Source organism: Scophthalmus maximus, chromosome 3 (genome assembly GCF_022379125.1).
Source record: "Scophthalmus maximus strain ysfricsl-2021 chromosome 3, ASM2237912v1, whole genome shotgun sequence".
In the NCBI taxonomy this organism is placed as follows: Eukaryota; Metazoa; Chordata; class Actinopteri; order Pleuronectiformes; family Scophthalmidae; genus Scophthalmus; species Scophthalmus maximus.
This window is the reverse complement of record NC_061517.1, coordinates 19,894,411-20,016,306: the sequence shown is the minus strand read 5'-3', so window position 1 is coordinate 20,016,306 and position 121,896 is coordinate 19,894,411. Positions and strand designations below refer to the sequence as shown.

The following is a 121,896-nucleotide window of genomic DNA, read 5'->3' as shown; positions in this document are numbered from 1 at the left end:
TCAATCAACTATTCATGACCACAACGTGTATTGTGGCGCCCTCTGCTGACACAGTCGTGTACGTGCACCGTGTCCGTCCACCTCAAACTGCACCTCTGAGTGAAAATGACTATAAACAGCAGCTGTAACAAAAAGAGAACCACGAGCCTCCGTGATGATGATGAATATTGTAAACTACACGCCAGATTGATCATATAGTTATCAAAATAGTGGTGAAAGGAATTTCACTTGTGTCACTCACAGCGCAGAAAAGTTACTTTTCTTGATAATCAGCTGGAATAATTAACAATTAATAACAATCTCACAGCAAATTGTACTTCCTGCAACAGGTATGTTCTCCAGCATTTACAGCATTCTCTGTGGATTATTAAGAGACATCGCTGATAGATTTTAAATATACTGTTTATATATATATATATATATATATATATATATATATATATATATTTTAATGCTGTGATTATCACAATATAAATTTCATTTTTCCACATTGTTGTTGATCACAAAATCAGGTTTTGAGAGGAACAACTGAGACATAAAATGTGTTTTTCATCATTTGGCTGAACCAAGCTATTCACCTTGTCCTCGGCCAACACTCAGCTGACAGTATGAATGAAGTGTGATAGAAGACGTGCTGTGTATAGCAGCGCTGCATGAATGTGTGTGTGGATGAATGAGACTTGTACTGTAAATGCTCTATATGAATACAGCACATTTCCCATTGACCTTGAGACGAAGCACGACAGGGAGACGAGGGATGTTTTGCATCATTATGTACAGCTGTTTTATTTGTGATTTCCCCAAAACATCATCAGTATTTTTACTACATACAATGCATGTAATCAAAAGTACAATGGATCAACTTCCAAGAGAAGAGCAAAAAGAAAAAGAGCAACACACACACAAACAAAAACAAAATAAAAACAGGCGGTGATTTCTTTTTAACCACGAAGAGAGACATCGGTTAAGGTACTGAATGTATAACACTATTTATTATGGTATCGGGCTATTGACGGTGCCATCAACAGCGATTGCCATGGCAACTGTATACGTTGAAAAGACGAGTTCCTGCTAGAAGCACTGAGGTCTGGTGAGTTATACTGCGACGTGGTGTGCGCGCGTGAAGGTAAAGGTACTTATCTTGGGACTCTACTGAGATAAACTACGATTCGAAAGATTTCAGATTTTCCGTTCTCCCGACGACGAGGACGGGTCGTGCTTCGGGATGTTCACGGTCTGCTGGACGTTCTCCAGTTGAAAAATCGAAAGGGGGACATTTCATTAGACTGTTGCATCAGTAGGGATCCTTTTTTAGAAAGCAGACGGGCTTTATAAGGACCAAATGTCTGGGGAATAAATAAAAGTACTAATCGAGACAAGGAGAACGACCAGCAGAGAAGCACGGCGACGTAGCACATCCTCGTCACGCGCACCTCCCGTGAGCCAGCTACTGTTGACTCATCGAAAACTGATACAACAATTTGAGAAGCTAACAAATGCGTGGATATGAGGAGAAGACGACGAAAAAAACAAAACAGCTACTAAAACTCAAGGAAACCGTCTTAACATCAGCGATACGAAGACGGGTCGTCCTGTATTCTGCTTTAAAACCCCTGATATTGTCCCAAAATAAGGCTGTGGGTTCTAGGCACACCAAGGTACAACTGAGCTGAGCAATATGTGCATTTATGTCCGTTTGTCTTTAAAGACGTGAAACTGTCTGCATGTACTGAACGCGATTAATCTTCAATTTGATTTCTCTAACCGCCTGGCTAGCTCCAGGGCTTTTTCCTATAGAGATTAGAGTTTCTTTTTTTATTTTATAAAAAAAAAAAGAGAGAAGATGACAACAAACCGTTTTTTTTGACATCACACGCTTTGCAGAGCATTTAGAGACAAAAACACAAGTGCATCATTGGCAAGAACTGCTGGTGAGGGAGAAAGAAGTGCACAGAAGAGTGCGTTGTATGCGTGTGTGTGTGTGTTGATCAGAGAGTGTGTGTGTGTGTGTGTGTTCAGTGTCTGCCTTTTTTTTCAGTCAGTCAGTATAAGTGTGTGTTGATCTGTGAGTAAGTGCATGTGTGTACGAGCAAGCGCAGATTTAAAGAGGTAGCAGAGAAATGCGACCGGAGCAACAGACGGCCGACCGTCGCCGTTGAATGAAAAGCGTTCCGTGTTTACCACAGAGGACGACTTCCCGTCCACCTGCTCTCCTCAGGTTCAGTGAATCATCGGGGGCCGCGCACCGTCACGGGCCCATATTCCGTCTTTTACAGGTTCATTATTTACTAGAATAGGATTACACGCTGCACTGTTAAGAAAGATGCATTATATGCCGTATATCCTATACATATCCTCCCCCCCCAACTGTCTACATCGTTCTCGTTTTACCCGCCTCCAGAAAAGGGCCCAGTCTGCTCTGACTAGTGAGCTGTCGACTACCTCTGTAGCTACGGCAACACCGGTTCTGCCGATATACACCTGAACCACCATCGCAGACGAGACCAGAGCAGCTAAAAACTCTACGGACGCGAGTACGTTGCATGTTACTTAGGGTTATAGATGCTTTATGAAAAACAAAAGCCAGGAATAGTAACTTTATATGACATAATAATAGACTGGGGGCAAAAAGCACAATATGGGCGCTTGAACCGGGGCCACTCTACACTAATATCACTCCGCAATCTGACATAAAAATACCCTAATATTACATTTTTTTGTCATTTCATTTTTTTCAGGATACAGCTAATATCATCATCAACATTAATCAAAATTCCTTCTGTTTTGACAAAGTGGGCATCACTTTTTTTTTTGGTGTCAGGTTAAACTCAAATTCTCGGACCCCCCCCCCCCCCCAAAATGCCACGCGTCAGATACGTCCTCGATTCAATAAAACAAATCATTCAATACGAAATCATCTGTAAGTGCTGAACGTGAATTTTGCATATCTGTCTGTGCCGCTGTCGACCAACAGCCGCTGACGGTAAACAAATGAACCTTGGAGGAGCCGAGAGGTGACGTCATCACGTGATCACTAAAGGCTTGGTGTGTGTGCGTGCGTGCGTGCGTGTGTGTGGGGGTGTGTGTGTGTGTGTCATTCACAGCGTGCGTGTCGAAGGCCTGGTCGTCTGGAAGCTGAGCGAGCGAGCGCAGCGAACAGACGACGGATTCAGAACCAGAGTTAGACGATTAGAAGAAGGCAGAGTGCAGAGAGGGTGTGTGAGAGACTTGGCTGGCTGCTGAGCAGAAAATAAAAGCCAACACTATTTGTATCTTTAACTTCTAAAACAGGATCCCAATGTTACAAACCCTTATCAGACCTTGCAGCAAAAAAAAAAAGAGAAAGGCGACAGCTACGGAGAAACGCGCGGGAAACCTGCGACACAACGGCAGAGCCGAAGGAGGGCAACGCGGTGTCGGAGGTTACTGTCAGTACTCTACATGTCAGCTGTAGGGACAGAGCAGCGGCCTGACGGAGAGGTTCGCCGATCGGCTGGCGGCAGCGCCTGTTAGTTTAAGTGTATTCCAAGGCGCCGGTCGACTGAAGCAGGGGCCGCCCGCCTCCCGTGAGCAGACCCACATCCACTCGGCACCTCCGAGGGTTCAGGCTACGTTCACAGAGCAGCTTTCATCTCGGCCCCGGCCGCGCACTTCTTCGACCCACCGCCCCTTTTTCATCCTTTTCTTTACAAGGATGCTTTGATGCAGATTTTGCTTTTGGTCGTTTCAATAGCCCTGCAATCTAGAGTTCTGCTTTCACGCCGAGATACATTAAATAAGAGTATCAATACCTCTTTCCCATTTCTACTATAATGGTTTTTTTAAACCTCATCTCCTGGATGAATATAGGAACCCCCTGCATGACTGAGAGTAGGCCGAGTCGTCTCGTCTGCATCGTTGTCGCTCTGCAAACTCAGTTTACAAAGTTGACAGGGATTAAAGTATTGAGCTGTAAAGATGGAGCTCAACTCTCTGTCAGACACTTTCCATGACAGGACACGTCATCCAGGTTAGACCGAGTTCATTTTGTGTCTAGAAATAAATAGCAGATCTGTGCCACATTGAAAGAGTAAAAAGAAAGAAGTAAAAAGAATCTATCATCTGCTATGTGAACGGAGCCATGCAAAGTTGTTTTTTCAAAAAAAAACATATGTAAACGCGTCGACACAGTCCGGTGGGAGCGCGACGCCAACCAGGCCTCTGATGCACTGATGCACTGACTTTAAGATTTGTAGGCTTGTAGTGAGATCTGAGGTAAAAATCATCCAGCATTTGAAAAGACAACGAGATAAAAAGGAATATACTGTACATATACACACGGAAAGAAAAGAAGAAACCCTCTCTAAATTAGTGTAAAAATTAAAAAGAGATGCCTCGTAATAAAAAATGAAAAAAAAGTCATGCTTCCAACAAAAAGAAAATATATATATATACATATATATGTATGTATGTGCAGAAGGGAGAGGTAGTATGTTTGGTTAAAACGCAGCAGCGCCTAAGCTTAGCGGCACGTCGTCGAGAGAGAGAGAGAGAGAGAGAGAGAGAGACGACAGTGAGAGGAAACAGAATGAGGCCGAGACGAGGATCGAGCAGAAGAAACAAAGGAGAGTGACCGTTAAACATCTAGAAACATTGGGATCCACTCGTATACTGACTGGTCTACTGGCAACGGGGTTCTGCTGGACAATCTTCCACTTCATAAAACAACCGGGTTTACTGTGTGTGTGATCGTAAAGCCAGTGCAAAGACTGAGGAGAGAGCTGTAGAATGTCCGTGTGAGAGAGTGTGTGTGTGTGTGTGTGTGTGTGTGTGTGTGTGTGTGTGTGTGTGTGGTGTGTGTTTGGTTCCCTTAAAAGCTATGGTAAAAAGTCATTCTGTAAATTACTGAGGTATCTGTTTTAATGTTTCCAGCTGAGTGAGGTTTCCATTAGTAAGGCTACTGAGGTGGAGCTGCTGACCTGGGTCGAGGGGAGGAGGAGGGGTGAGGGGCCGGGGCGGGGCGGGGCGGGGCGGGGGCGGGACCTCAGCGATGGTTTTGGGTCCATGTTGAGCGCTGAGCGTCTCCCGACGTCAAATCTACAGTCCCCGCGGTGCGCGTTTGAGCTGAAACTCAACCATCGACGAGGGAAAATGAGGAAATGAAAGTCGGCGGCGTAAGATACAAAGTTAGATCGGTGAGATTTCGCTCTCAGGACCCTTGAAACCGAGCGGACTCTCGCCCAACACCCCGCCCACCGTCAGCCCCGTCCTGCATTCCTTTTTTTTTTTTTTCAAACAGAGGATGTAGGTGCTGATGTTGTATGTAAAAAGTCCACGGGGTTTTTTTTTTTGTGTGTTTTTTTCTTTTCTTTTTTTTACGTCATTCAACAACTATTCAGTAAAAATTTCAAGAGCTGCGGTTTGCGAGACACAAAGTAGTGAGAAAGGTAATGTCACACTTTGGGTTTTTAGGAGGCGACGTCTTGTCGGTCACTGTACAGCATGTCACTACGTCTGCCTGTGGCGAAAAAAATACTTTTTGTTTTTGTTTTATCTCCTATGATCCTTCAATACAGAGTCTACACAGTCTTCCGGACGTCCACTCCAAAGGTGTTCTGGGTCTGTCGGGACACAAAGGAGCCGCTCCTCCGTCGTCGCGCGCACGTCCGAATCCCAGAGCAGCTGTTCCGCCGAACGTCCGACTCCCATCAGCCCTTGGTGCGCCACCGTATTTTTTTCTCTTTTTTTCCCCAAAGGCAGAGACTGACCGGCTGCCGAGTTAAAGCTATGAAGAGCAATCCTGCTGTAATTGGCTATTGCAGAAGAAGAGGCGGTTAGATGGTCGGTTGACGGATGAAGAGGCACGCGCATGCTGTTGCGTAGCGACAGTTTGCCATTGGCTAGATCCTGTCAGTCAGTTGAGGCAGTGTTAGTTCATGATCACTTGATTGTGTTTGACACCGTGCTGCTGGAAAAGCAGATGTAGCTCTTTTTTCATTTTTGAAAAGGCAGAGCTGGGGGCCGCCTTTCCACTCGCAAAGACTGAGCTCCGCCGACTGAGCTCCGCCGAGTTCCTTCCCCTTCAGGTTGCAGGTCCAGGTGGAGCGCGGCTGCACCGACGAGTTTATAGTGACTCCAGTAGGGAAAGGAAGGGGAACGGTCCCCGGTGTCCCTTCCCTCGTCCAATCAAGAAGTTAAAGCCACGACTTTGGGTCAAAATGGCCGTTGTGTATTCACCCGGTTGAAGTCGAGGGGACGCGGGACCGGCGAGCACGTGGAAAAAGGCTCCAGGAGTTCCACTTTGCTCATCGCTGCTTCGTTTGACATGACACCCAAGTGCGGCAAGCCAAGCACAAGCTAGACAGCAAAGTCTGAAACACGTTGATTTACAATCTTGAACAGAACAAAACAGAAGAAGAAAAAAAAAGAGATCAAAAATCATCAAAATTAAAATATTATGGATATACTGTATAATTGTCAAAAGCTTATCGATTGACTTTAGAGAGAGAGAGAGAGAGAACAGACGTACATCCATAAGCTTGGAACGGACAGAGAGGACACTTCCTGTGGAGGCATACTGAGTTGTTGGGTGGCTGCCAGGGGTTCACACTGATTGACTGTTGTGTGTGTGTGTGTGTGTGTGTGTGTGTGTGTTTTCGGGGAGCGTGTGTGAGACTCAGACAGTAGGAATAGTCAAACACATACTCCACTGGGAATGTTCATTTCAGAAAGAGCATCATCCGAAATAGGGTTGGACCAACGCTGGTCCGCTCTAGTCTGTGAAACACTAATTTGAATGTGTGAATATTGGCGACCAAGACGTTCAGTCATAAAAGACAACAACCCACCAGCGGACACTTTTCTTCAGTGCCCCCTGAAAACAACTCAGTAAGCTCACCGGGGACCGTCGCCTCTGCACATTCGAGTTAAATACAACATAAGAGTCCATCTCCTTAATTGCATATAGTGCTGCATCTCCAGAGCATCCTGCCGTCAAAACAATTGAGTTCTCTTAGTATTTTGCCTACGTTAATCTCTAGACTATGTACAGACTTAGCAAGTGGTATTTACAAGGTTTGTCCACAAGGGGGCGATCCAGGACTGCGTGAGGGAGAGAGCGCGCACCGTGTCCCAACAGAGAGAGGGGTGATATGATATGTAGGTGATGTTGAAAAAGGAACATCCTAAACCTCGCTTATGCGGCTGGTGTTGAAAATGATATCAATGTGACATGAAACAGTATGAGGCTTGGTTTGATGGTGAATATAAAAAAAAAAATAAACGTCTTTCTCGTGTCTTACATTTCTGTCCTGCTGTTACGAGCATCTGAAGGATTTCATTCAAAAAACAAACAACAGACACTATATAGTCTATACATTGTTCTATCACTGTATATTGCTACCATCTGTAGAATATTTAATTTGCCCTGAAGAAAGAAACAACTAACTATACCAGTTGAGGCTGATATTAATCAAGCAATGTTTTAAACACTGATGACTGTATTCTTTTTCTTTTTTTTTAATGTAGCCATCAGCCATTTAATGGGTGTGTACTTTAGCTCTAATGTTCTCTTATGCGTCGTACAATAATGTTAACCCTTTTCATAAGAGGAGTTTTCATTTTCATTTAATGAACCGGAGCTTAGGAATGAAAATTGCAAAGGGTTAATCGTTTTTTTATTATTATTTTTTTTAAGTTTGACTTTTAGCTTACTTATGCTGTTGTTTAGTATGATTAGAAATCACAGTGAATCCTAGAGCTTCAAAAAACAATCTCCGTCTCATGATTGTAAGCTTACGCCCCACACACTCACACACACCGTAAACACCACGTACACAACATCGTCAGACAAACTTTTCCCTGAGGCAACAGCCGGTTAGTTGGTTTTATAGCCAACCATCTAGCTCTAACTGTCTTAGCAGCAATCTAACCAGACAGACCGAACAAATTTTTTTTTTCTCTTTTTCTTTTTCTCTTTTGGATAATCACTATCCACGAAAAACATGACGTTGTGTCAGTCGACAAACTTCACAGGTCCAATGACGACGAAATATCCAACTGAAAAGTGCTTTCCTGCATCGAACCCTCAGTCAGAGCCTGTACACACACCCCCTTGTGGTCCATCAATATTCTCATATACTGTACACGCATCACAAAAATAGAAGGACTCCTCGCGCGCGCGCGCACACACACTTCTCAGTGCTTTCTCGTGCGCGCGTGTGGACGTGTGGTCTTTTGAAAGATCACACGTCCACACACAGCTGAGGGGCCTCCGAATCCTCTACATTATACAACAGTCTGAACAATTTGCTTCCTTGATATAATATATATATATATGTATACACACACACACATATATATATATATATATATATATATATATATATATATATATATATATATATATATATATATATATATATCAGCTTATACGTATCATTTATATTTATATAGCATTATACATACATTCTTGTTTTTTGTGAAATTCCCTTTTGTCTTGTGAGCAGGGAATTCCAACTGTAGCATATCCCTCCATCTCTCCGACCTCCTTGACTCATCGCTCCGACTCTCAACCTGTCCTCCGCTGACTCTTCCTTCCTTCACTTCATGTGAGTGTGTGAGAGCTCTGCTGCACACAGACACGGGGCCGAGCAGGAGGAACCCCCCCCACCCCCCCCCCCTGCTCCACCACCCCCAGTATTAACATTACATTTAGGGATGCACCGATGCGATGTCGGATATCGGGTTGGACACTGATTAGCTGGATCAGGGTTTTCATGACGATAGAGCCCATATATGGGGCCGATCTATTCAATTCAATTCTATGTTATTCTACCTGTATGTACTATGTCAGGGAGCTGAAAACAAAAGGTCAGCAGTTTGGAGGTATTTAACTTGCTACACCACAGCGAAGGATGATCTTGGTCTCTTCCACTCAGTGAGAAGTAAAGATTATTAATGTAAAAACTGGCATTGACTCGGTACTTGGCCGAGGTTTCAGTATTTGTATCAGATCGGTGCATCCCCAATTACATTATCGTAAGCTTGTCCATCGTCATGTTGATGTTTTTAATATATTTGGATGTATTTGCTGCCGACAAACTGTAAATAAACAACAGTTTGTAGCGACCAGTGTGGCCAGAGTAGTAAAAGTACTGTAACACTGCGAGAAATGTATCTGTAAGTGCCAGAATGGTTAATAGATGGACCTGTTGATGTGGACCTGAAGCGACGTCATAAGGATTGATGGTTAGAAAAGGAACGTGACGGTCACGTCCGTCGAGTCGTCTCCGCTGTTAAAAAACACGGCAGAAATCGAGAAGTGATGTCTGGAGAACGGTGGTGCTGATGAGAAAAGGCAAATCTGGAGTTTGTGCATGTGGAGAGGATCTGGATTGTCACTCCAGACGTCTGTGAGTCACCACATCCGCATGACGTGAGGAAATGTAACGCAATTAGAGGTGCCGCAGAAATCCATAGCGGGATTCGAAAAAAAGAAATCCACAAATTCATAGGTCCGAGACATCTGAGCTTTGCTCCTGTAGATCAGGAGGAAGAGGAGGAAAAAGGATGAGGGCCAAGGATGAAGAGGTGAATGTTACCGTCTATCTGATTATCCATCTTTCTCCAACGCGTCCAGGGATGTATCAAGGCTGGGGCATTTCTCAGGGACAAGGTGGGGAGGGTTGGTTAATCATCCTGCGTGTGATGAGGGAGTAGACGCGCCTGCCCCCTCCACTGCTATGACACCTCGCTGCCGAACACCTCCAGCACCAGCGGGGTGAGCTGCATGCTGTGCTCGGGCTGGAAGGAGAGTGAGCGGTACTGCTTGGAGTGCTCCTCGTTCAGGCTGCGCAGGTCAGCCAGCTTCTGGATCATCTTGGCGTAGAGGAGGCGCCCGCCTGGGTGGTTGATCCGGATGTAGGCCTGCAACGCCTCCGACAGATGGTCCTGGAGCTGCTCGACACGGGCGTGGTCCTGGACGCCGGGACGATCTGCCAGCGGAGAACGTCCATCGCGAGGGGAGTCAGAGAGGGCCACAGGAAGAGAGAAGGGGGCGGGGGTGGGAAGGTGGAGAGGTAAAGAGAATGTCAGTCAGAGCAGTTTGTTGCTGCGCTTTTGCCACAAACAAAATGTTCAAACCTAATAAATTGTAATCATAATCTATCCATATGTTTGACTTTTTAACTTTAACAAACTAGGTTTTAATAAAAAAAAAAAGAAGTTCACCCAACATGTAGTTTATTTTCATATTGACAGTCAACAGTATTTACTTATGTACAGTTTCAGCACTAAGGTTCCTTGCGGCTGAACAGTTTCGTCACAGACGTGGAGAACATCGTGTTTACGTTCTGAGCTGCATTAGAGGGCAGCTGAACAAGAGCAGCCGACCTGAGACGATTCGACCGGTACCCGCTGCGTGAAAATCTAGCGTATGGAAACATTACGTCTTGTTTCCTGCAATTTCCCCTCTGAATCGGAATCAAATCGTGAGGTGCCTAAAGATTCCCTGAACATTGAACTGAACATGAGCTGACACAGTTGCAGCTGCGGTAAGAAGGTAAAGGAAGAGACACAATTTCAGAAGGTGCAGTGGTCGTCCTCGAATTCACTGTTTACCCAACCTCACACAGAAAACCAGCTGGGCGAGTGCTCATGATTCGGCTCAAGGATTATCTGTGGTAATTGGTGTTTCTGTGACTGATCGGGCAGAGTGAAGGACACGACGTGAAGTCATCCTCTACGGGAAGAGTCCAGGGAAGAAAAAACGGCCGTCGCTCACAAAGCAGCGCAAAACTGCAGCGTGAACTTCAGCCAAAGAGCATGAAAGGAAGTCTGATGAATGTTGGCAGCACATTCTTTGGGCGGATGAAACCAAAATAAATTTGTTTGGATCAGATGGGGTCCGGCATGTTTAGTGGGGACCTGGCCAGGACTACCACAGTCATTACATAGTGCCGGCCTTTAAAGTTGGAGGAATGGTGCTGATGAGAGGCTGCATGAGCGCAAAAGGTGTAGGGGAGAAGTGTTTTCACCGAAATATTGAATTTAACTAGAGCTGCACTCAGGGAAATGCTTCATCCAATGCTGCATGTAGTTTTTAAAATATGTCTGCATCAAAATGTTTAACGCGACTGATTGACAAAAAGGATGAATTATATTGATGATGACACTGTAAAATGAGAAAGACCTGATATATTTATTTTTGGCACATGTGTATTGTCACTATTAATCAATGCTATAGAAGAGCGTGTGTAATCATAGCCGCGAGCGTCAATATGCGGAATCTAACCCTTTTTTGGCTCAGAGGAGTGAAACAGCTCAACTGCACCAATTGCATCTGCAATGAGCAAGTACAAAGTCACTTCAGCTGGTTAAATTCTATATAAAGACCGTGTAGAAGTATAATAATACTCATATTCCTTATAATAATACTCATATTCCTCGGACCACAGGCCGAGGAGGAGGAGGAGCAGCAATCTTCCAATCAGACTTATTGCTTAACACTCGACCTAAACATAGTTTGAACTCATTTGAAAGCCTAACTCTTAGCCTCTTTCGCCAAAGCTGGAAATGTTAAAAAATCTGTTATTCCAGTCGTTGTATATCGACCACCAGGCCCTTACTCTGAATTTTTATCTGAATTTTTAGACTTTTTAGCTGAGTTGGTGCTTAGCACAGATAAAGTTATTATAGTGGGTGACTTCAACATTCATGTGGACGTTGCCAACGACAGTCTTAGTTCTGCCTTTAATTCGCTCATAGACTCAATTGGTTTTACTCAACATGTAAACAAACCCACTCACTGTTTTAATCACACCCTCGATCTCGTTCTGACATATGGCATACACGTTGAATATCTGATAGTATTTCCTCAAAACCATATCTCCGATCACTACGTAGTTACATTTGAATTCTCGATTATTAACTTTACTGAATTTGGAGAGAAGCTCATTACAGCAGGTGTCTATCAGAAAACTCTGTAAGTAAATTCAAAGAAAGTGTTCCATCGTTATTTACTCCACTGCCATGTGTCGATACAGTGCAGGATGGTTGTCAAAACTTTACTTCCACACAAATTGATCATGTTGTTGATAGTGCAGCAGCCTCACTACCTTCCACACTAGACACTGTCGCCCTCTGAAAAAGAGTTTGATGCACAGACACGTGCTTTAAAACCGACGTCACGTAAGTTAGAAAGGAGGTGGCGTTCCAACAGTCTAGATGATTCTCACCTAGACCAGAATTTAATTTAATTTAGTTACATATAAATGCCAGAACCAATTATTCTTCTTCACTAATAGAGGACAATAAAAACATCCCCGGGTTCCTCTTCAGCACTGTAGCCAGGCTGACAGAGAGTTAAAACTCTACTGAACAGTCTATTCCTCCAACTCTAAATAGCAATGATTTCATGAGCTTCTTTACTAATAAGATCTATTACCATCAGAGAAAAAACTTTATTAGCTTCTTCCCACTAATAGCACAGACACACTGTCCTGTACAGTAGCTTCTGAACCAACAGTTTTGCCTAATTTATATTTAGAATGCTTCTCCCCTATAGATCTGACTGAGCTGACTTCACTTGTCACTTCATCCAAGCCATCAACCTGTCTTTTAGATCCTATTCCATCAAGGCTATAAAAGGATGTATTACCAGCACTGCTGAAGGTCACCAACGACCTTCTCATGGCCTTGGACAGTGGACATGTTTCTATTCTCGTCCTATGAGATCTTAGTGCTGCGTTTGATACCATGGATCACAAAATTCTGTTACAGAGACCTTGGAATTCCTAACAGGAACCTTGGAGTTACCTTTGACCAGGACATGTCCTTTGACTCACACATAAAACAAGTCTCTAGGACAGCCTTCTTTCACCTGCGCAATATCAAGAACATTAGAAACATCCTATCTCAAAAGGATGCTGAAAAACTAGTCCATGCATTTGTCACTTCTAGACTGGACTACTGTAATTCATTACTGCGAGGCTGCCCCAATAAATCTGTGAAAAGCCTCCAGTTAATCCAAAATGCAACAGCACGAGTTCTGATAGGAACTAGAAAAAGAGATCATATCTCTCCAGTGTTAGAATCTCTGCATTGTCTTCCTGTAAAATTCAGAATAGAATTCAAAATACTGCTCCCAACCTACAAAGCCCTTAATAATCAAGCTCCATCATATCTTACAGAGCTCATAGTTTCATATCATCCCAATAGATCACTTGGCTCTGTAAACGCAGGACTACTTGTGGTTCCCAGAGTCTATGAAAGTAGAATCGGAGGCAGAGCCTTCAGCCACCAGGCTCCTCTCCTCTGGAACCAGCTCCCAGTTTGTGTCAGGGAGGCAGACACCCTCTCCACATTTAAAGTTAAACTTAAATCTTCCTCTTTGATAAACATTATAGTTAGAGCTGCTCGGCTGTTTTATATTCATGTCACTGACTCTGTTTTCTCTCTCTCTACTAGTGTATCTCTGACCCCAGAGCTGCAGGATCCAAACCGTCATTATTATTATTATTATTATTATTTATTTTATTATTAATAACATCATTGCATTTATGTGTCAGTTTTTCCATAATTCTAAGTATCAGTCTGGTAGAGATTAAAGCAACTGTCATACAACTCCTCTCTCCCCCGATATGTTTACAGTACATGTCACTAACCCTGTTTGTGTTTTCTATCTCTCCCGGTGTATCTCTGACCCCAGAGCTGCAGGACCCAAACCCGTCATTATTGTCATTATTATTATTATTATCACTAATAACAACAACAACATGATTAATTGAGTAATTGTTTGTAATCATAAGTATCAGTCTGGTAGAGACTAAAGCTGCGGTTGTACAACTGTCCTCTCTCTCTCTCTTCTCTCCTACTGTCTCACCTCCCACCCTCTTTCTGCCCACCTCTCCTCTCTTCCTCATTTCTCTCCTCAGCCCAACCAGTCAAGACAGATGACCGCCCACAACTGAGTCCGGTTCTGTCAGAGCTTTCTTCCTGTTGAGTTTTTTCTCGCCACCATCGCCAAGTGCTTTGCTCATTGTGGGATTTGTTGGGTTTTCCCTGTAATATTGTAATATTGACCTCACTATGTAAAGTGCCTTGAGACATTGTATGTTGTGATATGGCGCAATACAAATAAAATTGAATTGAATTGAATTGGATTGAAAATGAATGTTTGAAATATCTATATCTATATACCTTTCACTAAAGTTTGATCAGTCACACATTCTTTTTTTCTAATTAATTGGCATAATTCGTCTCGACCTTTGGCTAAAGACAAATGCAACTGTATTTAAATGGACAGGATTTGTAATGACTTAGTCAGATCCACCTCAAACCTTGCAGACTTACAGAAAACACCTTACCAATTAAACAATACTGAGGGTTTTAGCGTAGGTCAAAAGGCGTGGCTGTGGGATTAGCCATGAAACAGGCGGTTTTTAAGGGGCTAATGTTTTAGTGATGTCGACCAGGGTTTAACGTGATGTAATGTATTTGCATCCAGATATTGAACCACTGAAAGAGCCTGTGAGATGTCTAATCATGCCTATTATTTTATTTATTCAAAAATGATTTGATACTTAGACTGCAGTGGAATAGAGTTGGTTGAGCCTTGAGGCAGAAGGACGCGCTCACTCTGTGACTCACAATAGTGTTAGACATTGAAAACAAACAGCCTGTGAAACATTTTTCGAGAGCTTCTGCTCGATGGCCTCATTCTGCGATTGCTTTCATTCACGGCGTAACAAGTATTTCACCTTTACGCCATGCCACAACCTTATACTATTATCAAAAATGTGATGTCTTCCGGGAAAAGCTTTGTTCGTGTGTTAATGGCTCAGCACACACACACGCACGCACGCACGCAGGCACGCAGGCAGGCAGTACCTGGGGAGAGCAGGCAGATGCCCATGAGCAGCACGTGTTCCTCTTCATGCAGGTTGAGTTTCTTCAGCCCGACCTGGAACTTCACCAGCGGCTCCAGCAGCTCCAGCGTGTGACCCGCTGGGGAGGACAAGACGAGGAGAGTCAGTTACATCTTCTCACTGAGGCAGGGGAGACATATTGTGTTTTCCTAATGACTAATAAATGAAAATGCGCTCTCTCTCCCTCTCTGTATTTACACATTGCTGACAGAGAACATTACTCCCTCCTACATGTGTGAGTGAACAAGAACTGAGTGAGTGTGTGTGTGTGTGCGTGTATTTGTGGCCACTTTATTGCTTCTATGAAAATACCTGAAGTCTAAACCTCACAGTAATGTGCAAGTGTGCATAGGAAAGCAGTGTGTGGATGATCTTTGTAAGACTCTGTTATATAAAGTGTGTGTGTGTGTGTGTGGGGGGGGGGGGGGGGGGGGGGGGGGGGGGGACACACACGACATCACAGCTGCAACAATGAACACCTCTCTCTTAAGGAGTGAGGGTGTACACACTAGGTCACATTTTATCAATGCATGCTTGATGTTGCGGCCATCGTGGAGACTTCCAAAGCACATGGTGAACGAGTGCGTGTCAAGACATGTGTGATCCATAAGTGTGTGAGCAGTCGTCTGTATCAGTCACTAAACACTGTGTGTTCGTGTGACGGTGAGATGCGACCAACCCTTTGTGACGTCGTTGATGCAGTACTTGAAGTCGGGCCCTCCGCAGCTCCAGGACATGTCCTCCAGACTGAAAGACTGGTTGGACCGCAGCATGATGATCTCGATGGCACTTGACTTCAACAGAGCGATCTGGTCCTCGGCCGTCAGATCTCTGGAATGTGCACACAGTCACAGATACAGTGTGAGTGGCTGAACGCGTGTTTACGGGGGCATTCAGTTGGCCAAAACCTTTCAAAAATGCTCAAGATAAGGTATATTTCAGCTACTTTTCAGATGGCAAGAACAATTTCAACTTATAAAATGTCCCAAATGTCTTTGCAACTACTCAATCTTATCACATGGTTCCATCCGACAACAGGGTTCATTTACCCGAGGCAGGTTTTCACCGGTCAGAAAGTTGTAAACTTGTGTACGAGTGTGACGGAGAGAGGAGGAGACTAATAAGCACAGCGTGCGTGCTGAATTTATGAGTTACTGTGGCAACAGCGTGTCCAACCCGAGGCTTTGAGCGGCCACAATGGCACAAGAGCAGACAACACGCATCTTCTGCAAACCTTTGATATTTACTGTATATACTGTACTGTGCTGCATGTATGTGCGTCTCCATCTACAGAATCACATGCAGTTTTAAAGGACAAAAAACCTCCACCACCTCCACTTTTTCTAAGATTTAGTCATGTTATTTTAAAATTTTGTGCAATTTCTCCAAATATTTTGATAATACTTGTATAAATGATGCTCTGCAGCAAAGTCAGCAGCAGAACAATGACTGAAATGAATGGAAACTATTATTGTTGTGTTTCCATTTTCTTCACTCATGTATGCATTACGTATATCCAGATTGGTCTTTCCATATGTTTATGAAGCTACAGCCTGTTCCTGCGCTTTCTTGGAGGAGCTTGTTTACTTGGGAGCGATAATAACATCTCTCCTCCCTCGCTAATAACCGCATGCGTGGGGAGCTCGCTCAGGCCGCTCGCCTTTGCGTCTGTACATGCTAATGGGTGGATGCTGACGAATTTTACCAGTCAACAAATTACTAACGGGACTGAATAAAACATAAAGCAGCAGGGGCAATAACGTCTCATTTTGTAGATGGCCGCAATATGACAGCAGAGGATTATAAAATATACTGCATATCAATATCAGAACCCTTGTGAGCCAATCAAAGGTGTTTCCTGTTTGGACCTGCAGGTACCGGTCGGTTTCATCATTCGGCTGCTTCTCCCCAGTAATACCAGACCATTAAAACAATTCATTTAATTACACATACAGGTTACAAATATCCTTTACAATCAATAGATAAGATTGTGAGATTTATCCTTTTGTCTATGTCACAAGATAACCTTATATTCCATCACGATTTCCCAGAGCCAAAAGTGATAAACAAAGTTTTTAAGATATACCACAAACATGGGATGAACAAACAAAGGCACCAAATCCTCACACTGTCAAAGCTTGAAATGATTCAAATGATTATAATCTGTGAGCAAAATAATTTATCACATTATAATTATTATAATTTTTTTGTCAATCAACCCATCGTTTCGGCTTTTAATTTAGTTAGATCAATTCAAATGCATAAGTAAATAAACAAAAGTAAAGCTCCATTGGCATTGAATAGTTTTCAGTTTTAGTTAATATTAAGTTTTGAATAGGGTTTTTAGAAATCTTAAAAACTTTTTAAATTGGTGGCACTTAGCGCGAGGATTTTTAAAAAAGACACTAGGGATGCAACTAACGATTACTTTCATTATCCATTCATCTGTCAATTATTTTCTCGATTAATCGATTAGTTGTTTGGTCCATAAAATGGTGAAAAATGTGGATTGTGTTTCCCAAACCCCAAGATGATGTTTTGTTTTTAAAGAAACCAGAAAATATTCACATTTAATTAGTTGAAATCAGAGAATTTTGACTTTTTTTTTCATAAAAACTACTTGAACCGATTAATCTATTATCAATTAATTAAAGATGAACTATTGCAGCTCTAAAAGACACTATCCCAGACAGCAGTGTGTGCTATTACACTTTCCTGGTTGCTCAACATCTACCAGTGTACTGTTCTCCCTTGACTAAACTCAATTATCTCAGTCTGTTTTGTCTGCTACCTGAAGCCCGGAATCATCTTGGCAAAACCGATGACCTTCTGGATGCTGTAGGAGACCAGGTCGGCCAGGTGGGGAAGCATGGACAGCTTAGAGTCGTCCTCGTTGGAGTCTGGACTGCTCGCGCCATCCTGGTACATCATTAACAAGTTGCTCAAGTTCATCTTGGTGTCCACGGACTCTGTTTGAGCAGGAGATTAGGAGATGAGACGAGGGCAGAGGACAGGAGGTGGGGGGGGGGGGGGTGGGAGTGGGATGGGCGGACTAAGGAAGTGATTCAAAGGAAACATTCTGAACACACAAAATGGACTTTTCACCTCCTTGATAACTTCTGACTGACTGACTGGTATTTCACCTCTGATGGTTTATTAGCCCAAAAGTTGTTGGAGTAACCTGAGGGCAAATGTACCAGGGACACCTCACCAGTCAGTCAAAACTAAAATACCTCTCGGATGAGATGTGAGACATTCTCAACTTTTTAACTTAACTGTTCTTGGAAAACCAATGGTCTTAAAGACTGAAAATCTTCCACAGACACACACAATTAGCAAAGAGCCAGTGAGACGTTAAACAAGGTGAGATGACAGAAATCAAAATAAGCAGCCAACAAAAAGGAAACTAAATCTATATATTTTTTTAAACATAGATGTGTACAAATAACTATAACAACAAGTATGGAGCTTTTATATGAAATACATGTGAAAAGCTGTTGTTAAGGCAAATACTTTTGTTTTTATAGTTGTGAGGGCACTCATTGACATAATGCATATGCCTAGCCCCTTACCCTAACCTTCACCCATCACAGTTAAGTACATATTAAAGATATGTAATGTTTTTTAATAGTATCTGTATCAATTTAAACAAGAATAATATGTGATCACTGTTTTTATTCAGTATGCAAGTGTTGCTCTCTGTTGCTTATTGGTGAAAAATTTTGTCAAACCTATTACCATCGAAATACACAAATACATTTCATGAAACCCAAAATATCAAAAGGCACCACTTAACTGCCTGTTTATCATAATTGTGAAGTTTCATGGAAAAAAAATTCAATATGGTTTTCGAGTTCTGCTCCGGAAAACAAAATGATTAAAGACAGACCTCTCTATCCCTCAGCATTATAAAAACATGAGGACATGCTGCTATATCCACATTGAACACCATGATATATAAATCCATTTTAATTAAAAAATAAATAAAATTTTAAAAACAGGTTAGATAGGCTACATTGCAAAGTTGAGTAGAAGAACTGAGCACACAGGGTTAGAAAATGATATCTTACTGTGAACTTTTAAACTAAGGAATAAGGACACAAGGGCATTACAGTAAGATAAATAAAAGAGCTGAGGTTTTTCATACTGAATGGGCTGTTATTGGCAAACAAACACAGTGAGAGGCAGAGGCGTACAGCCTTCGCTGACTAAATTCTATGTTTGGAAATAAACGGCTGTCTTCGGGGACCTTGGTGAACTTAACCCTGAATCATTACACGGGATCAAACACAAGAGGAGAGGGACTCGTGCGTCTCACCGGGAGAGTGGTTGAATGAGTCAGAGGAGGCATCGGACAGGGAGTGAAGGGAGGCCGCTCTGCTGGCACTGCGTGTTACTGGGCCTTCACGCACTGGGGGCTGCACATAAACACAGAGAAACACAAATATTAATATACTCGCTGCGACACATTCACAACTCGATGCACTGCTGGGCTCCTCACCGGTGCCACCTGGAGCTAAGAGTCAAGTTCAAATGATCATAGAGGCAGGGTCGTCAAGGTATCTGGTAGACTCCTGCACCCACAGTGGAAGAAGGAACGTTTCTGCAGGTTTTCCATTCCCACTCCTGTCAGATTTCAGCACCAGAACAATGTGAAAGGCCTGTCACGATAACAACTTTTGGTTGCACAACATATTGTCCCAAAAATGATTGCGATAAACAATATTATCGTCATTTTGAAAACATTTTTTGACACGGACTTATGTGATCTTGCAGTATAGGCCTACTGGTCATTGTGCTTGCAAGTACACGATTTGTGTTGCTCCCGAGAGAAATGTTTAGACTTTTGTGTTCAGGCCTCAGACCAAAAAAGAAATTTGAAGAGACGTAGCCTTTAGAAAAAAACTAAGAAATCCCTATTTTCCGACATTTTACAGACCAAACAAGTAATTGATTCATCATACGACGAGAACAGATGAGAGGGCAGAAGGAGCTAGACTTGCTGAACTGTTGTTGACATTCATTCTTAAGTCAACAAACACAAATGTAGACACAAAGACTGTTATTGAGGTCAATAAAAATATTTGCGTTCATATTTATATATCGTACGATAAGTCAATAACGTAATTATGGTGAGAGGCCTAAAAGTGTCATTACTTCGCAACTTCTATTCCCCTCAGGTTACACAGTAAAATATAACTAGCCATGTGCACTTTGTTTTCAGGTTTGTATATTATGTGCATACTTCCGTTTATACTCTATTGTTTTATTTTATTCTATTTATTGCCCATTCTTTTGTCTACCTGTTTTTTTTGCTGGTGTGGATTTCCCTGGCGTGGGATCAATACCATTTTTTAACACAGGAGTGTGGTTGTGGCTGCTGCAGAGTGCAGAGACCTTCTCTTTCCACCCGCTCTGTATCCTCCATCTCATTTACTCTTGACGGCCCAGTTGTTGTGACCCACAGAGAGAATAACGTCTACCAGTCATGACGTGGAGGGAAAAACATGCCAGTGTCGGGCGGTGTTACTGGTATGATGCAAATTGAAAACACAGAAGCGAAACTGACATGTTGGTGTGAAGTAAAATATGACTGTGGTTATTAACAGCCATCTCAAGATCACAGGAGTGGTTTTTGACTCCCTGTGCTTTCATTACAGTACAGCCATTTTGCTCCACACTTTTCCACACATGTATCGTACGTTGTGTTGAATCTTATTCAATGCCGTGCTGAGGCCGACAGCAGTTAGAAGATCAAACGTCAGTTGAAGGAGGGGGAGGATCCGCACAGCAAATCTTGTTTCTGCTTAATAGAAAGTTAATGTTGAAAGTTAGTGTTTTTTGAGGTGCGAGAAGAAACCAGGGCAGATGGTTTCCATAAACTATTCTGACATTTTTTTGTTGAATTATTTTACAATTTAGCTTCTAAATTAATTTAGTCTCAAATTTAGTGTCCGCATAGGCAGGATAACGTAAATATGGAAACAGATGACACTGAACTGTACGCAACCTGTGCTGGTAAAACAAAGTGTAGTATTGTTTCAATAGGGAAACACTCTTTTTGTTGTGTGACATTATGACCTGCTCCGTTCTCATTCATGGTGGAGAACAAAGCAACTTTGGCCACATGAACGACAATGTGAGCGTGGTTTTGGTGAAGGAAGAGACTTTGCAGTGGACTCACCCTGAAGCGGGAGAAGTCAGAGTAGGAGGCATCGTAGGTCTTGTGGTGAGCTTCCACCAGAGAGGAGATCATCCGAGCCTGATCCTCGTTCAGACGTGGCCTCATTGCCTCCCGGGCCGCCTCTTCCTCCTTCCTCTTCAGTATCATGTCTTTCTTCCTCTGAACCTCTTCGTCTGTAAGGATGACTGAAATGCACGATGGAAGAGGGGACACATTAAAGATTTTGTAATAAAGTAACAGCCCACACAAACGTACACGTATATTAATTTCAAAGCTGCGAAAAAAAGACAGAATGACAGAAACAAACACAACCCTAATGAGAAAAGTGTAACAATTTAACAAATTCAACTGACCACGGATACCTACATCACTATGAATATAATTCTTCATATCAATGGCTTGCGATCAATATCAATACATTTTCCTGTTAGAATCTGTATGAAATAAAATTTAAAAAACCAGAAAGAAAGCTACAAACAAATGATGCATTTAATCAAAAGAGAACTCCATTAATGCTGCGACTAACACTCGCATGTAATTGATCTGGGTTCATGTGTTACATGTACCTCAACATTACAGTGTTGTTATGCACATGGAAATGCTAGTGCTAATAATTGTTGACAATGCTTTTGGCCATGTGTTTTTGGCCACAAAATAAATCAAAGACAGATGACAAAGTGTTGAAGAGGAAACAAACTCACCTACAAGATCAAAATAAAATAATCATGACTCATGTGCCTGTTACAGTCAGGGTTCAATTTGATGTTTTCCCCCCTCTAATTATGGGTTATATGATGCGTTTCAAGAAAAAAATAAGAGACAAGAGGTAAATGTAGTTATGACTAAAACTGAAAGGAAAGAAGTTACTTTGTGTTCCTTAACAATACTTTGGATGAAATAAAGAGATTTTCAAAAGCAATATCCAGTTTACGATATCACAAACTAAACTTAAAAAAAAAACCTTGGTGCTACCAGTAGGCAGTTATACAAATCTAGATTTCAAAAGTAGGTTAGGGAGATCTAATGGATACTCAAAATATTTTCATCTCAAGTTACATGAACCATACATCTCAGTTCATTTCATGTAGAGCAGGCCTGTCATGTCAGCTGCCTTCTAATGCAGCTGATGTAATGGGTGTTGGACATTAAAGTGCATCTTGCCTTATTCATGCTGCAGGAGCAAAGACTCCACAGGCCGAGTGGCACGGTAGTGCAGAATGGATTAGACATTTAGTTCTTGGTTTGACTAGATGAGAGAATCTTTTATTTCTATTTTTAGGCTTGCATGCCCCTTCCAGGTGTCTAAGACCGGCGGTTCTCAAGCTTTCCGTGTCCTGACCCACTAGCATAATCAGGCTAGTTGTGTGCCAATAGTCGATGATTTAAAAATAACGTGTATTGGTTTAAAATCGCGTACTGCCCCTTTAAGCTGTCTTTTTCTTTCATAACTGAGAGGAGGCAGCCTTGCTTAAATGCTGGCCCCTTTGGCCATATTAAAACATATTTTGAGAAATACTGTTATAAAAATCTTTTGTCCGTGTCATGATATAAACAAACTTTTATAACAGGCAATAAAAAAAGGCTACATCTTAAAGGAAAATCCCCCTCCAGCTTTACACATCAAATTGCACTTACTGCAGCAAATAAAAGAACACAGCAGAACTGAAAACGGATGGCACCGCCGCTGTGAAAATACAGAGTAAACTGCAATGAGCACTGAAAATGCAGCAGTGTTTGGTCGACATGAGTTTCTGTCTAACTTTCTCACACACCTCAGTCGTTTGCCTTTTCTAAAATGTTACTTTGAACTCACAGCGCAGACCGAGTCTCTGAGGGAGGTCTATTCTATGGCTGGAGTCTCGAAGGCCTCTGAGATCCAACAAACCCTAAAAAGGCTGCCCTCGCTGTGAGCGGCCCGGTTCAGGGAGGCCATTTTAAACAGTCATCCTTGTGTTCCGTAAATTATTTTGGATTCATTTGAGCGCAAGTCATATTTCTGCAGTGCAATATTTGTCTTCTGAAGACGCCTACATCTGGATGCGCATTGCAAAGTGGCCACTGGCGGTGTGAAACAGGAAACCTTGAATTACAAGCTGTGCCTGAAAACATTCTGTGAAATGAAAAACAGGTGGCTCCGAAGCTCAGTGTGTGAATGCGACTTCTGTAATGAGGTGGTTTGTAAGAAAAATCCATCTGTGTTACATTTCTTGTTCGACCACTCTGTAAACAGAGCCTGTTCATTACATGTATAGAGACACGCTTCAACAGTACATTACTGTCACTGTTTTAATTGAGTTATAAGATCACACAAGTGTTTGAGTGGCCTCGTGCAACTGCACAAACTCTATATATATGTATGCACAGCTACTATGAGTCAAAACCTCAATCTACTGTCTTGTGACAGGTGAAGGTATGTTATGTATGTTTCAGAACACGCCATTTTAGTTAAACCTAGAGACAGCGGGTTACATCATCTGTGTTTGATGCCGCTGACGACAATAAGAGCTCATTTCAAGGTTTCCAGAACACACAGGAAACTGTACAGAAAATACAGAGGTAAAACCACATGGGGATAATTGAATGGTTAATGTGTGTATATATATATATATATATATATATATATATATATATATATATATGTATATATTCTGAGCAAATATTTACCACTAAACAAAAAAAAGTACTTGATAAACCACATTTCATATCTCGGAAGCAATATCCAGCAAGCCTATTGCTCGTGGCTTTTCTAGTTGACACTATACTACAATAATAATAGCACACATCAGAAAGAAACAAAGCACACAGAAAGTAGAATTACTAATCCATAACAAAACAGAAAATCAACTCCTTCAGTGGTATTTCACACTTGGTGTTTCTGTCATCCATCCGGGGCCTGTCTCTGTGGGCAGTCACTGCAGTCAGTGCCGGACTAATGTGCTGACCCCTGAATGCCTCGGCCCGTATTATTCCTTTGACTCTCTGCCCCAGTGACCTACGATTACCCGTGAGGCGCTCAACTATACAGATGGAGCGACAGCATTAGTGCCACACATACCGCGTCTGCCAAAGGGAGACAGGCCCAGAGTCATGCGGTCAAAACGCAGATATGACAGCAAGTCTTGATGATCTGGCAGCAGACAAAGGCACTGTCCTCAACATTCATACATTTAATTTAGCTCCATTACATTATGCTATTCGTCTAGGTGTATAGATTGAGAACAATTTTAACTGTATAGTCCCCCTGTTCATGCAGGGTGAAAGCTACGTACACTATTTTCTTGGTGGTTTTCCGAATGAGCTGCACTGGGTGAACTGCTTTATTGTCCAAATCTGTTAATGCAGCAATTCCTGATTATAATTTCTGCAACATAATCCTAAAATATACTTTCATAATTGCAAGTGCGTATTTGGCTAAAAGGGATACATAAAACCAAATAAATACATACTTCACAGTAACTGCTAATTTAAGAGGCCGATGAGATGGCATGGATGAGTCAAAATTAAATAGTGCCCAGATCCTGGACCTCATACTAAATGCTGGTTGTTTTCCTGGAAGCTGTAAACAACTATATTTTGAAGTGGACCAGTCCAGTGATTGCACCCTGGATTGCAACCACAGAAGCAGCGTTATGTAAGCGTATGATGTGGTGACGAAGACAACAACAACAATTTGGCAACACAGACTTGAAAAGGCAACTGAATGAGACGGACTGCTTAGCTAACCAAAGGATTTACTAGGCTTTCATCTCCTTTAAACCACCATCATTAATTAGGCTTTGGCCGTGCTCCAATGTCCATCCGAGCCCGAGCCAGAACCACTCCGTGTGGTGAGGATACTCATGTATGCAGCCTGAACATGAATAGGCACAGTCTGGTTTGGCAGTTTGGCACAGGCCATCAAAGCAGCTATTCTAAGGCTGGGACCAGCCAGTTTCCAGCCAGGTTTGAGCCCTGGATGGCATCGTTAAGGCAGGAGTCCACAAAAAACAACAGACCATCAAAGGAACATCTTGACCACCCCACAGTTCTTGGCAGACGCACAGCAGTTTACCAGAGAAAGTTTGCTGTTTAGGCAGGGACTGATTGGATGTGGTGATGTGGTGCCCTGAATGGCAGACAGGAGCAAAGAACGGAGAACAGAAAGAAAAGGCAAACAGAGTTTGGTAAACACCAGCAATGCCACACTGACAACGAGGGGGGAAAAAGTGTTGAGCAGTGGAGGCCTGAGGTTCACAGCAGGCTAACTCATTAACCAGCCAACCGACCAGTGAAAATACGATGGAGGCAGCTAATGTTCAGATCTGGTGGGATATATGTCAAACTGGATTTGGTGCGTGGCCAAGATTTTTCCCACCGCTGCTCCAGGCCTGTGATGTTAAAGGGGTAAATTCAGGTCAGTCAGGCATCAGGGCACTTACATATAGGCCTATGGGTAGATCACATTAAAAGTGTGCATGGTAGGGCAGTGTGGGATACAAGGACCTTAGGTGACCCTTGATTTTGTCTACTCTTCTTGCAGATTCTTGCAATGATGTGGTGTGTCAACAGAAAATATTGGTAACTTTCAACGGTGGCTTTATCATATCTAACGCATCTTTAAACCAAGAGGTTCAAGACATATGAGCCTCAGCCATCTTTAAAACAGAAATGGACAACTTTTTGGCTTAAACTGGTCATTATGATGTGACGCTGTGTTGCTTTCACCGTGTTATTTTTCTTGGCCACCGGGATGCAGTTTTCACAGAAAAATTATGAGTCGATTTACGGCACAAAACATAAGCTTTGTCCAAATTCAAGGGCCGTCTCCTTCGGAGTACGTAGCCTACGTATGCTCGGTAGACAGCGACGGCCAAGCCCAAATAAGATGGTCTGGTCTGCGGCAGATTTCCTTCTTCTTCTTCCTGGCAAATCACAACCAAATGGAGCATTATCGCCACCAACTGACTTGATAAGGTATTGGGCAAGAGAGGATCCATCCGTTGGATCCTTCGTTGCTCGGGGCTGGAAGGCCGCATTCGTTGGCCGCGTTTGAAGGAGCCCAAGAATTGGGACAGACGAGGGCCCAGGAAGGACTACAAATGTACCGTTCAAAAGAGGCGGCCTTTCAATTAGGCCTCCCCTCCTTCCTTTTTCTCCGCCCCCCCACCCCCCAGCTATAATCATAACCAAAACGATGAAAAGAATAGCGTTCTCCCAGTATCTTGCACCAGTGATGAAAATGGCTGATGATGGAACACCCGAATTGACAAAAACAACTCAACCTTGCAAGAGAAAGAAAAATCTCATTGATGGAGGATGACAACTTGACCGCCATGACCACCTGGAGCCACTAGGGGCCATGAAAGTTGTCTGCTGCGTCTTTAAAGTGTACATGACAAAATGCTTTCAAAGAGAAGCTAAATTGTCTATTGGATGCATTGTTGTTTGGATGCATTCACACCTCCATAGACATCTTTTCTTTCCAGCCCTGTATAAATGGAGAACCTGGCACTTATTGTAATGCAGGTGTCAAAGACTTTGACCACCTGACAGAAAAAGCCTGTAGAAGGGACATAATACAAAAGGATTCTGAGAGAGGATGAAGAATATGAATTAGGGAGGTAAGTGGAGGACGGCGACCTCAGGAGAAGCTTCGCTTATGTGGAAGAAACTGACGACGTTTCAGAAACTCTCTTGTGATTCTAATCCTGTTACAATTACACACGGGCGCAAACAGGCGTACACAAGCAAGCATGCAAATACATACACTCATACAAGTGGGAGGGTCCTTTCCTGGCATCTCTCTAACCTCTGTCACACAAGGACAGCGGAGGGATGTTTACTACGCACTCAGCTGGCACTACTCACAGAGGGGAACACACACACACTCACACACTTATTCTAATCTGAACGCTGGTGAAGTTTTAGGGAAAGCTGCCAATTATAAGAAAGGATGGCGTAAAAACCGGAAAAACACAAATAGAGGTTAACTGTACTTCAAACCCTTAAAGATGTCTTCATGGACATAATATACTATCTTGCATTACAAAAGAAGGGTTAAATTGGGGAAAAAATTACATAAACTCATCCTGAAACCTAATCCTAACGTCAATAGATTTTTATTCAGTCTCATCAACTCATCAACAGGTCATTTAAAACATTACCCTAATAAAGACTTATTATTTCAGTATGAATACACCCATATGCCGGTGCTTTGAGGTAATGGCCATATCGGTATGTCCAGGACACAGCAGAAAGTCTCATGTTTGCCGTCACAAGATTCATATAGATAGATTGATGAAACACACAACAAGGGGACATTTAGAATGTGCACAACACGTGTGTGTGTGTGTGTGTGTGTGTGTGTGTGTGTGTGTGTGTGTGTCTGTGTGTTTGTTTGTGTGTGTGTGGCACAGGCACAGTGCTGACTCTGTGTTCAGACTTCACCCCAGCTGAGGAAGAAATACACTATAATTAATGTAAGACTTTCAACTTTTGACCAATCGACGGTCATTGCCACACATTTGTTTTTTTGTCTTCCTTTTACTTTTTAAATCACACTTGTAGTGTTATTAAATCCACATAATCGGTGAAAGCACACAAACACACAGCTCAAAATGAGGTAACGGTGGTACCTCGACCAAGACCTAATGAACCTGGATTTATTGCTTTAGATAGGAAAATAAACTTGGCGCTCAGTGTATGGACTGTGGTTTAAGCTTCCAGTCACAAAAATACCAGAGTATTCACACTGTAATATTTCCTCTGTTCTTATGTTCAACTTGACATATTAAATTACAATGTATTCAAGTTTGTTTTCCAGGTACAGAAACTGTGGGACAGAGGGGAGTCTGTAAATTTAACATGGAGGAATGTGAATCAATTTTACATCAAGGCAAAGCCTGAGAGTGCCAACCTCACAGTCACGCCAGCAGATGCCTGAAAGAGACTCACTTTCTTTCTTATGTAAAATTAATACAGAACTGCATTAACTACGGATACATTGAATGTTTCGCCACCGAAATTGTTCTTAAATATTGTGTTGAAGACCGAATAATTTTTTACCGAGCAATAATTTTGGTGACGCGATCAATAAAGCTGCCAGCGTAGAATGCGGTGGTGTCGGCAGTGTGGAAGCATTGTTCTAATTTATTTATTTTAAGTTATATTGGGCTTTGCTGGTCTGCTGGAACGTTAAAAAAAATGTTCAGTGTTATATAAATATTTATAAATTGTACTCTTGTAATTGATTTCTTTCCTTGAAAATCAAGACAAAAAAGTAAAAAGCACATTTAGGCTATCTCATTTATGCAAAGGTGAAAAATTAGCCATTGTGATCTCAATTGTTGTCCCCACAGTCCCCCACACGTCCCCATGGCATAGTGTGCATGTAGGTCCCCACCCGGATATAAAAACATGCAAGCACACACATACACACAGCCTGTTTGTGAATGAAATGTGGGAATGACCATTGTGCATTTCTTTGAAAAAGGGAGCCATTGTTAAACAAGATTTGACCCCCCCCACCCTCCCTTCCTTCTTTTCCTCTCTCCTTTATTCTCCCTTTCTTGTCAAGTTAGTATTCAAACGCACACCGACCCCCTCGCTCGTTCACATTTAAATAAGTGGAACGCAGTGAGGACGGTGGGAATAATTACTGGATATAATGTGCTAATTTGTCAACATGCAGATTAAAGATACGCCTCCATGTCAGTCATTATGTATGTGTTGAGACAAGGTGTCATCTTGCGGTAGCGCGGGGTGAGGTGATGTCTCATTCTCCTTTCACGGCACGTTCTGCTTGTGTTACACGCTGCTAACTGTATGCATAACCAACTCGGCTACGGCCACAGCTGCGTCGAACAGCATTTAAACAGAAAAGATGATTTAGTCGAGATAAATTACTACACTTTCGTTAATTAAATATAAACTGCAGTAGTGATGGACACTCCATCTGGAAGGATTAAATATTATTTGCAGCTACTATTTGATCATAGTTTACCATATGAGCCATCCTTATGCATTGCCAGTATTGCCCGTCTCTTCGTAACAAATCAGAGGAGTTTACACCTGACCATGGATCCTGTTGTTTGCCGTTGTTCCTGAATGTCTCGAAATATCAAATGAAATGCTATGCAAGCAGTGAACTGTGAGCGCCAGCCAACCTAATGCTGACATCTCTGGGAAGACAGTAGATCTAAAAAAAATGTGTGTGCATTTACTGTGATAACAATAATGATGGCACGAACAGTAAAAAGATAGATGAGTACGTAAATTATTATTTCCTACAATGCAGTATTGAAATTAAGAGGGTTTTTTAAGGTTGGATTTTATGGGTTGATTTTGAATATTGCATTGACGTTAATACTGGATTTTTTGTGTTTTATTTTTTACTTTATTTTCCTGACAGGAAGCCAAAGCAACATGCCAAAAAAAAGGAACGGGAGGCAGGTAAAACACAACCATTAAATAGGCTGCTCTTACAACGGTTAAAGATAAATCTTCTGCCTCGAGTGGAGGCTACCATCCTCACTGGCTTTATGTGTAATAAGATGAGGAATGTATTGGAAGTTTGGCACTGGCTAAAACAATCAGGTCAAGTGCAACAAAAAAACTTAACAAAAAGTCAAGTGTATTTCATGAAGCAATGGCTGATCAATGATCCTGAAGCAGTTACTCTACATATGCCTTACACCTCAGATGCATAAATTAATATTACATCTAAGGAATGTAGATCAATACATCTATAAATTAGTATATCATATCTGTGGCAGTTTCATTCCTTAATTTTACTGCTGTTTATCATGTGTGTACTTCAAAACTCTGCCCATCAAAGAGCATTATCATAACAATTTGATCAATAACTATGGGATTTCACTCATATCCTTATCAAACACTAGGTAAAAGACAAGAGGGCAATATGGAAATAAAGAATACAATGAGTATCAAATCATGTGATATTGCATAGAAAATATTGAGTCCCCTTTAAGAATTGTCACTTGACTCACGAACACAGTCAAAGTGAAATGAGCCTCGAAAAAAATTCAAATTATCCAATCGTCCATCAAGTTTCTAGCCAGTTGTGTTTGTAAGAAGACTGTCAATGCACAGCCACCTACCCATTATAGAAGAATCTCAAACTTTGACAAATCAGCAGCACCGCTCGGGTGCCGGCGATCACAAAAGGGTCAACTTACACTCTTTCATCATGCCGATGTCGACGCAGCGTTTGAGCCGACAGGCCTGGCAGTGGCGCCGGTTGTCCTTGGTGATGGTGCAGCTTCCGTTGAACGGACAAGTGAAAGAGGCTTTACGCTTCATACTGCGCCTACAGGAGTTCAAAATGATTCATCTGTTAATTCAGAATCTCCCCGTGGTGGTTAAAATATACCTTGCAGGCACAGAGGGATTTATGGTTTCATGCAGCATGAGAATATAATAATATATATACATATAAGATCCTTTAAATTCATATTATATATATTCTAGATTTTAAAAAAACAAGCATTACATCACATACATTTTACAAGAGATTTATTAATAGTAATTCCAAACTGCACTGTAAATGAACCTGCTCATTCGACTCATAAATTAAATAAAAAAATCCCTGTTTTAAGGGATGGTGTCTTTATTTTTTTCTCCCTTGGGCTACTGGCCATAACCTCCTTTACAATACTTCATCACGGAATCCTACTTGGAATCTTTGATGGAGGAAGAGAAGTAGGTGTGTGTTTTTGTTTGTCTGTGCGTGTGTGTGGGAGAGCGAGTGAAAACGAGGAGGGGGACGGATTAAGGGCACTGCTGAATTATGTGTATGTCTCCGAAAAAACACTGCCTGTATATATGTATACGCAGCCGGACAGAAAAACATGTAGCATCACATCAAACACAGAGTATACAGACTTTAGACAGTCACACACACTCCTCTTTGAATGTCTATGCACCGTTAGGTACTGCCAACTTGTACATATATTAAATTTGCAGATATAGGTGCTGCGGGAAAAGGGAAAATCTGTCTAATTGTAGAACCTGATTATCGAAAATGAATGAACATGAATGTCTGATTTGTAACTGAAAGTGACTGACAACAGTTGGAGAATTAAGAGATGCATTCATTCAGTCACAGGTTGACACACACACAAACACACACACACACACACACACACACACACACACAAAAAGACAATGTGAACACACAGACATCAACTCAGGGATGACACCCACCTAAAGAACCCTTTGCAGCCCTCGCAGGTCATGGCATTGAAGTGGAAGCCGGTGGCCTTGTCACCGCACACGCCGCAGATCCGCGGGGCATTGCGGTCGAACTCCTCCGGTCCGACCACCGACGTCGTCACCGTCATGGGCTCCATCACTGAAGACAGAGAGAGAGAAGAGGTCAGAGCCCGCTTGACACCGCTATTCTGCTTCACCGTTTCGAGAGAAACACATGAACACGAAGGGAAAATATGAGAAGCGTACTCAGTGTGTTTACATTTTATCAACCTCAAGTAAAGCCCAAAAAAATCTGTTCCCCCTGCTCTTGTGTTGCGTGGGAGTGTTTGAGTGTGTGCTTGATGGGGAGGTGTGTGTTTTCCTCTTCTTATAAAAACAGGTGCCGGACCATTAGCATATTTAGTAAAAGCCATTGACAGCCACACTCTTTTAGTCATTGGCTGAATGACTCCACACACTCAGGTACACCCCCCCCCCCCCCCCCCCCACACACACACACACAGGGAAACTCCCAATCTCAGGAATCGTGAAATTTCAGTGTTAATGGGAAAGAAAATTGATGACTCGAAGAGGGCCATTTGCCAAAGGCTAAGAAATGACAGATAAATGTAATACTGTCGAGCTGAAATATTCTGAAATATTCACACACACACACACACACACACACACACACACACACACACACACACACACACACACACACACACACACACACACACACACACACACACACACCATCTGGCCATACCTTATGAAATAAACAGCAGTAAAGTAACAAACTAATCCATATCAATCATTTTCTGAATGCGCCTCAGTCAAAGTCAGATTGAAGCACCGAGGAAACTTAAACAAAGTCTGGAAGGAGAATATGTTCTCTTATTAATATGTTCAGCTGAAAAGGACCACACTTGTCTTTGTAAACAGAAATATGTACATTGAGTTGTTATTAAGATACGATGACTTAATGTCATTTTACTTCCATCAGTGCTATTATCATGTATTATTTGTGAATGAATAAAGCTAATGCAACAATGGGGAAGATAAAACAAAGGAAACTGGGGACCGGAGTGCAGGACGTGGTGTTACACTGGGATGATCAAAACTACAACTAACAGTATGTAAATTCACATTTGACTAAGAGTGTTTGACAGAAGTGTTCTTTTTGCGTTTCGAGAATAAAGTGGAAAATGTCGAGAATAAAGGCAGAATGTTGAGAATAATGTCAAAATGAATCACATGGGGGGGGATTGCATTTCCAGGAATAAAGTGGAAGGGACAAGAACAAAATCGAACAAAATCACAAGAAGATTTTTTTTTTGTATTTTGAGAATAATGTTGGAAGCTTGTGCGGTTTCTCCTTCTGGACAGACCGTTTTTGGCACATCCCCTCTAAGATCGAATACCATTACCTCGTTGTGTTTGTGTGCTAAAAGACAATGTCCTTGTTAATAAAACTGATTCAATTTCAACAATTCATCCACACGGGGCATTTCGTGGAGGCAGTCTTATGCACTAATGTCAACAGTGTGATAAAGTGTTTGACTTTAAACTAGAAATGTCAAGTTTATTCTTAACATTTAGATGTCATCGCAGTAGCTTCTTGACTTCACTAATGAGAGTCAAGATATTTGTTTTGATAAAGGATTTATTTAAGATTCACTGTTCACTGTCAGTAGCAATAGCAGTTTCGCAGGCTGTTAACATGTTGAGGTTTGAAGTTTATTTCAGACTGACTTTCAACAACCGCAATAGAACCGACCAACAACAACATATCAACAAACCCTATCAGCAGTCTGAAACATGTTCATTTCGCTGCGTCACTGTTGGATTAAGATTCAGATGTCAGTTCCATTTACCACCTGAAACTTTTCCTGACTGGAGACCAGGGAACGGGGAACATCATGTGGTAATGTACTCTTCTGTTTTGGTTTGAATTTAAAGAAAAAGTCCATGGGTGAAAGAAAACGGGAATGTTGAAAAACTGTGGGAAATGGACTGAAAATGCAAAAAAAAAAAAAAAAGATGGGCAGGTAAAATGCAACAAACATGGTCAGTTAAAAGATAGGAAAGAAAGAAAGAGAGATATGGACCAAACAACAGTACAGAGGGAGGGAGAGGTCAGTTGAGGGGAAGACGACCAAATGAGGACAGGAGGGGGGATGTACATGCAATGAACTTGGGCACAGCAGGGAAAACAGTCACATGGCTTCAGAATATAGCCTGCGGGGAGCTGACGTGCATGGAAGCAGGATTCAGATAATGTCAAACGAGGACAAAGAGATACGAGTAACTGGTGCGGTGGAGCGATGGATGGCCAGACAGGAATAATGAAAGAGGGGAAGAGTGTGTGTGTGCGCGCGTGTGTGTGTGTGTGTGTGTGTGTGTGTGTGTGTGTGTGTGTGTGTGTGTGTGTGTGTGGGGGGGGGGGGGGGGGGGGGGGGGGGGGCAGGTGAGAGCATAAGTGAAAGATGGAGACAAACATAGTCAAACTCCATTAGCTCTCATTACGTCTCGCTGGAAGATTCAGCGGCAGTTCCAAGGGACAATGCATACGCATATCCGCATGCAGCCGGGAGCTTTTGGCTGCGAAGCATCATTACCCAGAACACACCACGCCGGGACAGCGGGACATGCACTAACACACACACTCTTAACTGCTGGTGGAGTATTGCTTGGTGCACCTCCAGGAGGTTTGTGTGTACCTCTGGGTGCAGGCGAGCGATTCACATAGTACACACAGGGGTCTGTCTCATTCACAAAACATATTTTCTGATTTCAGATTGCAAGTGTGCGCTCAGGTGGGTGAGCGGTGGGTCGACGGGACACATTAGTCATCGTGTTTTTTTGTTTTCCTGACGCAGCAGCCGGTGAATAATGAAATAGTTTTAGAGAGGTTAAAATGGAGAGGCGGTGGCGTGTCGAGCATCCCGGCAGATCTGCAAAAAAACAACGGCGACAAAAAACCCTGGGTTTCATTAGTGGTGCTGATTAACAACACTGCCAGTGGGCTCCAGGTCTGTAATTAACAACCCTAGTGTTATTTCTCTTTTAATCACTGCTGTTAGCCCCCCCCCATTTGTGTTTTTACTTGTTTCTCATTTGTAACACTGCTTGATAATAAGCATTTTTACTTATTTATATGATAAATTGGTTTAGGAGAGGGCAGACTGGACTGACAGGTACTTCCATCTCTCTCTTTAGACTCTTTCTCTCATGCAAACAGTGTTATTGTGCATTTTTCATCCACTTTAATCAAACTAATTCATCATTGTCTTCAACGTAACCTTCATCTGTATTTTTTCCCCTTCAAGAGATGGCAGTCACATAACTTTTGATTAATTTTCTCCCCAAAGTATGCCTGCTCTGATAATACTGGGAGATGTAATGGGAGATAAGGAGATTAGTCAGTTTATTTTGTACAAACTGCATGAGTTCAAATCTTTATGCGTATTTGTATGTGAGACATTAGTGGCAACAAGACCAAGTAGATTGTAATAGGGGGAACGAGAGAGAGACAATGTCACTGGACGAAACAGACCTCAGCTGTGAACGATGGATTTTTCATGGATCCATTTACATGAAATCAAGTGTGCGACGACGCTGCTGAAGCGATTCATTAAGCGTGACACAGCTGAGGTCACAACGACTCTGCGCATGAGGGAGACGACAAAATATATATAGTGAGCTATATTTACAATTATGTAATCATGCATACTCTTTAAACATCTCATTCTACGTTGTAGTTAATAAAAGGAAGTCAAAATTATATTTTTGTTAAAAAAAAAACATTTTCCAACTGCTCATCATCTGAAAATAACTTTAAAACGTATCCGTCTCGCATACAATATGTATTTTAAAAGAATGATAATGCCTCGAATTCTTTTGGATTTGGGGCTGCTTGTCGGTCAAAACAAGACATTGATGATGTCATCTTCGGCTCCAGGAAATGGTGATGTGCATTCACAACTGTTTTATGGTGTTGAAAAGGCCAAACAATAAAAAATTACGAAAAATATACAGTCACAGAATGAGTGATAATGAAAATATTCACCAGTGGCCATCTCTCGGATCTGGAATAGTAGGGGTGGAATGAATATTTTTTTCAGTATCGATTAATCTGTCAATTATTTTCTCTATTGCTTGATTAGATGTTTACAAACCAAACCAGAGATTTTTGACTTTTTCTTTTCATAAAAACCACTTCACCCAACCAATCATTTACCTAAACAGCTGGTGATCAATTTCATAGTCCATTACTTATCGATAATTGTTGCAGCTCCACTCTATGCGGTGTCTTGCTGGGGTCAATAGCTCGTCGACTGCCCCGGGACAGCCTGTTTACCATGTAAAAGTGGAACTGTGCTGTTTTGTGAAGAGAGGCCCCTCATCCACCTTGTGAACCTCGTTAGCCTTGTGACTCCGGTCGCTCAATGCGCCTATGGTGCTTGCTTTTGTTGACACGATAACAACATTCAATGCCGTGTCAATAGTGTTGCATTATACAGACTTTTGTTAACTCAGTTTTGCTCAGTTGGACCAATTGAAATCCCCCCCAAAATGGACTCCACAGTAAAGCACTAGCTGTGGACATTTGCAGACTGACAACAAACACGGCATTTCTGCATTTTAAGCAACAAACGGTACTCCTAATTTTTTTTTAAACAGTACCAGTCCAGAAGTTGACCACTGTGCAGTGGAAGTTTCCATTTAGGCCATGAAACACAGGTACTCAAGGCTGATTTCTGGAGTCAGTGGTTTCATCTTTTCCCACCACTCCATTTTCTCTTATTTTGTGTTTCACTAAACTCTTATACTACATGCACAACACCCCGTTTGAGTTTTAAAACGGATTACTGCTGCTGCGTTTGTGCCTGCTGTCCACGCTACCTTTAAGGGATTCCGAGCTCCTAAAACGGAGATGAAAACCCTGGGGCTGCGTTATGGCACAAACCGAGATGTTTGGAAACCGGCGACGCAGTCACCCGCCTTCGCTTCCTGGTTGGTTCTCATTGGTCACGACTCGACGACCAGCGTTGAAAGAAAAGCGTTGCTCACGCTTGTTGTCAGTAACAGTTCCCCTGCTCTAACTTTTCACCATCGTTGCTTTTGGTTCGTAATATTTACTGTAACTATGCAACCAACCGCAGAGTCGACAATCTGCTTCCTGTTTACACCGGCACGCACATGCTCAGTGTACGTGAATGGTCACATGATGTGTCAGTATAGACGGGGGGTTCATTCCCGAGACCGAGGTAAAACACTGGACGGAGATCGATTTAGCTTTAAAATGCCATTTTAAAATGAAAAGTACGGATGTAGATCTTTGTCTCTCCCTTCCCTTGTCTCCAATGTCCCTCCCCGTCCGCAGCTTCAAACATATTTGTCCGTGATGCTTCTGAGAGCTATGCAGAGTGACATGAAACGTAAACAGATGAAACATTAAGCGAGAGGGATAATCAGGCCGGATTACAACAGAGCGGCTCCGTCTGATTTTACTGAACTCGAGCGCCGCAACTGAGTGCCATCTAGTCATGTTAAAATTCATAACCCCCCCCCCCAACCCCCATAACATGGTCCCACGAGGCCGGCCATTAAGACCCCATCACAGTGCAGTGTGTGTGAAAGGAACACTCGCTGACGGATGTTTGCCAATCTTGACTGAATCACTACAGAGCGTGGCTTGTGTTATTTCCACAGAAATGACCCGAGCATTTAATTCAGAAATTGCATCAAAACATGGCCAGGCCTGTTTTAAAGGCAGCGAGGCCACTCAGGATCTCAAACATAATTACAGCCGTTTCAGGACCAGGCTCTGACCAGCATTGGTTTTCCGCAGATTCAACTTATAAAGAAGTGTGGGGGGGGGTTCCTTTTTAAAAATACTAAAATGGCATGAATATCCATCAGTGTTATTACCAATTACTGCCATATTGATGACCAATAAACACTCCCTGTTGCGTCGGAAAGTGCAAACATAAACAGAGCCCACCCAGGCCACTTTCCAACAGTGTGGAAATTGCTGCAACTCCTCCAAACTTGTGACTTTCTGTTCTGCTTCTCTCCTCCTCCTCTCTTTCACTGGGGCCCCCTCCGTGCCCCTCGGAGGCCAGTTTGAAGCACTGTGCCGCGTTTGTCTTCATGCGTCCTGTCGTAAATCTGATGTTCCAGCGCGCAAAAAGCCTGTACGGCCATGAGCCGCCGAAACAATGAGACCAACGGCAGGGAAGGGCCACATGTCAATGTCACGTGCTGAGTAATGACGATGATGAGTATATCCCATCAGCCTGCGTGCGTGAGTGTGTGTGTTTGTGTGTGTGTGTGTGTGTGGGGGGGGAATTTATCAATGTATTGATTAATTTGTTGATTAATATCATCATTGTGATTGAGATTTTTGTCACGACGACACTGAGACCGCGGCTGGTGATTAATGACGACCTGGTGACGTGTGTGTGTGTGTGTGTGTGTGTGTGTTTTTACCATCAGAGACACGCTTTTCGGAAACCGCAGCCCGACAGAGCTGATTATTGTCCATTTTGTTGAGAAGCGTAGACGTTGCTGGACAGCAAATTGGATCAAATCAGCAGGGCGTGGGTTTAACTGCAGTCTATTAAGCCTTTTGGACCGTTTCTCCTTTGTCTCAATAGATGGTCTTGATAGGAGACATCCTGCCGAAATTGGTCATAATGTCGAAGGGAGGTTAGGGCACATTGTGCTCCATGTCCCCTTTTTAAAGAGATTCTGTTTTTGATTTAGTGCAAGACTATATAAGGATATAGGAAGCCAGAGAAGAAACTGAACCACGGGCAAATACCGTACACGATCAAAAAGGGAGTTATTTCAGGCGTCTTGTGGCTGGTGTAGTCTTAAAAAACTAAAACACATGCTCAGTAAAAGGTGTCACCGTTTCAACCAATCAATTTCTCTGGGTATTTTTTTTTTTCCTCTCTCCACTCCCACAGACTTGGTCACATCTGGCACACGTCTGACGAAATGGAAAGAAAAAGAAAACACTTCCGAGTCGCAAGAAGCGTTAGCAGATAGCTGTTGTTCCCGGTTATCTGTAGCTACACCTTCAAAAAACATCATGGCCAACTCAGAACCAGCACCCCAACTGGAAAATCCCCCAGCTCACCTGAAAGCTCCGGTGCGGAAATAGTTCACACAGCAGTTAAAAGTTTTTGTGCGATTCTATTTAATGTTGCATTTTGAATCAAATATTTGAATTCGATCGTATTCGGCTTTAGTGGTGCATTCCACACAAAAATGGTGGCTATATCACGTCTGATCTCATGTAGCCTACCTTTTTAATGACAATTATTCTATTGGCATGAAACCAACAATCTGTTGATCTTTTCAAACAAGCGACGGCATAGCCAGCAGGAGCCGAGAGAAATTGTACAAACAGAAAATTTAATCAAATCATTACCTTGAAATCAAAAATGTCTAATTGAATTAGGGATTTTGTGAAGCGCGACAACCCTAATACTGAGCGGGTTGGAAAAAAAATTGGTCTCCTTGAAAGTAAAACCTCTGAGAAACTCGTGCACCGTAGTAGCAGTAAAAAGGCCGCCTTGTTTAACTGGTGTCATATCACATGTTTACAGAGTGGCAAAGTGGCGCTGAAATGATTCGAACTTGGCAAACGGAGGGGGGGGGGGGCATAGAGGTCAAAAAGATTGCCCCTGAATTCATGCCCCCCTTACCCACAAGCTTCAGCACAGTGTCCCTGAAATGAATGCATCCGAACCCCTGTTGCTGCTCTGTGGCTGACCTCTGACCTCCCAGTGGAGATGGCGGGGATCAATAGAGGATCGCTACATTGTCTGAAAGAGGAACAATCTTTGGGTCAAGCGGTGAACAGAAAGGAAATGGTTGACTTTTGTTCCACTGACACCGACAATGGAAATGAGGGGACTGGAGTTTTGCTGAGAAGATGCATGACACGCAGAGAGGATGCGCATGAACATACATCTGCGGCAAGTATGATTCTGTTGGTGCCAACGGTCGCAGCTGCGGTATGAATCAGATCCCACTAATGGATCCGTCATGACGATGAATCAGACAGAAGTTTAAGAGCACCCACATTTTTTGAATGCAGTAAAAATCAATTCTCATCCACCATCTATTAATTCAGTCATATTTTAACACATTATACAGCGGCACAATGCAAGCTAACGGGTGTATAGGTATTATTAGATGATTTAGATGTTTTGACAACTCAAAATGTGCTTTTACTGTTGTTGTTTTATCTATGCTGAATCCAAGAGTCTCCCACTCATCTCTGCTCTGCTCTCTCTGTTCTTAATAGGAATGTCAGGTTCAGTAGCTGAATGAAATATTTTCCACTAATATTTCCTTCCGGTAGACAAAAAAAACAAAAAACTAGAGAGACTTGAAAGGTGGCCTCACTCTCTCCTTCCAGCCCTTTTCTCTTCAAAGCTCTGCAGTAATCCAGTACTGGACCATCCTGTATAAGGTTCCGTGTAGGAGGGCTCCATAGGAAATGGAATCCGTTGCACTATGGGGTTCACTCTATAGGCGGCACAACAGGGAGCATGGCCTACTTCTACCACCAGCTGCCTCACAGAGGGCCTCACTAACAGTTAACTGCCATAAACTCCAGTCCAGTACAATGCAGCAAAGTTGGAGCCGGGCCAGAGCTTCGCAGGCACAAACGCACACTCAAAATCCCACCACTCGAAGAAAAAAAAACAAACAGGCTGCTCCTTATGCTTTTCCGAAGGGGAGCACAGAGACTCATGCCTCTGTCATCGTTGGGCTCGACTAGATTTGTCTGCCCCGAGCGGGAAAATTCAGTTTGACTCGGGTGGGCTTTCTCTTTAAGAGGGCGAGCCCCGTGTATCCGATTCCTCTTCAGCTCTATAAATCCTGGACATCAAAAGGTAACTTAAGGAGGAGAGGCAGCAAATGAACCCCAAAAAAACCTGCTCTGGGTCCAAACCGCAATGTGGGGACAAGAAGATCAAAGCAAGTCGGTGCCCAAAATCAGTTAAGAGTCGGTGGGTTGTGGGGTGATTAAAATGGGTCCACAGGTATGCTCCCAAAACTGTCCCATGCATCTTTTTTAATCTGGATTTAGTGTAATAATCTTTGTGCAAAAGTTGGAATAAACAATAAAGTCGATACAATAGCCTGTATATGGGGATATGTTTTATCATAAGGCAAACAACAATGTACGGAAAAGAAAAAAAGCCACAGAAAAAAATACACAAAATGAATAAAAAAATAACAAATGTGTAGACAAAAAGGATGAAAGTGTGAAATAAGCAAACAGATACTTAATACGTAACAATGCAAATTGCATTATGTAAAGTGCATGTCGGTATGCATAGGTTGAACTGGGCTTCCGTCACGAAACATCAAACACGGACGACAGAGAAGAAAGCGCTCGAATTTTATCCAACCAGATGCCTGCACATCGAACAAATGAGCCTGAGGCCCTTAAAGGGAGGGTGTGTGTGTGTGTGTGTGTGTGTATGTGTGTGTGTGCACGCATTAACTCTGTTTGAAAGATACTAATGGAGTGTCCCAATTGGCTGCAGAAGTATGCTACGCAGAGGGACTGATGTGATTGGCTGGTACGTGGCGCACCCCTCCACACATGCCCACACACACACACACACACACACACAACCATACACACACAACACACACACACACACAGTGATCATGCTCACAACTGAGTGGCCGCAGCTTTGACCAGTCGGGGAAAGTCCTTACAATCATGCATATGATAAACAAACATACTCGGAAAACGTATCAAATACTCCGACTGCAGTCATTGCTAAATGTTTCAAACCAAAGAGGAACCTTGATGTTTTTTCTTTTCAAAATAAATCCTAAACATTGTCTCTTCGGTATTCCAGAAAAACATCTACCGACTTGAAGATGCATGTGGTGCTGCGATTACAGCTTCCACAATCAGCCTGTTCTGAAGGTGCGGTTCACCAAGTGCACACTGGAGATGCACATTTTGAACTATTTCCTACATTCATCATCTATTTGTGAGGTCAGTGTGAACCTGAACACAGGATTCCTGTCACTGCAGCAACACACATCAAGCTACTGTTCATCATATTAACACAACAACAGTGCTGTGGCAAAGTTCAGAGGATATTTTAAAAACTGCTCCAATAATGTGAGCCTCCGTGGCAGCACGGCAACATCAACACGCTGCTTTAGATCACTTTTCACAAACTAATAAAGTCAGTGCATATTCATCTTAACAGTGAGTAATGAATAAAACTATATTAACACCCTCCATTATGAAATGCCCTTAAAACGCTTATAACCACACACAACGTTCACAGCGAAACACAGAGGAGTCTCATCGCCTTCACACATTCACTCACTTAAAGGTGCTGAAGATGCTGCTAATTGTCTGTATGGTGTCAAGGGGGTGCACAAGTAAGTGGGAGGGGGTTTTGTGAAGACGCTATACTGTAATAACAGGCTGATGTAGGGTGGGCTGGGGCCTAATACAGATGTGTAACACACACACACACACACACACACACACACACACACACACACACACACACAGATGGGAACTAGTCAGCTGTGCAAATAAATAATACGTCAATGAAATGAGATCACTCACTCTGTCTCCCTCTCGAACACAAAAGTATAATGCAAATGTTTTTTTTTTCTCACACTCTCTACCAGCAAACCAAAAGGAAGCAAGCAGCGTTCAAACAATGGAGCAAAAAATTGAATAGAAAAGTTGAGTCTTGAGTTCAGAGTAAAAGCTTCTCTGCACCGTTCATGGCCTGGGATCTTTTGGTATTTGGTTCCACATAAGTGCAGCATAGTGTCTCTGCCATTTTTACAAGTATAAATTTAGTCCAAACACAGTTCTTCTTTATCAGGCCGCAGCTATTTTCAGATTGGAGCCATGGCAATATACCTGTGCCAATAATCTGTGGAGATCCTCAGCTTCCTTTGATCTCTACAGGCTGTTTGCAATGAATTTCCACACTTACACAAACAAACGCCACATGGAATTATATTCTGGGTTTTTTGGGGGTTTTTTGGTCATGAAACTCGTGAATTCATGAGCATTGAATCCCCATTTTGGCCATCCAATTCACCGACGCCTACATGGACTGAAAATCGAAAAATGTAGAGTCTATTTGAGACGATATTTAAAGCTGTTTCCGACCCCTGGCGCGGCCTCCTCCTCCCGTGTTCCCTTCTCCTGCCGCCAATCCGCAGCAGCAGCAGCTTTGAACTTTAGACCTTGTTTTCTAGGCAGAGGATGAAAACGTACAGGCCGTCGGTCTGTTGGCAGCCTGACAAGGAGACGGGGAGGGAGGAGCGTGAGGAAGAGAGGTGGGGACAGAGAGGAGCTTGTAAAGAAAGGAATGAAGAAATGAAAAAAAAAAAAAACTGGGCGGGAAACTGAGGAATGAAGGCTGAGAATTAGAGGGAGAGGAAAGAGGGACTGCGGGGGTAAAGGAGGAAAGAAGATGAGGCTGAAAGTGTACAAGGGTGCTGAGGGGAAAAACAATAAATAGGGAAAGGAAGATACGGGCATAAGGGAACGAAGAGGGAAGCAAGTGAGAATGGAGGAAATAAATGAATCACTAATAATTAATACGATGAACTCTCTCTTCCTGCTGCGCACTAGACGGGCGTTCTGCGAGTGCCACCCTCAGGGCAAAATGTCAAGTTCTGAGCACGACTTCGTAGTCCTCATAGTTTACAGCCGTTAGTGATGGATTGTGTACAGCGGTGGGGAGAAAGAAAGAAGGGGAAAAAAAGATATTTCTGGGCTTGAGGGTGTCACATGATCTGCCCAGCACCGTTCCTGGCAGCTTAATTATGATCGCTCAGTGAGAACTGAGGATGTAATGTACTGACAGCAAAGTATACACACTGAGAGACTGACAATAGGTTTCTGGCAGCGAGTCCTTCAACTTCCTTGTGCGTTTCATTTTGTTTTTGAGATGGATTGTGCCTGAATTGAGGAGACTGGGAGACAAAGCCCTCTCCCTATAAGCGCGCAATGCACGAGCTGAAGCTCGCCCCTGGGAGGGGGGACTGGGGGGGATCAATACATGTTTACCAATCAATCGCTGACCTACAGTATGTAAATAAGGACAAAGGGGACACCAGCTGATTGACTGTACATCATGTCATGCTGTGTCAAAGCAGGAATCCTGCAGCCACAATTGTGAGCCCTGGCGCACACAGCCAGATGATTATGATGATGATGATGATGATGATGATGCAAGGCAGGAATACGATGCAGTTCAAGTTTTGTTTTCTTTACTGTAAGTTTAAAAGAGAAATTTGACCACTGTAACTGTCAACAGAATCAAAAGAACAGAAGTTTGGTAAATAAATGGAATTCTGATTACAGCCAAGGTCTGACTGTTTTCAGCGGGTCCTGCCATGCCTCGTGCTCTCTGCCAAGGCTCCGTCCATTCAGATCTGACCTCTTTTTTCCCACAATGCCCCTGCTTCTAATGGGTGATTCACTGTCTCCCGACAGTAATGCTGTTTATGAACCTATAATGTTCATATGTCATTTCCTACAATTGTAAGGGTGGATTTGAGTACGGTGATTAGCATAATGTTTATGTCATTCTGGGGAGTAGTTCTCACACAAATCTAATATCCCGAATGTCCAGTGGTGGAGCGTAGGCCCGACTGTCTAACACCAACATAAGACGTTATAACATCGAAATGAGTTTTAGCTCCCGATGTGCTGTAGAACGCCACCGTTCCTCCGTTAGATTCTGCCCCCAGAGACAATTGCCGCCTGGTTTTGAAGATGCCTCTGCCTTCTCTCAAAGGTGGGCCGAGTTAAACGCATGACAAATGATCACAGGCCATAATTCAGACCAGATCTCTGATGACGTATATTCTGGGATCTGGTGAATAGTGAACATTGGGACACGCAGAGCAGGGTAGGAATTTATATGTAATATTTTGAATTATAAATAAAACTAATTACACAATTTTTTTTATATGACACGAGCACAGTCAGACTTCAGATACTTGGATACATCACCAGTTGTTCCACTCCATGTGGCTGTATTTTTGCCGTTTCATAGCTCAAGGCACAATGTTAGGCAGCTTATCCCCCCCCCCCCCCCCCCCCCTCACATGTAGTGTTACTGTAGCTCAGCTCAGACACAGCAGACGGAATGACAAAGTCCGAACCAGTACTGATTTGGGAGCGGGTCGGTCTCCTACCGACCAGAGCGGCGGACTGAGAGAGGCTCTGCTGTCATGGTGACTGTCAGATTTTACAGAGCCGCTCCTCCTGCAGACAGTCTACAGAAAACACCGGACCTCGTTGGCTTGATCAAACTGGGATTTCTACCCCTTGTTTACCAATTTTTTAACACCAGTAAAGCTGCCAAAAAGGTGACTGACCCCTTTGCCATAGCAGATGAGTTTGCCTTTCTGTTTTTGTGGCCTCGTGTTCAATGACAAACACGCAACAACAAAAACAACAGGGTTAGTAAACCGCCTGAAAAAAAGCCGCGTGTCTCTGGCCTCTTCACACTCAACGTTCACTGAACAATGTGTGAGCGATGCTTGAAGGGGGACTTTGGAATTTGTGACTGAGACGGCAAAGAGTTGCACCGACTGAGGTGTCATAGCATTGCGTCGGGAAAAGGGGTGACAATTAGCGTGCCCACCCAGGCGTCATGTTTCTATCACTGCCAAAAGTGTAGAACCTACTGTATGCATCCATTTATACTGCCGACAAAAAGCCCAGAGCAAAGTACATTGAATATTTTTAGTAATTATAGTTTGCTTCATAGTTTTCTACCCAACTCCATATTCTTTTGTTTCTCTTGTCTTGTTTATTTCTGGTTGATTATCTTTGTTTGACGCTAATTTAATTGGCAAACAATAAAAAAAAGAAAGAAGAGAACCGGCCCGTTAGACTAAATTTCATATCCGACCGTGAGTCATACGTTGCTCATGAGGGGGCAGGTTTATGATTTTATTGATAAAAACAAAACAAAAATAATAAATTCAGAAAAGATGTCATATTTACATATCATTGCCTCTTCTGCCTCATGTCTATTTATACCTTGAAAACATTGTTGTATTTACTGTATGAATGCATGCATATATTTGTTTCATCACCAGACAATGAATCATAACAGTGTCATTATGCAAAATAACACTGACACTGATTGAGTGGAAACCCAGAGGAATAAGCTGACTTGCTGGGAATGAATAAACAAAAAGAAATCAGATGATATCCAACCCAGCAGCACTGGCAACTACAACTGACCTTTCACTACTCTGTGAGCTTCCTCGCAGCAGCCACACACGGTGGCTTTCAGTCGACACAACACCGGACAAAAATCCCTCTGGGTCCAGGTATATTAATCCCACTTCGCGTTCTCCCTCTGCCTTCCTTCCTGCGGCTCACCTCTCAAGCCGTTTCACCGATTCAGGCATTCATTGATATTCCTTACACTCGCCTGCCTCGCTACTTCCTCAACACCTTGACCATTTCCTGCCACTAGTCCCATCACAACTTATACTTCCCTGTATCCCGCCCCCTCCTCTAGCTTATTACAGCCTGCAGCAGTGTCACTAATGACAGGGAGCGAGGGCTAAGGGCCAGCAAGGTGAAGCATGAAGGTTAATGGTTAACCTGATAATTGGGGTCAGCAGGGTGAGGGCAAACTCCACAAATACAGCATAAGCCGTCACTGACATGGAAAAAGAGTTGAGGGAAGGGCATGAGAGAAGGGGAGAGGAAAAATGCATAGGCAGAGAGATAAATTAAGAAGGGTAAGAACTGAAATAAAACAGTAAAAGAGGAAAAATTGGCAAGGAGGGAAGAGGAAAATGAAGATAATGAGGTTCGAAAATAAAGAGGTACAAAACAATGTTGTGGCAGAAAGGGAAGAGGAGCTGAGGAACTGAGAAAGAAAATAAGGAAGGAAGAGGGAGAAAGAAAGGATTCCCAGGACTGAAAGGGAACCTCGGGGCAAACATTTTTTACACATCGATGTGCACAATAACTTGGTGTATATACAACACTAAGTGAGGTCACTAAATCAAGGGAGTGTGATAACAGGTTAGACAAGTTCAATAAGACCATTTTGCAGCACCTAATTCTGTAAATTTTTCCATGGATAATGGCTTCATTCACATTGCAGATCGATGCCTCCGATGCATAGGGTTGCATTTTTGAATTTCTGAGAGAAATAAAGCTCACAACTGCTGCATCTCGGCAGAACCACGTCCCTGTCGCAGAGGCCAGAACTAAAGAAGGACAGACTTCTCGTTTCATGAGACAGGTGTGAAGGAGAAGAAAGAGGAGAGCGATGTGTCCGAAAGTGGCAGAAACAACACCCTGCGCACGTTTATTATGGCTGAGCTTGGATTTGATGTTATTTATCCAGACCAAAATTTCAAAAGTCTGTCATGAAGAGCCGAGTCTTTGTTGATCCCCGAGACATTTTCTGAAGATTTCTGGGTAAACAAAACTGTCCGTGTCTGCCGTTTGTCACTGGACAGGTCGGACACAGCAGTGTGTGAACTGCAGCATCTGGAGACGAGTTAATGCACTGAGACTCAATCATAACAGCTCAGTTGTTACATGAAATATTTTTTTAAAAAAAAGAGCTGAAGGGAAGTGCACCAGTTGGGTTTGTCCTCAGTCGTTAGCTGCAATGTAAATGTAACATATTGATTAGGGGGAGCCTTTGAAGCGTGTTTAATTATTTTAATACAAAACGCTTCAGTCTTGATTCTCACTAGTATTAGTATGTTATCCTAAACCGAGATCAGTCCGATACTGAGCAATAACCTGCAAAAAGCAGCAATACCCGGAGCATGTCGCCATGAGACAAAAAATAAGTGGGAGATGCCCAAAGTCTTCATGAATCCATATGACCTGATTAATAAAGTGGGGTGACAGGTCTGGTGACTCCCTTATGTTCTGGTAAAATTGGCCTTATGAGCCAGTGATGCAAGCCACATGACACTGGAATGCCGTATGGCCCTGAACCTCGGGTACTGAGAATTTTCCCAAGCCTCATATGGCCTAGGGAAGCCCATACCAAGATAAGCCATTTTAAATGAAGACATAGACATGCAAATAGAAGGCCACATGGAGGACGAGAGCTATACCTTTTCACATACAGTACATATTGTACAGTACCTCCGACGCCAGCCGACGCTGGATAGCACGATCTTTATCTGCGGAGGAAGAACTGGAATTGAATAATTCAGTGACTACCTCAACTGACTCTGGTTAAATCAAATTTGACCATTTCAGTAAGTGAATACTTCAACGTATCAGTAACGTTTGGTCGCCTGCGTCCAACCACTGCATTTGTCAGGACCTTCAGCAGCATATTAGCAGTGTTTCCCATATTATGTTCACCCAAGACCGACCACAGCGATGCACTGAGATGATGGTCAACCTGATAGTTCTTGAAAATCACGATTTGCAAGGAATGTATCTAGAGAAACAAAAGAAATATTATTTTGCATTGAAATATTCAGACTATATACAATAAAGTTTTTACAAGGTAAACGAAAGGGTTAAATATTGCAAGGCCAGACTTTGATGACGACTGACTTGATAGGAAAATAAGTAAAAAGGAAATCTGATGTGAGTCATACACATTGAACATTGAAGTGGATTTGCCCGGGCGAGGGAAAACAGCATGTGAGATATCAGAGAAAAAAGCTTTTAAGTAACATTTCTTTTCCCAACACCAATGTACCATAATCTAGTTGTGAAAATATGGTGTTGTGTGTCCTTGTAATTTCACCTCACTGCCGCAGTCCCCAAAAAGTTTTTTAAAAAAGCGGAAAAGGGAAAAAAAGAAGAAAAGAAAGAGTGAGGCGTTCTCCGCTAAAAAACAAGGGAACAGGCCAAAACTAACATATTAGCTCAGTGAAATGTAAGGTGCATAATGTGTCCAGGCAACACTCCGAGGGAACTCTTTTCATTCACTCAACATTCTTCTTGAGATCCAAAACAAACTCATCAGAAAAATAGTTTCCCTTCAGATATAGCAAATAGTTTTTGGAACATTACCCCATTAGCTGTGTTTGTGTGATAAATCTAAAATATTTGACGAAACAATTTGTTGCTTGGCTGAGACAAAGGCCCACGACGTGCGTGACTGTCTCGCCCTAGGAGCAAATTTTGGCTGATGAATTCCTTTTGGGAACAACTGTAAACAAAGTCCAACTGAGGATGGTGATGGGGAAGTATCTGGTCAGAAAACAAAGAATGGGACGAGTGAAAAAGTCAAGGGATGACCTCAGTTAGGATATTACGTAGGGAGAAGTCGCTCAGGATGAATTGGAATGTCAATCCATCCCATAGTTGTGACACTTCAGTCTCAACAAAAGAGGTGGACTGACCAGAGCAGGGCTCGTTCGACAGATAAAAAGGTCACGAAAAGGTTGACAAGCTGTCAAGTCAAAAACTGACAACGCTCTGACTCATCCATCCATGCATCGTCTGCGGCTCATCCCGAGTCGGGTCGCCGTGGCAGCAGGTCGAGCATGTGATGTTTAACTTCAAATCATTGTGGTTGAGTTGAATTTGAAGAGCCAGGGTGAGGAAGAAGTCGCCCTGGTCAGAGAGAGGAAAAAAAGAAAAGTACCATTGCTCTTCTCTTGGGGACAAAACAATAAATGCTCTATTGAGCACTGTTTGCAAGTTTCAGATTACATTTAAGTAGGATCTTTAAACTTTCCCGTTTTAACTCGGGACTTTGGAGGGAAACCCAACCCAGTTCATTCCTAAATTGAAAGCTGTGTGCGCGCCGCGTTGTGTGTGTGTGTGTGTGTGTGGGGAGGCCATTTGTGTAGGAGCCACCGGGAGCCAAAAGTAGAGGATAAGCCCGGCGGGTATGCAACTCTAGTCCGCAGCTCCCTTCATCCTCTCTAAAAGCAGGGAGGTGAATTCCTGCGAGTATTATTTCCATGTGCTAATGGGGGGTGGGCGGCAAAACGAGGGGGGAAAAAACGATGCATACAAATGGTAAACACACCCACACGTCGCTATTAGAGGCACAGTTAGAGTTTTACCACTAATTCGCCAATATAAAAGTCTTAAAAAATCCAGTATCGTTTCACAAACACATGGTAGAAGACCATCATCCAGAGGAGACGTGCAACTGGAAATCTGCGCGTTAATTCTCACACGTGAGAAGGCCAAGTTTTCCTCCTCTGATTCCAGTTTCCCGTCACCCGAGGACCTCGACACAATGGGCACGGCAATGGCTCCTGTGTACAGCTGCCAGCTTTGCTGTTGAGCAGGTAATAATAGTTACAATGGCAACATTAGTCCGCTTTATCTCCCAGCGCTGCATTGTGTGAGCGGGCTCCTCCCGGCTTATCTCGACTGCCAAGAATGCAGGTGTAAATCAATACGCCCCTCCCCCTCCGCGTCCATCACCAACACGCGCTCGCTCGGGGAAGTTCACATTTAAACTTCGCTGGAATGTGAAGTGCGGTAAAACAAACACTCGGTTCAACAATAAAATAAACAAAAGTAACGCCGAACAGACGGACAGAAAGCTCTCAGATGTAAGAGCTCCGCCGCATAAAAGAAATAAAAACAGGTGATTGTCATGGCGGACGTGGTTCAGGGTCAGCGCAGGGGTTGGGATGTAGTAAAGTTAAGTGATGATCTTGAGTCTGTGCTTGAGAACAGACCCTTTCACATTCCCTGATGTGGCTTGGCAAGCTGTTAAAAGGAGAGGAGCTCTGAAGGAGAAGGGCCTGGCACTCGGCAGAGCAGAAGGGCCTCTTACTGACGGAGAAGAGCCTGACTTTTTCAAGATCATGGGGCGTGTTAAAAAATGCAGACACTTCCCCGCGAATTCAGCTCTAACTGCAGCAACAGACACAAAGAATGTTTAACTGGCCTGACTGTGGGTGATAAAAAGATGGACATACAACAGTCCCTGTTGAAATGAGTAGGTCCAAAGAACTTGGCAGGGTGAAAGAAAAATCAGGTAAAAATGTAAAATGTCTGAGGTATTAAAATCCTTAGATTTATTAATATACATTAGATGAATAATTTGCTGGTCTGTGGATACAACAGCTATTTTGAATAATTTACTTTTACATCAGAGGGTGCAAGACGGTTAGTAGAAGAACTGGTTTGAATGTTGAAGAAAGTATAAGACCATGGACTGTATATGAAAATGGATGTAGACTCCGGGTCCTTAAAGCCAATGCCTAAGTGCCTGAAACCTGTATTCTCTCAATCACCAGCAGAGGGCGACTCACTTGTTGCAAAAAGAAGTCAGTTTCTTTTGTATCTTCCTGATAAGTTTGTGGTCTCAATCTCAAGTCTTGTTGTTTGCAGTCAAAGAGGTCCGGTATGCACTGAGGCATAGATACAGCGTGATTGACAGCTAGTACCATCCAATAGTTGCATGGTAGCATGTGAAGGTGGACTGGAAAACACTGTTGCCACTTGTGTGAGACACAATAAAGCTTAAATTGAGAATGTTGGACATGGAAAATGAAAACTGTAAATTGGATGAAGGATACGGGACAAAGGAATGAGGATGAAGAAATGTATTAGTGTGATTTGTCTTTGTACTAATCAGACAGACTAAATTAGACGGACAAATGGTCTTACTTTGAGTACTTTGCGTCGGATTATTCCACGAAAGATGTCGGTGCTCAAACTAAATCGCCCTCTAAGATTTTCGCCCACATCTCCGTACTGATGTTGTTTGATGACTGCATTTGTTAGTGAGTGAATCCACAGGCAGCCTCGGTGATGCTACATTGGCAGGGACAACTGCACTAGATCAGATTAGGGAGTTTGTAAATGCAACTGGATTTACTGAGGTGAGTCGGTCCGCACCACAGCAGGGCACAGCGACCGGGACGCCTTGCGATGAGACCATCAGTAACCATGGCAACTGTGCACAAAGATAGTGATAGTTGAAGGGGAAATAAAAAAAATGGGAATGAGACACGTCACTGACAAAATAGATATTTCAATCACGACTAAAACAAAATAAACACTGTAGGATACAATACAGATGTTATGATGCAGTGCAGATAGCGGTGCATGGATTTTGGCAACTATATAATATTACACTATGTCACACTTAAACTCCTTACTACGTCGCAGGAATCTGCCTTTTATTTCAGTGTTGTTGCAGAATCAAGTCTCACTTTCCTATTTCAAACAACAATCTTCAGGTGTAATCACACAAGCCTGAATTTTTTATGACACTAATCCAAGCAAGGTATCACAGTTAAGCACACGGATACCTGATCATTCACACACACACACACGCACGCATCCATGCATGCACGCACGCACGCACGCACGCACACACACAAAATCTCTGGTCTAAAGGTGAGTGGATGGATAGTGTGGCAGAAACAAAGACAACTGTGGTGTCCAGTGTTTACTTCCATGAAGACCTCAATCAATAACATGGATGGAATGAATGAATTCTTACCAAACAAAAGAGAAAAATAAATTAGACTTATTAAAAATACAGAGATGGATCCTTTACAAACTCAACTAATTGGTTTGGTATTGAATTTTTCATTATTATTATTATTCCATAGAGAAACTGTATTTTTTGTAATTAATTTGTGGCTTTATATCTCTGAAATAAAACTGCTCTTTGTATATTACTTGGTTGTTCTGCCTTTTAATGTTTCACAATGTAATTGTCTCAATCTCAATTGTCTGGTGAGTCAGAAAGCAGACGACGCATGGGACTAATTAAACATTGAGGTAAAGTGGAATGAAAATATTCTCTTTCCTCTCTCAACATAACACCGCCTCTCTCTCTTTCTACAGGTTTTGTTGCTTCGGCGACAGCAGGCACGACGTCCTCAGCAGGCCGGCAGAACACTGTTCCTCAGTGTGTTTACGCTACCTGTCATTGAGGATGTGCATGAGAGCGTGCTGCGCGTGACCCGCGAGTCCCCCCTGCCACACGCAACCAGCCACAGCTAAAATCCCATTCTGTGGGAAAGGCCGTCAAGGTAACCGTTTCCCCGTCCAAAGACAGCGGCGTGGATAAAGAAAAACAGTAATGTTTCTTAAAAGAACAAAAAGTTAAATAAAGATGAAATAAAATAAACTACGTGAAGGCAACCGTGAAAGACAAACAGGAGGAGGAGTGGTGCGGTGGACGGACGTCACTTGTTTACATCAACCTCTGTGTCCTCGGTTAACAGGTTACAGTATAAATATTAAACAGAGTTATATAATATAAGCTGTTAGGGATTAGAGTATTTAGAGGTACTGTCAAATAAAGGTGTGTGTGTGTGTGTGTGTGTGTGTGTGTGTGTGTGTGTGTGTGTGTGTGTGTTAGTGTGTGTGTGTAATTACTGCTAGTAGTTGTATACTGCTATCAGCAATATAGTCCAATAGAAATGCTGATAAATTCTATACAATGGCGTCGTCTGTGAAAGGCCAGCACACGATCCTTAGAGGAGTCATGGCATGAATGAAGTGGGTCCAGTGCACAGTTCACTCTCACTGGTCTGGTCGCGACACTTCAGAACTCACTGCTCACTACCTACCTGTCCAGGACTAAACATCCAGAACTCAAGCGAGTTGCTGGCTGACAACAAAGCAGTTTAGCCAGGACCGCGACTTCACATAAATGCCGATATAGCTCTGTGCCGGCCGGGTGTACAGTGCACACACCACTCTGCACCACATCACTGATAAAGCTCTACTGTTGTTGACACTTCCAAACTATTTTCATTTCCCCAGGCTTATTTAAAATGAGTACCTACAGTACACGACCCCTCGATATCCCACACGTGCGCAAAAAAGCACCTTTTAAATGGATGAAGCCACAAACCCCCCTCAAACTACAGTGCCTCGTTCCCCTTGGGAGTTTTAAAGCTTTGTAATCTGATGATTTCTACGACTCTTGTAATTGTTTTAAATCATTCCTTGTGTTGAGTCATTCCTGGTGTGGTGCCGTTCTGTTCATGTGCATGTTTGTTCATGCGGTCTCTCTTGGGAAAAAAGGAGATCATAATCTAGATGAGACTGAAATAAAGATAAAATTGAAATAAAAAATAGAAACTTTCCGTGTTGAAAATAAGTTATTGTTGTGTTTCTACTGCCCCAAGGTTAAAAAAAAAAAAAAAAGACTTTTAGGAACTCACAACATTTACATATTTTAATCCCAAGGCCAAGTCATTTGATATTACGTCTTGGTCTATATAAAGATGAGATGAGGGTCACATCGGGACACGTCCATGCAAATGTTTTCAAGTTTAACCACAGTCTGCCCCCATTATAAAATTACACCAAATGTGAAAACAAAAAAAGGTCTTTTTTTCCACCCACTACCTGGCATCAATTTTTATGGGCGAAAATAACAGGACTTAGTGGAAAACAACAGAGTCGGACAGAGAAAATGACTCATCTCTCGCTCCATCCCTCCGTCTCCCGCTCTCCCTTCCTCTTTTTTAGTTACCGGCTCCGGCACATCCTGTACATAAAAACATAACTGAACTTGAATGAGGACAGAGGCACCAATGTGCGGCGCACAACGCACTCGCACGCTGTTCCAAGAACCGATGGGGGGGGGGACTGACAAGAAGTTGAATAAATAATAACGGTGTCCAGTGAGACATAATATGCAGTACATGTGCAAGTATTTTTACTGTGCTGTTGTTGTTTTTTATACAAAAGAACATAGGGGGGAGAGGAGAGAGAAAATGGAACATGGAGGAGGAATGTCCATAATGCCCACATGACTCGCTGAGGCCGCCTGTGTGAAGTTTGCTTCCCCCACCGACTGATGTATGCTGACGTCAACAATGGACGAAGGAAGAACCCGAGAAAGGGCTCGACTAAGATGAGAGTGATTTTCCTCTCTGTAATTGGAACCTTGTGGGCTGCACTCTCACTCCGTCTGCTACCGATGATTCAAATGATCAAAAATATGCAGAATATGCAGAGAATTAAAGGTATTCATCGTAACATATCAACTTGCTAAAGGAACTGTGACAAGCTTGGGCGTCAATTCTGAGTAGTAGTGAATTTCACACTGGACATTTAGTAGGTCCTGTTTTGCTGAGGGCCAGTCAGTGTGAGTAACAGTCGGCGGCTTGAATGTATATTGAATGATATTGTGACAGAAACAGAGTTAGACAGTTAGAGTGGCTCCGGTGAGCACGCAGTAGATGTTCTGCTGTGGCCACTAAAGGCATAAACTGTGTTTATTATTGGTATATTGTACGAGATAGCTCAAAAACCCACGGACGTTTGTGTTTTTTTTACCAAACTTGTGAGATTGTTAAACGGGAGGTCATCACCAATATTCAACTTTTGGAGCTGATCTGTCTTGGGGGGCCACACACACACATTGCTTAGGGAGCATGGCTGGTGTTAAACTGAGGTCTACATGCTTGTCACATAACGTTGTAGCGAGAGAGAGGATGACTGAGAGAGAGGTGGGGGGGGGGGGCTGGGCACAAAACAATGAAACAAAAGCAAAAGAAAAGAAAACGCAAGACATCTTTTATGTTGTGCAAAAAAGAAATCTTATCATCATGAAACTGTAGCAGGACAAAGTACACCATACACGTAGTGTATAGATAGCAGCCGGCATACAACGCACGCAGGGTATCCTTTGTCGACCCTCCAATGCTTTTCATTATTTGTGTTTTGTAACATGTGAAATGTGCAGTGTGTGCTGTACATGTGTGTTGTACATGGTGACTCAGAAATGCCTGCTTTCGGGAGGTGAAGATAAAAAGCTCAGGCTGTCAAGGTGAACATGCTGGGATCATCAACAAGGTTTGCACAATGCACACTGGCCTGTGTCACAGTCGTGGTGCCGAACAGGAAAACACACCTCCTGGAGAAAGCATGTGTTCTGTGCCTGTAAATGGCACCAGAGTTTAGTTATATTGTAGTTATAGATCTGAGGACCTCCAGCCAGTAAATTCATACGTTAAGATTAGGGCTGCGACTAACAATTATTATCGCTATCGATTAATCTGACGCTTATTTTCCTGATTAATCGATTAGTTGTTGGATCCATGAATTGTCGTAAAATTTCGTAAAACGTGTTTCCTTAACCCCAAGATGATGTTTTGTTTTGTCCACACACCAAAGATATTTAGTTTACTGTCATAGAGGAGCAAAGAAACCAGAAAATATGTTCCATCATCCAGATTTTTTTCATTCCTTTTTCTAATCAAGATGTAGTAGTACAGGAGAGTCGACAGAATGAAACACAAGCTTGTGTGAGTGTGTGTGTGTGTGTGTGCATCTGTGAGTGTGCATATGCAAGCGTGCATGTAAAGGACATACTTATTCTTGAGACAAGATTTAGATTAGAGTCCCTGCAGAATGCAAACAGCAGGGCGTCATTGAGTAACTGTGTGTGTGTGTGTGTGTGTGTGCGCGCGTGCATGCGTGCGTGCGTGATACGAGTGCATGCAGAGTAAATGTGAGTGGCTCCTGCCGAGAAAGCTGCTCAGCAACACTCCAACCTCAGCTGGCTTGATAACCCCTGCTAACCCCGTCCTTGTCAACACCTTTGCCTGTTGCCCAACTAACAGGCGGTTTCTGGTTTGAACAAAAAAAAAAAAATAGAGAAAAGGTTGTGAGGCTTTAAAAAAAAAAAAAAAAGCTGTAAAACAGCCAGCAAGATGAAAGTTTCTAGGTTTTCACAGGTTGCTTCAATCTCTCATTTTTAATAAGGAGAGACAGGCAGGACAAACAGTAACAGACAATTCTTTGCTATATTGATGATAAAAGTAAATCAATGTAAGTGTCTATGAACTGAGAGATTGACAGAACTTCTTTTTTGTTTCAATTCAAAAGGGTGTTACAGAAGATGTTTCACATTAAGAAAACACTGAGGTCATCAGCTACCTGTATCCATTGCATATACTGTATATCTGAACCCAGTGAAGAGCAGGGCAGCGTGAAAGCAAGGAGCGCTCACTCTGCAGCTACTTCTTGGGATCAAAATGAGTTGTCTTTTGACTTTTAGGGGGGCAGTTCTACAGCCATCACCAATTGAAATACAAAAATAAGCACATTTAAATAAAAATGGGGCAGAGATTAAGCAGACAGTTCAACACACTGCACAATGGCAGTAATATACTGCGTGTACTAGTGTACTGTGGTGTTATAGTGCTGTCAATCTCAAGAACAGAGAATAGTGATTAGTTCTGATACACTTGATCAAAGTGTTTGTCCTGCAGAGATAATGTTATATTGACGCTCACCCTCTCTTTTATATAGAACATTACACAGAATGCCCCTCTCTCTATCTCGCTCCCTCACTCTTGCCCATAACTTCACATCTCTTTTTTTTTCTTTGCCGGTTTGGTCACATTTCCTCCCGAGCAGCTGTCCCTTGGACTCGGGCTACAGGCTTATCAAGCTCCTCTATTCACGCCCTCTCTGTTCCTCGTGTCGTTAGTCGATTAAGACTCCTGGACACGTGACGATATACACGATATACGTTCAAAATTACACGTGCGCGGTTCTCATCGAAAAAATCTCTTCACCCCCTTTTTTTCCCCTCTTCAGCCGAGGCTCAGCTGTTCCTATCTTTATACGTACGGTTTAATGCTGGCATATCAATTTAGAACTGCAGTCAAACGCCCACGTCATAGGTGTCCAGTTTAACTATCTGATTTCCAAAAGTTGATCGAAACATTCCAACCAATCAGAATCCAGCATGTTCACGCGGCTCGGCGGTGCATGGAGAACTGAAAAGGGTGCAATGAAAAGGTTATCAACCAATGTGTTTTTACTGAACAAGTACACCAGTATTTGATTTGATCTACCACTGGGTATCTGCTCATATCTAATATTAAATGCCCTGTGTATCTGACACAGATATTGCATCGATGTACTTAATTTCGCACCTTATTTTTCATGACCTTGTTCCAAACAGTGAAGGCCATGGTTCAAAAATATAAAGTTTCAAAGTGCAAATTACTGATACGATATAAATGAAAGTTCAGTTGGGAGACTCCCCCCAAAGAGAGCGATTCATGAGAAAGACGCTCTCTCACTTATATCTAAAGAAAACACGTGGCTCGTTCGTGTTTGCACAGCGCCGTTACGACTCTCACAAACGATCTTTGACAAGTACTGACAGTGGCGTGCAGAGACACAAACCGACAGTAGCTAAGTGTAATGATATGACAATACGTCATCTTAACAACGACCACAATGACTCCGAACCATCTCGAAATGAGAAGCTGCAGCTGAATATGTTCTACCCTGAATTTCACCAATGATTATTGCCGTGAGTGGTGAGTCTATCCAGCCCGAGAGTCTGAACTCAGTCACTCACCACTGAGACCAAATAATATTTCATATTCATCCAGGGCAATTTTCTCGGATTTATGCAGCAGGATGAGGCGCTGTAGAGAATAAATGTGAAATCATATGGTTGTTGTTTTTCAACAGATAACACTGGTACAATGCTTATCAAGCTTTTTTGTTGAAAACATAGTCTGTCCTTGGGCTGAATTTTGTAATAAAATCTTATTTAAATAAATGTTACAGTTTGCACACATCCATTTTCAGTCACCCGCACTGCTGACCCCTGTTTCAGTGCTGTATTTCAGATAAAATACATATAGTTATCATCTGTTCAATCTCAATGCATAGGCTTTATATTTATAAGGATGTAATGAAGTCAGCAATAAAACTAGAAACCACTTCCTTACAACGCATGGGTTGATTTTGCTTCAGAAGACAAGAAAGAGTGTAACAGAAGCTAAACAGCTCAGCGTCATTACAGTGACCATTCGTCATCTTCTCACAACAAATTGTCTGAATATCACTCACAAAATGGCAGCAACAGTGAGTATTTCAATTTTTTTTTTTAAATGAGACACCCAATACTGCGCTATGAGTCAACTGTCCCCACCATGCTTTGCCAGCCAGTCCAAATATTCAACGTGGACTTCGTTACCTGTCATGGTTGCCACCATTTTGCATGTATCATTTGTTTTCAACTGGGCAAAGGGAAATGTCTCTTTCGAACCCTTACTTTCGGTGTATGAAAAGAGAAAGCCATTCCTCTTTTGAAAATACCAAGTTCTCTTCGGGAGATGTCATTGGAACTGTCCCCTCTGCCACTGCCTTTATGGATTGTTTTCCTTGGCATATCTGCTGCTGCCCTTGAAATCCGACCAAGGCCAGAGAAAAACCCAAGGAAAATTGTGGCGTAACAGACAATGACACACCCTGAAAGTCACACAAAAACCCCAAACTTTCACATTCTTACGATTAGAGCGCAAACACATAATCAAGAGTGCGAGCAACTGTCAAAACAGGATTCGCGAATCAAGGGCTCTGGTGAAGCCATAACGTACACGTCTGTCAGCGGTGGCTGTTTTTACTTTTTCAAACGGGCGGTCGGCATGACCACATGTGAGAGTAGAAACTGATTCTGAGTGACAGCTACGACTCTGCGGTGACCAGCACAACTGTAAACAAGTGGAATATGGTAGGGAATCGGGCAGCGGGGAGTGTGTGTGCAGACGTCAGGTCGTGATTTCATCCGTCCTCTTCCGTCTGAATTTATAGTTTTGGCGTGAGGTCCTCGCCAGATAACAACAGACACACAGAGCTGCAGAGTAAAAAAAACAAAACGCAGCTGATCTACATATGGAGCTGACAGAGGCAGAGAGAGGGTAGAAAAGGGGGGAGTCGCTGAAGAACAAATCATTCCCTCTGTTTGGACTTGTTGTGGCTGTTGTTTGTTGCTCGGATTTTCCTCTCCGGGTAAACTATCATACATCCCTGGAAAACAAAACCACTCTTTCCTAGATTTAGTGGCTGTTCGAGGACACACACACACACACACACACACACACACACACACACACACACACACACACACACACACACACACACACACACACACACACACACACACACACACACACACACACACACACACACACACACACACACACACACACACACACACACACACACACACACACAGGAACAGAGAGGGAGAGAGGAATGAAACAGTATGTTGTCCCCGGGCAGTCAAATAAAGCACCAGTCCTGACATCTGCTGTCCGGCTAAAGTCGGTCAGTTGACTGAGATTTAGACATCATATTATTATTACGTTATTCATGCTACGTAAACAACCCGTAATGAAAGATGGTCACACTGGCATTGTCTCTCATTTCAAAAAGGATCTGTTGTATTGCTGAAGGTCACGAGAAGCGATACATGTTTTTTCTACAGTAGCATACGTACTCACTTAAGGATATATCAATGCGACTGGTACCGACTGCTGGCTTTCCGCTAGTGAAACATCCCTCGTTGTAATAGATATAATCATCTACTCCTGAAATATCCGACGAGCCCAACTTAACTTTTGTCTAATATAAGGGTTCATGCAGCATGATCATGGTTTAATAATCATAGTTTTTTTCTGTTCATTCTGTTCAAGCGCAGCACAAAAACGCTCAGGTTATGTTTCCAGGTCTTATAACAGTTAGAGAAAACCCTGAAAGGTGGTTCAATAGATCATCAATCATTTAACGCCTATACTTACTATTAAAAATAAAAAAAGGACTGACACTTCGGCTCGAAGACAAATGGGTTTTAAAAAACACGGTTTAGTTACAAGGCATTCGTGGAATGAGTCTTATGTAAGTGATGATGGGTCCAGTCGGAGCTGCCAGAGGGGAGGCTGGGTAGAAAAGAAATGTGATCCGAGCTCGTCTCAGCTTTTTACATTTTAAATATCTGTTTTCTTCATGTCTGACCACGGATCTATTTAAAAAATAATAATGATAAAGTTACAGTGCTCTTTACCAACATCATGCACATATATACAGTTTGATATTTGCACGCACACACACACACACACACATACTGGTCAATATTCAATATATATGAATATGATTCTAAGATGTTGTTTTCAAACCTTTACATATTATATAAAGATATTATAGTTTAACCATAAACTTTATCATACAAACAAATAAAAATGACAAACACAACCAAATTAATAGAACTAGAATCGAGAAAAAACTTTTATTTTACCTAAAATGTAAACATAAATGCACATTTAAAGGCTCATAATAGGTTGGCCGATAATATCGGTCGGGCTCTAGGCATATCGATATCGTTATCTATATATTTGGGAAAGGCTTATATCGGACGATATATCGGTCGGGCTCTCGTGCTGAGTTGAGCCTCTTTAAGTGTTTTCATACTGCTTTTCAAACAAACTGCATTAACCGCCACAGTGAGCCCTGGAGTCGCCAGACCTTCACATCCATTCTGCACTTGTCAGTATATAACTTAAGACACTGTTGATATGAATATGTTGCACCATGTTGTTGGTAAAACAGGTCTGGCCTCACTGTTTACTTAGAGAGCCCCTCTGCTAAAGCACATCTCAGGAAGTACTTATTCTATAACCCTCGCTCTATATAATTAGATTCTTCTTCTTGGCATTGACTCGGATTGTCGGCGCCACGTTAGGAGCATAAATTCAACAGCTTAGCAGCTGTCGGGGGAAAAAATATAACCAATTCATCTGCACACGATAAATATTAATTATGAGACTACCAAAAATCCCAAGCTGTGTTACATTTAACGGCTCAGACAACAAGACATTACTGACAAGAGTATACTGTAACACTGTGATGAAGTAATTCATAACTAGAAAAGCACATATACATATATACAGTATATATATAGCACATGGGCCAACAGTTCCCTTAAATTCAATCAAGCCGCACAAAATTGCGCAAGCTCAAAGATATCAGTCCCATAAATATTCCTGATCCGTGCAGTGTTCCATGGGAAATTGGTGGAAATGTTCACAATGTCAAAGACAGAGATTTCTGGATCTGCACCAAAATGTAATGGATTCTCTCTTGACCCAGGTCCCATCCTTCCACTAAGTTGAGAGGTTTTTTGCATAATCCAGCTGACAAACAAACAAACAACAAACAAAACAACCTCCTTGGCGGGAGCTCATTAATGAATGCCATCGAGCCATCTAACAACGTGAAAATGGCGGGCTTGTGACAGTTAAAGCCGGCGGTTATTTATTTTACATGCAAAGTGGTGTGCATGAACTGCCCTAGCCTGTTCATTATGAATCATCTTGACATCTTGAAAATGTGTAGGTACCTTTACATTTTTCAAATGTGATTTTATGGCGGACGCCAACAGCGCTGAAATCAGAAAGTCTGTCGAAAGCGCGGTAAGGTGGGAAAAGCTGGTTTCTGGACGAGCATATTTGGACTGGTTTGGTTCAGCGAGCAGGATAACAGCATGACGAGATTTCATCTTCAGGACGGCTGCGTGTCAAAGCAAGTATGCTGACCTCCACAAACGTGAAATGAAAATGTCACCGTAGACGAGAATGAGAAAGTTGATTTACCACCTCTCGCGTCTGCTTTTGAGTGGCAGAAGATAAAATCAGAGAGAAGGGCATTGGTAGGTATAAATAAATAAATAATAATAAACATTATTGTGATTGTTTGAATTCAGACGTAATGGTATTAGCTAGGCGCTTGGCAGGATTCTGTGCTGCGCTTCATTCCATGCGATACAATTCACTTGAGACAACAGTGAGTGGGGCGTGAGAGCGACAACAGCAAACGTCTGTGCACATCTGCGACGAGTCCATGTGTCAATATCAACAGTCATTTCTCAAAAAATAAATGTATAGTATATTTGTTTCTTTGCAACGTCAGATCGGTGTTCACCGTGCAGGCAGGTTTTTGTGAGACAACCCAGGCTGTTTTTTTTGTTATCGGCTCTGTCCGCGAGCGTCCGCGTCCGCGCAGAGGTTGTTTTTCGCCGTTCGATTGGCTCTGGTGTAAACACTCTCCTTCCCTGGCCGAGGCGAATTAAAGCACCTCACCTCCCTGCTGCCCCTGGCTGGCAGCCAGCTGAGGGGCCTCTCAGCCCGGGTGACGGGGCTGAAAGCCTCTATTTTACCATGACTGAGTATCACTGACTTCCCCCTCTTATAAGACCTTTGTGCAATTTAATTAAGGACAAAAAAACTGTAGGGATATTGAATTTACAAACACCGTAGCGCTTTCTGTAAGTCTATTATGTTGTTTTTTCAAACAACCGTTTGTCAAATAAGCAATGGTGTAAAGTATCTGTGTGATACATCCTCTCAGAAATGTGTTAATCCTTCCAGGTGATACTAAGCCAGGCATCTGTTCTCCCCCGCTCGCCTCAGGACGTTTTGTCTTCAGTGCGATTCAGTCAGATTTTTATTGAGCGAAAAACATGTTCGGAGGTCAGGCGACCTAAGTTGACCAGTCAAAAACATTCCGCTGTTTGGCCACAATAGGGCTGTGTGTTGAATATCATTGCCCTGCTGCACTGTTCTAAAAGTCAGAAATATGCTTAATTAAAGGGCCGCAAGTCCGACGCCGTTCCACCAATGTGGATGTGAACGGCCTAAGACGGTGTGAAAGCTGAAACCGCATGGTGACGACACCATTTTAATACAAATGAGCCCGAGCATAAAGCCAAAGCAGTGAAACGGCCATTTACTTTTACATGCTGTTGCTTTAAGCCCCTTTTCCACTGGTCAAAAAAAAAACACTAACATGTGGCTTTTGTCTGCGATGAGAATGGATACAGGCGTCTTTCACTCCCGGGTCAAATGACTCTGCAGTAGACGCAGGGGGTTTTTCGGCTCTGATCAGCAAAAATTTTCACCATTTTATGAACCAAAAAACTAAATTGATTAATCGAGAAAATAATCAACAGACTAATCGATAATGAAAATAATCGTTAGTTGCGCCCCAACGGGTCTGTTGTGTGTTGTGTTTCCCGCTTACGCGGTTCGTGGCGTCGAACATGACAGCTTTGATAAATTTTTCCTCCCACATCATTGTCATGGCCACAGTCATTCTAAATGTTTTTTTAAGGGACTTTTGCTTCATTTCTACCACAATGGTCGACTACAGCCTTCATCAAAACCAAACTATCTCTGGAAAAAGTAAATAAACACCACTACAAGCATAGTGGAACCACTGCTGCAAGCGATGATGTGTAATCTTGAGACCGTAATGTAAAACTATTTGCGTGCATTATATCCTAGGGGACTTCTCCACATAGAAAGTGCAAGAGAAACAACTCCTCAGCTTTGTCAAAATGCTGCGATCAAAAGCTATGGAACCATCTGCAGTGGCCAGGTTTGACAGCGTGCACTGAGCAGAGCGAAAAACACAAATAACCCCGAACCTTCCAGCTTTCTAAATGCATCACGCCGTTACGCACAAGTGAGCTTTACGGGCTGGGACACAATAATGGCCATGTGTAAAGACGTCAAGACACACTACAAACACTTTCACACAATAAAACCTGCAGGCAAAGGTGGAGTGGCGGGACAGACAGAAAGAAAGAAAGAAAGAACATCTGAGATTGAGTGAGAGGGGAGGAAAGAGTGTGTGTGTGTGGGGGGGGGGGGGGGGGGTGGCAGGAGTCGACTGGAGCAGAGCCAGAGAGTGAAACTGTAGATAGTGTTGAGAAACAGTGCAGTTACTGTGAAACAGCTGTGTCAGCTTTCAACACGCGCGCACACACACGCACACACACACACACACACACACACACAGAGGAAACCTTGCGCACACAAACACACGTACATAAGCACATATACACAGCATGGGCAAAAATCAAAGACGTATGTATCGACGGGTCTCGCGCACAAAGGAGAAGAGGAAAACATCGTGGTATCAGTGCACATCCATCCATCCATCCCAGTCTGACTGCAATGCACAGTGTGTGCCGTGTAAACAAAGGGATCGATGGTGGATGAGTGAGGGGGAGACTGTGCGAGAGCCAGCCTGGTAAACAGACCACCAGCACGGCTCAGTTTGGACACGCAGGGAATGAGCTGAAAACAGCGGACTGGCACCGACGCCGCCGCGAGTCGCCACGGAGACGAGTGAGCCGTGTCAATAACGGGCCCAAAGTGACACTGTAAATATACTGCTATAAATATCAACACAGCACAATAGTCCACTACACTATTGTCTACACTGGACACGTCGCTCTCTCCGCAGCAAAGCAAGTACTCAGAGTTAATGCTGCAAGTCTCCGCCCTCGCCGACTACAGGACGAAGACAAGCGAGCCCAGGTTTTGGAACAAATATTATCCCACTCCCGGACAGGTCTTGTCCAACTATCGATCATTCTTTATTTAATTATAAATGCAACCTTTTCATTCTTTTGACCAATTCAGCCTGATTCTGTCAAGCCTGTCATTATTTTATTTTCTGTATTTTGGTCTTTTTTCTTTTTAACTAATCTTCTGGATTGTAGAGCTGCAACAGTTAATCGATTACTAAATTACTCGTCAACTATTGTAATAACCGCTTAATCGGTTCAAGTAGCTTTAATGGGGGAAAAATTCTCTTATTTTAACTTCCTAAAATGTTCCTTTGTTCCTCTTTGACAGTAAACTAAATATCTCTGGTGTGTGGAAAATACTAAACATCATCTTGGGGTTTGGGAAAACACAATCTTAATTTTTTCACAATTTCATGACATTTTATGGACCAAACAACTAGTCAATTTATCGAGAAAATAATCAACAGATTAATTTGATTAATAAGTTTTGCAGCCCTATTCGATTGTAAAGCAATGAACAAATTTGACTTGATGGGGCTTACTCAAATGTTTCTGCCTCGGGCCCTGAAACTGGTAATGCCACTGTGTTTGACTCCATTGCGGCTGCAGAAAGATTAATATAAAAGTATAAAAACAGTTTCTTTCCTTCTGGTGTGGGCAGCAGTCGCTCGACTACCAACTCCACATACACCAGCATGCTCGTCGGCAAACAGATCATTTCATAGAGTGCTCAGTTTTAAGACTACGGTCAGTGAGAGGTTTGGTTTATGAGATCGGCCTTGGTGGCCTGAGCTTTCTTTTACTCTTCATGTTAATAACACTGTGTGCATCGCTCCCTGACAACCCTGTGTGTGTGTGTGTGTCTGTGTGTGTGTGTGTGTTTTCTCTCAAACCCAGCCCAAACAGCTTAATAAATAAATCTGCACTCCCCTTGCTTCATACATGCCAGATCATTTTTTATCCTCAATGCTCTGAGCTAGGGCTGCAGATCACGATTATTTTCGTTAATGATTCATCTGCAGATTAATTAATTTGTCCTGATCATTCATCGTCATTTTGACAACAAAAAAGAAATGTCCAAATAAATGTCATTTAGAATTTCAAACAGCCTGATGAGTCCAGGACCCAGTTTTCAGTTCATCAATTATCAAAATAGCTGCAAATTAAATCAATAAAATAAATCCTTCATTTTATAGCATATGGAATGAGCAACAATGATCTTTGGATTTCATAAAGAATAGACCATAAAAGTAAATATCCAATTAGATTAGGCTGCTATTTAAATCAAGTGTTTCATTACTTATTTTAAGAACGTCTGAAAAGCGGGCACACAAAATATGTTTTTAAACATCTTGCGCCGTAGGATTGAAACCATTCCAATCCCCCCTTTGGCTCCCTGAGCCTTTCATCAAAATGAAATCCATTATATTGTTGCATGTGATTATCGTAATGTCATTTCATTAGATTATAAAAACCAAAGCCACTCTCCACTGGAGAAACCGAGCAGACCAATCAAACAAACCATCACAAGGCCGTTCGAAATAATTCACGGAGCAAAAGAACAGTCGTCACCACCACCACCACCACACCAAACACCAGAAAATGAGTCAGTCAGAGGGGCACGGCAGCGTGCAGTCTGCATATGGTGAAGAACGAGGGAATACATGTGAGTGTGTGTGCATGCCAGTGTTTTTTTCTTCTTCCCCCTTCTGCTGCGTACTCTACGATCAGCGTAGCGCTGAAACAAATCTGACCCGAGCAGACTCCGTCTCCTGCCAAAAGCAAATAGAGTCTTAAACGCAACATAATACAGCGCACAGCGGGAGGGAAAACAGGCAGTGGGACAAAAAAAAAAGGAAAAAGAGAGAGAAAAACCATAACAAGGGGGAAAAAATGCAGTGTGCAAAAGTAAGGACAGAGGGCGGGAGACAGTGGAAACCGAGAGAAGACAATAACAAGCGTAAAATGCTGGCGGTGCAGGGGAGGGAGGAGAGAAGAGGACAACAGGGGGAAATGAGGCAGAGACGGACTGCGAGGGGAACGAGACAGAGCATGTTTAAAAGGCAAATTAAGACTTTACTGCTACCAGGAATTTGATTTAAGACCAATTTTGTAACCAAAACAAAAAAAAAGGAAGAAAACAGGGAAAGCTGTGTTGCATTAAACCCATCCTGTTTTCATTTAACAGTGAACAAGTATGCAAATAAAACTTACTTTGACCACCTGAGGTGAAGCAATAAAGGCAAAGATTTCTGCATGTCCCCCCTCCTGCCCTGTTTGTTTGCTCTCGAATCCCAAAGTGAATAAATATCCACGCAATTGAATGCAACGTATTTCTACCAAGGTGAAACTGAAAAGACCAGGTGTCATTGTTCTGGTGCGATGTATAAATCACAGTACAATATAAACAATATCAGAAAACTTAAAACGTGGACTTAAATAAATATGGGAGAGATTACCGATGTACTGTGCACAGCATGTGCAGACTGTATTCCACTCGTAAACAAACTCATCCTGGATACAGGCACCGAAAAAACCCTTGCTATATATCCGTCTGGAATAAAGCTGAAATATCAGATATTAAAAGCATCATGGGAGCTGCACTAGATGGACAAGTGCAAAATGAGCACAGTGTGAAAAGAGACTGTGAAGTAAAGATGAGGGAAAAAAGAACAAGAGTGATCACTGAGGTGCAAATCAATAATGACCATGAGGCAAAAAGTAAAAAAAGAAAAAGGATGGGAGGCAAAGAAAATCAAACTCATAAAATGTATTATTTGGACTTTAACCACTAGAACGCTATATTCCCCATTTAATTTCCACTGAAGTAGCTTCAAAGTCGAACCAATCATCGGCCATTATACCACACACTTGTTTTTGAGTTATATCGTGCTTATTTATACTAACTGGGGAAAACCAAATCCCTCTTTTATGGCTTCGCCCTGACGCTGAAATAATCAAAATGGTACCAAGACATGTGTGAAGCATTATACTATTTACCTGACGCATGTTCGGCGTCTCTGGGAAGCTTCTCTCGTGTAGCCATTTTGATTAACAAATTAGTTTTTGTCTTTGTGAGAGTGGTACGTCCATCCTCACAGAGATAAAACAGAGAAAGACACACAATCTAGACAGAAAGTGAGGATTTAGTTTAACGCAACAGGTTTACAGGACCAACGAAAGCAACTTTCACTTTTAGACAAAAGACCTTAGAGACCATTTATACATTTAAAACCAGATGTCATATCTAGCTTGTCTACAGTAGATGAAACCATAAAATGGATACGAAAAAAGATTTTCATACTGCCACCTTTCAGTTGAAGGCAGCTGTGAGTGTTTAAAGTGCCAAGGAGATTGCATAATGAGTCAAAGGCGAATAAAAGTTTCATTTTCTAGGGGATTTGTACTAGAGTGCTCCTTGAGAGGAACGTTAGTCTCGATACCCTGGTAAGGAAACCTGTACAAGGATATGAACTCCCGCTGTGTTTAATAGAGCCTTCTGGAAACGCAATGTCAAAGTAACTGTTTTTGATATATGGGTAGGCATATACAGTACAATAACACCTGTAATTACATGGTGAAAATGGGATGACTTATGTTTCTATTCGAGACTTTCAAATTTTATACAACGCCACAGAAATATTGCTGCACTGTGTGTGTGTGTGTGTGTCAGATTAAAACATGCTTTGTCCTGTCGGCTTTACTTACACTGCGTCCGTGGTGTGGACGTACGTACATGTGTCAAAAAACATGCAGGCAGGAGGTAGCGGTCAGAGAAAAGACAGCCCAGCATGAAATATTTGTATGGTAATACAACATACTGACATTAACCGCATATAGAGTGTGTGTGTGTGTGTGTGTGTGTGTGTGTGTGTGTGTGTGTGTGTGTGTGTGTGCGTGCGTGTGCGTGTGTCCGTGCGTGCGTCCCTGGTCATCCACAACCCCTCTGGATGACTACATGTCCCACAAACAGGATGAGAGGGGCGGAGCCTTCTGTGGGGGGCCTGAGGAGCTACGACCAATCCCTCTCAGTGGGCTTGTCTCTCCCTCTCTGTGTGCTACAGTAACATCAGGAAAGACAAAATGAGGAATGGAGGGGAGGGAAGAAAAAAAAGGTTGGGAATGAGGGTTAGCGGCTCGCTGAAAGCCCCTTATACTGGGGCCTCAACAGACACACACACAGAGAGAGAGAGAGCAACAAGGAGACAGAAGCCGATTCTCATTTGCGAAATGTTTCCCCCTCGCTCCGTGGCGATTCCCTGAAATAACCAGCAATGGGAATAGCCCCATTTTGGAGAATAAGGTTAAATGATGACGTGATGTCGTTTCCTACAATATATTTAGGGGCAAAGCAGCTTGGCTGGCTCTCGAGAAAAGTCAGAAAATAAAGCTCACAGATTTATCTTGCTTGTTTAATCCATAAACAAACATAGATATAAAAACATGGCAAATGTTCCAACACATTAATCAACGTGTAATCCAAATGACACAGAAGAGAGTCTATTTGTCAAGATGTTACAAATCCATGCAAACATCAATATCTGTGTTTCGAATGAGCCACCAGAGTCGTATATTTTCAATCACACTCACATGGAAGAATACAAAATACTGATCCTATGGAGTCATGTTTCTGGCCACCTGATGAATGAAAGTAAAAAATCCCAATGGGAATAGTGCTGATATTGTGCAACACTAAAATCACACAGGCCCCATCTCTCACACTGCACTGGAGTTTTGGAGTTACTGGGTTTATACAGAGATCCTGCAGTACTTGCATTAAGAAAACGCCTCTTTATGGCACCATAGCTTGTTAACACTCAACCAAATGAGCCGACTGCATTGCCACTGCAGTGAGCCATTTTACACCATTTGCCGGCGTTCCAGAATCAGATGAATGGCGTTCAACACAACAGTAGCTATATTTCCATCAACCTATTTGAATGCGCATTTACAAAGTTGGTGGAAACGGCAACATTTGAGAAAAAAAACAGGGTTTATACGCTCGCTTGATGTGGGTTTTGAAAAAGAGTTTATCCGCAAAACGTGAGATGGAAACAACTTTGCCGAATAAGTTCTGAAGTAGCGAACATTCAACTCACATGAGTGATCAGCTGTTCCCGCTGTCAGAGTGCTTCACAGGTCTCTCTGTCTTCGTCTCTGGACAGCGTTACACATTACTAAAACTAACTGAATGTAAAGTAACTCCTGCAGACCTCTCTCCATTTGTTAAGCGTACGGCATGTCGTATGGGTATGTTGCCAGGGCAACCGTTGTTTTTTTCCCGAATTGTAACCTTGACTTCTTCTACTGTTCTATTACAGCCATGTTACGGTATGCTTGCATAGCCTATTGCGCCCATCTTTTGACTAACCTGCTGTAGTTTATTCGCTGCAAACCAGTTGATGGAAACGCACATTAATTAGCATTTTCCTTTTTTTGCAAACTTTCAAAAGTTTGCTTATAATTCACTTGACATTTAGATGGAAACATGGTTAGTGTCTCTTCCTTTTACATAGACGTAGATTTTGTGCTGAGTCACTTTCTTTACTGCCGGCAGGAAGGTGGAACAAGAATGCACCAAAATCACCCGTTTGTACCTTTTACCACAGAGCAACGAGGCGAAATAGAGGCAAAACATTACCACCTTGAACAGACTGTTTAAAAAAGGAGCTTGTCACTCTCTGCTCCAGGTGTGGGGCAACTTCACACGTGTACACACACACGTGTACACACACACACACACGTTTAATGAGTGGCTGCACTAATGAGCAAGCTGTGCTTTTAGTGTGGCAGTAAAACACATTCAACCCAAGTCTCACATCAGTCTAATTAAAAAGCCTCAGTTTAAATCAATGGAAACCAAGTCCGCTTATTCACACACAGAAGGCAGTGATGGTTATAATGGACTTTTGGCTGCTCAAGGATATTTCTTCAGCCTGGAGTTTGGTAGCCTGATTCCAATTAAGCCAAATCAAAGTCCATGATTGAACTGTGCGATTTTAGGAAACACGGACAGACTTTGACTGCTCGCCGTTCAAAGTCTGCCCATGTTTGTGTTTTCCCACGACTATTCCATCATGTCACACAGCACAAGATGTATTAATAAACTCTGACCAGGTTGTTGCCAACCTGTGGACACATTCTCACTGCACTGCTTTCACTGGGAAACAAAGGTGGCGACCACACTTCCCTGACATTTACAGAACCCTTCAAATATCTTTACTTTTTTTTTTTACTTCTCCTGGACTACTGCTGCGACCGACACAGCAACAAGACTTTTTCCAGACAAATTCCCACAAACACCCGTTTGCACTACTTCAAGTCTTTGCTCGGCCGTTTCAGGCACGCTGTCTTAAGCTTGAGGCATCTGAGGCATAAATAAGTCTGACCTTTGTTGTGCCACGTCGGTTTATTAATTTAGGACCTGATGTACAATATGTCGCTGTCACTTAAACACCAACCCAGACCTGCAGTCTGAGTAACCTCGGCAAAGTCAGACTAATGGTGATTCTGGTCTGTTGTTAAGCATTTAAGCTGTTTTATGGCCACGTTAAGCTCCGCATGACCCTGCTAGAAGAAAAGTGGGCCCATGCTTTCTCTTGAGTCAGCCTGTCGGGACAAATGGGTGCTGACGAACGAGCTGGTGGCTTGGTCGCCATGGAAAAATATTCAGCAGACTTGCAATTGATTATGGGAAGGAGTGGGGGAAATAAGAAATCCACGTATTGTAATGTTTTAACTATCTCAAAGTCACATTGCATGGACTCGTTGCTTGGTGTTAAATGCATCATTCGAAGTACAGTACTACACACAGACCAACCTGTCCCATAATGTTTTTTTAAAACGACATGAAATAAAAGTAGTTCCTGCAGAAAAACTCGACAATCAGCCAGGCTATGAATTTCAACAAGAAACTCCAGAGTCTCTGTCGGCAACAATGAAGCGGCAGTGCGCTGCATTTTGATGAGCACGCCATTATCCGAATGGCGTTTCATTTCCAATGGCAAATGCATTTTTTGCTTCATGCGAACTGAACGTCCAACCCTGTGCGTGTTCGTGTTAAGCTGCCCTCAGCCACAACATGCCGCTCGAACCCTCTGTGCTCTACACCAAGGCTTTACCACCAGCAAGACGTTCAGTTGGTGAAGCCTGAGAAGGACTACTTCCACGGCACCGTGTGACCTTGAACGGTGAGGTGAGCCGCTATTGACGTTGTATCTCGCCAGGCCCCTTAGGGGGGCTTCAAACGAGACCCTAATCACACCAGCCACAACACCAGAGCCTCGACGTTTATGTAGTTGCTACACAATTACCACCCATAAGGAATCCATTAGCCCCTGTTTAGCACACTCACGCTGAGGAGGGAGGAGGCGAGCAGAAGACTGTGGCTGTGGGAATAAAGGAATAACCCGCTACATGAATCTTTACATATGAATGCCATAAAGGACACAAATCAAATGTCTGGGGGGGGGGGGGTTCCCTCTACTGCCGAGTTACTCCACACAAGTGATTCAACCTCTGACCAGTTCGGGAAAGCTTTTACATTGTGCTATCGTAGGCACCTGGTGTCTGGTAGGTCTTTCCGAGGGGGGGGGGGGGGGCTCTACCACGTGTTAGGTTTTGTTTGAAATAGGCAACAGAAGAAAAACTGAGTAGGTATGAACACTATGCTTTAACAGACAAAAGGGAAAATTCAAGAGAAAAGACAACAGTCGACTGAGCTGTTGGAATGACTACTTCAAAAATATCTCACTTTATAATGTATAGGTCATATCCTCATAAGTCTTTAAAAAAGAAAATATTATTGTCTTATTATTTCGATGTGTCAAGATATACACCTGATCAACATTTGGGTTAGTCAAAGTATCAGATTGGACTCCCCATTATTAATATTAAAGAATTTAGATCAGGATTGGGGCCAAAAAGAAATTGGTAGGGACATCCCTACACATTACCAGTTGTTTCAAAGCAATCCCTCGGCCGCGCCGCTATCTGTGACAACGTATTGCTACGGGGGATTATCTAAATCTGAGATGATCGTGCAGATTAAGCTGGACTCAGTATACAGATATTTGCCTGAACTTTGAAAACCCATAAATACAGTGTTGACTCGGGACAAGACCAGGACAAACAAACATCACAGCTCGCCAAACACACACCAACAAAAAAAAATTACTGACTGAGAAGCAACGCACGTTGGACCAATCGTCAAGTGGTTGAACAAAGTTGACAAAAGTATCATCCATCTGCAAGACACTCCAGCCACAAATCCTACACAGTTAAGGGACAGACTTAGGAGTAGCTATAGCCAAGCCTGAAAACCATTGGGCTACCATACTGTTTACACAACACTAGTTTTCCCTGTCAATCACTGACAACAAAAGCTTTGGGGTTACATTTTCAGGATATCATCATCAATGTTAAGGTGAAATTGGCAAATGGAGGGAAAAATTGAATTCCTCAGTTGATTAAATTCTCTGGTTTAACTTCTGAAGTTGCTGCTTGATTTCATCTTATGTAACCGTTAACTTAAAGAAAACATCCCCAGGTTAATCCTGGTGAAAATCCATAGTGAAAATAATTGTTACTGACAGCCGTCTTATTGCTTCCTCTCACTCACCTTAAATGCCTGTCTGGTGTCACCGTGAATCACGCGATGTGTTGGCCCACCCCAGTGTAATTCGTCCACAAGTTTCTTAATTGACCGAAAAAAAAATGTTCAAACATAATATACAAAGATTTCTAACGTAGCGTCCTGCACTGTTGCTTCAATTTAGTGTTGTGTGCAGCGCCCCGATTTGCTCAGTCCTTCCCTGTCCTGGTGTCTCTTTCACAAACACATCTTATGGTTTAGACTGGCCATCAAGAGCACCAGTATAAAACACTGCCATAGCAGTGGCCTAGAGGACCCATGATCACTTTCAGTCTTTACAGTCAAACTGTTGTATTTGCATTGCAATGAGTTGTCGCAGAGACTTTTAAACTCCATGAACTGAACGTAGACACTGGAAAATTTTAACTCACAGCAACGACGTGTCCAAGTGTGCGAACCTGTTGGTGCAAATGTGTGAAGTGTGTGTGAGTGTGTGTGTGTGTGTGTGTACGGGAACAAATGCACACACGCATTCCATATTGTCGGGAATTGGCTTGTGTTTTAAAGTAATGTGCTGCACCTTGAGGCCCCCATGCATCTGAGGCCCCTACGCATCTGTTATCATTTTACAACCTGCCTGTTACTCAGCAGAATACAAACCCACTGAGCGTAATGTGCTCCACTGAGCACCTTGTTACAGGGAAACGGTCCTTTACACCCCACTGAGGTAATAGGTGGGTGGAGGGAGCCTTTAGATAAAGGACACGACAAAGCAGAGTGACAGATACCCTGATCAGACCAGAATTAGCAGGTATATGTGGGGTTTTGAATTGACTCCTTTCTCTCTTTTCTTTGTGAGGAAATTAGTTTGACTTTTCTTTCCTGATGTGTCGCGTTCACATCACAGTTAGTAAACAGCATGGAGGCCAGCGACTACGTTACAGCGGTTGCCTTTGTTTAAATCTCTTTTACGCCACCCCTCGTCAGACTCAACACCGACTGAACAATGTTCTGGCGTTGCTTGAATGGACACGGATGGAATTTGAGTCTGAGACGACAAAGGAGTTGCAGAAGTTACCAGGGGAGGTGTGGGAAAGCAAAAAAACAACAACTAGCATGTCCACCTGGGAGCCGGAGCCGATAAACAGAATCATTCTACCTGTAGATAAATGCTGATTGTACCCGTCCCCACTAGAGACAAAAGCCAGATGTAAGTTTGTTTTACCCATGTGTGAAAGTGAGTTATTGTCCCTTTCCAGCTTTTTCCAGACTCACACGCCTGTGGTAAACCGTGTGTTGACTCCATGGACTCAGTGCACGTTGTACTGTACGCCTCTGAGCTGGCAACATGAAACCATGTCGTCTTGGAAATACAAGCCTTTGGCCCAGCAGCAGTGGGAGGTAAGTGGTCAGTGAATCATGTTATTGCAGGTTGTACTGTGTGTGTGTGCGTGTTTACTCACAATGTAGGGGATCAGCGACCTTGTAAAGATCACACAGTGCACTAAAACAAGATGACGACGAGCAAACAAATAGTGTAACACAACCGCAATGTGGCAAAATAACAAGTTCCTCAAAGAATAAAACATTAACCTTCTAATGTCACGGTTGTGTCAAATCTAGCGATGGTACATTGTCTTTTATCATATTCAGCGGAGTCAACAGTACAAAAACAAGGAGCTGGAACAGTCCATGTGAACCCAGTGCAGCACCACAAACACAGCAGTGTTTTTACATGTTACGATTTAAAACAGTCCAAATAGAAAGAGAACTTTTAAAAAAAATATTCAAATAGTTATCGTTTCTTATTTAAAGAAGGACTGAGGGTTTTGTTCAAAGTGAAGGCCACAAAATGTAACACATGGGCGGAATATTCCCTACAAAAATAACACTTGATGATTGACAATGGCCCCATGAGGAGAAACGTGATTTGAGATCATGACTGGAAAATCCATACAATCTACACAAACTGCAAGGCAGTTCATTCTCGAGTATGAACTATGGAACTGATTATAATGCCTGGTGTACATCTGGGATACAATGTAGAATGGAATAAGTTAAACCTGTCAACATATTGTAGTCTCCTCTCGTGTCTATGGTTTGTAAAATAAAAAAAGTCATACAACAGCATGGAATATCTGTGTCTTTTCCTCCGTGTGTTCATCTGATCCCAACTTAGTGTGTGTATTGTTGAAGACCCAAAGATGTCAATTATGAAGTTCTTTGGATGAGCAGTTCTCACGAAATATGAAAAAAAGACGACATCCACGGGACCGACGTCATCGACTGCTGCAAAGATGGCTGCACGCGGTCAAAGCGAGCTGCAGGTTCGAACCCTGGCAAAGGATCATCAGGTGTTTGGGAGTGTTTTAGACAGAGACCTATGCTCAAAGGGTTCAAAAGGAAACGGTTCATCACAGCGGAGCGACAGCTACGCACGGTCACTTTGAATTACCATCAGCATCATCGGGTGTAACAAGTCCTTCAAGCGCCACTGCTGTTACGGTTGTGAAACGAGACGCAATCTACCGCTTTTACCTGGCCATCGTAGATATTCTACCCACGGCACACAGATTGTAAATTCCGGGTCAAGTTCACCAGTTCAGGGTTAAGGTCTGCTAGGACACACCTCCACACCCACTTGCCAGTTTGTACACCTTGATGAAACTAATGCAGCGTCACTCAACAGCCCCGTCGCAAAAACTAAAAACGCCCGGGCGTTTTTCTGATCAGGCATCTCAATGGCGATGGCGGTGATGCTGATGGTGGAAGGATTTCATAACACCCTGAACTACCAGTGAACTATTAGCCGAGGCGGCTGAGTGAAGTCAGCCCATGTCCACGCTGCTCCAGCTCCAGCTCCATGCTAATCTGTCCCTTTGTCCTCCGCCTGAGAGGAGCAGCCTCCCTTCCTCCACATCAGCTGCTGACCGCCTCCAGGAAGAATGACAGGCACACCACAGCACACCATCACACCCTGCCTGCCTGCCTGCCTGCCTGCCAGCCGGTCGGTTACCACATGCAGGGCGTTCATACGAACCGGTGTGATATCATCTGTTCAGGTCTGTGTCCCCATGGGCGCTCATGTGGCAGCAGGGATTTGCGCACGGGCTCTGCTGCAGCCGGGCGGGCATACACGTGTGGAATGTGGAGGGAAGCACCCGCCTATGACAATAACACCGCGCGCACACAAAAAACGGGGACACAAAAAGCGGGGACGAGGCTCGCTGAAAAAATGCTGAAAATGAATATGCAAATACGTGAAATGCCACGAGCCCCCCCCCGCCCCCCGGCACGTAAACACACGGGCACGGCGAGGAAACAAAGAGAGAAGCTGCATGCTTTTCTCCTTTTTTTTTGGGGGGGGGGGGGGCTAATGTGCAGCGGCTAGCTCCCAACTTGCATGCTAACAGCTAAAACAGCCGAGCGGAGTGTCTTACCTGATGTGGCATATCAACCTTCACTACGTGCAGCGGCGGCGGAGGAGGAGGAGGAGGGGTGGTGGTGGTGGGGGGGGGGGCCCCGAGTGTTGGAGCCAGGTCGCCAAAATGTCCCGTAGCCGGTGGAGTTGAAGGCGGGGTTTGGGGGTTTTTTTTTGTCGTTTTCTAACAATTCCCCCCACCGCCGTGCTGAAAAACTTCCCCCCCCTCCACTATAAAACAAAACTGTCAACAGAGGAGAGAAGAAAGAAGAGGGGGTTGTGAATTAGACGGGGCTATGTAACGGTCAGTCGGGGGGGCTGGGAACCGGGTAACGATAAGCGCCTCGATGACGTCCCGTTGTTTCCTTCCATTGCACACACGCGCACGGACGCGCGCACACGCCAAGCGCCGGTCAACAAATCTGGCGATTCAGTGGCCGCCGCACAGAGACGCGCGGGCGACAGGTCGACTTCGGACCCGTCGACGGGCCGCGCGAGGTCTCGTGGGACATTCGGCGCACAGGTCGCCCATGACGCAACACCTCCCAAGTTTCGAGTTTAAATCGTTCCCCTCCGCCGCCGCCTCCGCCGCTCGCCCTCTGCGCATTGAGCAGGGAAAACGTGTGTGTGTGTGTGTGTGTGTAAGGAGGAGGGGGGGGGGGTAAGGAACAGGGAGCGGAACCGCAGTGTTAAAGTTAATACTGTCTTTAAAAAAAATGACTGTCTGAACGATGGCTCTCGCCGCGTCTCTCAAGTCGCGTCCGCACGCGCCGACGCGCGCACGGCCATGTTCAATTGCCACATTTTTAAAAGGAGTTTCGCCGCCGCCGCCGCCCCCGTTTTCCTCCGCACACGAGCGGGACCGAACGCGGACGGACGGGCCCGACGAGAAAGAAAACGGCCGCGGTACCAGCAGTTACAACACGAACACTTCCTCTGGTTCGCACACACACGCACACACACACCGTGGATATTTGTTGTGTTGCGGCAGCGGCGCTTGCTGTGAAATGGCCCCGCGCCACGATGACATTACAGCCCGGGGCTGACTGGGTGCGTTGTTCGAGTCCGCGGCATGTCTTAATAACGAGCAGCCCGCCGGAGAGCCTTCGCCGCCGCTAACGCTGCGTTACCAGCGGCTCACTTCACTGGCCCTTCAAAAAGAAAAAAAGAAAAGAAAAACGTGTGTGCGCGCGTGTCTCGGCCTGAGAAGCACTTCTTCTCAGCAAGAGACGAAACGAGAAAGAGCAAATTCTATTTATTTTTTGAAACTACACTACGCCCACTACGCCCGACACATACAAAGGGTACAGCGACGTGCAAATCCACTTACATTAATCCATGCGAACAGCAAACGTACGCGACTCCCTGTTAGTCCAGTCTTCTTCTTTCCTTTTCCTTTTTTTTTTTTTTTTTACATCTGAATCAACATAGCTGGACCGCACTTCTCTCCGTAATCCCGCCCCCCCCCCCCTCGGTTTAGCAGCGAGGCATATCTATACATATATAATCCCCCCCTCCGGTTGACCAATCACAGCGCTCCGCTCCGGGCTCGTGTCTGCGCCCATTGGTCGCGGAGCCGATCAGTCTCGCGCAGAGTCTCCAGCTGTCTGCCCACCATATAGGGGTGTGTCGTGACGTAGCGGACGGCCCGGTGGGTAGTAAACAATTTGATAAGAGTTGTGAAAGATCAGAGCCATTTAAAAACAATACACCATCAAGGAAGTAAAGGTGAACGTGGTCTGAAAAAGTGGGAGGAGAGGGCCAGGGAAGCATACATTAAAAAACGTTGTAAAAATGTGAATGGGTATATGTAAAATGTTGGCCCCAAATAACAAAAGAGTTGAAAAAATAAATAAACACAGCATAAAAGGTCAAAAAGAAAAAAATATATAACTATATTCTGGACTGTGTGATGTTCAGTGTGGCATTTATAAAGAGACTGTGAGATGAATAATGTCTCTCACTTTTTGTTGCTACGTTTGTGTGTACACATTTTGTGTCTTAGCAATGCTGCAATACTTTTACACGTTAAAGTTAGTTCTGGTTGTTAATTATTTATGATTGACTCGTAAATTATTCATGAGAGTTCCACCCGCCTCCCCTCTGATCTCTCTGTCCTGGAGACTATAGTGGTAACTGATAGTTTACACATACCAAGAACATTTGTGTCCACAGTGTATATATGGGGACTCAGCAGACATCGTTGGTGTACTTGGTGGAAGAATTTCACAGGGAATGATATGGGGCTCCCTGTCCCCCCCTGGGAGTGTTTTTTTATAATCACCATATTATCCAGTCTTTAATTAGGAGTGATACTCTTCTTACAACCATCTCTTGCCATTTCCAAGGACAGGCCAGCCTGGGAGAGCTGGATTTGGTTGTCTTGTTTTATTGACGGGAAACAAATTTGACTTTAGGCTTCTTGGCTGTTACAAAGGATTCAGTCTATGACCATTCAGTGCAAGAATGTCTGTGCTGGCAATTTGCCAGTGAGTATTCCATAACTTTCCTAGATTTCAAGCAATGACACAAATGAGACAGGCAACATTAGCCCCCTTTTCTGACAGATGAAAAATCTGCAATTTTGAACATGGGCTTTGAACATAACATCCTTCTCACTCATTATGTGATATGTGTCAATTGCCTTTTTTTTTGCGTGCTAAAAGCAACTATGTCATCACGTTAGGACCAGCTCCTGGCTTCCTGAAAGCAGTTCCAATGAGTTCCACATGCAACTTATACTGTTGCGTGTCTAAGAATACGTTTCGCTGACATCTCTGACTGGAGTGGACAGTCGTAAAGTGGTGCTGATGTACCCATCACACAGAGAGTTCGATGTTGTTACAGTGACATCAACATGATCACAGTTCACTGCGTGGAATGTTTTCTCTGGCTAACAGCTGTTGTCATCCAACCTAAACAAATCTCTGTATATAACTACTCAATACCATACCATACTATACCATTTAAACCATACCATACTATACTACAGTATATATATATATATATATATATATATATATATATATATATATATATATATATATATATATATATATAATAAAATACTATACTATATATCATTTAAACTATACTATACCATACTATTGTGTATATTACTACAAAATATTATACTATACAATATACCATTTAAACTATACTATGCTGCACTATACTAAAGTATATATACTATAAAATACCATAGTATAGTATAGTGTAGTATACAGGCTACCATTGAAACTATACTATAGTATATCATCACCATGTTATAAAGTACTATACTCCGTGCTTAACTATACTATACTACAGTATATAGCAGTGATGCAATCTATACTATACTATAAAATACTAATAGCCTCCTATTCTGAGTATAAAGGCTACATTACTGACTAAAATACATAATTCTGAAAGGTTGCCGATCGTCTGATTACCCAATTCGTATAAAACAGATTTTTCTCACTCACAAACATCATTTTATCTATCTCAGTTGTGATTGCACAAATCAAAGAGACAACCCTGGGCAACTAAAACGATCTGCGTTGCTACTGTAGATACCAAAAGTGGGTTTGTATGATGAATGCGATGTGAGGGAAATTACCTTTTCACATTTTTGGGGTTTTGAATACAGTACTTCCATTACAAGAACTGCGTCAGGGCTCTTTGGTTCTAATGTTAACTTCCCCTTTGGCTAATCAAACTGCTGTTAATAATTATGATGTTAATCTTTTAAGACTGTCCGCTAAGTGCATGATGTAAATGTCAAACCTAAATGGTTATACGCAAATACACTATAATCATACCATGGTAAGTAAATGGTTTGACTGAGAGCCATTATAGCTTCAAAGGACTCTGTAATGCGTGCAATCCCTTTTAGAACAATGTGGTTTTGCGCAGCTCTCACCAGCCTGCCCCGCTCGCTATTCTGTAACATCTTTTTCAGTAGAATATAGAAAAACACCAGCTCCTGTTTTAATGGACATTAGAAGCTTAAAACTGAATCAGTTTTCACTCTCTTGGTTTTTATAAACTCAACACACTAGAGGAAATTAATTGGGTGTGAACATGCATATACAATCTATATACGTGACATGCACATGCAGTGTGTCCATGATATTCTTCCCTGCAGCCTGCCTGTGTGTGCATGTGCTGGAATCTAGGCCATCCCGTGTGGCTTTGTGTCTGAGAGGCAGATCAGTCTATAGGAGGGGCGGCCGCGCATATGGGCGTGTTTGTGCGCGGACATGCGCACACAGGACTGTGTGTGTGTGTATAAGAAAGAGCGAGCATATACTGTATGAAGTGCTCGGGTGGTTTGGGGGTGTTTTCCACTGTGCTATACGCACTACGGCATAACAGGAAGAGGAGACACTCTCACTTAAACTGTACAAACACAGACGCGCACACACACATGCTCTGAAGCTCTCTCTTCCTCACTATCTTCCTTCCGAGAACTCGGAATCTCTCCATCTTACTCCGTCGCCCCCACTCCCCACCTCCTGACCAACACACACACACACACACACACACACACACACACACACACACACACCACTTTCTCTCCCACTCACAGTGCGAGACTAGGAAACAGCTGGAAAAGCAAATAGTCACAGGCAGGCCTCGGCCTGGCCCACTGGCTCTCACAAATGACTGGACCTTTACTTGGATGAATGCAGTCCTCACACTGGTTTTTCAGCTGCAGTCAAAAAAAAAAAAAGAAACGCACAAGGAACAGTGCAATTGCACAAACCTAAAGGAATGCTGCAGCAGTTGGCAAACACACCGTTTGATCCACTTTGCTAGTGTGCGTCAAGAAGGCTGGTGTGGCAGTGTCATCCCCGTGCCACAAGTCCCACAGGGGGGGCATTCTGGGCCGCTATGTCCACACGGGGGATCACACAGTCCAGGGAGGTTGCATGTCTCAGGAGCAACCAGGCCTTTCCTCTGTCCCCAATTAAAAGAAGAAAAAAAAGAAATGTGTATACACTCCTTGGCTCTGCCTCGTCCTCCAGCTCCCTGACAATGTCACCGCCGGCTTCCAACATCAATAAACTCGACCCCGTACTCACAACAAATTCGCTGCATTCTTTCCGATCAGACGTGGGGGAATTTGAGAGCTGAACAAAACTGGAAAGCGGAGTGAGTAAGTAAGTCGTGAAATATCATCCGCTGTGCCCAGACAACGCGCAGGACAGAACCTCACAAATACGGAGGCGCCAACACTGCAACCTGTCATTTCATATTTCTGACATTGCCGTCCCATAGGTCTCAAAGACCTGAAGGTGTTCGGAGCCTGTGCATCACCTGCTCAACACGAACCAGCAGTCTGCCCGCCCATGTGGCACACTGCCCCGTCTCAATCCTTACAAGCAACATGAAGGAAATTCTACTCCCAGAGACCGATGGTTCGACAACACTAAAAAACCTTTGACCACCAAGATCCCACTGACTCTGCAGTCCACTCTCCGGAACAAAACCATAAATCTAAAGATCCCCGCCACAGAATATATATAAAAAATGTCCTTGGCTTCACTTGACCTTTCATACGTCATTAATCTTCCCCTGTGCTTGTTTTGTACATATTTCCATTTCAGCGGGTTCGATGTTATTGTTATAATGCGGTCGGTCTCTTTGCATACCGCTCGCAGTTTGTTATTGTTTCTTTTCTTTGATTGTTCCATGATTCCCCCCCGTTCATCTGTTTATTGAATGCAAAACTCAGACTGCTGATGTAATCGTTATCTATGTCTGTCATTTCACTGGGGGACACAAAGTACATGTCTGACATTTCCAGAGGAAGTGAATCAGCGTCAAATGCATCACCTGTCTAGAAAACACACACACACACACACACACACACACACACACACACGCTCATTTTATTCATGCAACATCTGAGCAATTAAAATGTTTTGCTTTCGCATATAAAGGGAATTCTACGTTTCTTTCGCTTGAAGCCTTCGAATAAAATACAATAAAATCAGACTGAATACCAAACAATGTTTTGTTTCATATCCACTCGGCCGAGAGGGGGGGGGGGGGGTTTGATGGATTATTTCCACTCATTTCAGCTCTTCAGGAAGCGTTTAATGAGAAGTGTCTGGGCTGCAGAGAGAGGATACACACCCAGCTGTGTCACTCTGAGCCAGACTCAACGCAGTCCACTGCATGCAGCCGCGCCGCCATAAATCAGCTCTATCATAACACACCACCTGTGTATAACACGTGTCAGCCAGAATAGTTGCAGACAGCGTCCCGAGAACCGAAGAGGAAAGAAATAGAGGGAAGAAAAAATATGCTACTTTAATATAAGCACAGAGGTATTTATCAGTTAAATGCACTTGAAGTATGAATACTAAAAAGTAGGTTTTGCATTTTGTATTTCCTGCATTGGTTTGAAAATTCCCTTACTTGCCTTTAAAGCACGTTGTGGTCTTGCAAGAACCTACTTGTCTGACTAGTTTCTAATGTATGCGCCACGTGTGTTGGGCCGATTTAATTTTATCCACTTTTATTTCATTTTATTGTATTATTATCATTATTATAATTAATGGTTTGAATCACACTTGTTCACCAATTTCATTCATCACCGTGAGTCATCTGTAACGTGCTTTGATTTTCACTTAACTTCACAAAAGGTGCTTTGGTTTGAAAAGATTGATTTATCTGCAGAAAGAATTGTCCCGTGACAGATATGTTGTCACAGTACATGTGACATTATGGGATTTACACTTTTTTTTTTTTTTTACCATTGTGGGTTGTTTCAAATGACCTGGTTCTAAGTAGCCCAGTCAAAAGGTCAGACTTGGGGCCCCTCACAACAGGTCACATGATAAAAACCTGATGGGTCTTGAGATGACTCACGGGAGAGAAGAAGAAGAAGAAGAAGAAGAAGAAGAAAAACAGAAGAGACATACTCCTGTACATTTCTATTTTCCTTTTGGAAAAATATTTCATAAGTTTGCCTCAAACAGTTATAGGAAGTTTATGAATCTCTCTTTTTCGTTGGTGCAATTGCTAACAGCACATTCATTTGTGAAAGAGTCTGAAATAGACTGGGGGGAAGGATCGAGCGAGAGACTGCGTGAAAGAAGAGACAGAAGAGGGAGGGAGGGAGGGAGGGAGGGAGGGGCTGCACGCTGGACACAGGCGAGACAATAGACGGCCGCGTCATCGTTCGACAACCCTGATCAATGTCAAACTGTTGCACAACACCAGACCCCCTCGGCTTTTGTCCTCCCATCTTGCTTTAGTTTTTTCTTTTTCTTTTTGCTGCCCCTGCAGGCGTCCTCAGTTTCTCGCTCTGCTCGGTCCGCACGGCCAAACACATTCCTGAAGCAGCGACAACAGCTACAATGTGATGGTAAGTAAGGATAAAATGACGCAAAGGACATTTAAATGAACAACGGAATCGGCATTCGAACTCCTTCCAGTCGTCGACAGCGCGCCTCTCCTTGTTTTGATCCAGCGACAGCACATCTCACTTGAATCTCTCTCTTTTTTTTGGGGGGGGGGGGCTTTTTTAAATAAAGATTTAAAGAGAAATGACGATGCAGGGCCTCGCTCCCTCTGCCTCTGGCCTTGCTGTTTGCCTCCCTGCCGCCACCCCTCCCCTCTCCCTCCAGGGCCCCCGTGACCTCTGCCCTAGTGGGATTCATCGCAAGTGGCGGGGAGGAAGCGTCGAGTCACGGCTTCAAATGGATCCCTCCGTGTTTGGCAACACTGGAGATCCCCCTCCCACAACACACAGATAGGAGTTATTTGACTTCTGGAATTCTGCAGCGCCTTCTGCACGTCTCGATCTTCCCTCTCTATTAGCCACACAGCCACATGAATGTGTCCGTGCTTCATTTACGGTAGCGGCGTACTCCTCCAGCGTTGCCTCAAACCCAAAATGGAAACCCTCACACGAGAGGAGAGCCAGCGTGCGAAGGCCGTGTCCGCAGACGACACACTTTCTCACGAGCCCGAACGAGCTTCGGCAACTGCTGCTATAATATAAACTTCATATATAAAAGATGAGGACTGGCTTTTTATAACGCAGAGCGGAGGGAGCTGCCCACAGCAGGGTAGGAATTTTTTAGAGTGCATTTCTTGGCGCTCGTTGTGGATGTTTTGCGGCATTTTTTTTTGTCCCCGTTTGATTCAATTTCAGCGAACGATGAAATCATATACTCTCGCTCCATTCTTTCCGACCACAACCATTTTCTCTCCCTTCGTGTAGCCCACCGCACATCCCACCACTTGTTCCCCCACAGCTGCAAACTGGCAGCAGGTCTGGAGGAAGAGGAGGACGGTGCCCGTTCTCCCTCCGGCCCGTCCATCTTCAGCGTGCCATTGTTGGTTGTTTCATTTAAAAAAAAAAAAAAATTTTAACATCGAGGTTTAGGCTGGTTGGCATTTCCTTCCACACTGCGGGACGGCGTCGTCAACATTTTCTAAATCCTAATCCTGCACACTTCTTGTTTTCTCTCTGCACTGACGGAAAAGGCTCACCGTTTACTTTCACATTTCACACAGAGTTGTCGCATTTAAGCACTTATCCCTCTTCCTGTAAAAGTCCTCTGATATTTTATGACATTTCAAAGATTCCAAAAGGAAAATAGGAGGAAAATTGTCATTTTTTGCTTTTATCATAGGGCCTTAAAGTAAACACGTGATACCAAGCGTCACAAAACACCCACGTGCATAATTTAAAACATTCCCCCTTTAATGCACAGCTCTGTTTGCTAGCATGAACATTAGTCTATTCATGAGCAGACGCATGTGACACATCACAGCATCCTGAAAGCACATGCTAAGCCCCCCGGGGGTTAAAGGGACCGCACGGAGCATGTGACCGCACCATCATTCATGAGAGCAGAGAGGAAAGCAAGACAGAATTCATGAAGTTATGTTACCTATGTATTTGTTGGTCATTCAAAAATCTGTTAGTATTCATTCATATTATTAATACAGCTGGCATTCAACCGTATAGGAAACACGGATCGTGGTTCTTTTTATTCCGTCAAGTGACCCGAATGCAGATGTGTAATGGAACGGAAAATTAATTTAAATTCGATTTCACACCAATTACATGTTTCAAGGCATGTTTTGCATGTCGCATTAAAAAAAGGCCCTTATGGAATCTGAACATATATATATATATTTATAAAACTTATGACTACTGCTTTGTGTGATTCTGACCCAGTGGGGGTTTCTTCTGTGCGTAATCGTTTAAGCACTTTGTCAAACAAGCATGCCATTATCTGCTTCCTGCTTCTCTATAGAGAGAATTTGCTGCTTTGGTCTACATCATTGGAAATCTCTGGGATTAAAAATCCATGCAATTAATCAAATAATAATAAAAAGATCTCATTTTTACTGACGACTTCCCTCTTTTGTCTTCAACCTCTGTGTTTGTGTGAGCAGATGGCAGCTGCTATAAGCACTTGGAGGGATGAATGGTTATGTCTGTGTGGATGTGTGTGTGTGTGTGTGTGTGTGTGTGTGTGTCTGTTTGTGGCCATACATCGCTGGGATCCCCCTATAGGTTTCCTCGGCAGAGCTGACTTCCTCTCTCATTCTGGTCACATACCCCGGCAAAGTGCGAACGGTTTCTCAATGTTTTGTTCTCCCTCCAAGACAACAGGTGCAAATCTGCGCAAAGCTCAACTGCTTTCTACATTATAATGCAAAAACGTCTCCAGAGGTACAAGGAGCGCACGGGGGAGGAGGGGGGGAGGGTTTTTTTAAGAGGAAGGGACGACTCGAAATAATGTCGGTTTCCTCCCATTGGCAAATCTATACGGTGTGTAGGTTCTCTCTGAAGTCGAGTGAGGCTGTGCAGGATGTTTGTGCACATACGTATGTATTTATGCTTTGTGTGTGGCATGTGCTCGGATCTCATGTTCAGGGGAAGGAAAAAAACAGAGGAAGAGGATGAAGAAGAAGAAGAAGAAGAAGAAAAAACATAAACTGGCAACCCTGACCGTAATGCCTCGGAGCCAGAGTTATACATAGAAAATTACACACTGCTGTGCCAACCCCTCCTGACTCGAGGCCTGCAAAACCTGCACACACAAACACAGACACACTCTCACACAGATAGGCACGGTGTGCATGGTGTGTACAGTCACGCACACACACACACACACACACACACACACACACACCATACACCGTGCGCATACACGCACCAAAACAAGACGCTCGGACAAAATCGGCACAAGAGCGGCACTTTGCCTCGTATTTGCACGCCGAGATGTAAAGTTGCGCCGCCGCGGTGCAACCACCCAACTGGCGTGTGGCGAGAGACGACTCGGTTTTCATTTTTTAAACGTCCAGTTTGAAGAAACCTGGGAGGTAAAAGTAGGAGAAGCAGGTTTCGCCGGAGCTCTTCGGGCAAAGCAATAAGCTCCCTGACATGCACAACTTAAATCTTTCATGTGAGAGGGGAGCCGTTCGTGCGCGTGTGTGTGTGTGTGTGTGTGTTCGAGAGAGAGACAGTGAGGGCAGAATAAACCAAGCTTGGTCAATCTGTAAAATCGTCAAGTTATAGGTAGAAGCAATCTGGAAGTGAACTACAGCACGAGCCGTGGCATGTAAATGTTTGATGCGGACTAATTTAGCTCACATTTTCAACGTGTGGTCGGACAATTGGACTTCGAAGCGCCAGGCAGAGAGACAGAGACAGAGAGAGACAGAGAGAGAGAGAGAGGATAGACCGTTCTCTTGGCTCCCCAACCTGCCTTTGGTAAATGTTTGACTAAGAGCGTCCCTGCTCGCCGAGTTTGTTGCACGCTAGTGTGCAGAGGGGGCCTGAGGAGGGGGCAGAGACACTGTTGTCACTTAGAAATCGGCCGGCGGGCTCAGCACGCACAGCGAAAAAGCCTCAGACGAACTTTCCGCAGAGACTCCTACGTAAATTCTATCACCTGGCTGTGCACACACACACTCCTATTTACGGGGTTGTAATCACTCTCGGTGTGTCGATGTCTACCCTCCTGTGTGTACTTACTTAGCCACCTCGCTGCACACTTACTCTCCTATGTTGTTGACTGCTTACTTATGCACTTGATGTACTGGTCACTTACAGTATGTGAAGTACGGTCACATGGACCGACTATTTCGCGCGCTCACGGTGGAACGGCATTGTCATTAACAGCGGGGATTCGTGGGACTCCCAGGGCGAAGGCACTGCGACGTCACATTTCGATACAAGTGAACCCGGTGCTTCATATTCAAGTGCATCAACTGACTAGCCGCGGCATCTAATGAAGAGCAGGAGAATTCAACGACAGCATGCGAAGACAACGAAAAAGTCAAAGCACTCGAAAGGCAATCGATGGATTAATCGATTCCATTCAGTTGAATCACATTTGAATTTACTTTTTCTTATTCCTATAATCTTCTTATATGTATTTTGGATTATTCCGGCCTCCATACACATTTCTAATTTCAAAAAACTAAACTAAACAACTTGCAATGCATCGCTTTGCGACTCATAAGCAAGCAAACCTGTGACAAAGGCTCACACACACACCAAACTAAATCCAAACCCCAGATACACCAACGCTGCTCTCAGACATTTTCCCTGAACTTCTCCGTATCCCTGCAAGCGGGGCACGCAAATGTTGCCGCGAACATTTTCCAGAAAACTTCTCCGGCCAGCCCCCCTGGCAAACACGTCCGGGGGATGTCCGAGTGAGCCCCAGGGGGGAGAGTGCCGCAGAAGAATCCTCCGGGGAACTCACAGTGAGCAAGGGGGCTCGGACCCCCCCCCCGCGCCGCGCACTTCTTATGAGAGCGACCAAACTCCAGGAAATGTGCGGAACGCAGTTTCGAGGCCTCTTTTTCCACAGTTGTATTGTATTTCAGTTGGCAGACAGTGGAACATAGATCTAATATCTCAGAAGTCTGGTACCCTGGGTCACCGGAACCCGATATGAGGGCGCTGCCGACCCCAAAGAAATCGCATTAGTCTCATGACGAAGTCAGGAACCACTGACCTCTTATAATTTTGGCATTTTCTGACATTGCTCCGGGGGCTTTTAGTCGCCGCAGACTTGTGCGTGGACCTATTTACAAATCGTCTGTGGCCAAACAGTTCTGCGAGTGCTAAAATGAGAAGACATTAACGCTGCTCCTCTGTCGGCAAACCACTTAACCTCGCCTAACCTGCCATGGATTACGGCCCGGGACTTTCTAAACCAATCAGACAAGAGGATTGTCGGGAGGCGCACCGGCATTGCATCCCGCCAGATTAGAATTATTTGGAGATGCTGTGACCTGAATTACCACGGCTAGAATGTGTTTGGTAAAATTGTCGGAAATCCGTTGACCTTACAGGCGACGATGCTCTCACTCCATTCTGCAAGAAAGTGAGTCGCCTGGTGAAACACTGAACGGAACGGAGCCTTCGGCCACCAATAGGGGCCTGTACACCCCATAGATAATTGATTTACAAACCATTTTGAATTAAAAAAAAACAGTTGTTTCCCCTCGGTGTTTGAGTTTCACTTAAAGAGTGATTCATCTCTCTCAAACTAAGCCTGCGCTCACCATTTAGTCGGTCTCATACGGAAGAGTATTGGGGACAATAAAATGGAAAAGAAGAAGAAGTTGATTTCCCTTTTGCATTTCAAGAATGAGGTCAAAATGATGAGGGCAAAAAAAGGTGAAAAAATTAAAATCGAACAAAAGCAGCGAGGAGATTTGTTGAAAATAAATTAGAACCTTCCAAGTTGAAAAAAAACAAAACAAAATTTCCGGATTAAAGCCGAATAATATATCCAACTGCTAACGTTAGGTGCACATGAATGTGTAGATGGATTGGTTAAATTGCACATGTAATTGTACTACTTTAGCGATCCTTTATTTTACCAGGAAGGTCCCACTGAGACGCAGTACCTCTTCTTCCAAGAGGATCTGAAGTAAAAAGGGAATTCTCTTTAAGCGCATCAAGTACAGGGTGGTGATCGGCGCTAGGTCTCTGAAGAGATTGTGCCGAAAAGGCAGAAAAAACCTCACAAACTTGGAAAGATGAGACGCTGGCAGCTCGCGCGGAGGACGGTCGCTCCTCTTACTGGATTTGACGGAGCAGAGGAGTTGACTTCGTTCCCGACATTTCAACTTCATGCTCAAAATGCAAAAGTAAAAAAACAACAACTTCCATCTCGGATTTGTTTCCCTCACGTGCGGCCCTACCACCCTTCCGTAGTCTTTCGGCAACATTGTTGGCAGCTGTTTTCTCAAAACAACATATCGCCTGAGTCAATCTTGCTTCGCGTGGTATATCTGTTAATAAATGCACTGCGTATTTCTGAAGGAATGTGACACGACTTCATTAAACTTGCTAATTTAAGGCACACATACATGTTTGCTTGCCTTAGATGGCTTTACTTGTGTCTCAGTATTATTAGTCTGACAGTCTTGCCATTTCCTCCACACACACACGCACACACACACACGCACACACAGAGAGAGAAAGAGAAAGAGAGAGTCTTTGCTTACAGTATGAGCCTGTCTGTGGGAGTTCTCCTCGGTACAGTATGCAGTCTGTGGGTTTTATCAGAGGCGTCCCACCTCGAGGGAGTCTGGGAGAGAAAAAACACGGCTTCAGACAGATTTAGAGCTCTTTCTGCTCCCCAGGAATGAATGAGCAGTGTTTGTGTTGTGTGGTGTTTGAATGGTGCTCTTTTTTTTTCTCTCCTTTTTTTCTGGGAGCGAGCCTCCCCATTGGTAAGTGGCTCCTCGAGTGTGAGGATGCATAATGACGGCGTTGGATGAAAAAAAAAAGAAAAAGGCTTGCGTCGGTGAAATGCCAACACACGGACCTGACAAAACATTTTTTTGCGGGAAAAGACCCTGAGTTGCATAATCTTTTTTTATGATAATCAATCAAGAGTAGTGACCCCCCCGACGAAGAAGGCACCTCATCCCATGAACAACGTACCTGTGGTATCTCTGCAGGACACTTTCAGTGGAGTAAGAGAAATGAAAAAATAAACGCCTCACTGAAGCGAATTTGAAAACACACACACACACACACACACACACACACACAGAGTTAGATTCAAGTATGTCCTTGGCCCCGAGTGAGCTTCTTTTTCCATAACTTTTTTTGTTTCCTGGGTTTTTTGGTTTTTTTTTAGCACCAAATCTAATTTAATGCTGAGTGAACAGGACACAATAGGAATGGGGGCCACATTTCCCAAATCAATATATAGTACATTATATATATATATATACATATATATATAGACGGTATATATGCGGTGTATATGTGGATGGAGGTAGCAGCCATGTGTACTGCAGCTGTCTGTGTTACAGAACAGTATGTCTTCTTAAAATATAGTCCAGGGCCCAGAGAAAGGTCGCAGGCCTGTTTCTGGTATGTGACTCCGATTCAGTTCAGCTAGGCAGGCCGAGATGGACCACAATCTAAAGCAGGTAGCTCATAAAAACCTCACCCTGTGCGGGTTATTTATCCTTTTTTAACACATGGTTAGAATTAAATATGCTTATTCACTGAACAGCACAAGTGTAGGCTTTTTTAAAGATTAATTTGTTTTGGGATGATGTTATATGTGGACACAATTTGTGTGATAAGCTTCGTGAAACATGGCAGATTGCAAAGCCTTTGCCTAATTTTACAGTGTGATGACGAATGGTTCTATTTATACTTTTACTTGATACAATATGGTCTTACATTATGTTCATGATCAATGCTCTTCATGTATTATACACATAAATGAGATGACATCTATTAAAATGACTGTACATATGCTAGGAAATAGCACATTTAGACATTTATAAACTGAATTGATGAATTATTACAAATTGATTTTGGTTATTACATGCACAGTGCAATTCATAATTGATAGGAGAGTCACATTCACTCTGACATGTGTTGCAGGTAGATATACTAGAGTTTACTAGAATATACATATATTACTATATAGAATATAGCTATACTAGAATACACTATTATTTCTTTGTCACTTTATGTAGATGTTACCAAATCTAGAGAGGATCGATGGCTGTGAAAAAAATGTTTTAACCAAGAGCAGGAACAGTTCTGGAAAAGGTCCAGAGGAACATTTGCGGTCATTTGTTTCCTCACATACGGCCCCTCCGCTCTGCATGTCTGAAAGCAGCTTTGGTGTCTTCTGCACGTGTGCCATTGTTGTCAATTTGCACGTGTGCGATGAGACACACAATGCCGCGGTGGAGATCATGTTTGCCGTTTCCTCCCTTCGGTCACGCCCCCACGAACAACAATGGGCTGTGCAGTGATCACAGTGCGACTTTGCATGCCACAGGCGTTTACAAAAGAAGATGGCTGTTAAACAATGGATACACTTTTTCGAAGCGTCACAATTGCTCCACAATTGTTCTAATGTACTGCTACAAATTTGTGGCATCAGTTCCAAAGCTCTCCAACATAAAATTTAAAAAAAAAAGGCTCCATGCTACATGGGCCCAAGAAAAACTTTGAGGCCCGAGAAACCCTTTCAGCCTATGAGCCCACAATGAACAGCTTAAGAGGGAATGTGGCGCCTGCTTGGAATATGGTATCCAACTTCTGTATTTCATTCATGCTTGCGGTGGGGGGGGGGGAGGAAAAAAAAGTGTGAAATGCAGGGAAATGTGGTGCACTATTATGTGATAATTACCCCTGATGGATTTATAGCACAAGTACACGTGTTTGCCGAGAATAAAACAGAGGGCGACCTGCAAGCAGCAGTTGCTGACTTTATTTTTAAGTCAGGAGCCGTTCGATTCAGACACTGAGGGTCCGATGGTAACTGCTGATGTGACAGGGGGGGGGGTTCATTTTCGGGCCCTCGACCACTCCTCACAAAGACAAGCGTCAGTGTGGGTTAATGATGATCCCGTTCAAAGCGCCGCCGCAGCCTTTCATTCTGTACATTGCTTACCGCACAGGAGGCAAATACACGAGACAGCTGCAACAAAAGAGGTCAGAGGTGCCGGACGTCGGCGTGACAGCGGGCACTCGGGCAGCAACCGCGGTCAGCGCTGAGTCAAATGGATCACAGGGATGAAGGTTCATTTGTTGTTGTCACACTTTCAGGGTGACTCCTTGAATAAAAAAATATATTCATATCCTTGATATCCCAGATGCTGTTCTGCCGTACGTTGCAATTTTTTTGAATGTTTTCAGTAACAGACCAAAATGTTCCTGTGTCTGACCTTGACTGAAGGTCAGACAGATCTGACAGCCTTTAGCCAACTTACACTCTTGAGCAACACCTACCTTTGACGGCTCAAGATAACGGCTAACGAAATGACCTCGATAGAAGAGGCTTGAAAAATAACTAGGACAAAATCCGAGGTCATGACCTCCTCTCGACCACGTCCACGACGGTCGCATGCTGCGACTTCCACCCGTCACCTGACTGTTTTCCTTCGCTTTACGTTGCAGCTGCAGGAGTCAGACGGGGATGAGCTGCGCGAGGAGGGGATGGAGGGGAGTGACTAGATCACATGTGACAGAAATGCAGCGAGGGAACTTTGCATGCCAGCCAGCCGTGAGGGAGAGGAACACGGGGGAGAGATGGAAGGGACAAAGAACGCAGGACATCTGGGAAAACACTGCGGGAAAAGGCCAGTCGCAGCCTGGGGGAGCTGAGGACAAAATGGAGGAGGGGGCACTGTAGTCTTCTCACATAGGCTCATGTATAGCCGCCAAGGAAAGCACCAGAATAATATGAGATGAGGGAACGTATAAGAAAAGATAGAGAGGGACGTGACCAGCAAATCATGACATGTGGGTCGCCATGGGACGACGTCCCACCCACTGAAATAAGAGAGAGTGGGAGAGGTGTCAAAATTAGATCGGGAGGGATTAGACAGTACAGTGAGATCAGAGGTGAGATGGGGGCGGGGGTCCAAAGGCGCTAAGCTCAGCTGTGCGTGCTACACAAACGCTATCGCTGCCCTCCTGCCAGGCTCATGTCCGCTTTGCGAGAGCCGATCAGAGCAAGAGAGGCCACCGTGCAACGGCCGAGGGGGGTCCATGTTGGCGACGAGGCCTCGCCATAGGGGTCGCAGAGGCCCTGTGTTTGCGAAGTGCTCGTGCGGATTCACGCAGCAGGCGAAGGAAAGATGTGCCAGCTGTGGCATCCGGGCAGAACATGCAGGAGGCAGGACCTGGCGATTGTTTTCGATAAAAAGTCACTCGGGACATTCTCCGGAATTCGTACTTTGGCGGCTGGCAGGAAAAGTTGCCGGACAAGTGTCCAGGGACACGTGCGGGCGAAATGTGCGGACGTCAGTGCCTGGTTTGAAAGCAGCTCAGGAGTCGGCACGGAGGAGCGCATGTGCAGCCTGTGGCCAAGCTGACGTAAGAAACTGGAGGGTGCAGAGACCCCGGTGTCTTTGGGGATGCGGAGAGTGAAACACTCGCTTAGGCCACTGCCCTAATGGGACACTTCCGCGCTTCATGCTCGCCCAGTGCGACACATGAGACGCCGCCCAATGGAGACATTAGCACCAAAACATTTATACCGAAACTTAAACCCCGCGCTCAGTGGAAGAGTCCCGTTGTTTGACCCCTGGCCCTCGGATAGTCTGTGCACACCGCTGACACTAATACTTGGCAGTAATGGCACATTTTTTTTCCATTCACCAGTTCGCATTGAAGCCAAGCTTTTGGGAACACCGTAGGCTGAGGAAAGACTGGAGGGGTAAATAAAACAAGCGAAAGCGAAGGTTTCCAATACAGTGTGTGTGTGTGTGTGTGTGTGCGCGCGCGCGTCCAGTTTTCGTCGTCTCTTAAATAAATCCTTCAGCAATAACAAACTTGCTCAGCAGTTAACTCGGGAATCACTGCCTGTCAATCTCCTCCGCTCGAAACCAAAGCAGGAAAATCACAGCGAGACATTTCTGGCAAAGGCAGGTTCAGTGGAAGGTTAAAGCTACTGTTCTCTTGTCAACTGCGGGGAAAGTAATTGCACAATTTCCACCCGGCGGGCTTTATAACATTTTTTTTCTGCTTTTAATAATGATTTTTTTTTTCTTTAAAGAATAAATCGGCACATAAGCTCTCAGTCAGACCCACCCCCTCGCTTCTACGTGGACGTGGTTGCTGAAGAGGCCTAGTCCTGTTTAGTTAAACCTGACAATTGTCAATCTTAAAGGAGGCTCTACTTGTCTGTAACATCATGATGAATGTAATAACCAAGAAGAGAATATCCTGATTCACCCAAAGCTTTTAACGAGCTTTTAAAGAACCCGTTAACCGTTGTCAAATCTTATCAGACGCGTGTGATGGCTAAGATCAGTTCGCTTATGTTTCTTTTCTCCTTTTTTCTTCTTTCAGAGTAATTGTCTCAAGCCATAATGCTCAGACGGGTGCTATTATCTCAATGTTCCCGTCTATGATTTTAAAAAAAATGACTGCCGTGTCTCTTTTTTCCAAGCGTACACTTGATGACTGTCATGAACCAAACTTTTTACTTCTTTAAAGTAAAAACTACTTTGATATTTTAAACCAGATAAAAAGCCTACATTTCATTTCACATGTCTTTGATTGCACCATTAGTTTGTTGTGACATTAGATTTCAAACAATATTAAATTCCAATATTGTAAATAACCTATTATGTGTCTCAGTTTCATTATGTTCTGATGCTGCTGTTTTGTTTTGTTTTATTTGCTGGTGTAGTAAATTTCATTAAAATTTGGACGTGAAAGGAACGCGCTCTCTCATCCAATCTACATTATTTTGGTGTTCATCATATTTCTAGATGTTAATAAAGTATTGTTTTCTGGCTGAATCAGATCAGTTTTTAAGTCTTTCCTTTTTTTTTTTAAATCATACACTCGAGTTCGGTTCACTGACGAAAACAAGTCAACAGAATCTTAAACTGGACCAAAGGTAAATCCACTGACTCCCTGACCGGTGGTTTGTTTGAACTGTGACCTTGTCTGGCTCCAGAAACCTTTTATAGCGGCGACCCTGAGCCAATGTACATAGACGGGTCACGGCAGCAGAAAGTCAAACACTTGCAGTATAGATTGAAGACTTTTAGAAAAATGATTCTACAGCGTACACGTGAAACAAAGTGGCACGTGAAAAAATAAGCAAACAAATGGCACCGAATTCTACACAAAACAATAGCTGTGGAGTTTATTGACAAAGCATGAGAAATGTGAAATCAATAGTTAACTCCGCTCTGTGTCCTCATGGTTTGTTTGCACCTGTATCTGTCACAGACTGTTTTTAAACACACAATCCACTTAAACCTCCAATTATAGGCGATGGTTGAGATTATCAGGAAAATAGGATTTAGGCCAAATTCCACAGACTGTGATTATAGGCTGGGACGGGCAGGGGGGGGGGGGGGTTAGCAGAGACCCATCTACCCCGTGTGTCCTTATGTGTGACTGTACAGCACGCAATTATGTTTATCTACATGGCATAGTCACACTTCACCTCTTAATTAGTTTTCACTTACAAGTTTCTAAACATCTCTTCTGTCCAAAACCACATTATTTTATCAGGAGGTGAATATGATTTGCCGTTGCATTGCATTTTGCGAAAAAGCATAAATCACATAGCATAGGCAGGCTGAAAACAAATTGTCATTCAATATTAATTTCTTCCTGCGTGGTTGACCTACTTCCAGCAGCATATGGTGTATAGGTTGCGTCAGTGATGACATTCTGTGTGGAGTCAAACAGCCAGATTGATTTCTGTCACATTCCGACATCCAGCACATTGATTAATCAACAATCCTTCATAGCTGGTGTGTGTGTGTGTGTGTGTGTGTGTGTGTGTGTGTGTGTGTCTGATCTATAATGGGACTAAAGGAGCAGCAGGCCAAGTGGAAGTGGTCTCCTCACGTGTCGGGGATTGCGATGTCCGAGCGGTGGGTGTGTGTGCATTAAGCTGTTGGTATAGACTAAGCCGTAGCGTGTCCTCACAGCACCTCCCGTGTGGGCCACGCAGGCTTTACGGCTGCACGGACAGAGCGACTGAGCCCCCTCGACTGGGATGCGGTCAAAGTTCAGGGTCGACCCCCGCTATAAAAAAGGTTTCTAGAACCGGACCAGGGCACAGGTCGAGTCAGTGGATTTACCTTTGGTGCACCAAACTACCTTTAGGATGTCATTGAGTGTCCCAAAAGGTGGCCATAAATAAAATTTATTATTATCTTTGGTGATTTCAAAAAAAACAACAGCTCCTATCACAGCCAAGAGACTCAAAGCTTATCTGAATGGGCCGGATGATGTTTTGATTACTTTATTGACATCTAGTCAACAGTTCAGTTGATTGTGGTTTATTTTGGATTATCAAGAAATGGACAACAGCAAAAAAACAACAACAACACCTCAATCCGATCAAGGAAGGATGTGGTATGAATAAAAGACGTGCAAGTCAGTGTGTTAAGCACAGTGCAACATTGTGAGAGTAAATACACAGTTTAAGTATAGATAGATAGATATAAAACATATATATTATTATAGATAGATGGACAGACATATAGCTGGATAGATAGATAGATAGATGAAGTATATATATATATATATATATATATAGCATATATTATTATCGATCGATAGATCGATAGATGGATATAAAACATATATATTAGTATCGATAGATCGATAGATGGATATAAAACATATATATTATTATCGATCGATAGACAGACAGACAGACAGATATAGATAGGTCCTCTGCTGCCCCCATGTGGCATGATTTGGCTAGTAAAACTCAGCAAGAAGACAACAGAGCCACAGCTAACGTCACATTCACAGGCCATTTGAAGAAACGCGTGTCGACGAAATCAAACTGCTCCTTCTCTATGACGTGAGAGCCCGCGAGCTGCAGTCGTGTCACAGGCGCTCGCCAACGAGAAAGAGAGAGGGCGGCGACACATTTCACGTATCTGCTTCCACACCTCATCCTGTTTTGTACACCGGCGCCTCTGTCAACCGCCCCAGTAGCGACACGCACCTTGACTGGCATCGTGCGGTTCGCCCGGAAGTTAGCTCGCGTGACTCCGAAGCCACCGGCCACCGATAAGATCACATCAACCGGCTTGTTTCACAGTCTGTTCGTCGTGTCTACCACAGTACAATACTAAAGCGCACCGTGACAAGATTTGAATAGCGTGAAAGTGATCACGGCCGTACCATCTGGTCCCATGGTGTAATGGTTAGCACTCTGGACTTTGAATCCAGCGATCCGAGTTCAAATCTCGGTGGGACCTCATCCTTTTCTTCTCACGACCGTCGCCTACAGGGACAGCACACCTCTTACTAGTAGACACAGGGTGTTTTGTGAAAGATAAAATATCATATTCGAAGACTATGTGATAATCGCAGACTACGAAAGACATGTGGGACATAAGCTGGGCTTCCTCGTCTTTCCCTTGTTTTTTGGGGATTTCCTCACCAGACACTTTATTGTAAAAGGCCATGCCTCATCTCTCTGGCCCCTTAGACTGTCTACAGTGTTCCACATATTCATCTAGAACAAAACTATAATCTGAATTCTCCAGCACGTCGAGGTGAAAGCTAATTTCACTCATTAACATGCTGCCATAAAATATTTGTATTTTGCTTTTAGATCAACACCTTTTTTTGTGCAAAAATCTATCTGCACCCTACCTGGCAAGAAAAAAAAAAGAAGACAACATTTCGCTGTCAAATGAAGCGTGAAAGTAGGAAGTATGTAGAGAAGCAGAGGAAATACTCAAAAGTTGCAATCACCCTCCAAAGTCCAGTACCCCGAGGTGAATCTGCGACAAAGTCTCTTCTCACAAGCTCACAGATTAAATGATGTCACTATAACATAAAACGCACAATGAATACCACAAGTCTGTGTCCAAACAACTTTATTTCCACACATAAATAGCAGTGCCATAATATAGTCAAATGCTGGAATTGAACATTTCTTTCAACACTTCATTGGAATGATTTTATATTATTATTCTGTTTTATTTTTGTCAAATGTATTTGCGAATATGTCCGTGACTGCTCTTTTCTTTACTGGGCAGCATCGGCAGGAGTGTAGACGGCTTTTTACACATAGCCGTTGCATACTCAGCGTTTTTTTCTTACCACACTTATGGTAAATTACCCATCAGCACACCCTGCTGTATCCTCCCCGGGAAATTTGTATCAATGTTGTGCATGGATGCATTGTTCAATGACATCAGAATATATGTGCTCACGAACGTGATTGAAATAGTGCTGGTTCTGCAGAACTAGCACAATACACGTGCAACGCAAAACCTATTAAATTAGTGAAGTGGCTGTAAATCATAGTTGTGCATTTGCAGAAAAAAACAACCCATTTTGCTTCGTGTGTTTTATTAACAATTATACAAACTATTAGAAACAGTAAAACAGCCACAACAGTTATAATATAGAACTTTGTAAAGCAACAGGTACATTATCATGACGAAGACATGACAAATCCTTGACATTGTCTCCTTCCTATATGTTGACTTCAGTGCAGCGAACAAAACATAGAAAAATAAAATAAAAAATGAAGAGAAAAATGTTTTTAGAGAAACATTTTCAGTATATTAAAGCAAATCCGTTGTCTGTTGTTATATTACGATAAATGTAACTTAGAAAAACTGAAGTGAACGTGTCACAAATTCTATTTAAATTGGAGGCATTTTGTGTAAAGCACAAGTGCACACAGAAGCTCGCATGCTCAGTTCCACACACGACGTCAAGTTCGGCTTAAGAGTCAAACCATTAATGTAAGAAACACAATCTAGGAAGTAAACCAGGCTTAGATTTTACTACTTCACCTGCATGTTTGGTGCATTGGAAAAAATGTCACTGATACTCAAGGCTATGTGCACAAAGCATTCAAATTTAGGAGCCCTTTCAACACAGACCATTTCACGTTCTGTATATCGGCCGTGAATAGACAGACGCACACTGAGGATTCCTCGAAGCAACCATGGCGGTCGTAAAGTTCTACAGTGATGACGTGTCGCTGAACATTTCCCTTCTGTCCGGCGTCCGGAAACTGAACGTTTACGTGCGACAACAAAAGAATATGGAAAATGAATTTTTCAATGTGAGCGCTTTACAGTGACAAAGAACAACGGTCACAGCAAAAAAGAAAAGGTTGAACGTTTTCAGGTTGGCCAGGAAACGGTCAGAGAGATGTTGCGATGCCTTCATTTTAAGCTTTGATTTACCCAAAAAACATAAAGCGCCATGAAAGCCCCCAAAACTACTTTGGATAATTTTCACGGAATACCGAGGGGGAGGAAAGATTCTCCCTTTTGTCCCTAGTTTGTTTCAGAAAATAAACTTCGATCCGACTTTTTACATATCACACTCAAAGCCCCGACGTCACCTGTATAATTGTATCTCTGTTTCTATATAGGTGACAGTTAAATTTAAAACCTTAACCCGGCCGCAGGACAACAGTTACTCCTGCTCTGCTCAAGTAGCTACCTTGAGCATTAATGATATAGCTGCTGTCTAATCTTGTTATATGGAACATCTCGCTGAACTAACTGAATATCTTTTAATTGCAGAGCTATGGTTACGTCACCAAATAGATGGGGATAGGGTTTTAAAATGACCCAATCATCCACCGCCTCCAACTGAACGGCCCCATGAAGCCTAACACGTAGGAGTCCTACTACATGTACTTCTCCGTCTCCCCCAAGTCAAGGGCAAAGCTCTCCCCTCACTCACTTCTTACTGAGGACAAGGTTTCAAAACATTGGGCCAGCAGTCACACTTCTGATAAACGCTTCGCCGGCTTTGGGAGCATTTTTTCCTGCGGTATGTTGACAGGCTTCGGTAAACACCTCTGCTCAAAAAGGCCTTGGCCCTTGCTCAAGTGAAGGACGATCAGTGGGTCTTGTTCCTCCCGTTATTATCTAAGGCTCTCGCGGAGCAACCTCCAGGATCCTAATCAGCCATGCCACAAGAGCGGCCGGACAACTGAAACGACGGTTCTCGGCAGCCTTCAACAGGTGTAGACCCCCGCAACCGGCTGCCTGTACCCTCTGATATTTGCATCTCAGGCAAAGTGCATATTTTTGGTTTGGATCCCACCACACGTATTTTAAGATTCTTGCAGCAAGGACAAAACGTCCATGTCAGATCGCCTCCCTACAGGGGTAGGGGCCCTCGGGCTTGGTGCTGGGGTCCCATCTCCCTGCAACATACACCCCCTTCTCTTGTCCGATTGTTCGCTCTGATGGCTTTCCGACGTCACTGCTGCACAGGCAGCGCCCAACGATGCCCGTCCTTTCCCGCCTCGCGTTCCCTCCAACCACCCGTCCGCCTCCGCTGGCTACTCACGGCCGGCCCGCATCAAACTCCGAGCACTTACGCTTGCCTGCAGAGAGACAATTGCGTCTGCGCCCATCCTCCGGAACTCAATCATACGGGCTTACGCTCCTTTGAGGCCCCTCGGTTCCGCCGAGGAGTGGGGTCTGTAACGGTGGAACCAGCTGCCAAATGCTGTCAGAGCAGCGCTCCGCGTCCCCCTCTATTCAAGAATCTCTTGATGACTCACCTCTTCTGAAAGTATCTCCTCTCCTAACAGGTCTAACAACCTGAGCCTAACAAGCCTCACACTTTCTCACACTTGCATCTCCTTGCCTCATCTCCTCGCGCTTGGTTTTATTGAACAGATTCAGTATTTAGTGTTATCCCACTGTAGTAAGTCGGGCTCTTTTGCCTAAGCTGCCGTGGTAACTTGGTTTTTCTGTTACACACTGTTTGTAGCAGAAAGTATTTCATGTCAGCAGAAAATATGGATCGGGAAACTAATACTGTGTTGCTTTCGTTGTGTTCCACCCAGTTCCCACAGGGATTCCCCCAGTGTGCTGTGGTTTTTTAATTCTCTGAAAAAAATTGCTGAAATAGGGGTTCGCTGGCTTTCCACTGACCAAAGATGATGATGATTATCTTTCTTGGATAGCGGCCTGTGAAAGTGTGCGTGTGATAACGTCAGAGGGGGCCATGACATTCATTGGTCACGGTGGCGTATGGGTGAAGCCTTCAGAGGCTTCATAAGGCAACGGAATTTCACATGCATAAAGACGGCAGGATTCTCCATTCTGTTATAAAAAAAAAAAAACTAGCAGAAAAAAGGAATTTACTGTAAATACATAAATTGACTTAAATCCAGCAACAGACCACATTATTATACTAGGATTATAGAAGGACACCATGATATAAATGGATTCATTCATCAGTTCTCGCAAGTCCAAAAACTGGAGACTGTAAAAATGTGTGTATGTGTGTGTTAACACCACAAGTGCTCTTCAGAAATTTTGTCCAGACATACACCCACCGATCTGCTAACCTTTATTTTGAAAATAAAACCCGCAAGCCTCTCTTGTTTCCTGCGACGTCAGTCTTCCGGCGCCACCCCCGCGCGTTGCCCCCGATGTCAGATGTCGGTGGTCTCCAGGTTGTTGAGCATGTCCACCTCCCCGTTGCTGCAAGTGTTGGCGTTCTTCCTCTGCCCGTTGGCTTTCGGCTGCACCTCGGACAGGGAGAAGCTGTTGTCCGTCTGCTGCGAGGGCGCGGCGGCAGGCTGCTCCAGGTTGATGGTGGCGCGGCTCGTTTCCGTGATGGAGGAGTTGGTGTGGTAGTTGAAGTGGTTGTTGGAAGTGGGCGCGTCTCCCCAGCCGGCTTTGCCCCAGGCGAACCTCCGCTGAGCCCACTTCCTCCGCAGCGCTCCCTGGGCCTGGACGCCAACAATGACGGTCAAGAGGGCATTGAATGAAACGACGGACGTTTTAAATCTCTTCGGCAAAAAACATCAGATATGCTATATCAATAACACAACGTATTACATCATCTGGATCGAAACAACAGATGGACCTGAAGTCAATGTTATTTTCTTGTCTTTGAAACGCGCAATATGATAGTTGCAATACGACCATGGTGCCAACGTACCTCCGCATTGCAGAAACAGAATATAATTGCCACCAGGAGTCCCTGCAAAGAAATGAGAAATAGATTCAATATGAATGCAGAAACAGAAGTCAGTAAGATTATCTGAAATCAAAAAAATGTATAAATGAATTAGCTAAATCTATCCAGGTTTATCGAAAAAAACTTGAGCCGTGGACGTGGAGTGTCCGTTTCCTCTCTTGCTCCAGTCAAATTGAAACTGACCATCGCAGGAATCTGCTCTATGTCCAATTTTCCAAAGGCCAAACAAAGTTGCTCTACAGTTTGATGTTGTTGCTTAATGAAAATGGTACTGCTATTGAATATTTAAAAAAAGGCCTTAATGCCAAACACCAGCTGTAGAACAGAAAAAGTAAATCCTTGTAGGACATCAGTGGCTGTATGGTTTATTGAACCATATAAGATTTCACATTCGTGGTTTGAATGGGTCTCTGTGTACTTTGTACACAACTCTAATGTGTAGTTGTATTATCATGACTGAACCTGGAAGTGGCTGAAGATATTTATAAAGAATTCATAGATGGCACAGTTGATGCGTCCCTCTGGCATCCGGGGGTACAGGATGTACTGGACTCCCAGCAGCGGGATGAGGATGAGGGTGGCTCTGACCGCCTTCATGTAGGCTGTGGACTCAGCGCAGTGGGTCTCCTTCAGCTTGGTGATCAGAACTCGGATGATGTTGAGGAGGAACAAAAAGTTCACCTGGACAGATCGAAGGTGGAGCGGGCAGCCCGGTGGAACGTGCGGATAAAAGAGACAGAGAGAGAAACCGGTTGATATCACCGATGTATCTGACTTGATTTAACTCGAAGGGGAACGCACGTCTTTTTAAGAATTTTTTTTTATGAACGAATTACAAAGACTTGACAAATGGTGGCACTTTAACAACACATTCAAATATGGACGTTCTCCATTCCTGTTACCATAACGCATAATGTGTAAATGGAAAGAGCAATGAGAGTCTCATTTTGATGAGTTTTTATATACGTTGCGACTTTGACAACTTGAACATCAATATAACATATTAAGCACAATTTTGACAAATATCTTTTTGAAGGCTGCTCACCAGTATTTGCACCGAAAAATTATTCGATACTACAATAGTTACAAAAATCAAATACATGCACCACAATTGAAAGTGGAAAGTATCTTCGAATCTGAGTGGCAAGATATTAATGATTCTCTTTCGTAATTTTGTTTCTGATGAAAACCTGGCAATAAATTGAAACTTACAGCATCATTTATTGTTTTGGGGCGTGTCAGTGCGAGTATCTAAAATATTACATTACAACTCGTGATATATGGATATTGTCTGCATGTGAATACGGTATGGGTCGCCAAGGCCAAATACCCCCAAAATATTTTATCTCAAAATCTCATGAACCAATGGTCGTATCGAGATAGGACCTGTGCCGTTGGAAGGCTTGTTGAAAGGCTTTTTGGGTACCTCACATCAGATTTGACCCATTATCGTCACATTTTCCATCAAAAATCTATTCAAATGAAAGGTCAAGGTCCCAGTAGCAATATTCGTGAAAATATTTTGAATGACTATAACTTGGGAAATTGCGTCCAGAGTTTTATGGAATTTTTCTCTTAATGATCCTCAATCAATAATGATGTCATGAATAATTATGCAATATTTTGCGGAATGTCATGTGCAACGTTACGTGAACGGGGGTGAGGTCTACCATCTCGGATTGCTTTGTTTTATTTGGAAAAGCAGTTTTTGAACGTCAATTTTATCCAAACACAAAGAATCTGCATCTGACAATGTATAGTTATTTATGTAACGCAAGGACACACACAGAAAATAATATATACTGTACGTTAACTACTCACAAACAGCGCGGCCTGAATGGGCCCATGGATGATGTAGAGCAGCTGAGTGTGTGAGCTGATCCAACACCTGAGACGAACACAAAGAGCAGGAAGTCAAATTCCAGGCCAATGCACGTGAGTATCTTCACGCACAGTGAGACGAAAAGGTCGGAGGCTTCGGTGGGAAGCCTGAATCATCCGTCATTGGCACTAGACCCTGTGAAGGGCTCGCAGAAATTCCCCTTGATGGGGCAAATCGATATCTCTCAACACCCTCTCAGGCTGAGAGGGAGCAAACAAGGTCAAAGAAGGTCACAGGAGGAAAAAACCCTTGTCTGTGGTTATTTCGCCGAAGGCCATACTGGCAACATCTGTGTGGATAATTATCTCCGTAGCTGCATCTTACTTGTCATTGAAGTAGAGCCCACGAGCCACAGCATACGTTACGGCGGGAACAATGGGAAAACCTGAAGGATGAAGAGCAGAAATACCAGAATGACATCAATTCCCAATCTCTCCAGTCGCCTCTCGCCGCATCACAATGTGATTAAACACGACGGCGGATCCTAAACAGTCGTGAAAGGAACGGGTCGACATGTCCGGACGTATGCTTACTCGCCCTCATCGGTAAGCATCTGTGCATTCGCTGTGAAACTGGAACCAGCAGAGAGGGGTAATGCGGAGCAGTTGGCCTGGCTCCGTCCGAAAGAACCAAAAGCCGCCTACCATCGGCTGATTAACAAGTTGTGTCCAGGGATTACGCGTTGTTGTTAATTATACTTTTGAATAACCTCACGTGGGGACACGTGCCATGCTCATTACAGGAGGGCTGGTAGCGCAAAGGTGTAATGAAAAGATCTGAGCCATCAAGAGACGTAAAAGAACCCATCTAGTGCATAAGAGCAGGCTGAAAGTGGCCGCACGGGCCGGCGCCACTGAAAGCCTGGATGAGAGTTTCTCATGAAAAGCCCACTTGTGGGAGCGCGGGTACGTATCCGGCTTTCGCGGTTACAATTGTGGTGGGAAAAAATTGATGCTCTCGATGCGGTAAATTATCTCAAGACTAAAATATAGGCAGCCGCTGTAGCTGTTTCTACGTTTTACATGATGCTCATGAGGCATTACGAAAGTTACAAGTCTTTCATATTTTTCTGACGGCTGTATTGCGACAGATGTTATACATGATTTGAATCGTCTGTGAGATCTGCTGGCAAGCACATCCTCACCGGCTGCGCTATTTAAATGTGGTCCCTGCAGAGATTTTGTTTGAATCTCCCGGCCAATGTGCGATCGACCGGCCTTTGTGAGGTTTCACATGAACGCGACCACAAGGTGGAAGCAGCTCACGCCGGAACTCCACAGGAAAAAAGGGGCTGGACTCACCCCATCCCAGGACGTAGTACCAGAAGAGCTGCTGCTCCCCGACAAACACGGCCACTATGATGAGCGTGTGGAGGTAGATGCCTTCACACAGCATCCAGAAGTAATTGGAAGTAGACGCGTACTGCGTCAGCACAGCCAGGACCTTACAGCTCACCTGACGGACGGGGAGCGGTAAAAAAGGTCACTTCAAAATGCACCGTGATGAAGTGGAGGCAGATTTAAACCCCTTGGGGACTACAGTTAAAAAACAACAACAATAATAAAAAACAACCATCATTTCAATTGAAGACACTGTTAAATTAACGCGGGTTTATTAAGGGAGCGTGAACTGAAATTCATATGTGCGGTGAGGTGAAATGCGGTGCGGTGGCTCACGGGGTTGCTGGCGTTAGAGGCTTGGTTGTTGGCCGCGGTGAGCGAGAGCCATATCATGGTGACGATGGAGTTCAAGATGAAGGAGAGAAACATGTTCTTGTGGAGGGAGATTCTCTGGCAGCTGAGACTCCTAAGAGATGGACAGAGAGAGAGACGGGAAGAGAATTTTTTGGAAGCTTACGACAATATTCTGTGACGGTCATCAAATATCACATTCAATTTGACATCTGCGGTGAGCATGACTGAAAATTAATTTTCCACAATGATATAGACATATCGATGCATGGGGAATTAGATCAGTGGGGTGTGAGATAAAACACACTCATAATAACAGCAACACCGACCATGTAAGGGGGAAATTAATATATAAGGTCATGTATGATATATATTATGTAAAAAGGTCAATCATGAAGCCAATTTTATACCATCTTTAACCATCTTATACACACTAAATCTCTGAAGGACACACGTGCACAAAAGTAAAGACTGTTGAAGTGCGTTAAGTCGGACCAGACAGAGGACAACTCCCACTTTACTCACTTGAAGTAGGAGAAGATGATCAGACAGATGATGAGGGAGACGATGGACAGACCATGGCCCACCATGGCCAGGTAGTAGAGACTGATGGCAAACTGCAGGGAGGGAAATGTTTTTTAGTTATGTTAAATAAATGAACCAACCCCCTAAAATATATTTTAAGATTCAGATGTAAAATAGCACATGAAAAAAAAGGGTCGAAGGTTTGTACAGTCTCTATACAGTACCCTGTCAAAAGCACAGAACTCCACAAAGGAAACATGTCGAGAGAATATTTTTATGAAAACGTCATTATTGTTGGCCAAAAGTCATGGCAGGTAACTGAGGTTCATGAAATGTCCAGGGGCTCAGAGAGTCTTTACAACGCAAGTTCCAGAAGTATTTGTTTGTTTGTTTGTTTTTTTTAGATATGAGGTGGATTAAAACAATAGAGTTTGCATGTTCTCCCCGTGTATGCATCGGTTCTCTCCAGGTTCTTCGGCTTCCTCCCAGTCAAAACACATGCAGATTGGGGTCAGGTTAATTTGGAAAGTCTAAATTGAATTAGATGTGAATGTGAGAGTGAGTGGTTGTTTGTCTCTGTACGTGGCCCTGCAATACGTTGGCGACTTTTCCAGGGTGTAAAAAGTGTGACTTTTCCAGCCCCCCCCCCCCCCCCCCCCCCCCCCCCCCCCCCGCAACCCTTAAAGGATAAGAGGTATAGATAAATGATGGACGGATGGATGGATAAAACAATCCTGGATCCAAAACCCGAGATCAGCATCAAAAAGCTTTGCAGTACATGTCAAATCACAACTCCCCTGAGACGCAACTCTGTGTGGTAGGCGTTGAGATTGAATTCCAAATATGAAAAGATGGATTGGGACGTGCAGGATTCTCAGTATCTATCCATCCATTATTCCTACGGCTTTGTTCTTTAAAAAGGAGCCAGTCCCAGCTGACACTGGGCGAGAGGCGGGACAGGTCGCCGGTCCATCGCAGGGCCAACATACAGAGACAAACAACCATTCACTATCCCGTCCACACCTACGGTCAACTTAGAGTCTCCGATTGACCCAACATGCATGTGTTTGGACTTTGGGAGGAAGCCGGAGAACCCGGAGAGAACCCACGCTTACACGGGGAGAAGATGTAAACTCCACACAGAAAGGCCCTGGTTGGTTGGCTTGAACCGGGATTCAAACCAAGAACTTTCTTGCCGTGAAGCAGATTCTGGCAGCAAGTGTGACTTCACCAGCTGAACAGGAACTATTGCTACTGTAAGCTTGTTTGCTGTAGGTGCAGTGTTTGCATGCCGGCTCGGGGCACACCATCCAGTGGGCGCTGGCTGCAGTTTGCGCTCGGGTCATGTTCTTCCGCCCAGCTGTCCGAGCACGTGTCGCCTGACTTCTGCCTATCAGATATCCACATCTGTCATAAGCCCTCCTGGTATCATCTCTTGTGGTCGGTTTCCGATTACATCTCCGAATCATGCCAGTAAAAGGTGTGCACCGTTGCATTTTGTTCTTCCATAGTTCTTACACTATAGGGTTTAATGCAAATTCCCCCAGCGTTGATCCAGACTCTTGTGCCCAGTGCTGGCACTGCATTGTGTTTTACCTTGAGCTTGTCTTTGGTGTAGGCCTGACACTGGGTGTAGTTCGTCCAAACTCGGTTGCTCTCTGGGTGATGGAACCACTGGCCATCGGCATTGCACACTTTGGTGACCTTCTCTGTTGAAACGCGACATTATGACTTGCACAAATGTACATAACGGTGAGATTTGGGCGACGTCAGGTGCCAAAAAGACGATGAAAAGCTCATTATAAAATGTTATTTGAGTTCTGTGGGAGATACGAAGGTTGCGAGGGTTCAAAAGTAAACTGGGACACTCGGCAACTGACTGTTTCTCTGGCCGTTGTGTGTCGTTCCGACATCTGTTCGTGCAAAAAAAAAAGAAGAGCTGAGCGGGTTGTGTGTGTGTGAGCAGTAGAATCATTTGCATGGTGAAGAAGATGTCTTCTTTTGCCGTGCGTGTTTACATGCCAATGATCAATTGAAGACTTCACGATCACAACCTCAGAGGACGTAACCCAGAGATTCAAACCTCTGGTAAGCCTCAAAAAAGCAAAAGTCAACATCTGTCGACATGATAGAAAGGGGATAGAAAAGCCCAAAGCCAGAGAGGTGGCTGGTTCTGTTACATGTCGGGCATCTATGCACGTATCCCTGCTGAGGGAAGCAACCGGATGCATGCCAAGGGGAAGGTAGGAATCCGTATTCTCTGACTGGCCACATCAACCGCCTGATCTCCACTGGAATGAACATTTAGTCCACTTACTGAAGCCCAAAATAAAGACTCTACAGCGAGCAGGAGCTGGAGAACGCTGCAGTGAAGCTCTGGGAGAGAATCACAATGTCAGTGGGCCATTGACTGCAAGTTGTTTTGCACAGAATATTAAACATGATTCACCCAGATACTTAACATCTGGACCGCATATGCGTCTGCATGTGTGAGTGAGGGCGTGCGTGCGTGTTAAAGCCTCACCAGTTGGGTCAAAGTCTTGAAAGTACTCAGGACACATCTGCATGGCGGTCCCCGGGGCCGAATCCCCCCAGCACAGCCAGCCGTCCCACGTACGGTTACAGTAATTGCCTGCAGGGAGCAGGACAGGCGTGTGACATTGAACTCGACGTGACAGATGCGCGTGCGGCCGCGCATTGTTTGCAACAACAAGAGCTCAAACAAGAATACTTCACCATGAAAGCGTCACGGCTCTGCCCTTTCGGCTTTTTTAAAGGAAAACTTTGAATCCGATGATGCCTGCTACAGGTTTTGATTTTGGATATGAGGCTACAGGGGGGTGGGGCTAGAAATAAAGTTGCTTGTTGTTACTGTCTGTGGGTGGTGCTGTTTCCCTTCAGAAGTTGAGGCTGCAATATTCCTGTCCATGCCAAACAACCCAGCTCCTCTTCTATTTAAATCAAATAAAGCATCACACGGGTGTCAGAGGATTGGAGACACGTGTCAGCCAATGCGTGCTTACAACAGCAAAAGTAAAAACTGCTATCGTACATATACCTCACATTAAAGTGAACATATTAGAAATGTTTTATACTACGTCAGACTACATCACTTCTTGTATTAGTGTCACATTTAAAATGATTCAGGGCGGATTTAAAATTGAAATGAGAAATTGTGAAAGATATAATGACGTCCGGCGTAAGGAGGTGTGACAGACTTCTGTCCCTGTGCTCTTTCAATATTGGATCAAGTCATTTTGAGCAACATACCTAGAACCAATTTTCTAGCCTTAGGTTTGGATTATGTTTCGAAAGGACTATTTAACATGCACATTTAAGCGAAAAACAACTCAGCCGAACGGAATGTCTGTTTCGTCGGTGGCCCTCGTGTCAACAGAGAATCACAAAGGTAGGGGAACTTTTTACATTTTTAATAACCTGCCTGACAGAACGGATCGTAAATGATTTATTCGAGGTAATACGGTGTTACACTTGCATAAGCTATGTGCCTTGCGTGCCGCGACCCTGCCCGTACACAGAGGGTCAACAATAGACGGAAACCTGGCGGTACCAGGTTGCACAGTGGCATGTTGGGAAGTGGAGCGCAAAATAACATGTCAAAGGCAGCGAGGCACTGAGCGGGAGTAACAAGCACTGGTTAGGAGACAAAGGGCAAGTTTCCTTTCTTTCACACTCACTTCCTCCCCCCTCTCGCTCCCTCACTCTCTTAGTGTGTGCGCCTACTGCAGTCTAAATCTGAACGTTATGAAAGAGCACATGCATGATCTAATAACGTGTATGGACATTATGCATAGATAGTTTTTTGGATTAAAAGTCCCTGGGCCCGTTCTTACACCCAACACCAAGTGGCACTGAGAACAATACAAAGTTGTCATTTTTCCCATCCAGTGCCCCCGTTGTGTTTAAATAGCATTTGCACTCGCCCCCATCTGAGCGCCCGTGGATATGTTGGGGTGTGGTCAGGTGCATTGTTGTCTGCAAATAGAGCCACCTGCATTCCAAACACTGGATCTTCGACAGGAACGGGGGGGGGGTTATTGAACGTGACACCCAGAGCATGCCCACGATTAAATTGAGAGACTAAGTACAGCTCTTTTAAACCATGTGCCGTTTACAGCCTTAAGCCGACGTACACTTTAAATGACACTAATTCATAATTGTCGTAAGCAGCGTCTTAGTGATGCAGAAAAAGGACGTATTAATTCCTCTGGAAATATTCTATGGACTGCTGGATCAAAAAATCAACACGGCTGGAGAAGCTGATGACTCCAAAGCCCCCACCTCATCTGACAAACACGGTGCAGCGTGTCAACTTCTACCGAGGAAAGACACAACATATTAAATTCTACTGAAAAAAATAGCCTTATAATGATAGATCTTAAATTCTGTTATTTGAAGAATTATTTTCATTTCCAGAGGGGGGATTCTATCAAAAACTGCCTCAGCACTGCAACTCGGCCACAAAATGTTGTGATGAGCTTTTTTTTATACCTTCGCCGTCACGGTCACACTATTCCGGAGATGTCAGTACAGCTCAACTGTGAATATAAGCAGAACAATGACGGGCACAATCGTGTCACCTTCTTCTGCACGTGGCGGATCGTAGATGATCTTCAGGTAACACTCGTACTGCGCGGCCAGGATCTGGTGCTGGGACTTCCCCAGCACAGTGGATGTGTCGCTGAAATTCTCCTGCTGCCCGTGCACTGCTTTTTCAGCGGCCGCCCCGAGCCCCACGTGCTCGGACTGGGACACCTGGGTCGTGACGTCATCCAAAAATAAGGAAAAATTGCAATTTGTAAATATCGCAATGGAAAGTTAATCGACAAACAACAGTCGGCGCACATGCTCCTCTCAACAAAATATGCGATCTTATCTTTTTCTTGCAAGACTCAGTATAATATGTGATTGACCTTTTTTATTGTTAAGACTCAAATATTACACATTTGCTTAGGATAGAGTCGGCAGTGCTGCCGTGCGAGCGAGAGGCTCGCCTGTCTCTGTACCCGCCCTGCTCAATTTGTTATCCAAATGGGGGTTGTGCACTATTTGACAGACAAGAGCTGCTTCGACACATGTGAAACCCCGTGAGTTGGTAGACATTAACCGCCATGATAATTGCTGCATTGCAGTTTTTAACTCCTTTTCAATTTCGCACATTGACCGTACACGGTCAAGTCATGTACTGAGTTTTTGACCTCGTCTTGAATGACATCATTTCTTACTTCCAACAATTAATGTTAGAAAAGGAGCCGACTAGAGGGCAACCCATTTTCGTGAGCAGATGCTGATGCCGATATAAGGGATTCAAATGTTTTCATTGAAATATATGACATAAATATGTTTTTAAAAAGACGGCAATTATTCTCAAGGTGTTGTTATCGTTCCTTTATGACAAAGAAAAGTAATTGAGGCTTGATGTTTAGCAGTTTAGTCACAAACTTTATTACTTGTGCAAAAAGCACAAATACAACCATATATATTGAACTTACATTGAAAATAATGTTGAAAATAAACACATTGGGGTTTTTTTCATAATAAGTGAATGCACATCTTTTACTCTGTAAAATAAAACGTTTTCAAATTGGAATATATCGGCAAACATAAACACCTATACCAATTAGTCTGTGAAAGGCTGATATCGGCCGATTTTTTATAGGCCAACTATAATAACTATAATATAACTGATATGTGGCTCTACCACAGACATGCTGCACACACTCACCTCTGTGCCCATCACCAGTGCAACTGTCAGCGAAAGTGTGAGAGTCCTCCACATGTCTCTAAAACGGGAAACAGGAACAGGGACAGTGCGTTTGTTAACACATTTTTATGCCAATTTTACCAAGCAATCATATGTCATTACACATGAAGAAAAAGCTGTGAATCATTAATTTAACAGGTGAGTTCTGAACTGAGACGTTGGCACATAAAAGCATGATAAAACAGCGTTAGACTGAAACGGCATATGGTCGAGAAAGCAGTGGGTTTATTATGCAATTTGGATTGCGACGTGCGCGTGTGACAGCGTGGTTTTTATGGGGACGTCTGCGCATCTTTATTTACAGTATGTGTATTTTTCTCATCTATCGGGGCAGGAAGTCCATGCTCCGGCAGTCATTCCTCTTCGCTGTGCACTCGGGGTCAGAGAAGCAGATGTGTGTTTGTTATTGGTTGTGGGCGAAAGGGCAGCGAGTTCCCTGTAAAAACAGTTTCCCCCCGTAATGAGCCAAACAAGGGTGAGAGGAAAACACAAGGACGCATAACGGAGGGAGGGGAAAATGATGAATAAATACATGCAACAAGAAACAAAAAAAGGTCTGTTTAGTGGGAGAACACGTCCTCTTCATCCATGAGGGAGGAAACTGGCTTCAGTGGGATTCGACGATTGCCTTCTCAAGGCCGACATTACAATACAATAAAAAGTAATGCCTTTGAATTCCGGTGTCGTACAGAGCAGTCAAAAGATCCCCCTCAACAACACTCAAGAGACTGCATTCATTTTATTCCAAGGAAATGATCCAATTATGTTCTACATTTTGACATACTACATTTACCAATGTTCCAAATGGTCTATGTTATTATGTTATTTCAATAATAAAATACATATTGCTGCGTCATCAAGACGAGAGAGTCCGTATGTCACATCGGTTTATGTACCGCAGCTCCCGACGTGTTACAGTACAAGAGCTCTATGACCCCCTGTAAAAAAAAGGCCAATTGTTGATTTAACACCTGTGTTTTTTTCACACGGATTGAACAGATAAGATATGCGCTGAGGTGGGGTTTGTTATCTCACAGTGCCGGACAGGATGTATTCCCATTTCCAGTCATTGCGCACTCTGGCTGCAGATGGTAGTAGCGGTCGGAGAGATGAGAGCGGTATCATATCCCCATGTTACTCTCTGCCAAAGAGCAAATAGAGCGTATCTCCCCGAAAACGTCAAACTATTCCTTTGTGTGTCGCGGTTTTTTTTCCCCCCGCCTGTACTTTCCCCATCACCCTTTCACACACAGAGACAGACGAAGCACTCCCTTTCCCTCTAAGACCACTTCCGAAAAACCCGCGGCAGCATTAGTCAGATCGCACAGCCCGGCGGGTTGGACTGAACTTCCGCCACGCCGCCGCACGCATCATCCTCGTCCCGCGATTGAGCCTGTGATCTGATCGTTGAAGTTGTTTCCTTCCAGTGGCTAGACAACGCGGCCATGCCATTTTGGAAAGCCAAACACACACACACACACGAAAGCTGAAGTCAATGCACGTCAGACCAAATATAGATCCCCCAAAAAAAGGCGTGACTTTTTCCACAAACGCGCCCCCCCCCCCGTCTTCGCCACCGAGCGCTCACCGAGACGCTCGCAGGCGGACACTCGTTCATAGTTACGACTCCATTCACCGAGGACAAACGACGAACGTCTTCTCTATCTGTTATGTACACACAGCCTGCCTCTGGCAGTGCATTGTTCCCTGATGACGACGTTGTATATCCGAGGACACGTGCGCTCCCGTATCACAATGTGCCCCGGCGGTGCCCCGGTGTGGGCCATTGTCGGCAATGGGCGCTGCTTACAATCCGTCTGTGCGCCGTCGCCAAGCAGTTTGGGTTCTTCGCTCTCTCGTAACAATAGAATGCTGAACGGCTGTTGCCTTTTGTCACTTCCTTTAGCCCCCATCTTTTTGTCCCCTTGTTTTCCCAGGGTCGTCGCCTCCGAGCTGAGTCGGAGCACGAGACACGGACACAACGCGGCTTGTTTTTATTAAGCACAAGGTACAAAGCGCCCTGACAACAATACCAAGCAAAGCAGTCGATTTGTGCGGATCAGTTAACTTTGTAATGGGAAGATCCTCGTCTGTGTTTTACTCATTCTTTTGGATGAACTTTAAGACAAACAGAAGGAAAGGAGGAGTTTAACTTCGGGGGTCAGACAATTCACACGTTCCCATTGGCACTCTTTGACACGTCTCCTCTGTTCTTTCTCTTCCTACACTTGTCGTCTGTCGACATTTATCTCAGTCACTCTGTCTCACGTCGAGACTGTGTGTGAGTGTCCCCCATGCTCCCCGGGCCAACGGGCCTTCCGATAAGAGGAGCATGCGAGGGGCTTTGTCGAGGCCGCCCCGTCGGTCCGCTCAGCGCTGGAAAGTGACGACGCCCTTTCTGTTGTAGCCTTCCGAACGTGCGGTCGGTGAAGTAGCGGACGAGTAGTCTCAAGACAGTGGACAAAAAGCCTTTGTGCCTTGCCATCAGTACTGTACGTGGTTTGTCGTGACAGGTAGAGCTGCAACAGAAAGTCGATTCACTGATTAGCAATCGATTTCTGAATTAATCGCCAACTATTTTGATAATCGATTAATCGGTTCAAGTGGTTTTCATGAAAAAAAAGTCAATATTTTCTAGTTTCTTTGCTCCTCTATGACAGTGAACCAGATATCTTTGGTGTGTGGACCAAATAAAAACATTATCTTGGGGTTTTGGAAAACAAAATCAACATTTTTCAACATCTTATGGACCAAACAACTAATCGACTAATCGATCAAAATAATCAACAGATTAAACGATTATGAAAATAATCGTTAGTCGCAAGCCCTAGTGACAGGTCTGTTTAAAAAACTTTTATCAGCCACACCATTGTGCAGGGTCACATTCAATCCCACATACACGGCCCACCTGTAAAACAGTGCACCACAAGTACTCAAGGGCACCACATCCACGTAAAGAGTAGTTCACAGAACAAAGCACCCGTTGCTTCTATTTGAGAATTTCTTTCTTTTCAAAAATAATACAGCTGTTCCCCCCAGGTCCAAAGGAAACAGGCGGGGACCCAAATGCAGACTTGGGCTGAGGTCGAATTGTCCTTCCTATCTACTATTCCTTGACCTCGGTGGAAAACGTCATGAGGTCAAGGAAAGGTGGAAAGGAGGACTGACAGTACTGAAAGCCGACGGCGGATGTTGTTGACGTGCGTCTGCCGTGGTGAAACTCCACATTTCCGAAGATGGTCCACAACAAGTGCAGCGGCTCCATCCATCATGTGTCAGTGTGTTTTACCACCGTGTGACAGATGCGAATTATTCATATGCAACGGTAACTTACATGATGACGTGCGTCCATTCTGGGTCATATTCATACCCTCCTGTCTCTCGTACTTCTACTTCGGATTGAATGGTTTACGTCCGCGCGTGGCGCGTCACGTTCAATATCGCCGGCGCAGTGAATTGCGGGGCGCCTATATCTCCTTTCCTTTCACAAAGGAAGCTCCAGTGTACCCTACGCTGGAGGAGATAGGAAAGGAAGCATTGAAGCACCTTTCCTCTGCATTGAGGGAATCCGAACAGCTCTCATCATGGCGGCTGATCAGTGACCTCAAGACTTCCTAAGCCAATTTGAGAATTCAACTTGGAGACAGGCAAACAAGAAAACCGATTACATAATGTATATTGCAAACTGGGGATGTAGGTTTCGTATCGGTGTCTGGTACTTTCTGTTCAATATTATTCAAACACAGCCATATTTAGTAATACGGAGCCTGTGAATGTCCCCGCCCTTTCTCACAGTAATAATATATGAAAACGGCGCAGCTACAGTCGTCGACAAATGAAGCGTGGATAAATCTTCCAATTTGCTCAGCGTTATCCCTCTAATGGCACGTGCTGGTCTCTTTCTCCAGCGTGGTGTTTGGATGGTCCGAGAGCAGTCATTGTCAAATCGGAATGCGCGGTTCGGCAGCAGCTGCAGAAAAGACACTGACAGAGCCCCCGTCGAGGGGGAAGACTCATGATAACCGCACAGAAGTCCTCAGCTACTGGTACAAATATTAACATGCTTATCGGGCTGCGAAGAAAAACACTGTCGGAAAGATCTCGGAAAACCACGGTGCAAGAGGCGAGTGATGTTTGTTAGGCAATCTTAAGTATATAATGAATCACATAGCACGCAATCACAGACACTAATCCGAGTGATTGAACTGCTCCATTCGTTTTGGAAGCATAAACAAGCTGTGTGAACTCTTAACAAAAACTGCCAGCTGGGCTAAACTTCTCCCCCACACGTGATTATAGCAAGGAAGAGGGAATTCGACACAGTTAACAAATGAATCAAATGCCTGATTAATTTATGGCGAGCGGAGGATGGCTTAGTGTTTTGTACACGCCGTAGCGGAGCATCTTAACTGCTTCGATTGAGATCTGGACACCAGAGGCCTGCACTCCGAAACAAGGTCAACATGCTCAGGGTATCGCTCCGTTATGCAGCTCCACTAAAAGTCCTGACAACCCCGGTCTCGCTGAGCGGTCCCACGGCGGTGGTGGTCGCCAACTCGATAAGCCCCCGCGGGGGGTTTCCTGAGCGTTTTCACGTCGGAGGGTGCCGCGGTTGCCGTATGTGACCAATCTCCAACGAGGACAAGTCCGCCCGCAGCAGAGTGGCTTGCCGTAGAAAACATAGAGCAAACTCCAATATTAGACAAATATGAAGAAGAAGATAAACACACAATCCAGCACTTTTGCAGCTGCCAAATGCATCGGCTACAAAAAAATATCCCAGACAGAGAATGCGTTTAGATCTTGCATATCCGGGGCCCCGTCATTAGAGCAGGAGACGTGTTCTTAAGGTGTGTCTGACGATTTAATTCTTGTTCTTTCAGCTGCAACCCCGGCTGAGTCACACAGATTTGGGAGCAGATAAAACAAATATTGAAAATACTTTTGATCCCGCAATTTGTGAACCCGCCGTTGTAAAACCCCCGAAAAGACCTGGCGTTAAAACCTCAAGTCATCCTCGCGGACCGCAAGACCCTGCTCTCAGAAACAGAGAACACAAGGGCTCGAACCTCGGGGGGCCCCCCATCGACTTCAGAACCAGAACATTCCAGCGGAGACAGACCTCGACTGAGGAAATTAAACGCATATTTCCCCGTCTAACAAAATTCATACGGCGCCTTAAGATCATGGGAGGAGTCCGTGGCGTCGGCACTGTGGAAGGGCTTAGCTCACAGACGAGGTCACTTCTGCTGAAACACATGCTAGAAAAAACCTAATTTATTCGGATTTGTCGATAAGCTTCAAGAGATTCAAAACAGAGAAAGAAGTAATCTCCCCCTTTCTTATTGCAGAGGGCTCTTGTTGAGATAAAACGTGGATCTATTAGTGGCCAGAACCCATATAGTACATGTCTTTTGATAGAAACTGCACCTCTCAATGACTCGCCTGAGGCACACGAGGACATTGTCGGACATACGGTGTGAGGCCACACCTGGAAGACAGGCGGCAATTTAGAAAAAAAAAAAGCCTTCCCGGCGGTGAGGTATCTCCTTACAGCAACAATCCTGGAGTGTCGCCCTTGGCCTGCGCTGCACACTTTCAACTCCTCCCAACGTTTAAATATCGCCGCTGAGTCATTTTTATCATTCTCGGAGCGATGAACTGCCGTAATTCTGCCTTCAACACCCACTCTTTTTTCCCAAGCTGCCTTTCCCTCTAAATCAATTATGGCATCCAACAATTCCCGAAAGCCCTTGGACAACGTCCAAGGAATGGTCATTTTCCACTCAGGAGCACGGCACGTCCGACCCGCGTCAGCGTTTCGATGCCGGCTCTTGACTCAAAACACCTTTTGTCAGATCGCATCTGCTCTAGTGACCCCTGTGAGCAGAATGGTGTCCTTTCTACTACAACCCCTGGTCTTCTCCTCAATCCCGATTCTTCTAGACAATGGCAGCAGCCCACAGCCTTCAACCCTCACCGTGAGTCATATAGCTCTCATGGGGTGACGGGTCATCAGACGGGATGATGGGAAAATACAAAATGTTGTTTTGCTTCACCCGATTTAGGGTTAGTGGCCCCTGCACACAGTGAAATGGACCGCAGATGCGGCTGTAATGTAACACAGGACTCGCCGCGGCCCCTTGCAGCCATCATTGTTTGAGGTATGAGCAGAAGAAATGTACTTCTAAAATGTCGTCGAACCAGGTTCGCATTTTTTTAAGGGATGAATGTTGCACATTAGCAATAGGGAAATGTACAATTGTCTTAGCAAATGCAGTAGATGGATGCATTTTTTGTAGTTTGTAGTTTGCATGTGGTTGAGGAAGAACAGAAAACCTTAAATGAATAAAAAGATAAAAGAATAAAACTGTTCTGAGCACACACGGTAGCTCGCTGGAATTATTCTGCAGCTGTCAACAGCGAAAAAAAGAGGAGGCGTCATTTTTCTAATGGTTGTCCTCTTTTAAGGGAGCTTGAACAGATATGACTCAGAGGACCAATCGCAGGGCGTTGTGCCACACGCGAAGAACACACCGACTGATGACTCCAGAGCGGGCCCGAGAAGGGGAAACAGTGCGGGGCTCAACCTTTCAGTCTCTTTGAAAGTGCTCACGGTGCTGCAGTGTAAAGGACTGGGAAAATATAACCCGCAGGTGGTTATTATCATATGGCAAAGAGCCTTTGTTGAGACAACATTCGCCCAATCTGCAGACCGACTCATACTAGGGCTGCAATTATTTCCATCATCCACTCATCCGCTGATATTTATTCAAATGGGGGGGTGATTATAAATTGCATGTCAAAACACAAATAATTTACTGTAAAAAAAATGTATAATAATAATACCACTAAATATTCCGATTCAAGAAGCCTGGACGAGGAATAGCTTAGTATTTTTGCATGAATGTTGATCTTGACTGTAGCTCTACGTGATACAATATGTTCAGATGTTTGACTTAATTTACAGTACCGATACAAAATGCAAAGAACCAGCACAATCATAGACTGTGTATAAAGTGGACATAGTCAACGGGTCCGTCACATGAAGCCCATGCGGAAGTGCCTGGAGCCTGTATTCTCTGGAATGACCAGCAGAGGTCGCCTCCGTGGTTGCAAAGAGAAGTCGGCTTCTATAAGTCTATGAGAAATTGACTCTACTTCTCACTTGATTTATAACAAATTTTCCCGGGGCGTTAATGGTCTCAATCTCTTAATTTCTAGTCGTCTCCAATACAATTCATCGCCGTTTTACTTGCGGGACTTTCCAGCGAGAAATGTTGCCAAATTGCTGACGTTTTAAGCTCTGGCTCAACCGCAAAATCACTTCTTCTTCGCTGCTCTATTAACAGTACTTGCTAGTGACAGTACAACGCAACTTCTTCATTTCCGTCCAGCGCAGTTTTCTCTTGGTGAAAAGACGTTGTGGTATCAGACCGGTACATGGATTTGCGCGCTCGCCGATGCCCGGTCTGGGATTTTCGTCAGTATCATTCATTTTTAGGATTTTGGACAAAATCTTTGCTTCAGTTTCTCAAGACAAAGAGTATCGCAGCCAGTGGTTCCGTCTTTATAGTATTTATCATTATACTAAATCAGAAAAGTGATGAATGATTGTCAAATCAGCGAAGCGATCATCCCATCAGAAATATCAGCAGAGTATAAAATGGAAACATTCAAGTAAAGAGAAAGCACTTTCAAAAGCTATTCCTATTTATTTGTATTCCAGCGGGGGGTCCAGAGGATCACGGAGAGGCAAACGCAAACACCAAGAGTATAAATGCATGTGTCTGCATGTGAGGGCAGGCAGAGGAAGGATGAAGGGTGAGGAGGACGCAATTATCTTCGCCTGTCATCCTGCAACCGCTTCCTCCCTTCGCTCCCCTCTCCACGTTCGCTGAGGCCAAGCGGTTAAAAATAAGCCATTGTTACGCACACACAAAGGGACGTGGAAGGGACACAGCCAACATCCTCATAGCCTTATAGTATTAGACCACAAAGTCACAGAAGGGTGAGGAAGTTCAATATTTCAGAATTAGAAAAAGAAATCTACATTTTCACATTTGAGAAGATGGAACCATTTTTTCCAAATCTGCTTACAAGAAAACGCTAAAACGGTAATTGAGGCATTCGGTTGATTGACTATAAATCGACGTACCCTTGCATTTCAGATGGTGCTGCTGACAGTGTGCACCAGTAACACATAATGCCCAGAGGAAGATCTAACCACATCCACATGACAATCCACATCGCATCAGCGCAAGTCTTTTAAAATTTCATAAAAAGTAAATATCTTTCTAAAACAACTGCCAGAATGATTTTTCTAAACAATGCCAACAAAGTGATAACAGTATGAATAAGAGATGCCATCATAGTTTTTAGTTATAGCGCTATATTTGGAAAGAAATCATGTTAATGTATAAGACATAAAACAAATGGAGCGGTAGACGGACAAGGTGGACTGGGGAGAGGTGATATGGGCATTGTACCGGTCCGTTGTGGTGAGGAGGGAGCTGAGGCGTAAGGCCAAGCTTTCCATTTTAGCCGGTCGATCTTCACCCGGGGTCAGTATGAGCTCTGGGTAGTGACCGAAAGAACGAGATCGTGAATACAAGCCGCAGAAATGAGATTCCTTTCTCCGCAGGGTGGCTGGGCTCGGCCTTGGTGATGCGGTGATGAGTTTGGTCATTCGGAGGGAGCTCGGAGTAGAGTCGTCGCTCCTTTGCGTAGAAAGGGGTCAGTTGGTGCATCTTGAGATATAATTCCCCAGGCAGACAGTGTGACTTGTCATTGTTAATGATATCAACAGAGGCTCGTACCAGGAAACCCAACACCAGGACCCCGTACCTGGAGCACCTTAAATGGAACCCAGCCATCATTAAGCTTTTTGGTTAGACCTGTGTTTGATTAAATCTGCTCTTAGAAAGGTCTATGGAAGTAAACCATACCTTCAGCAGCCCAGCGTCAAATATAATAATAAGGAAAACATACACAGTATGTTTGGATCATGGCCTGTACATGAAGATGGACGACTTGACAGCATCTTTATCAGCCTTGATCCCTAGTGGCTGGCTGCAGTATGGGTCATAAACCCCGCCCCCTCCATGTTAATGGATGGGACATGGACCAAACTAAACAGTCAGAGTACATGCCAAATACATTTTATTTTTTTTAAAAAGACTGCTTCTGTCATTTTAGGCAGTTCAAAATGATGTATGTTCAAGTGCACATTAGTGTTTCTTTAGAGGGAATGATTCTGGCCACCTGATGAATTTGTCACCAACTCCCCATAAAAAAAATATTCAAGTCTTCAGATTGCTTCTCTAGATGTTCGACTTTCTTCAACCGGCAAAGGGTTCCGCTAAAATCAGCTCCACTCGGCTGCTGGAAAAAGAGACTGATGAAAGTCCACACACACACACACACACAGGACTTGTGTTATGCAATGACCACTAAGAAGTTCAGCTCCAGGTCAAACAAGGTACTTTACCCAGTAGAGCAACTCGGACGGCTGCGCCTTCAAGGAACAAATGTTTTGGATGCTTTAAAGGGATGTCTGGAACATGAGTGGATCTTAGAATTATATATAGATATAGAATTACATTTTCGCAAATCCCCGCA

General features: G+C 43.7%; 2 protein-coding genes, 1 long non-coding RNA gene and 1 other non-coding gene across 7 annotated transcripts in view; 2 read left to right on the top strand and 2 right to left on the bottom strand.

The window, feature by feature from the left end:
* Positions 1 to 758: 758 nt before the first annotated feature.
* On the bottom strand, positions 759 to 77,901 carry LOC118316740 (vitamin D3 receptor A). 3 transcript variants are annotated; one of them, XR_004795255.2, is made up of 11 exons: positions 77,772 to 77,901; positions 76,461 to 76,685; positions 31,294 to 31,441; positions 30,267 to 30,397; positions 21,091 to 21,275; positions 19,225 to 19,324; positions 17,698 to 17,875; positions 15,586 to 15,737; positions 14,869 to 14,985; positions 8,446 to 9,974; positions 759 to 6,372 (listed from the first exon to the last, which is right to left on the bottom strand). XR_004795255.2 is itself a non-coding variant. In XM_035644868.2 (10 exons), exons 3-10 carry the CDS (start codon positions 31,437 to 31,439, stop codon positions 9,721 to 9,723), a joined length of 1,263 nt encoding a protein of 420 aa, XP_035500761.1. In that variant the 5' UTR covers positions 31,440 to 31,441; positions 76,461 to 76,685; positions 77,772 to 77,901; the 3' UTR covers positions 759 to 9,720. The 3 variants fall into 3 exon arrangements, 2 of the variants coding, with proteins under 2 accessions (XP_035500761.1, XP_035500762.1); XM_035644868.2 differs by having other exon boundaries at positions 759 to 9,974; XM_035644869.2 differs by lacking the exon at positions 76,461 to 76,685 and having other exon boundaries at positions 759 to 9,974; positions 77,772 to 77,894.
* Positions 40,757 to 42,653, top strand: LOC118316741. The gene is made up of 3 exons (XR_004795256.2): positions 40,757 to 40,901; positions 41,190 to 41,332; positions 41,989 to 42,653. It is a non-coding gene; the product is annotated as an uncharacterized LOC118316741 (long non-coding RNA).
* A 19,690-nt stretch (positions 77,902 to 97,591) lies between the features above and the next one.
* On the top strand, positions 97,592 to 97,663 carry trnaq-uug. The gene has a single exon. It is a non-coding gene; the product is annotated as a tRNA-Gln (tRNA).
* Positions 97,664 to 98,751: 1,088 nt separating this feature from the next.
* calcrl2 (calcitonin receptor-like 2) overlaps positions 98,752 to 121,896 on the bottom strand; it is a 26,377-nt gene continuing 3,232 nt past the window's right edge. The window contains exons 2-13 of one of the 2 annotated variants that reach the window (XM_035645766.2): positions 112,237 to 112,294; positions 111,092 to 111,284; positions 109,015 to 109,122; positions 108,087 to 108,199; positions 106,491 to 106,582; positions 105,951 to 106,080; positions 105,576 to 105,729; positions 104,599 to 104,659; positions 104,214 to 104,280; positions 102,855 to 103,073; positions 102,354 to 102,395; positions 98,752 to 102,141 (exon numbers count right to left, since the gene is read on the bottom strand). In XM_035645766.2, coding sequence (XP_035501659.2) covers positions 101,842 to 102,141; positions 102,354 to 102,395; positions 102,855 to 103,073; positions 104,214 to 104,280; positions 104,599 to 104,659; positions 105,576 to 105,729; positions 105,951 to 106,080; positions 106,491 to 106,582; positions 108,087 to 108,199; positions 109,015 to 109,122; positions 111,092 to 111,284; positions 112,237 to 112,294 — 1,537 coding nt within the window. In that variant the 3' untranslated portion in view covers positions 98,752 to 101,841. The remainder of the gene's footprint in view (positions 102,142 to 102,353; positions 102,396 to 102,854; positions 103,074 to 104,213; positions 104,281 to 104,598; positions 104,660 to 105,575; positions 105,730 to 105,950; positions 106,081 to 106,490; positions 106,583 to 108,086; positions 108,200 to 109,014; positions 109,123 to 111,091; positions 111,285 to 112,236; positions 112,295 to 121,896) is intronic. The other variant, XM_035645767.2, reaches the window with a different exon arrangement.

Excerpts from the sequence above, each read along its gene's own strand:
- LOC118316740 (XM_035644868.2), bottom strand. The coding sequence starts at position 31,439 with ATGGAGCCCATGACGGTGACGACGTCGGTGGTCGGACCGGAGGAGTTC. Across the intron at positions 30,398-31,293 it reads GGCTGCAAAGGGTTCTTTAG|GCGCAGTATGAAGCGTAAAG; the intron begins GTGGGTGTCATC and ends GAACTCCTGTAG. Across the intron at positions 17,876-19,224 it reads CTCATTCAACCACTCTCCCG|AGTCCGTGGACACCAAGATG; the intron begins GTGAGACGCACG and ends CTGCTCAAACAG.